This window comes from Mauremys mutica, chromosome 3, assembly GCF_020497125.1.
Source record: "Mauremys mutica isolate MM-2020 ecotype Southern chromosome 3, ASM2049712v1, whole genome shotgun sequence".
NCBI classification, from domain to species: domain Eukaryota; kingdom Metazoa; phylum Chordata; order Testudines; family Geoemydidae; genus Mauremys; species Mauremys mutica.
The window spans coordinates 59,635,688-59,779,866 of NC_059074.1; the positions used below are offsets into that span (position 1 = coordinate 59,635,688).

The 144,179-nt window shown below is 41.7% G+C and overlaps 2 long non-coding RNA genes across 2 annotated transcripts in view; both read right to left on the minus strand.

Moving 5' to 3' along the window:
* Positions 1 to 36,334: 36,334 nt before the first annotated feature.
* LOC123365908 lies at positions 36,335 to 98,020 on the minus strand. The gene is made up of 6 exons (XR_006577821.1): positions 97,982 to 98,020; positions 65,149 to 65,266; positions 56,481 to 56,652; positions 41,260 to 41,417; positions 39,950 to 39,997; positions 36,335 to 36,467 (listed from the first exon to the last, which is right to left on the minus strand). It is a non-coding gene; the product is annotated as an uncharacterized LOC123365908 (long non-coding RNA).
* Positions 98,021 to 141,983: 43,963 nt separating this feature from the next.
* Positions 141,984 to 144,179, minus strand: part of LOC123367138 — a 16,031-nt gene continuing 13,835 nt past the window's right edge. Inside the window, exon 4 of the long non-coding RNA XR_006578319.1 lies at positions 141,984 to 143,853. This is a non-coding gene — a long non-coding RNA (uncharacterized LOC123367138). The remainder of the gene's footprint in view (positions 143,854 to 144,179) is intronic.

The window sequence follows — 144,179 nt, forward strand, 5'->3', positions numbered from 1 at the left end:
GTTTGTTGCTGCTTCACAGCTTTCAAAGAGGATTCATTTGTCCTGGTATCAGCATAGAAATCCCCAGCAAACAAGCCCTGCTACTTGAATGAGTTGTCTGGATAAGCATTTTGGTTTTGATGTATTGTTTACTCCTCTGTACACATACAGTAGAAACAGGATAATTGATCTCAGAAGAAAAACATCATTCTGTGCTCTCTCATTTTTATAACTTGATACTTCCTTTAGCTGCACTGTTATAAAATATATTCAGGTATGACAGCATGTCCATGACTATGATTATAATTGTAATAGAAAGACCAGAGTGAAGGCACTTTGAGTTTTTCTCTTCCAAATCTGGAAATATTTTCTCTAAGTGATTCTGTCTTCACATATGACTGACTTACTCTACATTTATATTTGTATTATCTTTCTGCATAACATTTTCCCCCAAGTATTATATTTAGTCCTAAGAACAAATTGCAGCTAGTGCATTTTGTAAATATTTCATATTTGACTTGTCCGGTATGATGTTAAAGTGCTTTAAATCTTTTCATTTTCTTAGGCAGAAAGCAAATTCAGCTTTAAAATGTCTCATTGCTGAGCTACTAAGTTAGCTAATATTTGGGTTTGACTAATGCTAAACTGGGAGGTAATGCTTCTGATATCATTAATTTTCTACATGCTGATGTATACTCTCATTCCATTATGATGTTCTAAACTGCAGTTTGAAGAAACATATATTAGCTTTGACAGGAATTTCCTTAAACATGTGAAAAATGGTACATATGTTTGATTAAATAATGTGGGACTTTCAACATTGTTCAGGTAGCTAGATATAACAATATTGTGAAAATCCATAAAGTTCTTCCAAATGATTCTAGTATGGAGTTCTTTGAAAAAAGAATCATGCTAACAGACAGACACACTATCATGTTTAGATGAACACTTTTCACAAAGAGATCACTCTATAGCTTATCTCTCAGTCCTCTTCTCAAAGGAAGTCTGCACAACACCTTCAAAAGACAAATCTGGGAACATAAACTCATAATTTTTGTAGACAGTAAAAATCATGGAGTCAGAGACACTGGTTTTATGGCCTATTAGAACAATATGAACCTACTAACCCTCCTTTGTCCCATGACTGCAGAGATGTTAATTGCCCACTTCATTTTAACTGGTCTTCTGCAATATGTGTTTTGTTTAACAATCTATCCCACCTTGTACTTAGCTGTAACACTCCGGGTACCTTTCCCAGACCTGAGGAAGAGCTCCGTGAAGCTTGAAAACTAGTCTCTTCCATCAACAGAAGTTGGTCCACCTTGTCTCTCTCCGTTATCAGTCTCTGAAGACAAAGCAAGCCGGTGTGCTTGGGCAACTTGTCTTTCCCAGGAATAACACAGTAAAGGAAGAGAACTGTGCAGCCTGGAAATATCCTGGTCTTTTGGCAGGGGGCCCAACAAAGGCAACGACTGGAAAGCTGGAAGCCTGGGGAGAAATACAGGTGCAGTTGTCATGAAATGTGACAGTAACCATGGATAGATGTTACTTCTAAAGATCTCTTTAGATCTGTATATGTTTGACCTCAACTTACAATGCACTGAAGCTGGTTCAACCAAAATTACTTTGTGGGTTAACAATTACAAGTTTACCTTTGAGTTGTACCTCAGTAAATATTTTAGGCCTTGTTGCTGCAGTCATATATGTGTGGGTGAGTACCTGAGCATGACTGACAAGAACTGTGCTGCTCATTGAACATTATTTCCTACTGTTGACCACAACCCTTTGATTTCCTTGAGCAGTAAGATCAGGTATGGGAGTTGGAAGGAGTTTTAACCATATTCTGCTTCAAAAGTGGGCAAATGGCCTTGGGGGGTGGGCGGTAGGAGGAGAGTCAGATGAAGCTTGGATAGAGCAAAGAGTAACTAGAGGGGGAGTAATGCGGTATTAGGAGTGATGAGGCAATTGCTGGACAGGACAGAGCTTGGGAGTTATTGGAATGAACAGGTGGGATAGGGAGGTGGCTATGGGGTTGGAAAGACCTTGGGAATGCTTGAGAGTGGACAGGAGAGGGAGCATGGAACAGTTGGTGGGGTTTGTTCAGGGCTATTGGGGAGTCTCTCCCATTCTGCTTTGCTCCCCTTTAGGCATCCTAGTCTATCACTTTCCCTTTCCACCCTATATCCCTCTGCATCCCATTGTCCCCAGCCTCTCCCCCTCACAAGCCCCTGCCCAGCCTCCTATTGACTCCTCATTTCCCCCACCAGCAGTGCACAGCAACTGAGTCAGCCAGCAGCCTTGCCACCCTCCCTCTCTGCCGCAAGTTACCTCTATGTTGGCTTCAAGCAAGCAGGTAGACTAAGGAGCAAAGGAGAATAGTCAGCATGGCTATATGGCTGCATTTACTTCTGTCATCACAGTGACCCCTTGTGGCTGGGAGGAATAATTTCAGCTGAAATCCTGTTCACTCTCTAATGCATAAGAGCTGCAAATGTGATTGTCACACCTAATACATGGCACTTGGTATATATGCTTGTGCAAAGCCCCATGGAAGTCAGTGGGTTGTGGTGCAAGGAAAGGGGTCTGCCCAGGTGGCACTGATTGCAGGATCAGGTTCTTATTTTATAAATTGTCAGGATGAACTTTAATTTGTTCAAATTAAGTTGAATGACTAATTATTTGCTCCTAATTTATATCTTGCACTTTAGGTATTTGATATATCTAAGGCCTTGTCTACACTACAAGACTATTTCGAATCAACTTAGTTCGAATTTGTGGATTCGACCTTATGAAGTCGAATTTGTGTATCCATACTAAATACACTAATTCGAATTTCTGAGTCCACATTCACGGGGCCAGCGTCGACTTTGGAAGCAGTGCACTGTGGGAAGCTATCCCACAGTTCCCGCACTCCCCGCTGCCCATTGGAATGCTGGGTAGAGCCCCCAATGCCTGCTGGGGGAAAAAATGTGCCGAGGGTGGTTTTGGGTAACTGTCATTATTGAACCGTCACTCCCGCCCTCTCTCCCTGAAAGCGCCAGCGGGAAATCTGTTCGCGCCCTTCTCTTGTCAGTTACAGCATGTATGCCACAGCACTGCGAGCATGGAGCCCGCTGCGATCATCGCTGCACTTATGGCCGTTGTCAACTCCTCGCACCTTATCGTCCACCTCTTCCACAGTCAGCTGCTGAGAAATCGGGCTAGGAGGCTCCGGCAGTGCGGTGAGGACAGGAATTCACAGAGTGGCGCAGACCTCTCACAAAGCAGGTTACGCCGCGCCGTGGAGATCATGGTGGCAATGGGTCAAGTTCATGGTGTGGAACGGCGATTCTGGGCCCGGGAAACCACCAAGGACTGGTGGGACCGCATAGTGCTGCAGGTCTGGGATGAATCACAGTGGCTGCGAAACTTCAGGATGCGTAAGGGCACTTTCCTTGAACTCTGTGACTTGCTGGCCCCTGCCCTGAAGCGCCAGGACACACGGATGCGAGCAGCCCTGAGTGTGCAGAAGCGAGTGGCCATAGCCCTCTGGAAACTTGCAACGCCAGACAGCTACCGGTCAGTAGCGAACCACTTTGGCGTGGGCAAATTTACCGTGGGGGTTGCTGTGATGCAAGTAGCCCACGCAATCGTTGAGCAACTGCTCTCAAAGGTAGTGACTCTCGGAAACGTCCAGGACATCATAGATGGCTTCGCCGCGATGGGATTCCCAAACTGCGGTGGGGCTATAGATGGGACTCACATCCCTATCCTGGCACCAGCCCACCAGGCCAGCGAGTACATTAACCGAAAGGGCTACTTTTCAATGGTGCTGCAAGCACTGGTGGACCATAGGGGACGTTTTACCAACTTCTTCGTCGGGTGGGCGGGCAAGGTTCATGACGCGCATGTGTTCAGGAACTCTGGTCTGTTTAGACGCCTCCAGGCAGGAACTTTCTTCCCGGACCACAAAATAACGGTTGGGGATGTGCAGATGCCTACAGTGATCCTCGGGGACCCAGCCTACCCGCTAATGCCCTGGCTCATGAAGCCCTATACAGGCGCCTTGGACAGTGAGAAGGAACTCTTCAACTACCGGCTGAGCAAGTGCAGAATGGTGGTGGAGTGTGCTTTCGGACGTCTTAAGGGGAGGTGGCGGAGCTTACTGACTCGCTCGGACATCAGCGAAAAGAATATCCCCGTAGTTATTGCTGCTTGCTGTGTGCTCCACAATGTCTGTGAGAGCAAGGGCGATACCTTTTTGTCCAGATGGGAGGTTGAGGCAAAACGCCTGGCTGCTGTTTACGCTCAGCCAGACACCCGTGCCGAAAAACTATCCCAGCGGGAAGCGCTGTGTATCCAGGAGGCTTTGAAAGCAAGTTTCCTCGGAGAGCAGGGTAACCGATGACTCTACACTTGATTTTAAGAGAAGCTGATCCTGGGCCTGTGTCTCTATGTGTTGAGTGAGATCTGCAGTTACATACCCCGTTCTCCAAGTTTCCCCCACTTCCAAAACACGTTTTTAAACAAATTAAATGGAACACTTATTTTTAATAAATCTTTCCTTTACTTTGCATTTCTGTTCAGGGTTTGAAACATGGACGCATACTGTGCTGGGTACGGTGTGCACTGATGTACAGACCGCTTGTACAATACAGGACGGACAGCCTCCTGCTCCTACATAGGTCTCTGGGGTGGGGGACGGTTTCAAGTGGTTGTGCATGTAGGGGTGGGTTTGCAGGAAGGGGCGAGTGGTGCCGTCTTTGCATAGGGATTTGGATGCAGGCTCTGGGCTGTGGGTCTGGGCGTAGGAAGGGGTGAGGGGTGTGGGGGAAGGGTGAGTATCTGTCCGTGGAATGCAGTCCGTGGAATGCAGTCTGTGTGTGCCCTGCAGTTGATCCTGCCCCCGATAGTCTGTACCCTGCTAATGTAGGCTATCCCGTGCAATTATAAATCCCCTGCCCCCCCCCCTACATACACAGTCTTCTGACACGAAAGACGTGACGGAAAGAGTGAACAACAGCAAACAGCTTTTATTAATCTACTACATAGTGGGGTGATGAAACTTGGATTTGGGACTGGGTGATCCTGTAAGGGAAGCGCTTCTAAACAGTTATAGCGTCAGAGGTGTGTGGAACATTAGCGCTCAGCTGTGGTGCAGTGACAGTTCTCACGGCCCCTACCGCCCCTCCGTCTTGTAATTTTCGGTGAGGGGGGGACAGGACTTCTTGGCGTTGGAGGGTGGTTGCAGATACAGTGCAGGGGGGCTCTCTCCTCCTGCCTGCGGTCCTGCAGCACATCAACAAGGTGCTGGAGCGTGTCCGTTTGCTCCCTCATTAGCCCAAGCAGCGTTTGAGTCGCCTGATGGTCTTCCTGCCGCCACCTATCCTCCCGTTTGATGTGTGTGCGATGCTGTTGACATAGGATCTCCCTCCACTGTCTCTGCTCTGCCGCCTCGGCTCTGGAGCAGGACATCAGTTCCGCGAACATCTCTTCCCGAGTCTTTTTCTTTCGCCGCCTAATCTGAGCCAGCCTCTGCGAGGGGGATGCCGGGGCAGTCCGGGAAAGAGCAGAAGCTGTGTGATGGGAAACAGTAAATGATTTCCTTGAACAGATACATGTTTGCGAACAGTGAACACAGTCTAGTCAGTTTCTCTGAACAAGAACATACAGGGCACCAAGTCTCACGAGATCTCAGGAAAAGTTCGAGATTTCGGAATACGCTCTCATTGGCGGCGCCATTGCACAGGAGAGCGGACAAGCGGGGAGAGACAGCATAATCCGTCTTGCAGACAGTCCTGGTAAGCCTTAAAGTAGATCATGCTTATCAGTTAGTGGATAGCTGTGCTCTCCTGCTAAAGGCAATCTGGAAAGCAGAAAGGCTGAGCCTTTTCCAGCCCCTCCCGCCAGTGCACGGGAAAGATCAATGTCTGCTTGTTCTCTGTGGCCTCCAGCACGTGGCTGTTAAGCGAGGGTCGTTGTTATGCAACCTAATTGTAAACCGTTAACAATAGTAACAATACACTAATTGCCCGACTTAGATGCAGCCTGTCCAGACCGACATCACCCTGAGGCGGGTCACTCGCAGTCAGAGAGAGCGGATGCTACTGGAAGCCCTGCACAGACCAGGACCATATGCAGCAATGCTGGTGGAGGCGATGATTCCTCTCTACATTAGGATCTCCTGGCGCGGAAGAGTGTGCTTCCATGGAGCACAGAATAAGGCACCTCTCCCCAGGAACCTCCTGCGGAGGCTTTTCGAGCTGCTCTCTGAGAGCTTTCTTGAACTGTCCCAAGAGGATTATTGTTCAATCCCTATATGTGTGGACCTACTATTTATATAGTTTGACATGTAAAATTTTGTATATAGTATTTCTATTTTTTCTATACCCGTTTTTAAAAAAATAAAAGTTTCCATGTTTATAGCACTTACCGCCTGATCCTTCCCCTGATTCTGAGTCCGGGTTAACGGGCGGGGAGGGTTGGTAGGGGATCTCTGTGAGGGTGATGAAGAGATCCTGGCTGTCAGGGCAAGCGGTATTGTGTTCGCTGTCGCCTGCGCCGTCCTCCACAAACCCTTCCTCATCTTCCCCATCGGCGAACATCGCCGAGGAACTGTCCAGGTACACTATGCCATCCTCAGAGTCCACGGTCACTGGTGGGGCAGTGATGGCAGACCCACCGAGAATGGCATGCAGTGCCTCGTAGAAGCGGCATGTCTGGGGCTGTGCTCCGGAGCGTCCGTTTGCCGCTCTGACTTTTTGGTAACCTTGTCTCAGGTCCTTGACTTTCACGCGGCACTGCATCGCATCCCGGCTGTATCCTTTCTCTATCATTGCTTTAGAGACCTTCTCGAAGGTCTTTGCATTCCGCTTGTTGGAGCGCAGCTCCGAGAGCACAGACTCCTCGCCCCACACAGCGATCAGATCCAGGACTTCCCGGTCTGTCCATGCTGGGGACCTCTTTCTATTCTTGGATTGGCCGGACTCCTCTGCTGGAGAGCTCTGCATCGTTGCAGGTGCTGCGGAGCTCGCCCCGATGTCCAGCCAGGACGTCAGATTCAAAGTGCCCAGACAGGAAAAGGAATTCAAATTTTCCCGGGTCATTTCCTGTGTGGCTAGTCAGAGAATCCAAGCTCAGACTGCTGTCCAGAGCGTCAACAGAGTGGTGCACTGTGGGATAGCTCCCGGAGCTACTAAGTTCGATTAGCGTCCACACCTAGCCTAATTCGAGCTAGCCATGTCGAATTTAGTGCTACTCCACCTGTCGGGGTGGAGTACCAAATTCGAACTAAAGAGCCCTCTAGTTCGAATTAAATGGCTTCCTGGTGTGGACGGTTGAGCGGTTAGTTTGAATTAACGCTGCTAAATTCGAATTAAAGTCCTAGTGTAGACCAGGCCTAAAGGAATATAGGATTGCACAAATATTGTTTCCATATTTTAAAATTGTTTTCACATAATTTATATGTCACACACTGTAGCATCTGATTACATCAGTTTATAACACCAGATAATGGAAAGGAGTTTGACATACCCCAAAGCAATGGACTGTGTACATTATTTTGTGTCAGCAATTTAAAATATTTTTTAAAATACAACATGATAAATATAACCTGGGAAAAAAACACCTGGAACCCTTCCTTCTATAGCTATAATGTGGTTAAGGAGAATATTATATGCTGAGAAATATTCAACTGCTAAAAGAAGGAAGTTGTATTACTGTTCAGAAATCATGGTCACGTGTTTTAGAAGCACCTAACCGAGGTGGTGAACAGCAGAATGGTTCTGATCTTGCTTCAGTTGAAGTTTAGTGAGATGAACCTTATTTTCTTCCCCTGCATTTTGAGCAATCACATAACCCCCTGCAAAGTGGGTTTAAAATGCTACTGTTCAGATTTGGCAGCATTTTGTACCTCATTTTATTCAATGGGTACAAGACTCAGCAAGGTGTCAGGTGCTGGTGAGTGAGCCTGAGAAAAGAAATTTAAAGTAATTGATAATTGGAACTCAGGTGATCAGTCACACAAACCAAATACTTACTCCCATGGCTTTGTTTCTGTTCCAGTTGGATGACTGAAACAGTTTTAACAAGTGCCTAAAGAAATCATTGAGGTGTTTCATTTCTCAGAAAGAGGGCAAGAGTACTTTTACTCTGGGGAAAGAGAAGCATAGCACAAGCTATGCTGGTCTAGGAAATATTAAGACAGATATAGTAGTATACAAAAAGATCTAAATAAGAAAACACATTAGATCTGGCTACATATGTGGAGCCATGATTTTCATATAGTTGGGGTCCTTCCTAACTGAAGAGAGAAAGACATATGTCAGGAGGTATGACGATGGTCTGTGATTGTGCTGCTTTAGGAGTCAAAGGAATAGTGAATATGCAGGTGAAGCCCTATTCTAGCTCAGGGGCTGAGATACACATGGATTAAGGGGATGGAGTCTGGATTCCCCAGCTCCCATTTAGCTGTCTTTCACAAAGCCTTTTTTATTCTCTTACGGGAGGAGTGGAGTGTGTTTACCCTAATGGAAGGCAATCCATCTTTCAACAAGAATACCCTGTTTGCAAGCCCTGAGTCACTGACTGGTCGTCTTTGGAATGCATCTGCTATGGCTGCTCCATTAACACAGTGCATTGGACCACCTACTTTCATGATGGATGTGAGTTTGAAGTCATTGACAGACTTTCTTATCTTCCTTTCCAGTCACCCTGCTTCTCATCTTTGTGTGAGAGGTCCTAAAGGATCCCATAAGGCTATACAAAGTGAAGCTGATAAGAACAGTGGAAAGAAATACAGACTTCCACCACTTCCCTCATTACATTCTGCAGTGAAGGACTGTGTTCATTGGAGAAAGGGGTGGGGAGTGGTTTCAAGGTGCAGGTTTAAGGGATGGTTGTTAACTTTGGACATGAATTTGGGCATGTTTCAGCTTAACAACATCTGAGACACATAGCAATGTGTTTTTAAAATATCTGAATCCCAGAGCAGTTTATTTGATCCGGAGTAAAGGAATTGTATCAAAGCAGACAGTGTTCTAGAAAATGTTTATATTAAGACTATACTTTTTAAACTAAAGCACTGTTAGCTTATTTATAATATGTTGCAATCATTTTATGCTTTCACCTTTTTATTAACAATCTCTATTTAGCGTCACAAGGCCTCATTTTTCTGAGCTTTGAATACAAATGATATTAGAGGTTAAATACCTCATAAAATTGTTTGTGTAACTTTATTAGCATAAGCTTCGTTTTGCACAGGAAAGCAGGTTGAAAAGAGGGAATATTTTGAATGAAAATATTTGCAGAAAGGGTACCCCTTTTTCCACTGAATTTTTGAAATGTTTTGCCCAGCTCTAGTGTACAGTAAGAAGGATCAGGATTTTGTGAGGATGAACCAGGATTTGGCTTTATAAACAAAAACCAAACCACAGGTATAACTAAAACTCTGAAATTGAAGGCTAATATGACAGCACTTTTAAAATCTTGCTAACAATGGAACATTTGCTGTAAAAAATCTAGCAACAGCACATTGCAACATTAGCATGAAGAGATTAAAAATATCTGCTTACCACAGCAGTTCTTAAGATCACACAGAGATTGCCCAGAGTTAATTGTCTAGGAATCCTGCCCTGATGTTTAAAATGTAACAGTATTTCATATCTTATACCTTTCAAAATACATTTATTTCCAAATTCTGTATTCAAGTTACTGAGAGTGAAAGTCTGAGATTTTGGAAGCCTTCTCTTAGCTGCAAATCTTAACGATGTAGTCAGTCAGTGGCTTCAATTAAGGAATCTGAAATTGATCATTTTTACTGGAACAACAAATCTATTACTAAAATCCTTGCAAGCATTGTGAGTTGGTTTACATACTTTTTGCATGTTGAAATTAGTGGTAAGCACATGAAGGTTGTTTTCCATTTCATGCTGGGGATTCACTACAGTAAAACTATTTGGTATTTCTCAACCCATATTTTTAACCTAAACCAAAAAGTCCTAAGGACACTATACTGTTTATATGTTTCAAATGGAAAAGCAGAAGTCAGAAGGAAAACATTCTTCTCTGGGAAGGATCCCATCTCATTCCAATGACTTGGGTGACCTGAAATTTCCAGTGGGGAGTTCCTGACACTGATAGAACAGCTGATGCAGAATGTTTATTTTTACCTTAGGACTTTGAGAAACATTTCAAATGTGTTATTTTAGAGGTGAGAAGCATATTTCCTTCTGGCTATTATATATGTATACTGACATTTGATAAGGCTAATGGCATGGGCCTGATTCTTCTGTCTCAAGGATTTTTCCTGCACTGAAGTCAATGGTAAAACTGCCATTGATTTCAATAGTGCAGAATCAGGCACTCACAATGGTGTAAATCAGGAGTAATTGAAGTCAGTGGTATTCAGCTTGGGGAAAATTGTAAGCTTGCAAAGAACCAGGCTCAAAGGGACCATCACAACAAAATATACTTGTAGAAATGTGCCTGAACCTATACAGTGCTTAGATTTTTTTTTTTAAATCTAGTCACATATAATAGAGTTAGTCAGAATTTAGGCACAGCCCTGAACAAAAGGTAGTTCATAAAATGCACCTTCTCTGCAGTGGCCTTGGGAGGCATTTTTGTCTCTGAGATGCTCAACTGAGGCACAATTCCATCCCTGCCTGTGCTATGAGAACTTGAGTGGGGGTAGGGAGAGGAGAAGAAATGGAGGTATGGAGCGATAATTTGCTGCTGGCTGTACCAGCAAATTTACTTACACACACACACACACTGTGCTGGCTCAGCTGAACTGGCTGGCACATAGGGAGGCGGAGTCAAGGCTCTACCCAGGGCCGGCAATTCGGCGGCAGCTTCTATATTAGCTGAAGCCGCCGTGGACAGCTAAACATAGAAGCTGCCGCCAAATTGCTGCCGCTGCGGAAACGCGCCTGCCGCCCTAGGGGCACACGGACTGCCCCCGCCATCTGCGGCGGCAATTCAGCGCGCTGCTTGGGGGCAAAACAACAGGGACTGCCGCCCTTTGCAGAATGCCGCCCCAAGCACCAGCTTGGAATGCTGGTGCCTGGAGCCAGCCCTGGCTCTACCTATTCCCCACCCACTCCCTGTCCATGCATGCCAGTGTGGAGTAAGTAGTCACTCAGCATTCAGATAGAATCTAGGGGTATAAAAGGGATTCTTGCTCTCCCTTATTCCTCTGCACAGTGGTGCAGTCTGTCATATCTAGCTCTTTTTTTATCATACCATTTAGTACACAACCACCCCACAAATATACTGAGATAGACAAAACCTGGTGCCACAGACCCTTCATTCCTTGAATGCCCCAAAATTTAATTGACAGGACCAGACCTGGAAAGGGAATAATGTCAACAGTTAAAATTTGTCAAATGCAAACTAGAACTATTAGAAAGGGCAACCTTTTCTGTAACTCTGGGTATCTTGTGAACACTCTTACAATCTTCAGCCCTATTAATTCTGACTTTATACCATTGTGGAATAACCTAATAAGATCAACTTAATATTTAGGAGCAACTATACAGAAAGAGGCATATTACAGAACAAAAACATACTACTTTTGATTAAGAGATGAACAAGTATCAAATAGTGTTAGAAAGACGATTCTTTCATTGATTGATTATGTGTTACTAGATACGTGTCCAGCAAGATTTGAGTTGGTATTAGTTAATTATTTATTAAATGCCCTAAGTGTACATGGTATCAGTGCTACTACTACTAATTATTATTTATAACAAGGTTATGATTTACTGACTTTTAAATGACTATGAAAGGGAGGGCTCATGTATAGGGAATCAATCCCAATGTTCTAATCTATACCACCTAGAACAAACCTCTAAGAGCTATGCCACTGAGCTGGGATTGTCAGCATAGAGCATGTCCAACCCTGACACATGAGTAAATTAGAGGGAGATTGAAAGCCCCTGAGCAAAACTTAACCAGGGCAATTGGCTCCCACTACTTGGGGTAGGGAGGGGGCACATAGTATTGACTTATATGCCAAACTCCTTCCACTGACAGGGTTGTCAGCAGACAAGAGTTTGGACCACAACATGACCTGTTTTTCATGTGGGCAACCAGGATACATCCAAAGAGAATGCCCCTTATGGAGTGTAAGAATGCCCAGGTATGGACAGCAGAGAGCAGAGCACAAAAGAAAGGACCCACCAAAATAACAGTCCCTTTGTATGGATCAATGGGATGAAAGTGCAAGGTCTGTTCTACTCTAGATGTAGTCAGACTTTGGTACAAACTCCCTTGGTAGGGATGTAAGGGACCCCAAGCTAGACAATCTTCCTCTAATGCATACATGGAATTATGAATGCCTACACCAGCAGGTGACTATGGTTAATAGTGGGCTGGCATAAGGATGCCCTTCTAGAATCTCTATCCTCAACATCCTGTCATTATTGGTCTGGATTGGTGGTACTCCAAGGAAATTATTCATGAGCTGGGAAAGTCTGAGACTGCAGCCACTGACCCAGTCTTGGCATCCGGATTAGGTCCTGGACCAGCAGCACTAGCTAGGTTAGGAGAATCAGACAACCCCCTTGAGGGGTGTTCGAAGCTCATCCAGGTCACAGACAGAAGCAGTAGCCAAGGAACTATCATTGCCAGATTTGGAGGCCCTGACTTGTTACACAGATTAAGTTTGTGAACAAAGGGGAGATCATATGGTGAGCTGGGCCTATGATCAAATTGATGCTGTGAATGATGAGGTGATAGACCCCCAATGACAGAGGCAGTAACTGCATTTCATACTCTAGAAAGCATTTACATTGTGTCCAACATGATATATAGACTGGGGAAGTAATAACCCAATTACTGATACCCCATATATACCCCCAAGAATTCCTGCAGTTAGCTCATGAATTTGTAGGGGTTATTGAGTTTCTGGTCCTCCACAGTTACCAGAAAGGACCAGGATGTGTTGCAGCAGGGAGCTTAATAAATATAGGAACTTCCTGGTTGGGGAGTTCTCTATTTGCTACTTAAATCATGGTCCTTTGTGTTAATCTCCTCTCAGTAGATGGTATTAGCAGTGGGATTAGAACCCACACCTCTATATGGAGTAAAGAAAAGAAAAGCTAACCCCAGACTGCCAAGTAGTGAAAATGGAAAATCACGGAGGACTCCTGTGAAAGCAGCAGCAGGAAGGAGGCAGAGCCCTGTCTCAGTGCAGCAATGTAGCCCATAGTGCACATGATTATGTTAAAGAAGTTTGATTTTGACAATTCAGGCAGCTGGCCTTGCCAGATCTGTAGATTTAAGCGATTCTGGATGGCTTCTTGTTTAACAGAGAAAGCACAAGAATACCAGATAAATGCCCTGATATATGCCCTGGGTCACACTGATCTGGAGGATGGCGTGGACTGCACTCTCAGCAAGTTTGCAGATGACACAAAACTTGGAGGAGTGGTAGATACGCTGGGAGGGTAGGGATAGGATACAGAGGGACCTAGACAAATTAGAGGACTGGGCCAAAAGAAACCTGATAAGGTTCAACAAGGACAAGTGCAGAGTCCTGCACTTAGGATGGAAGAATCCCATTCAGTGTTACAGACTAGAGACCAAATGGCTAGGAAGCAGTTCTGCAGAAAAGGACCTAGGGGTTACAGTGGACGAGAAGCTGGATATGAGTCAACAGTGTGCCCTTGTTGCCAAGAAGGCTAACGGCATTTTGGGCTGTATAAGTAGGGGCATTGCCAGCAGATCGAGGGATGTGATCAATCCCCTCTATTCGACATTGGTGAGGCCTCATCTGGAGTACTGTGTCCAGTATTGGGCCCCACACTACAAGAAGGATGTGGAAAAATTGGAAAGAGTCCAGCGGACGGCAACAAATATGATTAGGGGGCTGGAGCACATGATTTATGAGGAGAAGCTGAGGGCACTGGGATTGTTTAGTCTGCAGAAGAGAAGAATGAGGGGGGATTTGATAGCTGCTTTCAACTACCTGAAAGGGGGTTCCAAACAGGATGGATCTAAACTGTTCTCAGTGGTACCTGATGACAGAACAAGGAGTAACGGTCTCAAGTTGCAGTGGGGGAGGTTTAGGTTGGATATTAGGAAAAACTTTTTCACTCAGAGAGTGGTGAAGCACTGGAATGGGTTACCTAGGGAGGTGATGGAATCTCCTTCCTTAGAGGTTTTTAAGGCTTGACATAGCCCTGGCTGGGATGATTTAGTTGAGAATTGGTCCTGCTTTGAGCAGGGGTTTGGACTAGGTGACCTCCTGAGGTCCCTTCCAACCCTGATATTCTATGATGATGACCTCCTATTTGTTCTGCCTCTCACTAATGATGAAAAAAAGAATACTCCAAAGTGAAAGCAATTTCTGATGCCCATTCCATAGGCAGACAGAATTTTATATATGAAAGGGCCAAATTTAATGGAAGATGCCAGGAACGAGGGAAAATAGCTGAGACTTTTATTTCTGGATTTTGTTTGCACTGTTGTCACTGTGTTGGACCCAGGATATTAGAGACACGGGTGAGGGATGCAATATGTTCTGTTGGTGAAAGAGACAAGCCTTCAAGCTTACACAGAGCTCTTCTTCAGGTAAACTTGAAAGCATGTCTCTTTCATCAACTGAAGTTGATCCAATAGAAGATATTATCTCACCCACATTGTCTCTCTTTTATTACCACAGTTCATAGTCTTGCTGAACATTGCAAATATGGAATGTGAGAAGAAGAACTAACAAGAGACGAGATACTTGTTGGTATAAGGGACAACAATTTATCAGCACAGCTTCAGTTGGACCCAGATCTCACATGAGCAAAAGCTGTAGCATAAGTGAAAATATAAGAAACCATAAAGAAACAACAATGTGATTTACATGCTAGCAGCATAGGGGAGACTGCATTGGACAATATTGCACAGTAAAGAGAAAAGACACAAATGTGAAAGAATTCAGACTGAATTTACAATATAAAAATAGTGTACAACTGGAGAGGAGAAAAGCAGGGAACAAAGTTTGGCTCAAAAACTCCCAGAAATTTGGAGTTGTTCAGAAATTGGTGGGAACTCCTAGACTGTACGTAGTGGAGACTTCACAAGGATTTCTCCAGAGGAATAGGGTTCATTTTCAATATTTACCAGCACAACACGGAGAGGATCTGGGATATACAAGTGCTGTCAGGAAGTGAACCCCCTCCTCAAGGACTTCACACACAGACTCAACAGAAGCAGGGACACGGTTTGGGAGACTGATCAGACTCCCTCAAAGATATGATCTTTAGAGTACTGCTCAGGACTATTTAAATGTAACTGAGAAGAGGACATAGTAATGCAAATAGTTTTAAGGAATTCAAAGTTTACTTTGAATTGTCATGTTTACATATACTGGTTTAGAATTTAAGTTTTAATCTTTTATGATAAAGAAAATGAGATGTGGAGTGGTTATAGAATTCCTGGCTCTCTACAGTTACTAGAGAGGACAAGAATATGTTGCAGCAGGGAGCTTAATAAATGTAGGCACTCCCTGGTTGGGGAGTACTCTAGTTGTTTCTTACAGCATGGCTCTTTGTGTTTGTCTCCTCACAGTACAGTGGCATTCCTTGTGCTGGGCACTTAGGCCAGAAGAAGACCCTGTCCTGTGTATTAGCCTATTTCTATTGGCCTGGAGTCCACCAGGAGTTCAAAGAATATTGTGCCTCCTGTCCTGATTGCCAATTACCTACCCCAAAGGTCCCCCTGATCCATTCCTCTATATCAAAACTTCTTTTGAGTGAATGGGAATGGATATTGTAGGCCCCCTGGGAAAGAGTGAAGCATGGCCATCAGCTCTTTCTTGCAATTGTAAACTATACCAACTGACATCCAGAGGCCATGCCATTATGTTCTGAAAAGGTGACAGAGGTCACCCTAGAACTCATGAAACTCTTTTCTGAAGTAGGGATCCCCTGAGAAATATTGCTGGATCAGGAGGCCAACTTTACATTCCAGTTAATGCATGAGCTACGCTCCCTATTGAATACCAAGTTGTCTATCATTCACAAAAAGGTGGATTGCCTGAGAGAGTCAACAAAAACCTAAAGATAGTGCTAAAAAAAATTGTATCCTCTGATCCCAAGCATTGAGACCAATTACTTTCTCCCCTTTTGTTCATGATAGGGAGGTACCACAAATTTCCACTGAGTTCTCTCTCTTTGATCTGTTATACAGGCAACAGCATCACAGAATATTAGATCTCCTATGTGAAGGCTCAGAAGCACAGGATCTAAAGGCAACCAATACAGCCCAATATGTTCTCCAGCTCAGGAAGCATCTCAAGAAGTTGGGAGATTTTGTGCATGAAAAGCTGTTGGTAGACCAGCAAGTGCAAGGACAAACAAATAACCAGTGTGCATGCCCATGGACTTTTCAGCCCAGAGGCTGAGTACTGCTACTACTCCCCAACATAGAATCCAAATTGCTAGCCAAATGGCAAGGGTCTTTTGAAGTGGTTTGCCAGGCTGGACCTGTAGACTACAAGGTCCACCTGCCCGGGAGGCAGAAAACCTAGCTTTACCATGTGAACCTGTTGAAGCCTTGGAAAACCAGAGAAAAGATGTGCACCACTCCTTACCCACAGAATGGGGGCCTCAAGCGCCCATTCACAAATGGAGCTGGGTGCCAAATTCCTACACGAACAAAGGGCCCAGGTCTTATAGTTTGTTGAAACTTTCCCCTATGTAGTCTCCTCTGCACCTAGCTGGACCCAGCTGACACATCACCACATCAAGACAGTTCCAGGACAGCTGATTAGAGAGAACCCTCACCCCTTAACCTGGAAGACGTAGGAGACAGTCTGGGAAGAACTGCAGGCTATGTTGAACTTGGGGGTAGTTGAGGATCCCAAATTGACTGGTGAAGTCCCACTGTCTTTGACACAAAACCTGGTGGGCCAATGCATTTCTCTATAGACTTTTGAAAAGTGAGTGATATTTTGAACTTTGATGCATATCTGGTGACACAGGTGGACAAGTTATTGGAATGTTTATGGTCTGCCAAGAATCTCATTATTTTAGATTCTACACAAGAGTATTGGCAGATCCCCTTGTCTCCTGGATCACAAGAAAAGACAGCCTGCTCAAAACCCTTTAAACTCTTTCACTTCTGGACACCCTTCAACTTTCACAGAGCAGCCACAACGTTACAAAGTTTAATGGACAAGGTGATCAGGCATCATCAGCAGTATGCTGCTGCAAATTTGGGCAATATAGTGATATATAGCACCAGCAGGGATGACCACATATGACAAATTTGAGCCATTGGCTGAGGCAGGCCTCACACCCAATCCATCAAAATTCAAGTTGGCCAGTCAAGAAGTTACTTACTGGGGTATAACGTCGGGGGAGGCCAACTTAGGCTTCTCACAAAACTAGGTGACTGGGCAACAAAATGGCAGATTAAATTAAATGTTGATAAATGCAAAGTAATGCACATTGGAAAACATCATCCCAACTATAAATATAAAATGATGGGGTCTAAATTAGCTGTAACCACTCAAGAAAGAGATCTTGGAGTCATTGTGGATCGTTCTCTGAAAACATCCACTCAATGTGCAGCGGCAGTCAAAAAAGCAAACAGAATGTTGGGAAACATTAAGAAAAGGTTAGATAAAACACAGAAAATATCATATTGCATAAATATAAATCCATGGTATGCCCACATCTTGAATACTGAGTGCTGATGTGGTCTCCCCATCTGAAAAAAGATATATTGGAATTGGAAAAGGTTCAGAAAAGGGCAACAAAAACTATTAGGGATATGGAACGGCTTCCATATGAGGAGAGATTAATAAGACTGGAAAAGAGTTCAGCTCGGAAAAGAGCAACTAAAGGGGGATACTATAGAGGTCTATAAAATAATGACTGGTGTGGAGAAAGTAAATAAGGAACTGTATTTAGTCCTTCTCATAACACAAGAACTAGGGGTCACCAAATAAAATTAATAGGCAGCAGGTTTAAAACAAACAAAAGGAAGCATTTTTTCCACACACCACACAGTCAGCCTGTGGAACTCCTTGCCAGAGGATGTTGTGAAGGCCAAGACTATAACAGAGTTCAAAAAAGATCTAGATAGGTCCATCAATGGCTATTAGCCAGGATGTGCAGGGATGGTGTCTCTGGCCTCTGTTGGCTAGAAGCTGGGAATGGATGACGGGGCGTGGATCACTTGAAGATTACCTGTTCTGTTCATTCCCTCTGGGGCACCTGGCATTGACCACTGTAAGAAGACAAGATACGGGACCTTTGGTCTGATCCAGTATGGCTGTTCTTATGTTCTTATGTAATTAGCAAAGTGCAGGCATTATTGGCATGTCCCATCCCTCAAATGAAAAAACAGATAAGATGCTTCTTTGTACTAGCTGGTTATTACAGGTGGTCTTGTTTTGCCACATTTGCAGCTCTTCTAACAGATCTAATAACAGGTGGTAGTCCAAAGAAGGTCCACTGGAACAACTGGAGAAGTCCTTTAATATCTAGAAAAACAGTTGGTCCAGGAGACTGTTCTCTTAAATCCAGATTTTTCAAAGGAGTTCATTTTACAGATGGATGCTTCTGATGTTAGCCTGGCTGCTGTACTGTTTCAAGAGGCGAATGGTGAGAAGCAACCGGTTCTGTACCTAAGTAGGAAGCTGTTCTCCAGGGAGAAGGCCTATTCCATGATAGAAAAAGAGATTCTAGCAGTGAAATGTGCCATAGAATATCTTAGCTATCATTTACTGGGTAACGCCTTTTCCCTCGTTACAGACAATATCCTCCTCTGCTGATTAAACACAATGAAGCAGAAACCCATGTATTAAGCAGTGGTACTTAGCTCTCCAGCTCTATAATTTTAGAGTACAACATCTGACTGGAGCAAAACACAGAAATGTGGACTTCTTTCCCCAGGCAGTGGGGGAGTCAGGATCAGTTGGTGGGATCCTGAGCTCTGTCTTGAGAGGTGGCGTATCTGGTGGGGCAGAGCCCCACCCAAATCAGGAAGGGTTAAAGAGAGACTCTGGGCACAATCAGCCCCAATCCCATGCACCTGTGAGGCCTGTCAAGCCTGTAGATGGGTGGGTGGGTCCTTAAAAGGGAAGATCCTGGCTCATTGCAGGAAGGCGCTCTGAATAAGCAGGACTGTAACACAGATTTCCATAACCCTGGAAGTAGGGGTGACTGAGAAGGAAAATGGCTTGCGAGACTTGGCTGCCCAACCCCTCCCAGATAGTAGAAGGGCTGGTACTTTTCTCCTCCCCCACACCCATTTGGCTTCCTGAAGGTCTAGGACTTTGCTTTATGTGGGCTGCTGCAGCAGCATATGGACTCTGTGGCTTGGATTGTTTTGACCCTCCTCCTCTCCCCATAATGGGACATATGCCCTGAACAGCACAAGAGGGACGGGCCCTGGTCCTTGAGACAGGAGTCAACCTTCTCCCCCCAGGGGCGATAAAGAAGGGATAGCCTAATGCACTGCCTCTTATGGTATTGTAAATCCCTTTTGTGCCACACTTGCTCCTGTTCTGAGGATCTGGCCCTTGGAGCCAAGAGTTCTGAGTGCTATTCCTAGCTCTGTTGACTAGCATCATTACCTTTTGCAAGTCACATAACTTTCAGTGTCTGCATTGGGCCACCTGTAAAACAAGCATCGTAACATTTGTGTGGGGCTTATTGCACGAATGTCGGCATAGGACTTTGAAAACATCTAATGTTCTAGGTATTGCTATTTCTATTTCCAGGAAGACCCAGAATAACTTCAGATCTTGACTACTAGGTGATATTAGAAAGAAACATACATACAGTGTAGCAAAACTGAAATAATAAATCCTGTATTGAATTGGTTTTGGGCATTCATAGGAAGACTATGAACAGGAAGGAGAAGTTTTGTCTCCTCCTTTAGTGCCTGGGGAGCTAGGGACCTACACAACATGGGATGGCAAAGTGATTATTGTATTTCCAAGGCCTGTGACAACACCTCCACACATGGAAAGGACTCCTTTCAAGTTGTGGGGAGGGGTAGCTCAGTGATTTGAGCCATAGCCTGCTAAATCCAGGGTTGTGAATTCAGTCCTTAAGGGGGCCATTTAGGGATCTTAGGCAAAAATCTGTCTGGGGATTGGCCCTGCTTTGAGTAGGGGTTTGGACTAGATAACCTTCTGAGGTCCCTTCCAACCCTGATATTTTATGAAATGCCAAAAGGGGTAACACCAAAGTAGTGAAAAAAATAATAAAATCCTACTGATTTTGCCAGAGACTTAAATGGCTTCTCTAAGCTCTATAAAAGTACCAACACACACAATGCAATGAAAGTGGTGAGCACTGAACATGGATTTGTAGTACCATTTTAAAAGTGGCAAACCCTCTCACTATTATGAACAGCCCACATCAGTGGAAAGTTTGAATGCTTGTGGGCATCTTAAATGTAACCAGTCTGTACTTGTGATTAGCATCAGGGTACATCTAATTCATAGTTACTTTCTTTGCCATGAGAGCATAGAAACAACTTACAAGCTATCTATTTATCAGCCAAAAAGAAATTTCAGGTGGGCTACTTGAGGAATTTCAATGAGCGCATTAGGCTAATGCCCTGAAGGTGTTCACTTATTATGTATATTTGTGCAGAGGTCAAGGCCTTTGTTAATCAAAGTGAAAACCAAGGTCAACTGACCATTCATATAATTTAAGAACAGTTCAGCCCATTTCAGTCCAGCATTATACTTGGTTACACTAGCTACAAAATATCATTTTCATTTATAAGAATCAACACATCTGCCCCTATTGTTTCCATACTTAACCATCTGCAAATCTTTAATTTTTATTCCTTGAATTGTACATTACTGTATGGACATAATAATAATGAAGACAATATGTTACGGTGTCATTTATGCTTTAGGTTTTCCTGAACTGAAATTCATTAATACCATTAGGAGTCCAGATAAGCTCAAATATTCTTAACCTATGAAATCTGAGTATGTTTAGTATGTTAAGAATTTTTTCATAGCCTTTGCTTCAGTCTCATTGATAATAATCTTAAGAAGTCCATTTTCTACTCCATACAAATGAACTGTATCTGAACTTGACTCTTCTTCCCATCTACCAAGCCCTCCCTCCCAATTCCAGTAAGCATTCAGATCTCATTACACTGCTCACCCCCTGCTCTGACCCCTGTCAGCAAATAAGAGCCCTTATTATAAAAGGTAACAGACTGACCACAGTGGAGTTTGCAGTGTTGTTGCAGCTGTTTTGGTCCCGGATATTAGAAAGACAAGGTGGCTGAGGTAATGCCTTTTATTGGACCAAATTGTGTTGGTGAGAGAGATAAGCTTTCGAGCTTACACAGAGCTCTTCTTCAGGTTTGAGAAATGTACACAGAGTGTCACAGCTAAATACAAGGTGGAACAGATTGTTTAGCATAAGTACTTAACCTCCCTTCCTTTCCTCCCTATAACTGGAGGGGTGTTAATGGGCCACTTCACCTTGAATGGTGAGCCTTTGTTATTTTAAGTGCTTAAATGAGAGCTGAAATCACTTGTGGTAGGACAGTGACAATTGCTAAGAGACTGACCTGCAGAGATCACAGCAGAGTGGCAAGTGGCAGCAGGAGGTAACTGACAGTTAGCTGGTGGAAGCAGTGAGCAGTCAGATAGCGGCAGCAGTGAGCAGTCATCTGGATGGAGTGACGAACAAGCAGCCGCAGGAGCAGGGAGCAGTCAGCTGGTGGGAACGGCTGGTGGGAACAGAATGTTGGCTGGCAGGGCAGCCAGGTGGTGAGGAACAGCGGCTACCAGGGTGGACAGGTGGACAGCAGAGAGGAACAGGGGCTGGAGAGGCAAGTGCTCAGATGGTGGAGCAAGCAAGGTGCCCTCTTTCCCAGGTGCGAGGTGAACTCACACAGGTACACCTCTGAACCCTGGGTCCTCATTGACCAAGGACAACTACAGTGAGTGGGGTATGGTGAGGGAGCAGAAAAAGAACTTTTGGTTGTAGAACTCAAGAACATGAGGCAGAAGGCACCGCCCCATGCACACTGGGGTGGGTGTCCTGCTCACAGTTTTATGATTATGAATCCTGCTTGTGGCATTTTCTGTAATTAATGACAGGAGACTTCCCTCCTTTCATTAACATTTCTTTTCTACACTCAGATTCTGTGCTTGCAAGTGGGGAAGTATGGTCTCTCAGAGGCGCCAGGGGTGGTGCGTAATTTTACCAGGTTACTGGGTGGGGACTCAAGCCGGTTCTCTGTTGTGCTGTTGTATTGGAACCCCTAGATATTGAACCCAGTCCTGGCTGCTGCTGGCTCCACCTGGCAGAAGGGTTACATGACTAAGACAGGCTTTCTCTCATTGTTAATGTGTGCGTGTGGGAGTTATATTGTTTCTTTATAAAAATATAGACATATAAATAGATTAGTACTATAGGCCCAGTCAGGCCTCATCGCCTCAGATTAAGGTCAGGGAGTTAGCAAACATTGAGAGCTGTGAGATACGACATACGTACAGGAAAGCAATTTATTGATGATGAGGGATTGTGCCTCCTATTTCTCAGTTACTGTGTATCTCTGTGTTAGAGTGCTTAGTTTACCACAGAGATTTTGCTGTGTCAAAGTGGACCTCAATGATCCATCCCCCTAGGTTCTGTAACACATATGCACCACTCTTGTGCATACACAGTAATGCATGGAGGGGGAAAAATGATGAAAAGTCTTTATAGCTCAACTGGAGGTGTGGAATCTGCACTTTGCCCCCCTTCCCCTAGTACATGGGGCTGGCATGGGTGCAAAGTGTACGGGGTCAAAAAAGGGAGTGGAAGACTGGGGATTCATGAAGGACTCTATGATCCCTAGCTCTGTAGGCCATTACCAGTCATGCTGAGGGACTCCCCACTGCCCTGTATCCACCTCGCTTATCCCTTTCCCCTACTAGCCATGGCAACATGGCAGGACCCGTAGATACATTTGCTCACTCCTGCTGCACTGTCTCCATGGAGTCAAGGCATCTAGTGCTCAGTGGGAATTAATGCTGCCTCAGGCACATTAACGCTCCACTGATTTAACTTTATACTGTAGCAGTTCTGGGGGAACATGGTGTTTACTGTGGCTTCACTCCAAATTCCTGGTGCCAACCATTTTTATATTTAGCAGGGTGATAGCCACAGCTTGTCATATAGCTACCTTCCTCTGCAGATCTCAGACTTTGGTTTGGTCCATTTCTATTACGCTGCTGAAATACGACTCCCATCAGCCTCTTACTATCATTATTTTATCTGCTCATGGTGTATGGCTTGTAGGAATGTATTTAGCTACCAGTGGGAGAGTCTAAAATACAGAGTCTACTTTTTTTATTTTTGCCCTGTTGGGGCAAAAAACTATTGAGAATTTTATCTTATCTGTCTAATCAGAACCAAGTTTTACAGTGTCTTTGATCTTACCTGAGTCCTTTCTGGTTTATTATAAGCAGAATTATATCATTTCCCTATCTTTCCCTTTAAATGTATGAAACATAAATCTGGGAACATATAGATACTCTATAAAAGTATGTACACTATAATACCAAAATCATTCTGCAATGGGGAATAATTGGCAATTATATTTATGGTCCACAGTTGGGTATTCTGAAGCTAGTGAATATTTTCTCCCTTCTCAGTATCTCTGTTCTTTTCCTCCTTCTTTCTCTCTGTTCTCTCCCTGCTTTTCATTCTCCCATACCTGAGTGCCAGGAGTGGAAACAACTGGTCTGGGCCCACTGCTGACTCTGAATGTGGTTGAAGCAGTGGAAGAGGTGGGGTAAGGGAAGGCTGAGGAGCTTTCAGTAGGAGGAGGAGAGACCACTAAGGCTGGGCAGGCTGTCACTGAGTATGCTGTCACCATTGAGGTTGGGACCAGTATCAAGAAACTGGAGGAGCTCTAGCATGCAGTGGGCCTTTCTTTCCTGTCTCCATTTAGCCCTTGGTTGTTGCCTGAGCTTTTGCTTGTTCAGGCCTTATTTCTATTAAGTGAGCAGGTGGAGAAAGCATGTGGCTGAAAATACACAAAAGACCAAATCCAGCTCTCAAGTCTTGTGTCTGAGACTTCTGTTTCACAGCAATTGTCCTAACCTTTGCAGGTTGCAATACTGTAAGCATGGTGATTTAGGCCATTACTGTAGAGTCTATAGTAAAGTGTACTTTTGACTGCTGCGCTGCAAGCATTTATCCAGTATAGGATGGTCCTTTAACAGGTCTTAAACCCAGACTTTCTAATTAGGCTCTGCAATTATGATCTTTTGATCACTGAGATAATTGAAAGTCTCAAACTGCTTTCTTTCAAAATCATGGCAGAGGGCTGTTTACACTGGCCACACAGACACCTACAGAATGCCATCACTTTTCTATCAAATATAGTCCAATAGCAGCAAAAAGTGTTCAGTGCAAAGAATAAACACATATTTCTGACTTACGTTTTACATTTTTGTCTGCCATCAAAATTTACTGCTATGGCAAAGCAAAACCTAAAATAAATAGAAGTGTATTTGCAGAAATTCCACAGATTTCAGGAAAATCCCTGTGGATTTATATCAATATTTGTCATCGAGTTCTATTGTTCCTGGATACCAAGTCATGTCATATAATACCTTCATGTCAGGGAGGGATAGCTCAGTGGTTTGAGCATTGGCCTCCTAAGCACAGTGTTGAGAGTTCAATCCTTGAGGGGGCCACTTAGGGATCTGGGGTAAAATCAGTACTTGGTCCTGCTAGGCAAGGTGAGGGGCTGGACTTGATGACCTTTCAAGGTCCCTATCCAGTTCTATGAGATAGGTATGTCACCTTACAGGTTTATTTTTGATGTCATGCTGTAGAGTCCAGGTTAAGTGTAATTATTTGGCACCAAGTAGAGTTTATTAGTGGCAGGACAGAGCAGTGAACAAATGTTACACAGTGTTTAATCATGAATGATGTGACAATAAGGAATATTTCCAGACAAAATAAGGACTCAAAACCATATTCAAAATAAAGGATAAAAGTAAAATAAATAAGGGATGGTCAGTCTATTGTACAGGCAAGTATTTAAGAGAACTCTTCCTCTACAGTGTTTGTCAAATGCTCTGTGGTTCTTCCTGCATCAAACTCAAAGCCCTCTTCCTGACCTTTGATGCATAACACAGCTCTCCCTGACTCCCCCTGTCTACACTCTTGGACCCTCTGCTTCATTAATTCCTGGTATTCTCAAGAAACTTTTTGCATCCATTGCACATAAGCATTTTCAGGCTTTCTCCCAAACTCCCCCCACTGCCTTGAATATCTTCTATGATCCTGCATGTCATACAACTTGTTTTGCCTTCCTTCATCTTTCTGCTCAAAATGCACTACTTTCTACAGTGACAGTCCCTCCATCAGTGACTCACATTCCCATGCCAACCTCATGAAAATCTAAATCAATCTAAATAAAATACATAAAACTAAAAAGAGAGAAAAATACATAAATAAAATACATAAAACTAAAAAGAGAGAAAAAATGAATTATATCTATCCCTTTTGAATACTAGCAACCCCATAGCCACATTCTTTGTAAACCTTCCTCCCTTGGGTTCCCTGTTTTCTCTGTCTTGCATTGTATCATAGATCCTGAGCTACTCAGGGCAAAGATCAGGAGTCAGATCCTCAGGTGTTGTAAATCAGCATAGCTCCAGTGATATTAATACTATTATGTGAGCTGAGGAGCTCACCCCCACATCTTTATTTTCTCATTAAAGAGCCTTTCACATATGTGACACTATATCCAAATGTTAAATAACAACTAATAATGATTCACAATTACAGAAGGAAACTCAGAATTGTTGTAGATTCCACACAGCTTAACAGAAAGAATGTTTGAAAGAAAATGTCTTAACTAATTAGAAAATAATCTTTAACAAATAAACTAAGGAAGCAAGCTTGTAATTTTTTTCCTGAAGTACTTGGGATTTATAATCTTAGAGAGGAAAATGTTCTGATTGGTAGAGCTAAGTAATGGCTTCGTAACTAAGAATTCACCCTCTTTTTGTAGCTAAGGTATTCACCCACAAAAACTCATGCTCCAATACGTCTGTTAGTCTATAAGGTGCCACAGGACTCTTTCCTCTTTTCCTGTTAGCACGTATCTGCATGATTTTTTTTTCAGTTTTCCTGATTTTGTTACTTGAGCCTATTTGTGGATGAACTTGTGCAGTTCATTGTGAGTATCGGATATTCAAAATTAAAGCTGTGTTGCTTAGTTTTGATTGTCCACCTAAGTCAAACAATATAGTTTCTCTTCCCTGATTGAAGACATGTAGCTCCTGGAATCAGGTGATAAATATATTTATACACTCAAAATTAACTTTCTGCAAATACTCTTTAATAGTCACTTAAAATGTACTGTCTCCATGAACAAATATTCATTTGCTAGAATCAGGGGTTAAAGTAAAGAAGAACACGAAGGAGTGCTGCTCCCCTGGGCCCAGGTATGCAGTACTATCTCCATAACACTCAATTCTCCATGGCTGGCACAATGAGAGCTCCCACTTCTGGTTTCAATCTGCTTTGACCAGGGAACAGAATATTCCCAGAAAGTGAACAGCCAAAGCGAGTCTGTCTTTTTTAATCTGAATAACTATTTCTTGAAATATCTTGAAGTATTTGCTCAGCTCTATCAGATCATCTAGTGCATCTTAGTGCCAGTTCAGGACTGTCCCGTACAATTGTGCACGATCCTCAGCTGGTGTAAATGGGTGTAGTTCCATCAGCTTCAACAGAGCTCTGTTGCTGCACACAAGATGAGGATCTGGCCTAGTGCATTCGTTAGAACATTGTTGAGGCTAGTTTGAAATGTTAAAGAAGAGACTGTTCCATGCCTAATATATCTAATTAACAGGATGTTTATCCTGATATTCAGCCTAAATTTTCCCTTTTTTATTTTCATCCTATTTCTGATAGTTATACCCTCTTGGAAGAATTATAGAATCATAGAAAATTAAGGTTGGAAGAGATCTCAAGAGGTCACTCTAGTCCAACCCCCTGCTCAAAGCAGGACCAACCCCAACTAAATCATCCCAGTTAGGGCTTTGTAAAGCCGGGCCTTAAAAACCTCTAAGGATGGAGATTCCACCACCTCCCTAGGTAACCCATTCCGGTGCTTCACCACCCTCCTACTGAAATAGTTTTTTGTAATATCCATCCTAGGCCTCCCCCACTGCAACTTGAGATCATTGCTCCTTGTTCTGTCATCTGCCACCACTGAGAACAGCCAAGCTCCATCCTCTTTGGAACCACCCCCCTTCAAATAGTTGAAGGCTGCTATCAAATCCCCCCTCACTCTTCTCTTCTGCAGACTAAATAAGCCTCGTTTCCTCAGCCTCTCCTCATAAGCCATGTGCCCCAGCCCTCCTTGTCCCACCCTAAATAATTTCCCTCTATTCTTAGTGTTTACACATTTCATATATTAGTCTTATCTTCCCTATCTGTCACTTATCCAAGGTGTACACACAGAATTATTTTAATCTTTCTTTTTAAGTCATTCCCTCCAGCCACCTAATTATTTTTGTTTTTTTATGGTGCTCTTCTCTGAACTCTCGCCAAAATATCTTACTAGTAATGAAGTATTCAAACTGAACACAATATCCTAGATGAAGATGCATCAGAGCCAGGATAGCCTGAAAATGTTTATGGGAGAAGCAGATAAATGGCATATTGAGGATAATATCACTGGTACAGCAGAGTGATGTGTGTGTGTGAGGGGATGAATGAGGCAGATAATTTTTTTGCACAGTTATTTTTTAAACAGCATTATTTTCACATGGTTGATAAGGGGGTGCAGCTCCCTTTAATGTTTAGCAGAGAGATGGTTAATCTTCTTTTCCTAAGCAGGGAACAAAATCCAGGAGTCTTCTGTCACTGCAGAGATTGCCAGGGAGCTCAGAATGGAGCAGGGTTGAACTAAATTGAATATTTGTTTGAAAGGTCATAGGTCCAAGTCCTTTTTCAATCAAAGTAAGTAGCAAAACTTCCATTGACTTAAGTGGAACACAGATCATGCCCTATATGAGCAGTGAGTTGTTGTATTTCTCATTAGGTTAGACTATTCTTTTGTCAAAGGCCACCTTGAGACAAGGGAGGGAAAATATAAATTAAAGCCTGCCTGTAAGAAGAGTGGTTTCCTTAAGTAATGACCTTTTTCCTTCACCCTCTTCCCCCAAACTTCTGGGATGTTTGTTCTTTACCTGAGATTGGTTTCACAGATCTTTCACGGGATGTTTAACAATAATAATAGGAAAGACTTATGTTGATATCCCTTTTTAAAAATGGGCTTCTTTTAAAATATTGTTCTCTGCAGTACGTGTTTGCAGGATTGGCACGGCAAGATGCCACACATTAGATTTTTTCTGCCACTGTAGTTCAAATGATTTTCCTTGATAAACATGAACTCATTGTTCTTTACAGCCAAAAAGCTCTTGCACTTACTACTTACTTTTTTTTTTGGCCGTCTGTGCTTTGGTTTTTTTCCTTCACGCCTCCAGGAGAAAAGTTAACGTAATAAACTTGTTTATGATGGACATGCTGTTCTTCTAAATAACATGTGTTTCCTGTGTAAGTGCAGACGATATTTGAGTATGCGTGTTTATAGCTGAAAGTCTCTGCAAGTCTGTAGCAGATTCACCATTTCATCTGAAATGAACATAGGGTGTCTACTTGTTAAAAACAACATCATCTGTCATGTATGCACAAGACAGAAGAGAAGAAATTAATTAGGAATGATGTGTGTACTATGCATCTTTCTTAATTTGGTAACATGTGCTTTTTAAAAGGGCTTGGAAAGTGGGGTTAGAGAGAGATCACACACTGGCAGCCAGGGGAAATACAAATACAGGTGTTAAAATTCTGCTGTTTCTCATAAAAAAATCTTTCATTTGAGACTCATTCCTTAATATATAACATATAAACAATTCTGCAACCCTTACTCATTTTGAGTAGCACTTACTGATGAAAGTAGTCACATATGCCCACCTCTTCATTGCTCTTCTACCATCTTGAGGGCAATTTGCTCTACCAAGATTGTATGAAGGGAGCGGTTCCTGCACTCAGGGACTTAATTCTACAAGGCTTGCAAAGTGGTGGAAGTGGAAAGAATAATGGCTATTCATAGACTAAGGCCAGAAGGGATGGTGATGGTGATGACAATCTAATCAGACCTCCTGCATATCTTAGGCAATAGAATTTCACCAAGTGGTTCCTGCTTCAAGCCCATATCTTCTGGGTCAGTTAAAGCTTAACCTTTAGAAAGACATGCAATCTTGATTTAAAGATTTCAAGCCGATGGAACCACTATCCCTCAGTTAAGATATCTCAGATCAACAAAATTAGTTGCAATTGTGAGATAACACAGGGTGAACGGGAAACAATAGGAGAGTAAAAAGGGAATACTCAAGAAATAAAGAAACATGTAAAACCAAAAGTGAGAATGCTATAGAAATGGAACAATTAGATATCATACTAAGGATCTTTTAAGATTTAGAATAGAATACAGTTGAATGTATCAGCTAATTTGCAATGGCCTCTCAAATTTATCAGCCCTTGAAATATGGAAGGGTCTGCAAAAAATTAAGGCCTCCTACATTTGGTCAATCTGAACCATGTCTTTGGTTCTATTACCACAAAAGAGTCATTCAAACAGGACTAAGTGGACCAGTGAGAAGATGTACCTCGAAGTCCTGAGAAAAGTATCTCAGAAATGGTTGAGAAAATGAGACAAGGGGCTAAAAATACATGAAAAATAATATAGGGTTCTTGAGATAAGACAGAGCCCAACCTAAACTTCCATCCAGAATTCAAATCCAATCGAAAAAGTTTCTACATGGTCTGAAAATGTCTAGTTAATCTTTTTGTTATTTTTGTTTGCCTCTGCTCTTCTGGGATTTGGCCTAGACCTGAAGCAGAACATATATTTGAGGAACATAGTTTGTGACATGTCTTAATACTCTAGAATGAAATAATATACTGTAATTATACAGTTTCTCGAGTAAACAGTTTTAAAACACATTACGCTTGATTGTTTGTTATTTCAAATCTTATAATTTATAACATTTGTGATCTAATAAAAAAAGTTTAAGACCTGATGTTAACTTGTTGCAGGACCCATTTCCTATTTGTTTTGATATGTGTTGAAACACTAATGGATATTACCAAACCCCTCAAACACATTAATAGAAAGGGTAATATTACTTACAAATAGAAATCATCTTACAAAAATGGAATTCAAGCCCTGTCCCTACAGCTCTATAATGAATCTCTTAGTGTGGAGGGGAATTTTCTAGTGAAGGGACATCCTAGGTACACAGCTAGGAGCTGGTGTGTGTGGAGGAGAGGGATGTGTGTGGGGGGGTGCATATGTACAGAGCCAGGGGTTATTTTCAAAGGCTAGGATGGGCAGGGAAGAAATGTTGAAAATGCTACTGAATAAGTGTCAGCTCAGACTGTCAGACCCACAGCCATCGGGTAGCAAAATCCATAAAAGTTAGCATGTACTGCTTTCCTCTGGATGTCTTTTTCAGGAAAGGACCCAGAATATCCACAGTTACTCACTGAAATGGAACCTCAATTATGGGGAGTGGCTGGAGCGGGGCTTTGACCTGGTCTTGGGGTTTTCCCACTCTTTAGTACATAATGAAGACCAGACATAGTTAGAAACATCCTTGCCCATTCCCTCCCAGTGGAATGACTTCCCCAAACAGTCTTTGGTCCTATTCACCCCAGCATGGCCACTAGGATGATAATGGGCTAAGCTCAAGAGCTTTACCCGGTATCTAGTTGGAACTACCAACTGACTTTGAGGATGCCAGCATTCCTGGTGCCCACCAGAAAGAGTTTCCTTGTATAAAAGTCCTCTTTCTACCACAAACTGGTACCTATTAGACGATCTGAGAGGCAGTGGGTCGCTCTGTGCCACCATCCAAGTTCCCTGATGACTCTCATCTGCTTCCTGCTCTGCCTGGAACTGTTCCCTTGATGCTGGAGATATCAGTTCCTTACTGGATTGTGGACTTGGGCTTGGCCCCTCTGGAAGTGATGTAGGTGATGGGGTTGTTTCCGTTGACTGTGGACCGCTTTCCTCTGGTGCACAAGGTTGTAGTTCAGGCTCCGGCCAAGCCTCTTCGATAGGTTTAGTTGCTTCTGCCAGTGTAGGCTTGGTGGTGCCCTCTGGAGTTGCAGTTGCAGACAGGGTTGCAAGCACTGGATTCAGTGCTGGCAATAGTTCTGGTGCTGGTTGCTCCACCAGTTGCGGTTCTGGGACTGGTTCTGGTTTGGTCTCTGGGACTAGATCCACTACTGCTGTTGCAGTCATTGGCAGGGGATCCAGTTCCACCACCTCAGTCTGGGTCTCTGGTAACAAAGACGGGGCCCTTGTAGAAGGCTCAGGAACGGAGCTAGGTGTGAAGGTTTGCTTAGCCTCGCTGTGAGTGACCATTCCCACCCTCTTGGCTAGCTTCACATGGTTGGCCAAGTCTTCCCCCAGCAGCATGGGAATGGGATAATCGTCATAGACTGCAAAAGTCCATATTCCTTACCAACCCTTGTACTAGACAGGTAACTTGGCTGTAGGCAAGTTAAAAGAGTCTTACTTGAAGGGTTGAATCATCACTTGAGCCTCTGGGTTGATGAATTTGGGGTCCACTAAGGCTTGATGGATAGCTGACACATGTGCTCCAGTGTCCCTCCATGCAATAACCTTCTTCCTGCACACACTCACAGTTTCCCTTCACTCTGAGGGTATCTGGAAGGCATTTGGGCCTGAGGACCTTTGGTGTCATTTCAATGCAATGAATTGCAATCTGTTGGGGTTCTTGGGGCAGTTGTCCTTCACATGCCCAAACTTGTTACATTTAAAACATCATCCATCTGACTGGTCACTGGCGAGGTGGGTTGTTGGAGAATGGTGTGATGGGACGATAAGGTGTCTGGGGTTTTTCTTGGGGTGTTGGGAGGGCCTTAGGTGTAGGGGAAGCCTTGGGCTGCCCCCAGTGGTAGGGTGTTGTTTCGGGTTGCCCCTTCTGATATCCACTCCAACTGCTACTAGCTTTCTTCTTCTCCACCACCTCCACCCATTTCGTTCCAATCTCCCCCGCCTTGATTACAGTTTTGGGATTCCCATCTAGGATGTACCTTTGTATTTCCTCAGGAACCTGCTTCATTTGCATTAGGAGAGACAGATCTTCCAGAGATTTAACACTTGCTCCTGATATCCAGGCAATTTTTTACAATGTGGCAGGCATGTCGGGAAAATGCCACATCTGATTTCCACCTTAGGGCTCTGAACCGCCAACAGGCGTGCTCGGGTGTTAGCCCCATTCTAATTCTGGCCTGTTTTTTAAAAAGTTTGTAGTTGTACATGTGTTCTTTAGGCATTTCAGCTGCCACCTCTGCTAAGGGTCCACTGAGCTGCAGCCTCAGCTGCACCATATACTGATCTATAAGGGTGTGGTACCCCAGGTAGGCCCTTTCGAAATTTTTTAAGAAGGCCTCTATATCATCACCTATGTTGTATGTGGAGAATTTCTGGGAATGGGGAGTGGTACCTGGAGAAGGACTGTTAGGGTTACCAGGTGGACCTGGCTTTGCCCTTTCCAGCTCCAAGTGCTTTAGCTCTAACTCCATCTCCAAGCGCTTCGCCCCTTTTCTCTCTTCTGCCTCCAACTCCAAGCGCTTTAATTCCATTTGTCTTTCATGTTCCTTCTGTTTCTCTTCAGCCTCCAATCTGGCTAATTCATTTTTTTTCTGGACCTCACTTTCAGTCGTTTTTGCTAACCTTCCTGCCTTTACTGTAGCCTAGCCCGAGAGCTAGGGGAAAAAAACAGCTTGCGAATTCCCTTGCTGTAGCTTAACTACTCTGCCCTCAGGCAAAGAAAAAAACAAAACCTCCAGCTGCTCTCAGCTAAAAATAAATAAATAAATAAATAAATGTGTCCCTTTAAAAAAATCCCTGTATTTTTTTTTCCAGGCTGAGCCCTTTTCCCTGCCTGTTCTTCCTCAGGCAGCAAAGAAAAGGAGAAAAGGAGAAAAATCCCTGGCTTTCAAGCAGCCAAAAGGAAAAATGTGTCCTTTTAAAATCCTGAGGTCTGTGCTTCTGGTTCAAAATGATCCCACCATGCTTCCACCATGTCAGGGTTCCCCCTCCGCCCCGACACTCTGAACTCTGGGTACAGATGTGGGGACCTGCATGAAAGACCCCCTATGCTTTTATTCTACCAGTTTAGGTTAAAACTTCCACAAGTTCCTTTCCTTGTCTTTGGACCACCAAGTGATTTACACAGAAATTCAGGGAAGGGTCACTTGGAATCCCCCCAGATAACCCCCAAGTCCCTTCACCCTCTTTCCTGGGCTGTCTTGAGAATAATATACCAACCAGTTGCCTTAGCAATGTAAGTACAGACCAGATCCTTTGTCTTCAAGGCACTGAAATCAATCAGGTTCTTAAAAGAAGAACTTTGTTTATAAAGAAAAGTAAAAGAATCACACCTGCAAAATCAGGATGGAAGGTAACTGTACAGGGTAATAAAAAGATTTAAAACACAGAGGATTCCCCCCTGGGCTCAGCTTCACAGTACAAAAACAGAAATAAAACTACCTCTGTAGCATAGAAAAATTCACAAGCCAAAACAAAAGATAACCTAATGCATTTCCTTGCCCTACTTACAATTTCTGTGTTTTTAGATTTATTTTTTCAGGTATATTTTCAGGAGATGTTGTACTTACTTGGTCTTTCCCTCCATCCAGAGCAGGAACAACAAAGAGAGAGCACAAACAAAACCTTCCCCTGACCCAGATTTGAAAGTATTTTCTTTCCTCATTGGTCCTTCTGGTCAGGTGCCAACTAGGTTATTTGAACTACTTAACCCCTAACAGGTAAGGTGATTTAGTACATTTAGTACAGCTGCCAAGGAGGGATTTTATCTTACCTTTTCCTCTATATTTATGACAAGCTGTTTCAGCAGCCCAGAATAGGGAAGGTCCCTTAACTTTTTAAACTTATAAAAAAGCTGAAAAACCCAAGAAAATGCCATTCTACCCCTGCCACATGGAGAGAAATGCTGAAATTGTCCCTACCCAAATGATGCTACAGTCAGTTGGCACCTCCTTTCACTACCAGTCTCACAGTCCTTGTGTTAGTCTCACCTCCTAAAGATGACATTTGACAGGAAAGTATGGTGCTGGGACTTCATAGCCTCAGGGGTAATGCCCCATGTCCATATGCTCCAGGTCTGTTTGCCCCAGAGTGGAGGAATGTTCTCCTCAGACTCACCTGCGTACCAATGTGCAGGTAGTAATGCTGGTTCGCTAAACCACAGGGGCATCCCTAGAGCATTCACCAGATCCTGCCAGGCAAGGGTCCCAAGATGAGCATGGAGACCAGGGATCTCGGATGCAAGAGGAGACAGTGGTCACCCGCTGAAGGAAAATAATCATCCCAGATGAGGTGCCAGTAACTGGAATCCACTGGCCCCGGTCCCAGGTTCTCAAGAACCTGACCAAAGGTCCCTTTGGTCCAGTCTGCCAGTTCCCCCATTCCTATGACTATGAAGGAGGAGGTGAATGTCCCTATGCTGGCACCTGGAGATGGGGTGACTGTGACGTTGCACTCCATATGTTTTATGGAAATATGCTTATGAGTATAAATATTATGTAACTGGAATATGCTTTAGGCAAAAGGTCTCTTGTAAGGTATCATTACAAAGCTTATAATCTACTGAATGTATTCATCCTATTTGTATGACCGTATAATTCTTGTATCTGAAGCTAGAAATATGACGTATAACTCTGAGGTCCTATTGTAATTATGCAACGTGTGGGCCATTAATGGTGGTTTAAAATCTTGATGGCTCCCATTGACTAGGACAATTGGTTCTAAATGGTTTATTTACCTTCAAGCCTTCCTGTGTTCTTGTGAGCCAGCCCAGGAAGAATGGAGGCTGGGGTCTCACAGGACATGTGAACATGTCACCTGATACTGGAATCCATCTTAAACCTGGTGCTTTTCCATTTAGAAGGAGGGGTGGGGATCCAAAAAGACAAAAGATTTCCACCCTGTGCCAACGCTATAAAAGGGGGTGGAGCAGAACAAAGGGGCTGCCAGTCACGGGAAAAACCCTAGTTTCCACCTAAGGTATCTGCTGAAACTAACAAGGACTGTGCCAGAGGGAAGGATTGGTCCCAGACTAGGAAGGAGTCTAGTCTGTGAAAGAAACTTATTGGAACATCTCTGAGGGTGAGATTTTACCTGTAAACAGTTTCTTAATGTGTGAGGCTTAGACTTGCATGTTTTTTTGCTTTATTTTGCTTGGTGACTTACTTTGTTCTGTCTGTTATTACTTGAAACCACTTAAATCCTACTTTTTATTCTTAATAAAATCACTTTTGTTTATTATTGAACCCAGAGTGATTAATACCTGGGGGAGCAAACAGCTGTCAATATCTCTATCAGTGATATAAAGGGCAAACAATTTATGAATTTACCCTGTATAAGCTTTATACAGAGTAAAATTGATTTATTTGGGGTTTGGATCCCACTGGGTGTCTGGGTGCTGGAGATAGGTGACCTGCTAAGCAGTTGTTGGTTAAAGTCTGCAGCTTTGGAAGTGTGGACCAGACCTGGGTCTGTGTTGCAGAAGGCTAGCGTGTCTGACTCAACAAGGCAGGGTTCTGGAGTCTCAAGCTGACAGGGAAAATGGGCTCAGAGGTAAATTCAGCACATCAGGTGACAGTCCCAAGGGGATCTCTGTGACCAAACCCATCTCAGTGACCTCCAACAGAAATCTTGGCTGAGGAAGATGTAAAGGAGCAGCAACTCCATGTCTCACTGTGCGAAAGTGCAGTGACATCCAGGTTATTGGGAATGCCAGCCTGAGTGACAAGTAGCTGTCCGTATCTCAGAATACCCTCTCCCAAATAGGGCTCATCAACAGGGAGCTGCTTACTCTCACTGATGTCATGTCCTACATAACATTTCCCAGTCTTCTCAGGCTGCAAGAAGCAGGGGGAACTAGTTCTTGGATTTGCCTGAGCATTTTGTCAGCTTGCAGTTACCCTGGCACCTCTGCAGCCTTCTTAACTTGAAACTCATCCCACTCCTGCTCTCCTAACCTTCCCCTCCAAAACCAGCAATGGTGAATGTGGCCACTGAACCCATCCTTGAGCTTTAGACTTCTTTCTCTTTCCTCCTGTTCTCCATATTATCATTGCTCTAGCTTCTCCTAGTCCTCTTATAGCCTGGGAAAATCAAGTATGAGCGATGTGGCCTCCAATCCATGGTACCCATCCCTAACTCCTCTTTCAGAATGTAGAATATTACTGTTTTATTTTTTCACAGCAGTTTTCTTCCAAAGTGCAATACATTAGTTTATGTATTCTGAGATTCATTTTACTGTATTTTAAATATCCATTCTTCTCTCCTAATGTGCTGCCTTCCAAGGTATAGCTAGACAGAGTTTTCTAGTTCCACTGACTTCTGTCAATCAAGCCACTTGTGAAGTCTGAAAGCTAAAAGAAAAGTTAAAAGAAAAGTATTAGGTTCAAATGGAGATCAGTGAACGCTCTATCTTGAATTCTTTTGGTGTTATCCAGACATATTAATATAAAAAAAAATAACAACAGCAATTCCATATTTGCCAACAGGCAGAGATACTTATTCATGCAGGATTATTCAGTGTGCCACTTCCACTTTAATGGGCTCATATTTCATCAGTATATCATGGCTTCAAGGCTGTCATTTTTGGCACAGCTCTTGTCTTTGGTGTATAAATTTAGAATTTAAATATAAATAATCCAGATAGTTTAATTGTTGGCCAAAAGATACTGTTAGTTTCAACTGGGACTTTGATGTTTCAGTAGACGTTTCCCTTAGTAGAAATTCACCCTGACATATGTGCAATGAAATCATTAGTTACACCTGAAGCAAATTTGGCCCCAGTGTGTTCATTCTCTAAAATGAATAAAATGTTGCCTAAAGACCACATTTTAAAGTGCTTTTGTTGTGACTGTAGCTAAAAAGACCATTCCCTAAACTGCTTGAATACTGTGGCCCAAATTCATAGGATACTTCAGACCAAAATTGTTGAAATCTCACAGGAATAGTTGAACTCCAAGTCTCTCACCTTTAAAGGTGGTAGAAGTCTCACCAGACCAACTCATGTTCTGCTGTACTCTCATGAGAATAGCACTCATCAATGTCATATTTGAACTCTAGTCCTTGGTTCTGCCTCAAACCCAAACCTTGAATCCAATCTTAATCTGGACCACACCCTTTTTTATTCAACCCAACACTGCCTTAAACTGATGGATCAAATTGCTGTTAGAATAAATTGCCATGTTCTGTTTCAGAGGTGGCTGCATTACGGTAGCAGGTGGAGTGTTCCTTTTGTATACTTCATTTGCCCTCTGGTGGATTACTTTGGTATCTTTTGGTATCAAAGTTTTGCAGATTCACGTATAAAATGTTAGCTGTTTAACATTGTTAAAATACAGCAGTCTCTCTCTGTATATCAATGCTACCATTTTTTAAGATGCCCTCTGAGAAGTTGGTGAAAGTACCCTCTGGAAACTTGGCAAAAGTAGAGAAAAGCATTTTGCTTCTGAAGGTATACTTCCTGTATATATCTGGTGTTGTATGATTTTAGGTCTACCATTATTCATATCAAACCATTATGCGCCTTTAAAATATTCCAGTGATAGTGGAGTCCATGAAACATATACACATTTATATGTAGACCAGAATAACTACAACCACATATCTTTTGATTTCAAAACTCACATTTCCTTTTTTTCGAGGAAGCAGAAGAACAAATCTGATTCTTGGTTAACACCACTGCCCTCTTAAGTGGCCAGGTCAAATGGGCAGAGGGTATTATTGAAACTGGCAAAAATGTCTTGAATCCAAGGATTGACATCATCTATTTTTCTGATTCAGTACTACATTAACATTGGAATCTATGGATTACTTGTTGCCTTTTCTGAATATTAAATATGTGTTTTCAGTGACTCCAAAGAAACCTCTTTCTTAATATGATGTTTATAAAATTTGTTTTACTTTTTCAGATGGATTAAATTATTCTGGCCTTAATGGTTGGTCAAATGAGAGTGCCTGCAGAACTGACAGATCATGTTATATAGTTTATTCAATAGGAAGGCCACTGAATGCAACAGGAAAGTAATGAAACTTCCAACAGTCTGCAAAACATTATACTGAGTTATATTTTCACACTGGGCATCATTGTTTTTCTGAATTGACTGAAGTTAAGTCAGAAAACTTGAGAAAAGTCCCATTCTGAAATGAAGCTTCACTTGCAACTGTGGTTGACTAACATCCTCCTTAGTTACTATGGTTTGGAAAGTACTTCATCATTCTCATATGATAAGAGTACATCATGCTGCTTCTCTCCAAATATAGAACAGAAGTATTTATTGAACACTTCTGCCTTTTCTGTATCTGTAAAATAGTTACCATCTCCATCTAGAAATGGACCTAACTGTTGCTAGAATTTCTTTTGTTCATAATATACTTTAAAAACTCTCTTATTTCCTAACCCCTGCTGCTCATGGATTTTTCCCCTGATGTCTTTACCTTCCTTTATCAATTTTCTGAACTTCATAACTTCTAATTTATATCAATTGACATTGATACTACAGCAAAAGTTCATCTTATGTGATATGAAGAGGGTGTGAAGGATGCAAACTTTGTAACATGGCTTGGAAGTATCTTCATCTGGGAAAATTTCTATAAAATATTTACTGTTTGGCATAATTGGTCCACTACAAAGGCAAAAGCAAAAGCTCTTGGTGCAAAGTTGATTCCCCTTGTTCAAAATTCTTTGTTCTTCAGCTCTCAAACATTTAATCATGGGGTTTGTAAGCTACATCTGCTCAGAGGAGAGCAGCTGACTTGTTGAGCTGTGGATGAGATATGGTTGCTGGTGTAGCTGGGTCCTGACCCACTGATAGCTTTGAAGATCAGTGTGTGTACATATATCACACACAAACAGGATAGGACACCACAAGCACATCACTCCTATTCTCTAACCCCTCCATTGGCTCCCATTCTACTTCAACTGACAGATCAAGGCCATCAAGGCCAGATCTTCAAAGCCATCAGTGGGTCAGGACCAGACATGCCGAACCCATGAAAAAAAAACAACGCAGAAATTCGGCTTGTTTTTGGCTTGATTGGCTTGTGAGTTGCTTCTTGACTGTTTTTTTGCTTGTACCTTGTTGATTGTTTGGCTTGTAGTTTGTTGTGTGTTGTAGCTTGTTGCTGCTTCTTTTTTTTTATCAGCTCCCAGCAAGCAGGGGCAAAGAGGGGACAAGCAAGGGCAAGGGGCAAGGAGAGGCAAGGGTGGGGAGAGAGTCAGAGGTGCACAGCAGGGCCATCACAGTCCCAGACTGCACGAGGGAGGAATCTAGTCACAGAGTGTTGGGGTTCTTAGAGATTGGCTTTTTTTGGCCTTGTTTTGAAATGGGATTAGCTTGATTTTTGGCTTATTGTGAAAGTAGAGGTGCTTATTTACCACATGAAAGTTGGCATCTGTGAAAGTCAGGACCCAGCTACACTGGCAACCATATCCCATCCACAAATTTGAGGAGACTACAGTTGAAGATGAAGGTAGAGGAAGTGACTATTCATGATCTTCTGTTTGATGATGACTGTTCCCTGAATGCCAAATTTGAGTCTGACATGCAGTGAAGTATGGACTATTTCTCTTCAGCTTGTGACAACATTTCAAGGCCTTCCTCAAGTTATCCTGGGGCATTTCAACATTGATCCAGAGTTTTGAAAAGATCTCACTTGTGATTCTTCCACCTGGTGACACCTCATCCCTACTGGAGTTACAGTCTACAAGCAGAGGAGAACTGCTGAGGCAGAGCAGTAGTGCCAGCATGTCTACTGTTAACCAAGTAAGCCATACCAGCATCCTTGTTCGGTGTGCCACAGGAAGTTCAAAGCTCAAATTGCCTGATCAGCCACTCACCTGTTCACAGAAACCAAACCAAGCAGTGATGTCATGGTCATCTTCAAACTTGAAAGATGAATGATAATTAAGAAATTAGATTATTGATTTATTGGAGGCTGCTACTTGAAAAAAATAGATTAGTTAGGTGACTTAAGACTTGTTAGAGTGATCATGCTAGAATGTAACTAACAATTTTTGTTAGCTGATTTACCAATGGACCTGTTATTGTTTGTTTTGCCTCGTGGTGTCTTGCCACTGGTCCCTGAATAAAGTGTATCCTTGGCTGAGATACTGTCAGAACTACATAACAACTAGTAAGGAATCATAAAATGTCTGCATTGCTATTGCTTTTCAGAAAAAAAAATGCAGTTAAATTTTTGGTATTCTCATTAAATAATTATTATCCCTGTTTCTCGCTCTTTCAGCCATCTTTTTCAAGTAATTATGATTACATTGAATGATATAATATGTAGCAGAACTGATCTAATACAATAGTACATAATAACAGACTTCTCAGAAATTCTCAATAAGAGATTTTTTTTATTTGGTAATGGATAGTATTAACTTTATGTGGAAACTGCTGACATAGCAGCCACAAAATATATTCACACTTCCTTTTGCTCAAAACTATGTAGGTGGCCAGCATATTTTTTTGTACATTTCACTGATGCATACCTAACTTCTGGCCTCAACATCATAAAAACAAGCAAAAACCACTCAAAATAGGAATGAAAAATGGGGAAATTGAATTAACAGATGTAGAGTTTCAGAACTTCTTCAGTGTATCATGAACTGAAGAAACAAAATGTTAAATGCAAAATGGAAACAAAAGAGAACTGGAGGAAATTCTGCCTTTTTAAATGAGAGAAAGCAGAGATTTTCCTAAAAGAGCTTGTGAGAGCTTGACCATATACATTCTCTTTCAACTTTGGAGACTATTCAAAAATAGAAACTTACCAAAATTCAATTGCATACATTGCATCCTAAACATTCAAAACATTTTAAAAGGAATTTCAGACGTAAAATAAAAACTTACTGGTGTCCAGCACAATGTACCTCCCTTGTAAAAATGCCACAGTATTTTACAATCATGATTTTACAGAAATAACATGGTTGTAAGTTGTGGTGGTTTGGACCACAGATGTCTGTTATATATAGGGTCTACATATTCATCAATCTGGACTATATGAGGTATCCAACACCTACTTTGCTCATACAGTAATGTGGTTGTATCTTTCTGGGATGACCAAAAAACCACGGTCATGGTTACAGGGCTGATTGCATCTCTGTCCCTTCCTGATCTCCGAGTGCCTTCCCTTGTACTTTACCTGTTTTGGGGTGAGATTTCACAAATCTCCCACTCTTGGACTGGGATAAGGATACAACGTCCCATCTCTGCCAATCACTTATTACCACATAACTCCAACTAGACATCTTCATTTCTTCCCTTCAGGAGCTTGTCACTAGTGCTATAGTGACCAATAACCTTTTAAAAACAAGGTTGTTTGTTAGTAAATAGAACAAATCATTAGAGAATTTATTTTAAAACAAACAGCCTTAATACGTATTTAGACTGATCTAATCTTACTCTTCACTAGAAGCTAAGATAGATGGACTTCCCACTTGAATTACAGGAAGAAAATAGGTCCAATTTACATTCTTTTAGCAGGCCCTAGAATTCTTGGAGCCTAGCCAGGACTCCATTTGCCTTCCACAGAGATTGTATCCACCAGTCTGTTTCCCCTCTCACAGGGAAATTCACATAAAACAGTACTTAGCTGTCTACCATCAATTTGAGAACTCCAGTTTTCATTTTGGATAATCTATTAGAGCACCCATATTTGAACATGGGGCTTGGAATCAAAAAATAATTACTAGATTTTATAAAGCAACTTCAGTTGCTTTTGGCATTCATAAGTGAGTCTATTTCTGATATAAACAAGATTTCTTTAGATAAGAAATTAGTGTGCTCTTTTTGGAGAGAGATGAATACTATGAGTCTTTCGTTACATATAACACATCCCAGTTTAAAATGATTTATTGATTTTATGTTTCATTTATTACTTTTGAGATTACCACTATGTTTAGGCTATATATATATAAATTAAGCAGATGTGATGAAAAATCAGCATTTATAGGCTAGACACATGAACTTCTACAATGAAATGATCACCTTGCCAAATTTTAACCTTCAGAGATGTGAAATTAAAAGAACTGCATCTGTTTAATGCTTATGTCCTTGAAATATGTTCATGATTTGTAGCAAAGACAGTTATGTCATTTGCTGTGAGGACAATAAAAAAGCTGCAATTAGTTACAAGGTGAACAAAAGTATTCTACATGCAGCCCTGGTTGAATCGATGGGATAGCATAACCACTATGCTTGGATACATAAGCTTTATAACTTCAGAAACAGATGCTTCCTCAGTGAGTAGGCAAAAAATGAAATAATAATCCAGGCAAATAAGGGAAACTAAGATTACAGGTGACATTAATGTCAAAGCATTTAATGTGATATTGCCTGGAACCTCATTTTGATCTTAATTACTAGCGTGTATTTCAAATCATTTTTCTCCATCCTATAATCTCAAATCATTATGCTTTCAGTCCAGAGACCTGTATAGACTACATCATTTCACTGACACTGGGGATGATGTAATCACTGAACACTCTTGCCCTGACAGGGAACACAGCCGGCTCATTAAAATGTATTCATATAACAGTAACAAGAGCTTGACAAAGGGCAGGAAAACAAGTAGCTGACAAATAGTAATAAACAACTGACAGAGGGCAGGATAATCAGAGTTAAAAGAATGAAATTCTTGTGCCTTGTTACTGCAGCCTGAATATGGCAGAAGCACACATCAATAAAAAAAGTCACAAAACCCCCAAACACCATCCGTCAATGGATCCCCTGGCACCACTCTTGAAGATGGAGTTATTAATGATGGATTATTTGGATTTTGTCAGCTAAAGCCAGACTCTCAGCATTTTTTGAACATCATTTTTTGTGTGTAATTATACTTGGCAGTTCTCTAGCCATTCCATGGAACACTAGTGCATTATTCAAGGACCATGCTCTTCAGCTGAATGAGCTAGACCAGCAAGTACACAAAACAACACATTCTTTTTATGACCTCTCTCTCTTTCTCTCCCTCTTGGTCTCTCTAGCCTCACTTATCTGTGGGACAGACAGACATAACTGAATGCCAAAGTCACCATTGCACAATATATAGGGGACCCACAGACTTCCCACCCCACTTTGCAGACTGTAGGTGAAACATTGCTTAAAAAGCATTACATAGGTGGTGGATACCATAGGCTGGGGGAGGCTGTACCTCCCCAAACAGTCAGGTATGGCCCTGCCCACGCTCCACCCCTAGCCCCCCTCGTTGCTGCTCTGCGAGCACAGCTCCAGTCCTTCAGCGCTGGCCCCGGCTGGTGCTGGGGCTGTGCCACCCGCCTTCCCAACGCTCCAGGGCTGGGGGTGGGGAGGCTGTGGCTGCACACTGCCCACCCTCCCAGTGCTCCGGGGCTGGGACCGCATGCCGCCTGCCCTCCAGGGCTGGAGGGGCTAGCCTCTGGAGGGGGCTGGTGGCTGCGGTGGGGGGGCAGAAGGGGCGGGGCCTCTGGCAGAAAGGGTGGGGCTGGGGGCTAGCCAGCCCATGAAAGCAGCTGCTGGACTTCCAGACTGCTTCTATATAGTTTCCCCAGATTGGTCAGGGGAAATACTTCCACAGCAAAAAGGAATGAGTTGTAATGTTCAAAGACAGGTGGGATTTTAAACAAAAGAAAAGCTACCCAAAGGAAAGCCAATCACCAGTTATTTTAAAAGGATGCCACATGAAGTTAGCCTGAATTTTAGCCAAATTGTTTTGGTGATATAAGCCAGTTATGGTTTGTATTATGGTATTTTATGTGAGTGTGTTTATATTCGCTCACAAAATATTCATGTACAGTTAGTTCAGGGTTCGGCACCCTTTCGGAAGTGCTATGCCGTATCTTCATTTATTCACTCTAATTTAAGGTTTTGCGTGCCAGTAATACATTTTAACGTTTTTAGAAGGTCTCTTTCTATAATTCTATAATATATAACTAAACTATTGTTGTATGTAAAGTAAATAAGGTTTCAGAATGTTTAAGAAGCTTCATTTAAAATTAAATTAAAATGCAGAGCCCCCCAGACCGGTGGCCAGGACCCAGGCAATGTGAGTGCCACTGAAAATCAGCTCACGTGCTGCCTTCGGCACCCGTGCCATAGGTTGCCTACCCCTGATTTAGTTGGATCAAATTTAGTTCCTCACAACAACTTGAACACGCTAAAAATAAGCAAATCACAAGTAAAAGTGACACCCAACATAATGTTAGTCTCCCATTATTAGCTCACTACCATCATGATACTCAAACATACCAACATCCTGAAAAATTTTCAGTAACACCAACTTCAGCTCTATATTTGCATTCTGAATACAAAAATCTGATCACCCATCTGATATACATTTCTAAAGAAAATATCAGCTCATGGACACTGTTTTACATATCTAGTCATAACATGTTATATAATGAAATAATAAAGTCAGTAGGCTCTTTGTAAGGGTTGTGCATGCTGAGTGATTTTCAGTTCTTTGATATGTGCATTGAAGGAAGTAGTGTGGCTGAATTAAAAGTGAATGTGTTCAAGAAGTTTCTAGTGTGTGTGTGGTTGAGTGTCTTGATAGTGGCGGGGTAATGTTTGGAGACTGCTGTTATGTTATTCCACACTTACCTTTCCAATAGCTTTTTTAATATTTCAGATGGCAGTTTTCCTTCCTCTGCACTCTGTTCCATCAGCATCACACAAAGTTCTGTCCTTGTCCTCGCCCCCTCAAAACCCTCTATATTTTATTGCTGGGTTAGCTCATATTCATCTACCATTTCTGTGGAGATGAACACAGCTTCCCTCTAACCTGTGGCAAGGTGGACAAAATTGTATCACCTGCTTGCCCATCCCTAGAACTGGCCCTGATGCTCATCTACTAAAATTATCTTCCCACTTCAAGGAACAGATAATATCAATTCCTTCACTGGGTCCCCATTGACCACTCACTCAAGTTTGCTCTTCTTGGCCTCATTTTGAAGGTTCTGTACAACTCCGGCTTGGGCTATGCCTCAGCTCTGTGCCACCTTTAAGTTTTTCTCCCTCCCCTGTGTTCTTCTTGCCTTTGTCCATGCTGCTTCTTAAGGATGGAATGATCCCAGGTTGCCAGACCTCTACTCTCTGCCTATTCAAATGCCTCATGCAGACACTCTTCTTCCAGAAGGTGAACAAAAAACAACCCAATCAGTTAAAAACAAACATACTAGGGTGATCAGTTAATCTGAGTCTCAGAGCACATCTTGCCTTATGTGTGTGTTTATCTTGCAAGATGGCAAGATACTCAGGGCAAAGGCTGTCTTTATTTGTCCTCCATAGTATCTAGAGTATGATCAGTGCTTGATAATTGATAATAAGGAAAATATATAATATTATTTGAATCTAGTGGACAGTCCAGTATAAACTCCCACAAAGGTGGCGGCTTCAAAATCTGGCTTCAGAAGTGAATTTATTTCATAATCCACTGTTAAAAAAAATGTCCATATAAAGGAAAGTTCTCAATGAAACCCAGGGCTCATAACAGAGAAGACACCTGCATCTTCAGAACAATAATTTATTTTAAGTCCTCACAAAGAGCCACCAAAATATTAATGAATATGATCCTTGGGTGGAGAGCATAATGTTCTGTTCTACATGAACATCTGCTAATATCTGTGAGCACTTTGGATGCTGGCTTGCGGCATGTTCGGCTTTACTGCTTGTTATAATAAATTAATGAAAAGACTGACTTTATGACTGCGGTTCTTTTAATTTGGCCAACAGGGATGTGTTGCAGCTCTGTTGTGAACTGGTTTTAAAGATTACCATCTTGTTAAAGCTGTCCCTGTAATGCCAGGGGTCACACTGTAAATACATAATAATGAATGAGATTATGCCTTGCTAAGCTTGTGTACTGCCTTGAGTCAGTAAGCAGGGCTAGCTCTAAATGTAGACACTTTTTTTCCTTCTGGTTTGCTGCATGCCACCTTTCAGACCTAAGAGTTTTATGAGACTGGTTTTGTAATAGAGAGGAGCCAGGAGGAGAGGAGTCAATCCAGCAAAGCACTTAAGCATGTGTTTAACTGCAAGCATGTGAATAGTCCCATCAAAGCCTGTAGGACTACTCCTAATCTTAAAGTTAAGTGTATGTTTAAATGCTTTGCTGGGTTGAGTCCTCAGTGACTAAGTCTGTGAAGCAGTGGTTCTTGTTAAATCTTCTAATAAAGGCAAATAAGTTGTGTGAAGCACCTACAACCCCCATCAACATCAATGGCTCCACTGGATGCCCAGCACTCCTCAGGATCAGGCCAAAATTGGTATGTTGTAAACTCTGCCTTCAAATCCTTTTTCACTGATTCCAGTGGACTCAGTTGCAGTCATCCACACTAGTGGTGACCAGGACAGAACAGTTGAGAAACTGGAGGTAAGTTTGAGTAATTTTTTCCTGTTGTCCCACCTAATTTTTTCTTTTTTAAATTTCCATTACATTCCTTCATTCCACCCAAATAATTTCTTTCCCTGCTTGGTGTTTACACCCTGCCAAATATTTGAAGACTATTATCATGACGCACAATGGCATCCCTTGGCCAAGTCCACTATGTACATATTTAATAGAGATGTTCGGGGTGGAGGGGAGGGCAAAGGAGGGGGAGGAAAAATTGTCTGTTTCATCAAAAATATTTTTTAGTCTTTCCTCTTAAGCCAGTCCCTACCAATTCCCTAAGTCTTTTAGTTTCTCCTTTCAGAACTCTCTTCGGTTTGCCAAAAATTTTCTGTTAAGTGATGCCCAGAATTAAGCACAATACTCCAGGTGCAGTTTAACTATAACTATATACAAAGGACTGTTTACCACCCTGGCCTCTGATGCAAGGCTTGTGCAAATACAGCCATAACATGCACTGGGTTTTTTTTAATGCCATGATCTCACTGTGATTGCTAGGGTAATTCTCCTTTCCTTTTCCAAAGAGTGAAACCACTTTTGCTTTTTCTCCAGAGTTCAAATACCATACCCCTCTAAAATTCCCTATGATTTTTAAAAAACAGTTGTCAGCATGCAGTCAGTTCATCAGCTGGTTCAAAACTCTGGATGTTTAACAGGAATGGAAGACCTTGCTTTACAACACTGATGAACTCCTCCTATTGGCCCCCACAAGCCTGCTATACTGGACCCAAACCTTGGGTCTCACATGTTCTTGGCTTACTGGAGCTGGGCAGAGTTCAGGCACTGTATCTGTCATTTTGGGTATCACACTCCAGGTACAGACTGGTATCTGGCACCCCTCTTGGCAGTAGAGGTGTTATGGACCAATTGGCCTGAAACTACTGTTAGCTCTCCCAGGCCACCCCAATAACTGCTGTATGCTCCCAGAGTTCACCAAAGCTGCGATCCCTCTGGTTTACTGTTTCCCTCTTCCAGGCTACATGATAGTGAAAGCAAGTAATGCAGAGACTCTGCAAAGAATTTCTAAACCAATAACACTTTACTGACAGAGAAAGTGCAAGAGATCTAAGTTTCTATAGAAAAATAACAAACATCTGCATGTGTAACCTTCCCACCAGTTTCCTGACCACTTTAAGAGCACTTTGAGTTTTGCTTAGTCTTTTCAGAAGTTCCAAGCCTTTCCTGCACTCCTCCCCTCCTCCTTAGTTTTCAGGTTCTTGTCAGGGTCTCTCCTCCCAGCCCCCACAACAAGCATCCTTCAGCATGTTCAGGGCCAGTGGTCGAAAGGTTCCCCCAGTCAGATGGCATGTCCCTTTTTAATAGAAGCTCCTAACACCTTTCTTTGTTTCTGCTTTTCAACTGGGGATGTTCTGCAGAAAACCTAGGAAGATTAGTTTCCTTTAACATTGCCATTCTGTACAGCATACTCATTGTGCTACCAGAGCAGAGTTATTCAATATTAATGACTCTTTGATTGTCCTATAGTGTCTTCAAAAGAAGGTATGTGGGACATGTGACCAGTCTCTGCTAGCAAATGGATGACTGAATACACACTCAGGGTTAGAGTTATACCTACAGTTAAAAAAAATCGATTCTGAATTCCATGTAGACAGATTCTCAAACCTTCCCCAGCTTATAATGATAACTATTGATAAAGAATGGGTAAGAGAACACTTGGAAGATCTGAACATATACATATCAATTGGTGCTGATAGGAATCCCAGGGTATTATGGAATTAGCTAATAAATTTACTTTATCAGTGACAATGATTCTGAAGAGACAAGGTGGGTGAGGTAATGTCTTTTATCTTTCAGGGGTCCCAGATTCTTTAGTGAAACAGCAACATCAGTGCCACATTGGGTACTAGCCCACCTCAAACTGCTGTCATTCTGGCTCCCATACCTACCAAAACTAAACAGTCCAGCTCCATAGTTAGCCACCTTCATTTACACAACAAAAAGAAAAATCCCTTCTGCGTATCAGTTTCATAGTATCAGTATGTAATCCTTAGAGTCTATTGAAATATAAAGCTAATCAATGTAAGAGTGATGCTGTGGTAGCCTCAATACTAACTTTTTTTTTCATTTGACTTTTAATTGCAAATATCTTGGCTTTCATTTGCTTTCCTTTTTTGCCTGCTTGCTGTTTCTCACAGTGTTTTGACTGAGACCAGAAGAACAGTGTGGTTCCCAAGAGCAGAGGCAAACTGACAATCTGGAAGCTAGACAGGAATGTGAAAATGGAGATGTGAAGCTGGCACAAACTTCTCTAAAAGGGGAACCCTTTTCAGATGTAAGAGAATACATAGGGGTACTTGGTAAAGGGCTCCACTCACCTTACCTGTGCCTCCTTGTGGGTAGGTCTGGTTATTAGCTCTCATTCTGCAGAGCACCCACTGTCTTTGGTTGATTGCACTTTGTTCCCTATCTCTCTTTCTGACTCAGCCCTCCAGCCATGTCCCTATACAGTCCCCACATTAGGGATATCAAAGTCCCATTGGGCAAGCTGTCTAAATGCTACCTCAGATGGTCTTCCATTTCACCCGTAGGACCTGTGCCACTTCCCAGTGTCGTAGGGGAACTCAGGACCACCCACAACTCCAGGTTGCAGCCCAGGGATGCTGTGACTAGCAGTCCAGGTTTGCTCAGTCACTGTTTCTCTGGGCTTCTTCCAGTCTTACCTCTCTATCTCATATCTCTGGGTTTACTACTGGAACTTCCTCTGATCCCCATGGCTAATTCACCCCTCTCAGCCTCTTGCCACCTTCCTGGGCAGGATCTTAGGGCTTACTCTCCCCCTGGACTGCCTCCTTGTCCCTTACCAACTCCCTTTTCCTCTACAAGAATGACTGCAAGCTTCTTCCTTGCAGCCTCCTCCTGCTCTCACTTTCTGGCTTTATACTCCTATCCCAGCTCCTCTCCCAGCTGGGCTTTGTCTGCAACTAGGCCTTATTAAGCCCTGGCTTACCTCCAGGTACAGCATATAAGGTTAAATGGCCCCTTCTGGCCCACATGAACCCACTCAGGTCTTGTGTGGGGTGAAAATATTAAAACTTTAGGTAATGATCACTTTAAGTCCTACCACTCACCCCTATAGACATGCATTTGAGCTGCAGAACTTGGATCTAAACCTGAACCACCTTAACATTTGAGCGGATTCAGATTTAGAATTTTGGATGAGTCCATTACAAAGATAGGGTTCAGCTGTGAAGTTCAGAGCCAGAATTGCATTCCCACACCTCTCAAAAATTTGGGAGCATTTGGATTCAGACCCATTCAAAATACATAGGTTATTTTAGGTATCCTCCTAATACGCAAATTTGGAAAGGGTCTTCCCAACTCCATAAACAGATTGTTCTGGAAGAGTCCTGCTCTCCTATCCCTACCCTCAGTGTGAAAGTAGGAGTAAACTCCACCTTAATAGTCTTTAGTCTTTGGGAGACCTTCAGAATAATGGGAAAATGTATAGTAGAGGGAGTTTTCCAGTGATGGAACTTCTCTGGGAGATTTCTAAATGATCTGAAAGCATTTATGGGGGTCAAGAGGGCATTTTCTTTTCAATGTGAACTTGCAGTAGCACAGACACCCGCTATCAAGCAAGGCGAACTCTCAGCAAGACAGGAAGACAGTACTAGGGAAGGGAATTAAACTCCTGCAGTGATCTGAAGTCTCCTAAGAAAGGACATACTTTTCTAACTATGCCGCAAAGACACTCACAACTGAAAAAACAAACATTTTTGGCTAAGTGAGAAATATACATAAACATCTCTATGAACTGAGAGAGGAATAACAGAAGCCTGCATTTTGAAAAGCACATGTGCGGAATACATACTAAAACTAGTCTGAGAAGAAAGTTCTACAGAAGATTCTTTAGCTTGGAAAGCACCACAGGAGGGCACTTTTTACATGGAATATCTAACATAGATATTCAGCAGAAGAATCCTTTTTTAAAAAATAGATTGGGTGTGTTTACATAGAAAACATTAGTAATAGGTACCAAACAGTGAGATATGTGATAAAATAAGTTTTAGTAATAATAAATATGCTATTTGATCCTGCAAATATTTACATACATGCTTAATTTTAAGTTTGTCCCTAATTCCATTGGCTATTTGCAGCATCAGGGCTGAAGCAATCATACATACACAAACAGGGCAACATACTCATAACTGGATGGCTAAAGCTGGACTCTTCAGTCCATATTTGTCACCTGTATAGAAGGCTTTGATATGTTTTACAGCAGTGCTGAGCATCCACATAGCACACTAATGTCAAAGGGAGTTACAGGAGCTCAGCAACCAAACCAAATCAAACCCAGCTTTTATTCTGGTGACTAAGTATGAATTTAGGATCCTAACCTTGGGCACAGAGTTACAAAAAGTGTAGACATACTTTGCATTGTTACTGGCAAGGAGATGGACAAGATGACTAATATGTCTTTTCCACTCCATTTATTTCTGTGCGTGTGTGTGTGTGTGTGCGCGCACCATTTGTTTTTCTCCTTTTCAGCTGTGATTGGTTGCCAATGTTGTTCGTGATCAGACTCTGTTTTTAAAATCACATGAGATGGCTGTAAGTTCTTGAAAGAAGTCCAAATACACTGGCCACTTAACTTGGCCAGAACTTCTATCTACAACATTATATTTGATAGCCAATAGGGGTGTCTAAGAGCATTTCTATTTAACTCCTCTTGTCTCTAGATAGAACCATGTCTAATCCTGAAGGAAATTATGTAGCTTGATGGACACTGGGTTCTATTGTTGAAAATAATTAGCTTCCCTAACTCTTATTAAGGAATGAAGTACAGAATGTCCAGAATATGTTCTCCCTTGATTTAATAACTAATGGCCTTGCTTCCCACCTCCTGCATCTTGTGGATCTCTGCTTCAAAGATCCTCTCAATGTGACAAGATTGAGGGGATAGTGGAAGCATGGAGCAGGGGTAGAAGAGTAGCCAGCAGTTCTATAGGCCTAAACTGCATAGCATTTGCTCAAGAATCTATGCTGCTGCTGCTAAAGCCCATAGTTTGGAGAGAAGTTCTTACATTCTTAGGGCTTGATGCTGCAATGTGCTGAGTGCTCTGACTCTAATCCAGCAAAATACTTTAGCACATGAGTAGTCCTACTGAAATCAGAGTGACAGTTCATATGCTTTTGCTGTATCGGGGCTAGAGTGCTCAGCGTCTTGCAGGATCAGCTCTTGCTTTTAGAGCAAAGCCCATTTACCTGTCCTATGTGTTGGTGCAGGGGGCAGGAATGTGAGAATAAATAGCGGTCATTATATAGTAAACATAAAACTGGAGGAGAGTCTCAAGAATTTTATTTTTTAATAAGTCTGGTTTGGGGTTTGTTTGTTTTTCTTTTTTTGTTAGCCTTTAGTATTCACAATACCTTCTTATGAGCTTGAAAATAACATTTGGTTTCCTGTCACCATTGTCTTTTTCTATTTGGCAGGCATTTTCCTCCATTTCTTACAGAGCACAAGCTGACAAGGCTGTGTTAGATATTTACTGCTTGTGGTTATCAGCTCCGATGATGCCAAGAATGATGGAAGCAGAATTCTGGGACAAAAAATTGTTTGTTCATTTCTCCTTCCTCTGCTGTTTATGTGATTCTGCAGCAGCAGAATAAAAATGTGTGTAGGGTCATGAATTAACCAGCTGACATCCTGAGAGCTGCCACAAATGCCATTTTTTGTTACTGGGGCAAAATGCACACTGAATCCATATATCAAAACCATTTTGAAGGTTAATTTTCCAAAGGATACTTGACACTTCAAATATATGTTGCCATATCCTGCTGAAGCAGAATGCAGCAAAGAAGAGGTTAACAACAGTGCCTGTTATTCTTTCCCTTCCTCACATTCAGTTTGGGGCTGAAACTGCTTGCCCCAATTTTTAATTTGCTTTTCTAATATTATATTGTGACTGTAACCTTAACAATGCAGCTGAAGCAGGTTTTCTGAAAATTAGTTGTGAAATTGTAGCTTCTTAGTAACACTCTTAAATGTCAGAATCACAGTTTGTTTGCTTTTATATGGAGTTTGTGTGTGTCTATGTATCTATCTAAACATAAAGGTAGATATTAAATGCATTTTAATAAAGTATATTTTTATAGAAAAAAAATATTTTTTTATTATTTATCAAACAACTGAAGCCAAACTGCTAGCAATTCTTTCCATATAGAGTTTTTTTTCATGCAGTCAGATCCATAGAGATCTGCTTGCAAGCACTTAATTTATTATTTCAAGCAACGTGATGATTGTGACAAGTACAATAAAAAGGCGGATCATGTATACCTGTATGGTTAGCAGAGGTGGAGAAGAGCAAGAAGTTAGATAATGACAAGCAACAACAGAACTGTAAGAAAAAATGTAGATGAAAACATCTACCAAAATCTAAAGTTCCTGTCATGCTGGCCTCTTACTGAAGTTCAGAATGATGTCAGCCTGTAAGAATGAATTGCTTCACTTTCTAGGTAATTCGGTGATATGTAAGTTCACCAAATACAATGCCTTTATAATAGCTATTAATCTTTGTGGAAAAAGTGCACTATGCACTCTGGAATGTACTGCATCTATTCTCTGTTGAAACCTCATCTTTGTTCCCAGTAATTACCATCTGTTTCTAATTTATGATAGTCTGATTCAGTGGCAAAGACTACCTAGCTTCTGTACTCAAGATGAGCTGAAATAGTTTATTATATTTTTATATACTAGAACCATATTTTTAAAAGCCGTAAAAATAAGTTAACTTGTTAAGGAGGATATACTGTATAAATATTAATGCCAGTTTAAACAAAATAAGTGTAACAGACCTTTTATAAATCTCCATGCAAACACTACACACATTTTTCCTGCTTGTTGATATGTGCCAAGGTCACAAAAAGTGTATAGAACTAATAACATTATTAAAAAAAAATCTGTGCTGACATTTTCTCAATTCAATTAGAACAGTAAAAGTGATCATAGGATAAATTAGAAGTGTTTGATTTTAGCACTGCAGGAAAAGATTAGTCACACATGGAAAGATACTACAAGATTTGTCCCCAAATGATTTCCATGTCTTTGAGCTAATTGGCTGCTCCTTGAAACATAGATCTGATTGCTAAAAAGCAGAGTTGCAATAGTTGCCCTAGAGACTTCTTTCTTTCTTCAGTGGCTTTGATTAAGGTTCATAAGCTTGCAAAGATTTTCAAAAAGGATGAAATAGGTTGATCAACAAAAGCAACAAAGAGTCCTGTGGCACCTTAAAGACTAACAGATGTATTGGAGCATAAGCTTTCGTGGGTATTTACCCACGAAAGCTTATGCTCCAATACATCTGTGCGTCTGACGAAGTGGATATTTACCCATGAAAGCTTATGCTCCAATACATCTGTTAGTCTTTAAGGTGCCACAGGACTCTTTGTTGCTTTTTACAGATCCAGACTAAGACGGCTACCCCTCTGATACTTGATCAATAAGTAGCCTTTGACCAAGGACTCATTGCTCTATCTATGGCTCTATTTGGCTTGATTACGCTAATCCAAACTGGGGGAAAAAATTCACTCCAATATTTGAATGTTTCACTCTTCTCAGCCTCCACACCATCTCCTTTCAGGGTCCAAAAAAGCAAGAGCTTTTGTAGTCACTGACTATTTGAGACAGGCTTTGAAGGTTAAAAAAAACTATAATTACCTGATTCAAAGGACATGATATGTGATCCTGAACTGTATATGCAATAAATTATTATTCATGTTACTGAGATCACGGATATTAGCTTAATGGTTATTTGGGGTTAGGTAAAATAATTTTCTCCCTTAAAGCTAGTTGGCCATTAGTGCTAAACAAAAATTACTTCCTCAAACCAACCAGCCAAGAAACACTATCATTCTGGCACGTCAGATGATTTGAGGCCTGATCCAAATCCCACTGCAGTCAATGGAAAAAGTTGATGGTGAATTTCCCAACTGGCTCAGTTAAACATGTCTAATGCAAGTATCCCAGTGCTTCCACATCCTCTGTGGATTAACAAAAAGAAATAAGTGTAAACAGCTTGCACTGACATTTTAATATCCAATTTATGGAGGCCTGGAATGCTACCCTAACCACCTTTTCACCAATCTATGGGGGACCATCTCCACTTAAATTTATCTCCTATGAACAAGGGTGAGAGGCTTGCTGGTAACTGAGCAACTGCCACATCCACACCACCACCCAACAGCTCTGGGGGAAAGCCCTCATCAACAGGCTCTGAGCCTTGTGGGCCCAAGCACCCTCAGAAGGGTGGACTGGCAGTACTCCCCAGTCCCTAATTGGTCCAACTACGCTACTTAAGGTAGGAGGGGACACCAAAAAGTTGTCTGTGCAAATAGATGGATCTCGGCTGGCTGCTATGACAGACTCTGTTCCTTTATCTTGCTCTGGCTTCTGGTTCCTGCTCTGACCCTCAGTTTTGGTTCCTGGCTTCTGACTCCAGCTCTGACCACTGGCTTTGGCCTTACCCACTAGGTCTGAGTCCAGCTCCATCCACTAGGCCAAACCGCCTATGCCCTGGTCCTTGATTGGTCCAAGTGTATACTTAAGCCTGGGGGCAACACCAGAAAGTTGTCTGTGTAACTAGTTGGATCCTCAGCTGTCTGCTATGACAGACTCTGCCCCTTTGCCTTGCTCGGACTCCTGCTCTGATCCTTGGCTATGACTCCTAGCTTCTGACACTTGTTCCTGGCTTCTGACTCTAGTTTTGACCCTTGGCTTCAGCCCTACCCAATAGGCATGACTCCAGTTCTATCCACTAGGTCTGAGAGCCTATGCCCTGGTTGTAACAGTTTGCACAGACCTCCCTGACCCCTCCATGATCAGCACCCCAGCAGGGATATGGCGGGAATGGGCATCCCATTGCCCAGTGAACCCCCCTGGACTGGATTGCAGAAGCAGGTTGTTCATTTCCAAGTAGAGAACCATGTTCTGCAGGCTCAGGTGACACAACTTCTGACAGAGAACCAAGTCCTCTGAGGAAAGGAGGCCCATCTACAAGCAGGAAATTAACACTCCAGGCTCAGATTGTTGCCCCACCAATCGAACGGGGCCTCATCAGCATGGTTTCATCAGAACCCTGCTGTATTCCCTTGGAATTTCATCAAAATTGAAATGGTACCACAGAATATTTTGATGTTGACAAATTGGTCAACTCAAATAAAAAAAATGTTTCATGAAAATGTTAACAACCAGTTCTACAGACAAATTTAATTTTCTCAGGGATTTCTCTATGGCACTCAGCACTATAATATCTGAATGCTTCATTAACATTAATTTATTTTATGTGACCAACTTCTGCTGGTGAAAGAGACAAGCTTTCATACTTATACACAGCTCTTCAGGTCTGGGAAAGGTACTCTGAGTGTCACAGTTAATACAAGGTGAAACAGATTGCATAGCATAAGGAATCAACACAAGTTGCAAGACATGTTCTCCAAGGTGAAGTGGGCAGTTAACATCTCCAAAGACATAGAACAAAGGAGGGTAAGTTGCTCTAATAAAAGATATCACCTCACCCACCTTGTCCTCTTAATATCCTGAGACTAACACAGCTATAACAACACTGTAATCACAAATGTTAATTAATGTACCTTCACGACACCTTTGTGAGATGAGGGTGGTTGGTACTACCCCCTGTTATGGAATAGGAACTGAGGCACAGAAAAACTAAGATAAAAAGTATCCTCTAATTTTGGGTGTCCATTAAGATCCCTAGGAGCTGACTTAATACTTAGCATTACATAGCACTTTATACATTCAATGTCTGGCTCCCATTGATTTCAGTTGCAGCTATGAATATTGAGCACTTCTGCAAATCAGACCCCAAGGACTCAGGTTTGGCACCCAGAAAATGAGGAACACACAATTAGTGACCACCTATGAAATATTTGATTTAAGTTACTTGCCCAGCATCACACAGGAACTCACTGGCAGAGGCAAGGATAGAATCCAATTCTATAGGACAGCATTCAATTACCTTAACTCAGAGACTGTCCTTTTTCTTCCAGCAGTACCCTGACTTATTCACTATACACCTTCCAACTTGCTCAACAAATGAGGCAGGCATCCTTGGTTTTCACAGTGGGTTTCACAGATATTTACAGCAGAGGAATGGTGAGACTTGGAAATCTTGGGTTCCAGCCTGGGATCTGGAAGGGAATGTGCACTATTAGGTACAGATCCTTTTGTCCATTCCTTCCCTGCTTGATCTCTTCTACACCATCCCACCCGCACCTGTCCTTGTTGCAGTCCTGTCTCTTCCCCACCCCTGGCTCCTTGTCCCATTCTTCTTGTCTGTCCAGGCCCAGTCTCCATTTCTCAGTATTCTCATCCCAGTCCCAATCAGATTGGGCCAATCTCCTTGTCCAGACAATCCCAGCCTCCTCTCCCTTCATAACCCGCAGTCCCAGTCTCCTTGCCCAGCCAGTCCCAGTCCTCCCCAACTCCCAGTTTCTCTTGCTAGTCCCAGTCTCTCCAGGGCCATTGTCTCAATCTATTGCTTTCTCTTTTCACCCATTCTTGTTCCCCCTGCATTTGAGTCAGACATTGTAGGCCTCCACGCTGCCTAGGGGCCACCATGGAGGCTCATTGAGACCACAGGAGACACTGGCTGTTTGCTCTCAGTTCCAGTGACCAGCTGCACCTTGGCCCAGAGTAGCAATTGCTCATGCTCAGTTTCTCTGTGTTATACCAATAAAAACTAGCAGGATCTTATTAAGAGGGATAAGGCAAAGATGCCACATTTATTGTAAATATAATAGTAAAGCAAAAGGTAACAGCCAACAACGTTGTTTTACTACTTATTTCTATTACTACTAATTTCTTATACACACACACACACACACATATATATATATATTCATTCACACAATCATTCATTCAGGTTCTGTATAGGTGTTATAGTTACCAGCCTAGACGTTGCTCATGCCAAGTTACTGGCCAGGTATCTTGGTCATGAGGATGGAGCCGAGTCTGTGTCAGATGCATCTGATGCTCCTGGAGGCTGGCAGCAGAACCATACACTCAAAGTCCTCAGTCTTTAGAGTCCAGTTTTATAGGAATTTATTCCTATGTCAGTCCATGAGAGTTGCTTCATTCTGCTGTTGCTAAATCAATCAGCAGGTGGCTGGCTCCATGTTATCAGATGTTTGTTTTTAATGCCTTTGAGGTGTGGTGGGGTGAATTCCAGTTTGCCCTCCGGGGGGTCATCTGGTTGATCCCACTTGACACCTTCTTCGGCCAACACTGAATTCTTCAGGTTGGTAACTCCCTAACCATTCATTCATTATTTAAACTAGGCACTCATTCACATACATTCTCTATCTTAATCACATCTATTTCACTGTCTCTTTACCTTTTGGGGTGTTACCAATTTATGTGAGACTCCCTGTCTTTTAACAATCAAAGATAAAGTGAGATGAAAACTTACAGAGGGTGGGGGGTCTCTATTTATACACTGTAACAGCTACTGTTTTGGCTTACTTAGAGCTAATTAATGTTTAACAAGTTTTATACAAAGTATTTCTTTGAGCAGGCTTCACACAGACACAGCTGGTGGCTTGCAGTTTAGAATCACAAATTTACTTCTAACATAAACCTTTAGTTATAAGGCATCAATTAACAATAAGTCATTTTTCATATAAACCATGTCTAATATAAACCTTCTTTAATATCCCTACATCTGTGGGACTGATTCATGTGCAGTCTGGTAAGCACTAGGAGCTATGTGGGAATGCAGCATGCTCAGTGAGGACAGAATCTTCAGATATTTTAGATAATAAACTTAAGACATCTCTCCTGAGCATGTGCAAGCTGAGGTTTTTCAAAGACTATACCTTGGCAAATTTGAACACATCCTGTTCCACAGGAACAGCAAAAGGCTCATCCCTGACCCAAAGGCCACCCCCTCTGCCAAATTTAAAGTTCCTATTCCAAAGCCTGGTGGTGCTAGATAATATTTTTCTTATACAATCAAACAATATATTTTCCCTATTCCTGTTCTCAGAAAGAGCTAAAAAATTTTGGCTGAAATTTTCAAAAAAAATGTTCAGAACAAGGCAGACACCTAGCATGGAAAATTTCAGCCTGAATGGTTAAAGTTTTCAGCAATTGAACAAGGGGTTTCATAATGGGAAGTGTCAAGCAACCATAATAGTAGGTAGTGCTACCAGCCCTGCTTATATTATCATACTCTCCCTTGGCTCCTAGTTCACTTCACTTCTGATGTTAATTCAAGGCATTGATCCTAATGTTCAAAGATATCAAAAGATTGAAACCTTCTCTCCAGGCATGATCCACCAACCTAGCTACATTACTCTGGGGCAATGTAACTATTAAAGCCCAAGATGAAACACCTCTGGCAAAGATTGTCACTTATTTTTGTCACGGTCTAAATTTCTTGGTCAAGGTATAGTCAAGGTCCAGATTCCGGAGAAAATTATTATTATTATTATCTACATGTCAGGTATAATGGGAAATCTTCAGTAAATAGGTGGGACTTGCAACATGCTCTAAATTATTTTGGCTCACTCTAATATCTTCTGGTAGCCAATTGCACAGATAAACCACCCTTGACTGAGAACAGATTATCTCTATCCCTTAGGTCAGGGGTAGTCAATAGGTGGACTGTGGGCCAAATCTGGACTGCCAGATGTTTTTGAATGGACCCAGAAATCTTTTTATTTACTACTTCTTCTTCTTATTATTATTATTACTTATAAGTATCCCTTAGGTCAGGGGAATAATAATAATTCTTATTCTTATTATTATTACTTATAAGTATCCCTTAGGTCAGGGGTAGTCAATAGGTGGACTGTGGGCCAAATCTGGACTGCCAGATGTTTTTGAATGGACCCAGAAATCTTTTAATTTACTACTTCTTCTTATTATTATTATTATTACTTCTAAGTATATATATCTATATAAGTAATAATAATAATAAGAAGAAGAAGTAGTAAATAAAAAGATTTCTGGGTCCATTCAAAAACATCTGGCAGTCCAGATTTGGCCCACAGTCCACCTATTGACTACCCCTGACCTAAGGGATAGAGATAATCTGTTCTCAGTCAAGGGTGGTTTATCTGTGCAATTGGCTACCAGAAGATATTAGAGTGAGCCAAAATAATTTAGAGCATGTTGCAAGTCCCACCTATTTGCTGAAGATTTCCCATTATACCTGACATGTAGATACACAATATAATCGTAAGGAAAATATAACTAAGCAAACCCCTTAAACCCAGAGAATGCAAAAGTAATTTCTTCTGTGGCAAGACATCAATATTCAGATCTAATGTACCTGATCAGCATTTAGACACTTTGATGATGGGTGCTATAGCAAAACCTTTGAGTGAAAGACAAATAAAGTAAATAGAGTAACTAGAAATGCACTTTGCTAATGTCATAGGACCAGGCTGTAATACCCTTGCTAACACTGAGTAGTAACTTATACTTTATTGAGAATTGTTTAAGAACACTTTATCAGATGCCCAAAAAATCACAATCCCACTGTCAAGGAAGAAGGCCATATTGGTTAAAAAACTGACCTGGTTTAGCGGGGAAGTGACGACAGCTAGTATATATATATGAATTTATGAATTGAGGTCCGTATTAGCTGCTCCATTATCTTGCCCAGGATCAATGTCATTTACTCTTTTTAAACATTGGTACAACATTAGCTTTTCTCAAGTCTTCTTAAAATTCCCCGGTGTTCCAAGATTTATTGAAAATCAACATTAACTGTTCAGCTAGCTCCTCAGCCAATTCCTTTAAAACTCTTGGATATATATACACACGCACAAATGGAAGAAAAGGGAAATGAATAGTAAAGAATATAAATCAGAAGTTAGGGATTGTACAATGGAAGGAAATGGATACAAGGAGAAATCTATGGCCAACAGAGTTAAGGATAAAGGAGTTTTTGAAATATATTAGGAACAACAAAAAAATCCTAACAATGGTATTGGTCCATTTCTAGATGGAAATGGTAATATTATCAATAATAATGCAGAAAAGGCTAAGTGTTCAATACATCTTTCTGTTCTGTATTTTGGAAACAAAACCAGATGATGTAGTCATATCAGATGATAAGTCTTTCCATTCCACTAGTATCTCAGGGCTTGGCTACACTTACAAGTTGCAGCGCTGGGAGTTACAGCGCTGGTCATGCAGCTGTGTAGGGCCAGCGCTGGAGTGTGGCCACACTGACAGCTACCAGCGCTGCAGTGTGGCCACACTTGCAGCATTTCCAGCGCTGTATTGAGAGGTGCATTGTGGGCAGCTATCCCACAGAGCACCTCGTCCCATTTTGGCGCTGAGTATTGTGGGAAGGGGAAGGAAGTGTGTGGCTCATTCCGCTTCCTGTGCCAACGCCCCATGGTGCATCGCTTCACATCCCAGCATTCACAGTCTTTCCGGCCACGTTTGGCGCCATTGTGAGTCTCTTTCTGTTTTTTACTCTCTGTCTGTGAATCGCGATTTCTGTGGGAAATGGAGCCCGAGCTGCTGAGGACTGTGATGATGAGTGTCGTCAGCACAACACGTTTGGCAGTTGAGCTATTCCTTCAGCTCCAAAGTGACAGTGAGGAATCCGACGATGATATCGATGATATCGAGTCGCCTGCTGCGTGTGACACTACAGTGCTTGTGGCATTCACGGAAATGCTCAGCACCGTTGAATGCCGCTTTTGGGCTCGGAAAACAAGCACTGAGTGGTGGGATCACATTGTCATGGAAGTCTGGGATGACGAGCAGTGGCTGCAGAACTTTCGTATGAGAAAAGCCACTTTCATGGGACTATGTGCTGAGCTTGCCCCCACCCTGCGGCGCAAGGACACAAGATTGAGAGCTGCCCTGACGGTGGAAAAGCGGGTGGCTATTGCAATCTGGAAGCTGGCAACTCCAGACAGCTACCGGTCGGTCGGGAACCAGTTTGGAGTGGGAAAGTCGACCATTGGAATCGTGTTGATGCAAGTTTGCAGGGCAATTAATCGCATCCTGCTAAGAAGGACCGTGATTCTGGGGAACGTGCAGGACATTGTGGATGGCTTTGCACAAATGGGTTTCCCTAACTGTGGAGGGGCGATAGATGGGACGCATATTCCTATTCTGGCACCCCCCCACCTAGCATCAGAGTATGTTAATCGGAAGGGGTATTTCTCTATGGTTCTCCAGGCGCTTGTGGATCACCGTGGGCGTTTCATTGACATTTACACAGGCTGGCCTGGAAAGGTGCATGATGCACGCATCTTTCGGAACAGTGGCCTGTTCAGGAAGATGCAGGCAGGGACTTATTTCCCAGACAGGAAGATCACAGTAGGGGACATCAAAATGCCCATTGTGATCCTTGGAGACCCCGCTTACCCGTTACTGCCTTGGCTCATGAAACCCTATACAGGGAAGCTTGACAGGAGCAAGGACCGGTTCAACTACAGGCTGAGCCGGTGCCGAATGACTGTGGAGTGTGCTTTTGGGCGTTTAAAAGCCCGCTGGCGGTCCTTGTATGGGAAGCTAGACTTGGGGGAAAGCGGCATCCCCGCGGTTATATCCGCATGCTGTACCCTCCATAATATTTGTGAAGGGAAGGGTGAAACATTCAGTCAGGCATGGACCACTGAGGTTCAAGTCCTGGAGGCTGAATTTGCACAGCCAGAGAGCAGGGCTATTAGAGAAGCCCAGCACAGGGCTACAAGGATTAGGGATGCCTTGAGGGAAGAATTTGAGGCTGAAAGCCAACAGTAATGTTTGCTGCCTTGCATGGGAGTGAAGTGCAGTGGTTACACTGTTAGGATTCTATTATCCCTAACATGATTTCCAGTGACTGTTTCTTTACTGGGATAAGGTATCTTTCACTATGCAATAATAAAGACTGTTTTCAAAGCCAAGCTTTATTTTATTGAATAGAAAAATACTTCATTGACAGACACACAACATTTCAGGAACCTAGGGCAGGGGGATGGGTGGGTGAACTGTACAGTCACAAGTCTGCATATGTCCTGTCTGCAGTGCTGTGCAATGGCTGCTGCACTTCAGGGTGCATATACTGCATGGTGATGGGGGTTGAGTGCAGAGGGTAAGGGTCATAGTTCTCAGGGCTGGTTGGTGAACGTACAGGTGTTGGAGGCAGCTGGTGGTGGTAAGAACCTGGATGCGGGGGAAGGGGGTTTGGAGCTAACATTGGGGCAGAAGAGAATAAAATTTGGGACAGGGGGGGCTGTGGGGCAGCACGGTACTGTTCTGCCTGCATAGCTACGAGTGCCTGGAGAGAGTCCGCTTGGCGTGCCAGGATGCCTAGCAGCTGGTCTGTGCTTTTCCTCTTTGCCACAGTGTTTCTCCGCCAATGTCTCTGGTGGATCCTGCTGTCCCTCTGGTGGATCCTGCTTTCCCTTTCTCTCCACTCCTATAGCTGTTTACTCTCTTGAGCAGAGTGATCAATAACTGTTTTCAGCATGTCTTCCCTGGTTTTTCGAGGCTTTTTCCTCAGATTCTGTAGTCTCTGTGCTGTGGTAGATCTGGGCAGTCCAGCAGTCAAGGTCACTTCTTGAAGGCAAAAATGGCAACATTTAACAGGGTAGCATTGTTAATTATCTCATCCAAACAGTAATTCCCACACACTGAAGGAGTTTTCAGTGTTCACTTTAGCATTCTTTTCCCATACCAAATAAGACCACACATAACACAACAGGAGACAGGAAATGGTGAGTAAGGGGTACTGAGATTGCTTCAGGGCTGTGCAGGGGTTTCTGTGCGTTGGGGACAGCAAACAGCTGCATGGGGGATCTGCACTAAACAGTCTCCCAACATTTTCCACAGGAGTTACTCCTGGAAGATATCTCCCTGCTGCGGGTCACTAGGGAAGAGCGGGAAGGTCTTCTACAGCAATGCGGATTCCGCCCTGGCCCCTATGCAGCTTGCCTGTGTGCAGCAATGGTCCCCCCACCCCTCGCAGCACAGTGGCGCGGACGCGTTAGCCTGACTGGGACAAGGACCACAGTGGCTCTCCCTATAAACCTGCGCAGGCACATTGCCCACGCTCTGGCTGAAACTTTTGAGGAGATTACTGCAGCCGATTACCGCGACGTGATAGACCACATCAATGGGCTATTCCACATCTAGGCATGCATGTATGCAGCCCTAACCCCCCCTCCTCTCCCAAAACATTTCCACCCTGAAAATAAAAGACGCTTACCGGTAACACGCTCCTCTGTTTGTCCTTCAGCAACTGCTGGCTGCTGCGATTGGCTTCCTTCCTTCTGGCTTGAGAAGAGCTCCTGGCTGCATGCCTCCTGGGACTCTGGGGTGTCTTCCCCCATCCCAGTAGCTTCACTCACGGTTTCCACCCCCCCGCCTCCTCCTCCTCCTCCTCCTCCTCCTCTTCCTCCTCCTGCTGCTCCTGTCCCCCACCCTGCTCAGAAGTGTCCATTGTGGTCCTCGGATTGGCAGTGGGGTCACCGCCAAGTATTGCGTCCATATCCCTGTAAAAACGGCAGGTCGTGGGGGCAGCGCCGGATCGGCGGTTCCCCTCGCGGGCTTTGTAATAGGCACTCCACAGCTCCTTTACTTTAACCCTGCATTGCAGCGCATCCCGATCATGGCCCCTATCCAGCATGGACCTTGATACCTGCTCAAAGATATCATAATTCCTACGGCTGGAGCGCAGCTGGGACTGCACAGCTTCCTCCCCCCAAACACTAATGAGGTCCAGCAACTCGCCAGTGCTCCATGCTGGGGCTCGTTTGCCGCGTGGAGGCATGGTCACCTGGAAAGATTCACTGATTGCACTCCACACCTGGCTGCAGCAAACAGGAAGGGGATTTTTAAAATTCCCGGGGCACTTAAAGGGCGGGTCACCTGAGGCCAGAGCAGTAGAGTACATACTGATGAGCAGAGTGGCTGAACAGGAATTCTGGGATATCTCCTTATTCCCTGGAGGCCAATTAAAGCGCTGGTGTGTGTCCACACCTGATGAGCAGCGCTGGATCACCAGCGCTGCATTCCTTATACCCCAACCCGAATGGGTGCACAGCCAGCGCTGCAGCCAGGGAGTTGCAGGGCTGGATGTGCCTTGCAAGTGTGGACGGAGAATAATTGCAGCACTGGAAAGCCTCCACCAGCGCTGCAACTTGCAAGTGTAGCCAAGCCCTCAGAAGGATGTTTTTTACACAGCAGATATTAAACATTTTAAAATCAATAGATCAGGATAACTTGCATCCAAGAGTTTTAAAGGAATTGGCTGAGGAGCTAGCTGAACAGTTAATGTTGATTTTCAATAAATCTTGGAACACCGGGAAATTTTAAGAAGACTTGAGAAAAGCTAATGTTGTGCCAATGTTTAAAAAGAGTAAATTACATCGATCCTGGGCAAGATAATGGAGCAGCTAATACGGACCTCAATTCATAAAGAATAAAAGGAGGGTAATATACTTAATGTACATTAATATGGGTTTATGGAAAACAGATCCTGTCAAACAAACTCAATATCTTTTTTAAAATGAGATTACAAGTTTGGTTGATAAAGCTAGTAATGTTGATATAATATACTTGGACTTTTGTAAGGCCTTTGCCTTGATATCACATGATAGTTTGATTAAAAAGCTAGAAAGATATAATGTTACTATGACACACATTAAGTGGATTAAAAGCTCACTTACTGATAGTTCTCAAAGTGCAGTTGTAAATGAAGAAACATCATCAAATGGGTGTATTTTTAGTGGGATCCCACAGGAATCAGTTCTTGGCCTTACACTATTTAACATTTTTATCAAAGACCTGGAAGAAAACATAAAATCAACACTGATAAAGACTGCAGATGACACAAAAATTGGGGGAAGAGGTAAATGATGAAGAGGATAGGTCACTAAAGTTAATCACATGTATGTTTGCAGAATGTGAGGCTTAGCACTGGAGACCAATACATTCTGCAGGAACATATACCTTCATTCTTTCACTCACCCAGGGTGTGAATCCTGTGTTTAGAAACTCTGCATTGAAGGTAAGCCATACTTTTGAAAATTTTGAATAAAATGAATTAATAAAATCACAAGACTAAGAAGGTCAAGATTCTCTGTTATTTAAATTATAGGTTGGTGAAGTTAAGAATGTCTAAATAGTGCAGACTTGATGTATTTTTACACGTTTCCGCAAGCAGGAATTTTAGCTAATGTGCCTAACTGGCTTCATCTTTTGGTAGTTCGTGAAAAATGATATGTAGCTGGTTAAAAGTAAGTGCCAGAATCAACATTCCTTCTTTTCCTAGAAGCTGCAGTTTTAAAGATTTTTCCCATCAAAACGATTTATGCAAGGATTTATATATCCTGCAAAAATTGGCTTTGCCTATAATATTACTCTGTCTTTTTGGAAATTTTATTTTTAAATAAAACCTTTCATAGAAACAGAAAGCAAACTTTCCTTCATGAACTCTATGAAGCTCTGTTTTTATCCTGTACTTACCTTTTCCTATTAGGAGAGATTTTCTTTAGTACTATTTGCAGGCATGTCATAATTCTCATCACTAGAAAAGCTGATAATTCACACAAACAAAACTACCCAATATGTAGTGCCTATTAATCCCTTGGTCAATAAACTAGACCAAGTTAAAATAAATGTTTGTATTCACAGATCCAGGAAAGCTTATTTCAGTTATAATTGCTAATTTATTGTACTCGTTTCTCCTCTCACTTACATCAGTTTAACTTCATTGACGTAAGTGGTGTTACTCCTGATTTACATTAGTGTGAATGAGCTCAGACTCAGGCCCAATGCCTCTGTTTGTTTATTTGTCCGACGACCAAGTTCTTACATCTCTTTTGTAATATTCAAAGGGGGCATAAAGTCTAATGCACAGCGGCAGTAAGAGAAGCTGATCTTATGGAGTGTATTTTATATTCACATGTTTTTCAGGAGGAGTGAAAATAAGCACAAGCTGCTAAAAAACATCTGCAGTGGCCCTAGATTTTTCTGTGGGTGAGTGAGTGGGTCTGGGTGAGGGAGCAAGACAGACTCATATGAAGTAGGTAGTCTTTTCAATGCATAGTTCCAAAATACACCACTGTTCAAACTATGGAAAAGGGACCATAGAAAACATCTATAATGTTCCTAATATCTGCTATTTCTACTTGCAAAGAAAACAAACTGTTCTCAAACTAAAGAGCACAGAATGTAGTTTGGTTAGTCAACTTAGATGGTTCTTTTTCATTAAGATATCAAACACTTTCATTTAGTTGTGGCTACTTATAACTTGGGAGCCTTTATTAACCCTCAGTAACAGTACCACTGTGTCACTAATGTACTCCCCAGAACCACTGCCGCATCCAAGAGATGGGAACCACTCTAAATTATGCGAAGCCATCTTCGTGGGAAGTCTCTGGCTCAATATATAGGTGATTTTTCTAATACACTCTTTATACTTACCTCAAAAGTATTACTATATGCAACACAAATGTTAATATTTATTATACCCTTCCCTTGTCTTAATATGGTTTTACTAAAGTCTACGGTGCAACATAGTACATCTGTTTACAGAATTCATTAGCTTCATGTCTCAGGCTCATTGGCACTGGTATTTCCATTTTGGCATGAACATATTAAGAACTGTACAAAGGAAATTTTAATTTCATATTTGATTAAATTAGCTTTTATATTAGAGTTTGGGTTTTTGTTCTTCACAGAAATAGGACACACCTCTTCCAGCTATTATATAAGCATAATATTAGAGACAGACTTGTTTAAAAAAGAAAAGGCAGGTCTCACACACACCAAATCTGCTCTAATAGGGCTTAGAGTATGTGAGAGCAGAAATGTCAACACATCCTGTGTTCTGTTGAAGGAATATACAAAATATGTGATTGCATAACAGGATCAGAAACAGGGTTAGCTGAACATATAGTGGAGCATGGATTTTAATGATTGTCACAGAGATTCCTTCCCTTTGACCATATAAGTAAAAAGATTTATCCTTAGCTCAGCCTATCTGTGTTACACAGTATTCAATAACAAAGAGGCAGTGTATTCCCTCCCATTGCATACAATCTTTATTTTAAGAACTCCATTTAAGAACTATGGACCTATCCTGAGCCCACAGAAATCAAGTGGAGTCTTTCCCTCAACTTGTGTCATTGGATTAGGACATATATCACCAACAACTATTAAATTAAGGTTCTGATAGTAGAGGACTCTTTAATTGAGCAGACAAGGGCATAACAAAATTCTAGAGCTGGAAGCTGAAGCTAAACAAATTCAGATATGAAATAAGACACAATTTTTTATTAATGAGGGTAATTAAACATTGGAACAACTGACCTAAAGACATGGTGGATTCTCCATCACTTGAAGTCTCTACAAAGACATCCAGTCTTGATTTAAAAGATATGCTATGACTCAGCCAGAAGTTATAGGCTTGATCCAGGTATCACTGGGAGAAATTCTATGGCCTGAGTTGTGTAGGAAGTCAGACTAGATTATCATAATGGTCACTTCTGGCCTTAAAAGCTATGAAAATCATCATAAAGAGTCTTGTGATGATGAACTGTGGATGAGACTTTCCTCTGTGTCCCAGCCACTAATATCATTCTCATGATGACTTGGAGTTCCAAGTAAGTTCTTATATTAAATCCTCACAGGTTCTTGTGTTAATGTGTGTATTCCATCAGCAGAGATTGGTAAATCATCAGTAAGTCTGTGCCCTTCTGTTTCTATGTCATGTTCTATTCTGCTCTCAGCTTCTGGTAAAAAGTGTCCGGATTAGTGCATGTGGCACAACTAAGTATTTTCTATATATTGCTCAAGTTAAGGCAGTAGTGCTTTTATAATCTCAACAGGATTCTTTGCACTCTTTGGGTGCTTTTAAACAATGGCTTCTGTGAGTTAATGACAGGTTTCAGAGTAGCAGCTATGTTAGTCTGTATCCGCAAAAAGAACAGGAGTACTTGTGGCACCTTAGAGACTAACAAATGTATTTGAGCATAAGCTTTCATGGGCTACAGCCCACTTCTTCGGATGCATGGTCATTTACTGTCTCAAATTATTTACCATGCACATATTTGTGAAATGTTTCACATCCAGTTACTATAGTAAGGTTCCATTTGGCTATAGGTTTAGGATTTTGTTCTATTTACCCTCCTCTCCCCCAGTTTGAGTCATTCTTCTGGAAGTAAAGCCAGTTAGAACACTACCATGTAATAAAGCAGAACCCAGTATATGTTGTGAGACACCAACATACAATTTAATTAATTTGTTTTGATCAAAGTAATGCAAAACAGGTGTGTTTGTGCACAGTTTCTTTAGCTCCTCCACTTTTACACAGTGTCTCACTTTTCATAACCATCCACAGTCTTCCTAGAGCAACTCATGGTTACTGAAGGATTTATGACTTGAATATGGCAAAGCATATAACCATTTCCAGGAATCTCTGTAACTTTGGTTTGTTTGAAGTACTGGTATTTCATGCAAGTGTTTACTTTAATATTATCTAGGTTAATGCCTTTTTCATTTAGTATATAGCACAGTATTTCCCAATATTTCAGATCTTGCATTTTCCTTACTTTGTTCCTTTCTTGTCATAGTCACAACTTAGTCTAATATCATGTTCCTCACTCCAGACCATGGCAGCAAAGTATAAGTTGTAGCAAAATATATTCCTGCTAACGCCCATATTACTTTCTTGTGGAACACTTCTGGTGTACTAGAGATACCACAGGAAACTATTTCCCAAGAGCATAACGAATGTCCTACCTAACAATTCCCTCATTTAAGATTATTTGCCAAAACATACAATTAATGTGTCAAAAATACTGAGGGCTGGGTTCTGCCTCTGAAACAAAGCCCTAAACTAAGGGTAGCACAGAGCAGTACCACAATGAGGGGCTCATGGAACAACCTGGTGTATGTGAGAGGTGTATAGACTGCAATGTCTAAAAGGCATGCCCTGCCCCAGGAAGTGGGCCAACATAGGAAGTTGGAGCCATGGCCTGCTTCTTTTCTGCTGCCTTTGAGTCATTATGACACAGAAAATGAGCCTGTGTGGCAAAGGTACACTGGCATGTCTGTATATGTACAGATACCCCTCAGCAGAATTTGAAACAACAGACCAGGAAGTTACCTATGTGGTTGGGTGGAAGAACAGTCTGCAAATGCAGATGATCAGACAGGTATATAACTTATCTACTGAATAGACTGCAAAAGATACTTTAAAAGAATTTGATGAGAAATCTAATAAACCGGGATGCATTATGAATACAATATAGGACATTCACATCAATGTTGGTTTGGGACCCTGAATTTAGGCATTTATTTTTAAAAATCTTGTCCTGATCCTATAGTTTCTGTGTGAACATTGCTGTCATTTCTAGTTTGTCCATCTGTAAAACCAGATCCATTTTAAATCAGTATCTCTCCATTGAAATATTCAGAGCTTGTCCATTTACACCAGTTTAGGATCTAACCCATAGTGTTCAAGCAGAATAAAACATTTTCTCCACATTCACATCCCAAGCATTTTTGTGGCTTTCTATTACCAGTGAAGTCTCTATAGTTCTCCTTTCTTGCCCTTAGCAGTGGTTGTAAATTGTGTCCCTCAAAATGTATGTCTTCATTGCAGATTTAGCTTGGGCACCTGGTTTAGCCTAATTTGGATGTAAACAGCCATATTACAAAGCCATACTCAAGTTCCTATGTCCCACTGGTGCTGCACTCAGCTGTGTGTGTCATTAGGACTTCTGGGGGCATAGTCCATGGTTCTTTTGTGCAGCAGTATGCTGAGCCACTGTCTGATTCTTCCCCAGTGAACTGTGGGAGAACTTGTCTGTCCTTCTGGGCATGTAGGGGAAATGTGGAAAGGCATTGCTCACCGCCCAGTAGGTGGGTTACCAGCCCAAGTGAAAGCAGTACCCAGGCTTTAACCCACACCCCCACCTGTGCCAGCTTGCACAGACTGAAAGCACCATTTAATTCAGGTAAGAGACTTTGTATGTGTGTGGACTAGGGGGAGTGGAGGAATAAGGGGCAACATCCAAATAAGACTCCGGGCTATCTCTTCAGTGAAGACATACTCTAAGAGAAGAACTGTGAGAAGGCTGCAGAAGGTTAGGGAGAGCTTTTATCCAAACTCAAGGAAACGACATTCCAACACAGAAACCACAATGTTATGCCATCGCCACAGCTGTCTTGAATAAATGCTCAGTCTACAATATCCATGTGCATTTACAAGCAATGCGTCAGTAAGGTTCCTTCACACCTTTCCTTTGCCTGGTATTGATGTGACATTATTTTTTGGCAGCAATTTTTCAGCTGGGCTGAGGCTTTCAGAATTGCATCACCCAGGGCTGGGTTAGAGGGGTGTTTTTGGTATTTTGTAATGCTGAACAAAAGGTACATATTTGGCTATATATATATATATAGGCAGAAATAGAACAACATCCAAAAGATGACAAAATATATTTCATAGCAGTCTGAGATAGTTATGCAACCATCTAGGGAAATGGTAACTTCCAGTCGGTTGTAAATAAATGACCACAGTTCATTAACCGCTACATACAGTAGTGTGTACATATGTTCAATAGCCTCCTTTCTCTGTCTCCTTCTCACAGAAATCCAGACAGCCACAAAGTAACTGAAATACTTAAGAATTCTTCTGTTTGCATCATAACTGGCTGCCTAGCCCGACAGACCAACATTTTTCTACACATGCACATTTGCTGTTTAGAGGGAGAAGTTAAGTGACTTTAATGCTTGCAAATGGTTTCAAAATGGCACTTCTGATTAAGGCACCAGACCTTCTTCCCGGTACTGCTTCTGACTCACTGACTCAGTGATTTTAGGTAGGTCACTTCAGCTCTCCTTGCCTTAGTTTCTCCACTATTAAAACCGGGATAATAATGCATATCCACCATTGCATTTGAAGATCGACAGATGAAGAGTCTGTTTAATAGTTGCCAGTGTAAATAAAATTGTAAAAACACACTAAACCTTCCAGTAATTGGTGTCTGCCAGCTGGTGCCTTGCCTCTGCCTGGGACCAGCATTTCTAGATACATTTCCTTTTCTTGCTATTATGATGTAGAGTAGAGCAGGGAATACTACTGATGTATCTGTGAAAGGCAAATATATATCACAGAAGGAGATACATTAAACTTTAGGGAATGATCCTCTTTTAATGTTTGATGCACCTTGCTTTTACCAGAGGGTGTAAAACTGTTGCTAGACAAACATTTGGTTGGTATCATCTTGTGAACAATTAAATTTTAAAATACTCTGTAAAACACCTAGAAAACATCCTATCACAATTTAAACTCATTTCTTTAACTGAAATATATATATATATATATATATATATATTTAATAGGTTCTCTCAAAAAATACTGCTTTATATTACAACCCTGGCTCAAAAGCATTATTATTAGATTTAATGTTTTTAACTATTACTGTAGTCTACTATAACATTTTTTTATAGTGGGTAGCTGTTCTATGTTAACTAAAGCAACTTCATGTAGTGTGCTAAGTTTAAAACATTTAGCTAATTTTCTATTTCAATTATACTAGTATAATCCAAGAGGAACTCTGTTGGCTTCATTTGTACCAATAGTAACTGAGATCAGAATCTACCCTGGAGTTTTAACAAATATGTAACGTACATATCTTTTAAAATAGTTTAAAATTCTTAACTGTTTCATAATCAGCATGTTACATATCTTTGTTTTATTACTATTAATTCCAAATGAAATATTTGTAACATTTAAGTGTTAGCAATAAAAGTTCATGGGTGAAATCTTGGCCCTGTTGAAACCAGTGTAAGTTTTACCATTGACTTCAACACCGTCAAGATTTCACCCATATTCTTAACATAGCTAGCTGTACTTGATTGTAAGACAAAACACATAGCATTGTCATACAAGAAAAGAAATTGTGTTTATACTCTCCTAAACTAAGCACAAGAAAAGAAATTGTGTTTATACTCTCCTAAACTAAAGCTATGGAAACCTATTTTTATTTTCTGAATTCACATGCACCGCGTGTTTTGTGAATATTTACGAAATACATAAATTTGATTAATGGGAAAATTTGACCCTTTCTAAAATTCTACACTGATTTTAAAAGATTATTAAATATTTTTCTTATTTGGCACAGGCTGAAATTTCACCAGTAAATAGTAAGGTTTCAGTAACAGCAAATTTGTACAAAGCAGCCTGATGAATAGGTCATCAAAGAATGATTTTGTCAGTCATGATCACACAATAAAATTAAATGTGGCCAAAATTTTCAGAAGTATCTGCTAATTTGGGGGGCCCGATTTGAGACTTCTTAAGGTCACAAATTCTAAAATGGAAGGCATCAAAAGTTAGTGAACATGTGAAAACTTTTGCCTTTCTGACAAAGGAGAAAATTCAGATTGAAACCCAAAATTCCATTCTGTTGTACAGATACACGCACACAAAAATGCACACAGATGCACAAAGTGATTCTTCCCTCTCTCCCACCCACCCCCGGTGAAAATGCATTTGTCCAGCTTTAGCTATAAGTATCCCCATTTTGCATGTGAATAAATGTTAACTGTTAGGACTCATATGTAATAATATTTTACGTGAGATGTTTTATTAATGATCTTAACCGATACTTAATTAGGAGCACATTATGTAAACAATAAATACAAATTTGGATCTCCTGTGACTAATGCATCAACACATACATATGTTATTAAGCACAAAATTTGTGACCACACATGGTCAGTGACTTCCTGAGTGATTTTTGCATGCAGCTGAGAAAAGAATTTGGCCTTGAGAGAATGCTGTATGTATCTGCAGACAGACTTTGGCCTCTAGTTCCATATGTAAGCAAAATATACTTTTGTTAACTGTACTCCTGACAGCTCCTTTCCTTTCTACCTCCCTCCTTTCTTCTCATTCCATGGATTATGGGCTCTTTCCTCAAGCCACTTCTGGCTGTGTCTTCTGGACAGAGTTCAGAGACTGGGAAAAGAACCAGCTATGCTGGTTGGTTAAAACTTTATTGTTCTATCTTTGAATTTCATGTCCCCATTTTAGCGCCTTCAAATACATTGTAAGCATATGCACTGAGTGAATTAATGAAGTTGGGTGGGCACCCATCCAGTACTAATTTTGCCTAAGTATAATTGACCCTAGCCCTTTTCCTACAATGTTGTAATAGAACTGCATCCTGTTGGCTATATGCCATGGCTTTCTTAAAAATATAAAGTCTGATTTCTACCCTTAAGGATTCGCAATCCCTACTAACCTTCAGTCACTAGAAGTCAGTTGTTTTTCTGCCATTACCCATATTAAACAAAATATTATGCTCATGCAGTTCAGCATTTGACAAGCATTTCTCACCTACTTTTGCTCCTTTGCAATAGCTGGAGTGTCTTGTGAAATATGTAACCATGGAGTTGAAGTAACTTTTTAATGTATTCATGTATGATATTTAAATTCCTGATCCTGAAGTGTTCCTAGTCCTAGTCCTAGTCCTAGTCCTAAACGTTGTGCTTACTACCATGAGTTGACTTCAGTGGGATTACTCAAGCTAGTAAATATTTTGCTTAGCAGTGCTTGTAGACCCTAGGTTGGTGCCTGGACTCTGATACTTGGTTGAGGACCACACAGTGCATCTTGAGGGATGTGGGAAAGTGGCTTTGGCCTCTATCGTTGGCTGTGCTATGGCCGCCTTGCATCATGACACTGGTACAAAGCTGAACTGAAGTTGGCATAGCCAGCCATGAGCTAACCACCTTATTGTGGGAAGATCATCTGGTTCTATAGAGCCAGTATAGTGGCTCCTAAGCCCAACTGTGGCGGCTGCTGGGGACATGACCTGGCTACACAAATGGCTTCTTAAGGAGATTAGCAAATGGCATACTTTAGCATACCTGTTAGGCTGCTCTACCAGGAGACCTGACTGGCACACAGGCTGTTCACTATGGACTCAAATCACCTTTTTCCCCTGAGGTGTAGACCTGTGCACTCGTAAGCCATGGTCAGGAACATTTAGCTCTTATTTGTGCTTCCCCAATCCTGGGCCAGCTGTGCACCAGGCCTGTCTCCCAGCTTCTCTTACTTATGTCAGCTGCCAATGGCCATCTGTTTTCTTCTCTGCCTTTTAAGCAATGTTGATCTGATCCTTGAAAAATACAGAAAACTACTGTTCAAGTTGGATAACAGCTTTTCTGTACTTTAGGGTTTTCTAGCACCCCTTCCTACCATCCATTCAGAAGTGTAGCCCCTTCTGGGGCCTGCTGCCAATGATCTACCTAGGGTCATCACCTTACAGAAGCAAATGTATGCCACAGAGGATTTTAATGTTATTTGCACCTGGCTGTAAAATAAGTGGGCCTTAAATCTTCTTTTTAGAGAAGTGATTTGTCTGCTGTGTCTCTGAATTCAACTTTAACAAGAACTTGGAAAGTGAAGCATCTTTTCCCAGAAGTGTTGTCTCAGATAGTCAGCAAAGATAATATCCTAAAGAGATTAACAGTGGTGATTTATATTTATTTCCCTTTATTGCACTACTAATTATCTTTCATATTGGTAAATGATGCTGTGGGTAGAGTGACCATATGTCCTGATTTTGTAGGGACAGTCCTGATATTTGGGGCTTTTTCTTATATAGACTCCTATTACACACACACGCACACACCCCAGTCCCGATTTTTCACACTTGCTGTCTGGTCACCCTAGCTGTGGGTTTGAAAGGTGACAGACCTGAAGACATTAGAGGCAGAAATATTCTTTTAAAAAGTTACAATATGGGCAGTAGCAACAGAAACTTCTTCTCAACACTGCACAAACATTCTCAAACTAAAACCTAGAGGTATTTATTGCCTCTAGGAGCGAGGGGGCAGTTTGGTTTCCATGCTCATTCATTCATTAGCCTAGCAATGCCCCATCACCAAGATGCCTGATTTTTGTGTGAGATATGTACATCTGTCCTCAAGGAATTGGACTAAGACCACAAACTAATTTCACACAAGGTAAACAACTGATGTATGGATACTACTGATGAGGGCTGAACTGAAGCCAGTGATAGAGAGATTGTCATTCCTCTGAGTCACACAGTGCCAAAAAATCTTGCCATGAAATCTTCTTAATGTTGACCATTTTCCTGAGATAAAAGTCTTCCATAGGACTAGTTATAGAAGAGGAGAAATAACAATAAAAAGGAGTAGTGTGGGTTCTAAACACAGAAACCAGAAACTCTGTAATAGACAGTGAAGTTAAAAAAAATCTTAAAAGTTTGGGACTGAAAAGTCAGCAACAGTGCCTTATGGGACTGTCATCACTATGGCTAGGTTTCCTTTCTCTCCCTAGCACATGTGGTCCTAATTGCCCTCTTGGCTAGACCTTTATGCTGGAATCTGCATGAACTGGCTGTAGCATTAGCAGACTTTTACTCATCCACTGCTAAAAGTTTTTAATGGAAAAATCTGTATCCATTCATGCTAGAAAAATGCTTATGTTAAATCAGAATAAAATTTTAGGAGAGAAAAGGAGATACAGTAGCTTTTCCAGCTGCTAGTATCAGACATTCTACTACTGCATTATTATATATTGTATGAAAATTGGGGACAAAATTATAACAGTGATCTGGTATCACCAGATAGTATCTAGATTTACACTCCATTATGAACATGTTGTGGAGTGAGATTATATAGCATATAATGGTGAGTTCAGAAGTTGTCCCAAATTGCCTAGCACTCATACCGGCTACATGGGCATTATCACACTGGTAATATATGTACCTACACAACACCCCTGAGAGACAGGGAAGTACTATCATCCCCATGTTAAAGAGATGAGGAACTGAGGCACAATGAGACAAAGTGACTTGCCCAGTTCACACACAAAGTCTGTGGCAGAGCAATTAATTGAATCTGGGTCTAGAGATGGTTGGGAACTTTTTGACAAAAAATTTCTTGCCAAAATGCCAATCTGGGAAGGAAGGGCGGGAGGGAGAGACCAAAACCTGTAGGAGACCCAGCTTCAAGATCTGCCTGTTTTGGAGCAGGGACTAAGGCTGGCTAGAAAACAAGAATTCTGTTTTGTGAACAATTTCAAACTTTCAACATTTGTTTTTGTTTTGATGCAGAATGAAAATGAAACCTCTTGATTTTTTTTCAGGCAACAGGGCGCTACCTGGGTTGCATACATCCCAGGTGAGAATCCTAACCACTGGGCTAGAAATTCTAGCTCTCTTGTTCTTGCACCTGTTAGAGCTGTTCCACCTTATATAAGCAATTCAGTATTCCAGGGCCTAGAAAGATTGACTGTCTACCTTAGTGGACACTCACCTGAAATGTAGGAGAAACAGCTTGTAGAACCTTCTCTAAATCAGACAGAACAGGATCTTAAACCTGGACCTTCTACATCCCATATGCAGCTCTCCTAAGTCCCAGACTAGGACCATACTTCCTCTCGTTATGAGGTTAGGTGAAAAGAAGTAAATAGCAAAACCCAAGAGGAAGCTGTAGCTCAGAATTTCTATAGCTCCCTTGTCAATGTGACTAGTCCAAGGATCAGCAGTGGCCTGTAATTTACAATATTGGACAAGTGTTAATTTGGATGACAGAGCATGGGTCTTTATTGTAATTGAAATGGAGCATTTGGTACTGAGTAACTTTCACTTAGATTCAGCTGTACCTTTTTGCCATAATTGACTTTCCAAGCATCAAAAGTGGATGTAAATAGTTGAAACTATGATAGAAATCTTTACAGTACATAAAGCAGATAGACTTCCTACCTCTCTTTATGGAATTTCTACTCTTTTGTCCGTTTAATAATTCACTCTTCACCACCACCCTTTTGCACACAGCTGACTTTAAAGTGTCTCAGTTAATAAAGGAATTCTGTTTAGACAGGAACCTTTAGGGTGGAAGAGATATTAAGTGCTCTCTTGATTTATGAATAAAAATGCCAACATATGATTAATTGCAACTTGTTGTGACACCAAAAGGGAAAAATAAATCTACTGTGTCTTTAAACGGTGTTGTCAACTCTCATGATTTTATTGCAAGTCATGCAATATTGGGCATGTTTCTGAAAGTCCCATGCCCTGAAATCTGGACCACCTTAGCTTCATGGTACACAGGGAAACTGAACAGTCTGATGTAGCCTAAGAGACAATGCAGCCTAATCTGCCTGCTGTGACTAGCCTACTCCATGGGTCTACACAGAAGATGGTAGAGCATGGCCATGGCTCCTCCTTGCCCCCTTTAGGAAGCTGAGTGCTTCCAATGGTGCACTGAAGGAACAGTCCTTGCACTTCAAGTTCAGGGTCTGCTCTTGTACAGACCCTTGGTGGGTTGCATATAAACATCTGTATAAGGGTGTGGCTTCTTGAGCACTTTTCTCTCACCATCACATACCTTGATAAAAGCCAGTGATAGTCTGGCCTTAAGTACATTGAATATTAAAGTTGCATGGCTAAGCATTCAAAAATTAGGAATGGACAAAGATAAAATTGCCATTATATGTGCCCTCTTGCACATGCACAGTATGATACAATCTCTAATTACACGATCACCTACTGTTTCTTTTATACTACAGTAAAAAAAATAGATTAGTTTTTTTATAAAGTAGAGGTGTTTAGAACCTTGTAAGCTTTTTATTCTTACTTTATTTTATATTGCCCTTTAATTCTTTCTAAGATATGAAATGTAATGATTTCTTCATCACCCATGTGCTATGCAGTACATTCCTTTTCAAGCAGCATACAGTCTCTCTTGCAATTCAGTCAACAAGGGATTTAACTACAAAGCTAGCTTATCATAAACTTAGGTGGCTTAGGTGCCAGCAAAATTTCTGTACTACTTCTTGTAGTTTGTTTAATGTACTGTGTCTGCAAAAGAAAGCCCCTTTCCTGGAGAGCTGTGTATCTCCTAAGAAGTATCAAAGCACTATATAATCTTTACAGCAACTTTACTAGACTTTTTTTAGTTATCTTAGCAATACATGCATCTGAAGAGAAACCTTCCTTATCTATACACTTTTTTGGGCTAAGGAAAAAATAAACAAATAAAAAGCCACTGCGCATACTCGGTGTGCATCTCTAATGAACATGATGGAGCCCCTTTACAAGGAAAATATTTCAGCAATTTAAATTACATTCTTGAAAACACAAATTTGAAACTGACTTGCAAACGTCTGTTTAAGTTCAAGGCAGTGACATATTAGAAGGCAAAAAAGTAGAACAGTTCATTTATGGAGCAGCACCATACTAGCCAACTGAGACCTCAGGAAAGAAGTGACATCAAGACTAGGAAAGGCACTCACATAATTAGCTAATCTCAACAAAGTGTAACTTTAGTGCCCTCATAGCCATGATGGAGTCTGCTCTGCAGGCAGTTCCAGCCAAGAAAAGGCACATGCAGGAACACAGCAGGGAAACTCCCTTCCATCCCAGGGGTACCTGTTCCAGTCGCGCCAGAGTGATCATATACCAGAATAGTACAGTGAATATAGGAAAGGGAAATATTTATTCACAGAGGGATGAATGGAGAAAAAACAACAGGTGGGAAGATGGGGCAAGCGGTAAAACAGGATTACATTCAACACGAGGCCCCATAGGTCCAGGGTACCACAATACAAAAGGGCAGACGTGAAGCAATGCATTCAGAGTTCAGGAGTCCTGGGCAAAGTTCCAGTCTGGCAGTGAGTTTTGGGTGCTCCTGGTTGTCTTTGGCACCAGTAAACTTTCCCCAACAAACCCCTCCGGTGTCTCTTCTGCCGCTCTCTGCAAATCCACACAGAGCAACACTTAGCTAGCTACAGCATCCCTCCTTATTCCCAATGCAAGGTCACAAGCCCCAGTATTCACGGCCCCATACAGCTCAGGGAAACAATGATACTGGGTCCAGCTCCGGGTTGTCTTTCTTGGGTGATTCCTCCCTGGCACAGTGCTCCTCCTGTCTCCTGTCCAGGGGCATCCCTGGTGGACTGCCCTGTCCCTCCAAGGTTTGGAGCAGGTTCTTGGCTGCTTCACTATGTGAGGGACAACTTGCTTTTGTGCTTTTGTCTTGAGCTCCAGACACACACACCCCGTCGCGCTCCCTTTATCCATGGCCCTGGAACAACCAAGACAATTTCTTTCTGGAACAATCAGCACTTCCTGTGCCTCAGGATTTACAGGCTTTTAAAGGGGCCATGCTCTCTATCCCCCAAAGGGGTTACAAAAGTATGGAAATCAACATAGACAGTAGCAAAACAAAACTCATAATTTTCTGCTCAAACACAATCTCAGTGCTAACATATGCAAGAGCTAGCGAGCTGTTCAAATGTTAGATAGAAAACTAGATGCCTTTGAAAATAAGAGCCTAGGAAAGATTCTTGGCATTTGATGGAGAGATCTTATCACCAACTAAGAGATCCAAGAAATTATCAACGAGCAGGTCATCTCCATTAGAATTAGAAGGAAGCACTGGACATATTTGAAGCATGTATGCCCATTGCCAAAACAGACTCCCACATGACGATGTCAAGTGGATACCAACGGGTGTGAAGAAACCAGGGCACCCAAGAGAAACATTAAAAATAAAAAATAGCAGGGAGGACAGAACACTTGATCTCAACACCATAAAGCAGATGGAGGCAGCAGCTAATAAAAGATTCATTTCCCCCTGTGCACCAACATTGCATGAATGTTGCATCCTTTTGCACCAACCTGACACCGATATAATAAGAAGTTTTCAGGTTGTTTGCTGTGAAAAAAACTGTTTGTGAAACATAAGTTATAAATTTTACAATTCATAGCTACTTAATGTTTTTTGGAAAGATAAATTTTAAAAAAGAGATACCTAGGCTGAGTTCTTGTAAGCTAGCTTTCTGCCTACAGCAAATTTTTATGGCCAAATTTACTAACACTTTAATAATGGGATATATAATAGAAATGTTAAGCACAGCCCAGAAACTATGCTGAACTGACTGCCTACTTAAATTGTATACTTTAAAGCTATAAAATACAGTTATATCACAACTATTATCCAGACCAAGAAAACCGTTTATTGACTGAAACTGTTATACTTTTATACTTGAATCGCTGTAAAAAAGCAGGCGGTGATCCCACACTGCTCTAAATCACAGTATATTCACTAAATCTAGCCCCAATCTAGCCTCCATCCCAGGAGATATCTTTATTAACTTAAGTATCAACAGCAACACGTAAACCTCATAAGCTTTCTTCCGAGCTTGGCTTCACCTATGAATTTTCTCTGAAGGACCCTCTCTGACCCTGCCCATATTTCCCTTTGCCTCAGAGAAACACTCATATTCTTTCATACTCCAGAACTAGAGCTAATAAGTCTCACCTGTCCTGTATCAGAGTGACTCAGCCAAAATAGTCTGGCTTTGTTACACAGGGTTCCAAGACCAGACATCTAAGTAGAAAGCAAAAGAAAGCCGCACCCTGTGCAAGGCTCTAGAACCTGCCACACTGGTTTGGAGATGAAGGGTGTGAATTTTGGGTCTTTGTGATCTGTGCTTGACATAATGTCTGAGAAGGAGGCAAAGGTGGCTGTAACTTTCTTTATCCCTCTACCCATCATGGAGCCAACCAGGGTCTAGTTTGGATTCTGGTGCAACTTAAAATAACATTAGGACTATTTTAATTTTCACCTGGCTGCAACAGGCCTAAACAGGACCATTTCAGCAGCTGGGGATTGCTGAAATGCATTAGCACTCCTGCCACATTCCCTCCCTCACCACCCACAGTCATTATGCCCTTATGCACCTGAGATGGCAAAATAAGCCAGCTTTCAATCTGCTTTGCGCTTCTGGAGTGGTGTAAGGCAGACTTAGTGGGGCAGAGGTCTGGCTTGATAAATCTCAGTTTTGAAACAATTGAAATTTGACTGGGTGGTACTAAAAATAACAGTGATAATGTTTTCTTCAGTAAAATTTCCTGTATTCCTTTGCCCTGTGAAACAGACAGACTTGTTTGGAGTACTAGGTACCCATTTGAACTCATGAGTAACAAGATACAGAGCATGTATTTTTGAATTAATATAAAAATGTTTCCCATGTCAACAAGCACCTCAGTCACAACAATAATTAAAGATCAAACCCATTTAATGTGAAGTTTAGGCTAGTAGTAATCCAACATGTGTTCTTCATAGTGGCTTTGGTATTTCAGTTCTGCCTCAGACACTTGATTTTTTTTCAAGTTTATATGCTGCTTTGAATGGTAAAGCCTTGTGAAGACCTTGGAGCTCAATTGTGCCTGTAAAGCATAGCCCTGGCCTGGGGGCAGCATGGAGCAGCACTGCCCCAGGAGGAAGCCAATCTGCGTCAGCAAAGCAGAATGCCTATATGAACTCCTGATGTGCGGGCCATTATGTAGGCAGCTCCGAGTAATGGCCCCATCCGCCCAGCCTTCCCCAGCCACTTTGGCAAAACTTAATCCTAAGAGCCATGCTTGTGCCTCTTGAGAAATAATGAGGTACCAGCCTGAACACAGGAACTGTATCCCTGATTTGGGAAAGGACTTAAGTATGTGTAGTAAACAAGGTCTGGAGCCACACACTGAACAACGGAGATTAAAAAAAATATTGAATAATTGCTAATTAATTGAGCATCATGCCATCAATCCCGTGCACTGAATGAGGAAGGGGTCCTGTGGAAAACCATAATGTGATCATGTAATTAAAGACTGTCTCATAATGCATATACATAAGGGGGTTGAATTAAGATTACCTAGGTAACCTTAATTCTGGCATTTCTTACCTTTTGAGTACATGACTTTGCAACCTTAATAATGTTCTTTTAAAGTAGCTTTTTGTGTGTAATTGTGTGTGTGTGTGTATATACACCCCATGCATATTTATCATAAATAGGCAAAAACCTACATCTTTTAAAGTATTTTTAAAAAAATTATAAAAGGAAATATAGGCAGCTGTTATTTTATATTATTATATAGCTCAATTGGTACCTCTGGTATTAAAATATTTATATGGATGACATAGCTCTCACATAAAGCGGTGATGCTCTCTGAAATGTGTTTTGCATACATTTCATTCATTTTGGGGTTCAACAAGGCTATTCTTAAGAAATAGCTTTATATTAAAACCATCTATATGCACACTTAAACAGATTGAAAATATTTTAACAAAGGAGCACAATGGACCTGCTATATAGTTTATGAAGAACAAATGTTGCCAGCAGACATATTTGGCAGAAATATCCCAGCTACTCAGCTAAGGTAGAAATACCAATACCAACCACAGGCATGTGTTCATATTCTTTCAGACACATGCAGAGCAAATATTAAGAGGTTTCTTGGGTCATTCTTAGGCTGGGAGAGGAGGAAGCATGGGACTAATTGTATATAAATCTCACATTTATAAAAACAAATCAATATCAAGTCTAACTCCAGCATCATGACAAGCTGACTCAGTCAATTACTATGAAGCAATCCAGTATGCCCATGTGCTACTGTATCTTCTCATATGGTAATGAGAAGCTGCAGCTCCATACTGCAAATCAATAATAGTGCTCCATAGTTTAGTCTAAGGTATAGTGGTCACCATTAAAATATTTAGTATTGTTTCTTTGCAAGTAGATATTTTTATAGGAAATACCAACAACACTGCATTAATATTACACATGTGGCTTGTGTTCTTAGATTCTGGGCTCTTTGAGACATGGGCTGTCTCCTTTTTTGTATGTGGACATAGATTAGCATGCTATAGGTACAACAGGAATAATAATAATAATAACCTAGATCATCTTCTCCCCCAGAGGGAGGGAATTCTGGGAGATAAAATCTTTGGAGGATACTTTTGTAGAGATCTCTTTCTGTCATCCAGTTGGAGGATGGGATTGCCTCCCGGAGAAAAGGCCATAATGGCCTGCATCCAAAATCAGCATATCCAGGGTTCAGTGAGAGGTTAGGGCCATCCACAATGAATCCCTATTCCTTAACACTAGCTCCGGCTTCTAGTGTTCTAGCCAGCAACCTGACAATGCAGGTCCTTTGCAGTCAGGTTGTCAGTGACTCCTACTGGCCACAAGAGTTCCTGGAACCTATTTGTGGGGGAAGGGCTGTACATAAAAAATAGTGCAGCCAGAGGTAGTATTTCTTTTTCTCTTGAATCTCCACAGAACTGGAGTGGGGGGAAAGGGGGAATGGGAAGGAGGTACAGTAAATCTATCCATATCTAGGCCCCAGGCCTATGAAGTCTCCACACCCTCTCCCCATGTAGACTCCAGACAACATGGAGAGGCCTCAAAATGCTCCAAACAGTGGGGTGACAATGCCACAGAGATGGGGAGATCATGCACAGAGGACAGGACTCCTCTGTGCATGTATCTGACTGGTCTTGGAAAAACAAACTGGGGCAGTAATATGAATAATTATAAATAATGATTTGCAAAGATTTTAACTTTAACCACTGTAGTGTGTATATGTGTCAGGGCTGGATATAATCTCCCCTTAGTGTGAAATAAAACTAATATCAATATATATTTCAGTCAGACAATGAAAACAAAGTCCTTGTTTCCATTTATAGTGTGAGTGGAATTGCTAACAGCCACATGATAGCTCAACGGAAGCCTGGTCTACACTAGGCGTTTAAACCGGTTTTAGGAGCGTAAAACCGATTTAACGCCACAACCGTCCACACTAGGAGGCACCATATATCGATTTTAATGGCTCTTTAAACAGGTTTCTGTACTCCTCCCTAACGAGAGGAGTAACACTAGTATCGGTATTAACATATCGGATTAGGGTTAGTGTGGACGCTGATCGACGGTATTGGCCTCCGGGAGCTATCCCACAGTGCACCAGTGACCGCTCTGGACCGCAATCTGAACTCGGATGCAGTGGTCAGGTAGACAGGAAAAGCCCCGCGAACTTTTGAATATTTCCTGTTTGCCCAGTGTGGAGCTCCGATCAGCACGGGTGGCGATGCAGTCCGAAATCAAAATAAAAAAAGAGCTCCAGCACGGACCATGCGGATGTGATCGCTGTAAGGGCAGGCAAATCCGTTCTATCAGCGCTCCGTTACAGAAGATGAAATTCAGAATCCTTTTTTTAAAATCTCCAGACAGACGCCATAGCAGGGACTCAGCGCACTGCAGCGTGACAAGCGTAACGGAAAGCCAAAGAATCAAATGGACGCTCATGGACTGGAGGACTGAAGCTATCCCACAGTTCCTGCAGCCTCCGAAAAGTATTTGCATTCTTGGCTGAGCTCCAAATGCTTCTAGGGTCAAACACAGTGTCCGCGGTGGGTCAGGGCATAGCTTGGCAATCTACTCACCCCCCCCCACCCCCAGAAGCGAAAGGGAAAACAATCCTCTGACTCTTTTACATGTCACCCTATCTTTACTGAATGCTGCAGATAGACACGATGCTGCAGCCGTCAACACCAACATCCTCACTCCCCCCCTGCCATGGGTGGCTGATGGTACAAAAGGACTGGTAATCATCCTCGTCATCAGCCTATTGGCACATGGGGCAGTAACCATGCTGACTAGCATCCGTCAGGTCGATCAAGGGCGCCTGGCCCTAATTTTTTCTGGTGGATGGTGGGTGGTGCAATATGGCTGGTAACCATCGTCATCATAGCAACAGGGGGCTGAGCTCCATCAGCCCCCACCCTTCATGTGTAAAGAAAAGATTCAGTTGCCCCTGGACTAGCAGAGGGATGCTGGGCTTCTCTCCTACACACTGCTTAATGTCCTGTCTGGACTATCATAGCAACTGGAGGCTGCCTTCCACTCATTTCTCACTAACAAGTCACCATGTCTTATTCCTGCATTCTTTATTACTTCATCACACAAGTGGGGGGACAATGCTACGGTAGCCCAGAAAGGCTGGGGGAAGAACGGAATCAACAGGTGGGGTTGTTACAGGAGCACCTCCTGTGAATAGCATACAGATCATAGTTTCTGCAGGATCTGACACAGAGCAGCTGTGCTCTCTGGTTCTATGATACAGTGGTTATCTAGTACACTTGCCTATATTCTAGGCAGGACTGATTCTATTTTTAGATACCAAAAAGGAGGGATTGACTCAGGGAGTCATTCCCAATTTTGGCTTTTGCGCCCCTGGCTAAGAGCAGCCAGGGGCACTTATGACAGCAGCAAATGGTACAAAAGGACTGGTAGCCATGATCATCTTAGTTCCAATTTATGGAAGGGTTGGATGGTGCAGTATGGCTAGTAACCATCTCTGCTGTCATGCAAAAGCAAAAGCATGCTTCTGTGTAGCGCTGCTGAATCGCCTCTGTGAGCGGCATCTAGTACACATACGGTGAGAGTCACAAAAGGCAAAACAAGCTCCATGATTGCCATGCTATGGCATCTGCCAGGGAAATCCAGGGGAAAAAGGCGCGAAATGCTTGTCTGCCGTTGCTTTCCCAGAGGAAGGAGTGACTAACGACATTTACCCAGAACCACCCGCGACAATGATTTTTGCCCCATCAGGCACTGGGATCTCAACTCGGAAGTTCCAAGGGGCGGGGGAGGCTGCAGGAACTATGGGATAGCTAGGGAATAGCTACCCACAGTGCAACGCTCCAGAAGCCGACGCTAGCCTCGGACCGCGGACGCACACCACCAAATTAATGTGCTTAGTGTGGCCGCGCGCAATCGATTTTATAAAATCTGTTTTACAAAACCGGTTTATGCAAATTCGGAATAGTCCCGTAGTGTAGACGTACCGGGAGGCATTTCATTCTCAGATGTGACACTGGGAATGTTCTGTATTCAAGGAAAGGTATTTCTTTTAGTTTCACTGATTATCTTAGACATGGGCAATAATGCTGCTCTGGCTTGACTGGCTTCCCAATATTGGAAGGCTAGTTCTTCTCTCAATCCTACTACATAGAAAATATTTATTGTATACTTTTCCTTTTCTTTCTGAGCTGTAATTCACTTCAGTCCTCCCGGAGTGCCTAAAGCAAACTGTGCCAAAATTATGGCTTTTCCCATACAAATTAGTATGTTATTCCACAGAAGCACACAACTTCTGGTTAGGGACGCCCTATGGCAGAGCATCAGTATATTTCCACTACTATTCAATTTCAACTGGAAATTTAGTGTGCCAGGGCAGGATCTTGATCCTTCAAACAAAGGAACATTTATAAATGGTTTGTGACACTGAATATTCCAGAGTGGCAAGACTGATTTAAATGTAAACTTAGCAGTCTAACTTCCCATTGACTTTAAAAACTTCAGCATACAAACTTAAAAATCCAGCTCTTTAGAACAATGCATATTTTTAACAAAAAGACAAACCAGAATACCAATGTTTTGGTCAGATCTTTACAATAATATATTGATCCCAACGTGATGCTATTATTTGTAATCTTTAGTAAATTGTTAGTTCAATAAGAAGTAGGTTTTGATTTTATGTTAGAGAGCAGATTTTCCTACCAGGATATGGTCTTTGGATGTTTACAGAACTCCACAGCCTCCTTTAGCAAGACTGCCAGTATATTTAAGAAAGTACATTAGGGCTATAATCTTTAATCGCCTCAGAAATAAGACAAAATACTGTATAGGTAAGGCACAAAATTTCAACACAAAATGAATATTTATTTACCTCATTAAATGTAGAGGTTAGACAAAGAAATAAGAAAGAAACAAGTTGAATAAGAAGTTGAATGAGCCACGGGAAATTGGAGCATCACCACAGAATTATTATAATAAATATTATTAATTATATTTATTACAGTAGTGACTAAGGCAATGTACAAACACAGAGTAGTAAATGAAGACTTTACAATCTAAATAGACAAGACAGACACAGGGCGGGGAAGGGGTAGAACACATGAGCAGAGAAAACAGTGTGATGGCAGCAAATGGCATGTTATTTCCACTTTCTTTTTTTAAAGATGGGTTTAGTTAGAAGGGGATCAGCAAAATGGAAAGTGATGGGAAAGAGGTGTGGGGAAAAAAGCAGGGGGAAAAGAGGACACGTGTGGAGTGCATTTGCTACCATTAGGACAGTCAAAGAAGAGGCTGACATTTCGAGCTGCCATATATATCCAGTCAAAATGAAGATCATATTTCCAGAAACAACAAAAACAGAATGACAGTCCTACGCCTTTTCCCCTTAAATCAAAATATAAAGTCTTAAGGAAAGCATGGTTTTCTTTAACTCTTGTATTTTTATTTTATATCAATATTATCAGGGAAATACCACCTTAGAGAAATGTTCAGAATATTCACCAATGAAAGCTGCCATTATTTAAGTTAAATGTAAAAAATAAAATTATATGTGCAAGTCACTCACCAGGTTGAGAATAGTGCATTTAATCTTTCAATCTTCATGATTTACTAGGCTATTGCTGCCTGATATGCAAACTATGTCCTCAGTTCAGCAGTCTTTACTTATGCAAGACTCCCAATGATTTTAATGGGAGTTTTGCCTTTAAAAGGACTGCTTGTATAGCCTTAAAGACATTTAAGGCTCAGGCCTGCTCAATACTCATGAGAGAAGTTCCACTCAGAGGTAAATGTGATGTCTTCCATTGGTAAAGAAAGTAGGATTTAGCTCTTGGACAACACTCACTTGCATTTGGTGCATTTGCTACCAAACCAAGTTCTACACTATTAAACACCAATTCAAATATATTAAAAAGTTTTATATTTGCCATGAGGAACTAATATATTTTATCATGCAACAATACAGTTCTAAAGAGATTTCATAATATTCATTGTTGATAAGTACAAAGCAAAGCACATTGGAAAAAATAATCCCAACTATACATACAAAATGATGGGGTCTAAATTATGTAATTACCACTCAAGAAAGAGATTTTGGAGTCATTGTGAATAGCTCTCTGAAAACATCTGCTCAATGTGCAGTGGCAGTCAAAAAAGCGAACAGAATGTTAGGAATCATTAGGAAAGGTACAGAAATAAGACAGAAAACATCATAATGTTACTTTATAAATCAGTGGTTGAATATTCACTGCAGTTCTGGTTGCCCCATCTCAAAAAAGATTTATTATAACTGGAAAAAAGTATAGAGAAGGGCAACAAAAGTGATTGGGGATGCCACATCTACCATCCAAGAAGAGATTAAAAAGACTAGGACTGTTCATCTTAAAAATAGATGACAAAGGGGGGATATGATAGAGGTCTATAAAATCATGAATAGTGTGAGAAAGTGAAAGAGAAGTATTATTTACCCCTTCACATAACATAAGAACCATGGGTCACCCAATGTACTTAATAGGCCACAGGTTTAAAAGAAACATAAGGAAGTATTTCTTCACAGTCAACCTGTGGAATTCATTGTCAGGGGATATTGTAATGGTCAGAAGTATAACTGGGTACAAAAAAGAATTAGATAAGTTAATGGAGGATAGCTCCATCAATGGCTACTAGCTAGGATGGTCAGGGTGAACATAATTTGATTGCCAGAAGCTTGGGACTGGATGACAGAGGATGGATAATGTGATAATTGTGCTATTCTGTTCATTCCTTCTGAAGCATTTGGCATCAGTCAAAGTCAGAAGACAGGATACTGGCCTACATGGACCACTGGCCATTTTTGTGTCCTTATATATATTCGCTTAAACTGGATTTTCAGCCAGGTTACATTATTACTTGTCATGTTTCAAATCTTCAAAATACTGATCAGGAGACTCAAGAGAATGAAATATATAGAATGAAACATAGTGGTTGTTTTTGTTGCTGGTTCTGTGTGTGTGTAATGGAGGTGGAGACACTCTTACTGGAAGTACTGACATTTCCATTCTTGAAAGAATACTTACATTCATGTCTGTCCCTTTGAGAAAATTGAGACATACATTTTATGGCTTTTTTTAATCAGGAAATAGTGAATAGTTACACTTACTTTGACATTTCAGGACTGTTTTGTTTCTAAATCTTTAATGTTTTATTGTGTTTGCATAGTTGGAATGTCTCAGAATTGCACCATTTTATGACATCAGGGTCCAAGTTTTTATTGAACTAAAATTCTTATTAAGGTCATAATGTCTGTAACTCTTTAGCAAATATGCAGCACCACCTTGAAAATACAATGCCTGGCTAACCTGACCTCAAGTATGTTATCAATAATTCACGTAGACCAAGTTTTCTGTGAAATTAGATGAAACTACAAAAAATAGCTTTTTTGTTACAGTGTTTAAGCCTTTTGAAGTCAGCACTCTTTTAAGCTGATGGAGGTTGAGATTCCTCCCTAGTTTTACTTTCAGAAACTTTTTTCTTCCAGTAATACTAAAATGGCTCCAAGCACCACAGAACCTCGCAAGACAAACCCAAGAAAGAAACCAACAGGACTCCACTGGCCATCACATACAGTCCCCAGCTAAAGCCCCTCCAACGCATCATCAGGGATCTACAACCCATCCTGGACAATGATCCCACACTTTCACAGGCCTTGGGTGGCAGGCCAGTCCTCGCCCACAGACAACCTGCCAACCTGAAGCATATTCTCACCAGTAACTGCACACCGCACCATAGTAACTCTAGCTCAGGAACCAATCCATGCAACAAACCTCGATGCCAACTCTGCCCACATATCTACACCAGCAACACCATCACAGGACCTAACCAGATCTGCCACACCATCACCGGTTCATTCATCTGCACATCCACCAATGTAATATATGCCATCATATGCCAGCAATGCCCTTCTGCTATGTACATCGGCCAAACTGGACAGTCTCTAAGGAAAAGGATAAATGGACACAAATCAGATATTATGAATGGCAATAAACAAAAACCTGTAGGAGAACACTTCAACCTCCCTGGCCACACAATAGCAGATCTTAAGGTGGCCATCCTCCAGCAAAAAAACTTTAGGACCAGACTTCTAAGAGAAACTGCTGAGCTTCAGTTCATTTGCAAATTTCACACCATCAGTTTAGGATTAAACAAAGACTGTGAATGGCTTGCCAACTACAGAACCAGTTTCTCCTCCCTTGGTTTTCACACCTCAACTGCTAGAACAGGGCCTCATCCTCCCTGATTGATCTAACCTCATTATCTCTAGCTTGCTTCTTGCTTGCTTATATTTACCTGCCCCTGGAAATTTCCACTCTTGCATCCGACGAAGTGGGCATTCACCCACGAAAGCTCATGCTGCAAAACGTCTGTTAGTCTATAAGGTGCCACAGGATTCTTTGCTGCTTTTACAGAACCAGACTAACACGGCTACCTCTCTGATACTAGTTCCCACACTCTTTCTCTTTCCTTGCACCAGTGTTAGGGCACATTTGCTATTGTGGCTGATATCTGGTCAGAGCAGCAAGGAGGGGACCTTTAGCAAGTCAGTTATGGCTCCTTGATTTTTTTTGTTTGGTTCACTATGAGTACTGACCCTAGTATATGTAAGAGCAGCCTGAAGGTTGTTCTAATCTATGGCAGCTATTAAGACTCCTCAAGGGAATATCCACCAGCAGGGGAGGTCTAGGGTCTGGTCCTGCTTTGAGCAGGGGGTTGGACTAGATGACCTCCTGAGGACTCTTCCAGCTCAAATCTTCTATGATTCTATAGAGCATGCTGTATTATTGTCATTCCGCCTTCTGCACCTGGGCTTTAGCTAGATGAGATATAGTCAACTATGGCATCTCTTTGCCTACTGGAGAATCCTATATCCTGCCTGGGAAGATGAGAGAGGTTTCTGCTCCCTTTGTACTTCCTGAATGACACAAAGGTCTCAGCATAGGCAGCGAATCTGCCCCAGAGTCTGGTTGTGCTGCTTCTTCCCAGGCTTATCCACAGAGGTTCATATTTGTTTCTGATGGCCATTTAACATCTACGGTTTGTTATATTTGATGCACTCTTTTGATGTTATAACTATGAACTCTAAAATCGTTTAAGAGTATTTTAAAGAAAACTGTACTGTGTCTTTAGAAAGTGATTTGAGATGCCTGAAGTTTTAAACTAAGATACTAGTGGCTTGATTCTGATCTCATGCCAGTGTAAATCAGGAATGACTACAGTGAAATCAATTTGGTTACACTGGTGTAAAAGCTGGTGCTGTATAAATGATGTCAGGCTCAGGCCTCGATAACAGAGTAACTGTAAGGGAAACATGATTATTAAAACCAACAAGAAAACCTCTGGGCCAGAATCATTTGCATCAAAACATTGTTCAAGTCTGAGGCCTTGTCAACACAGAGAAGTTGACTGATTTAACTCTTCTGGACTACTTAGTCTGGTATAACTAATTTTCTGGAATAACTTCTTTGTGAATATAATATTCTGGATTAGAAGTGATATTAGTTCAGAATAATAACTCTTCGTTGCAATCTGAAGTAATTATTCTGGATTAAAGTCACTGTTATTCCATAAGGGAGTGCCCACACAGGGACATCAGAGTAGTTATTCCAGTCAATTTCCCCATGTAAACAAGCCCTTATACAATCCAAATTCTTCCCCCTTTCCATTAAGTGGGCCATTTTGCTTTTTTCTGGTTTTGTTTGTTCCTTCATTTGTAGGCAGGTCTTCACTCTCTCTCCTCTTTTTTTGGTCTCTCAGTTGTTTTAGATCATATCCGTATTACCAATCTTTTAATTTATTTTTAATATAGAAAGAAAAACCAAATACTTTCAATCTAAATGACTTTTATTGTCGAGTAAGAGAAAAAAATAAAACAACAGATAATAAAAGTCTCCATGAGAGACTACACTGTGAGTATTCTGTGTAACTTGATGCATCAAGTCTGCCTCAGATAAAAGGACAAACAGACAGGCAGATATCTAAGACATATAAAGCTTTGACCAAAAAAAGTCAGAAGAGTAAGAGCGCTATATATATCATGAAGGTTTCCACCTGTTACTGAACCTTCAGAAAAGGTAATTGGGTGGCGACATACAACTAATCTTGGCCTACAGAGACAAGATGCATAGACAAGCACCACAAGGTACATTAACCATGCTTTTCTTGGAATTGTTTGATTTTGAGCAGAAGAACCAGCAAAGACTTTTCCTGTGGCCAACTTTCTCTTTAGTGAGTTTACCACCCATTGGAATGTAAAGGCACCAGCCTTATTGCCATCAGAAATTAAATCCTCCACAAAACAGGAAGACTATGAGCAGCGGCAGTGCACATTTCTTCCTTCTTGTCAATATGTCTTAATCCCAGTCTGGCAGGTGTGGGAGTCTAGAGTAGTATTAGTCATATATGTGTCAATGTAATCCTTGCCCTCTCTACTGAGAGTACCCACAAGGTTTCCATGTACAAATTGTAATTATATAGCATTTTATAAGCCATTTGTGTTTTCTTCAGAGCCAAGGGTCAGAGCCGTAGTCAGAAGTCAGGAGCCAGAGTCAATTGTCAAGGCCAGGTTACCTGGAGTGAGGCAAGGCTGGGGTAAGGCTGTGGTCAAAAAGCAAGAGGGGCTGAGCACAAGCACATGAGAGCACTACCGTAGCCATGGGCGACTGTGTGAATAGCTGTTGAACTGCTGCTGCTGGGCTACAAAGGCAGTCTGCTGACTCACCCTCAATCAGGTGGGGTAGCCAATCAGTCACCCTACTACAGGCCAGCTGTACTCATTAGGTTGCCTGGACATGGGCTCTGCTAGTGGCCCTGCTTCCAAACCAGCTCCACTGTAGGCTCTTATTCCTGATGTGTCATCTTCTTCTATTATTATTTAATTAATTATTAGGTAAGAGAGGACGTGATTAAAAAAATAATTAATAGTATAGAGTAGGGGGATACAGATTTTGTCATAATACAGGAACAAGGAGATATACTTGGATTAAAAGCCACTTGGGGCAGAGACCATCTTTGTATTCTGTATTTTCTTCAGTAATACAAATAATAAATACTACTAATAACAATAATGCAATTGAGAGGATACCTTTAAAACAGATAAAAGACAGACCTTCTCATGCTACACTATCCTGGGGAACTCATTGCCACAAGATATCATGGAGGCCAAAAACTTAGCTGGATTCACAAAGGGACTGAATTGTATACAGATAAGAAGATCACACATATCCACAATAGTAATGTGTGTTGTTTTTTTTAAATGGAAGAGTTATAAATCCTCATGCATCAGGGCATAAAACCCACACCTCTAAGTGACAAGATTAGGAAGATACTTAGGCCCAAATTTTTAAAGCTATTTAGGCATCACTGTGCTCAGTGTGAAAACCCCATACTGATTTAGGAGCCTACATCTCATTTTCAAAAGAGATTCTGGCACTTAGGAGTCTAAATTTCATCAAGAGTCTGGGCCTTAATTTATATGCAAATGATTCCATAAATGCCTATAACAGAGATTTTTGTACTTTCTTTTGAAGCACCTGATGCTGGACATTGTCCAAGACACAATACTAGACTAGGACATGAGACTAGAGGAATCATTGTTTTATTCCATTATGGCAATTCCTATGTTCCAATGTACCTAAAAAGATGCAAAAGGCGTGAAGATTTAAAATGGTAGGGTTGTTTGATGGAGCTTTACCTTAGTTGTATGTTTGGGGAAAACTAAAACCATTTGAAGATATTTGTCTTAAGTTTCATAAAACAAAACAAAAGAGAAAATTATAGATAACTTGTTGCATGCATGGTCTAATCCAAGATAGTGATCTAAGAAAGGGACACAATTAGAAAAGCGTCCACCTCCTCGCTAGCAAATACTAGGATAGCTCATCAGCTGGTGTAAATTAGTATAGCTCCATTAAGTTTAAGAAAGCTATGCTGATTTGCAGCTGACCATCTGGCCCAGCGCTTTTACCCAATATCTGGAAATCTAATTCATCTTGATCCATAGCACAAACTTTTCCAGAAATGTTAATTTTCTTGACAGTTTTCTAGCTCTTCAGTGTGACTAAAAATAGGGGGAAAGTCATGCATTTTATAAAGCTGAAGCATGATCATTGATTTGGCTTCATGATAATGTCTGCTCTTGTAATTTAAGAAAAACAAATACAGATGAATCTCTTCCCTAGGCTGCCAGCTTGAGATTTCATGAACAAACTGAAATATAAATATACCTGATTTAACCTCTCAATTGCCTGTTGTGAAGATTTATAGATACCATTTCTTGTGCTGCTGTTACAGTTGTTATTACATTGTTCTGAAATTTGTTTTTATACGCTGTCTGCATCCATGAGAGGGGGGTTAGATTTTGGAGTTTTCCCATAGTAACAGTCTGCAAAAGTCGCAGCAGAGAATCAGAGATGGAAAAACAGTTAAACACGTGCTTTGGTTTTCCACAGCCTGTGTAAACTAGACATTTTGTAAACCTTTAATTTTTCAATAAGAACTGCTTTCCCAGCAGACAGACTGTCTGTCTTCATAAAGGAAAAGAAAAAGAAAAGCTAATCTAAGTACTTTGACAATTTTAGTTTAACTTCAGCTAGAGGATGGAATAATTTACTGAAAATCTTGTAAAACTTCTAGAGTTGATAAGGGCCAGTGTTCTTCTAATGAATGTCATCAATTTCTGTTTCTGACTGTCAGCAGGCTCCTAGCAAAATTACCTCATGCTGAGAATAATAGTGTCCATTTGGGGGTGATGGTGTCCAGAAGCAACATAATTTCAAGTCTATATGCAATTGACAAGTGAATACCAAATGCTCATTTTAAAGACTATATTTATCATCTCTTTGCTCAGCAATCTGGAAATTCCTGTCATCATTCATCATAGTGACATCAGTTAATCCAATTTATCCTCCACAGATTCACCAAGCTCTGATCTATTTGGTGGAGGCTTTCTTAAAGTGCTTTTTGAAGGGTTTTGGTGTGATTGTATGCATAACGTGAATCCTTGGGTTGGTAATGTTGTAACAGTTGGCAGAAATTAATTGAATTGACACATGAATTTCAGGAGGGTTTCTCGGTGATTTGAATCAAACCTTAAATGTCATGATACTCTGTGCTACATTCTGCTCATGTGAAATACTAATAGCATATTCCTAATGAATGTCAACAGGATAGTGTCTTACTATACAGAATGTGTATTACTTGAGTATTTTTCTATTGAGTCATGAATTGGAAGAGTGATGGATTTTTTTCTCTACGTTCATTTTGTTTTTCTGAAGTTAGTCACAGACTATTTCTGTTTGAACTTACTCTAGAGTTTACCAGATTTGGATTCCATGTTACTGCATCATGTTCACAGATGGGCTTTCCACTGAACACTTATTTTGAATTCCATTTATAAAGTTAGTGTTTGAGAGTTTACTAGAAGGTGCTGCTTTCCCTTACTGCCTGTCATTAATGATTAAATCATCATAATAGAACAGTTAATGTAAGTCACTATGGAGATTACGTTAATTTGCAAGAAATCAGAAGTTCTTCCTTCTTTCCTGTTTTTGCACTTCCATTTTTTGTATATTTGAGTGTTTTTATAATGATACCCTATTCTAGGCTGCCATATTGTTAATGTTGAATGGTTATTCATCTAAGCGAGTATCCATCAATAATGTGCCTTGACAAATTAGAGAACTTGTCTGAAATCAACGAGATGAAATTCAATAAAAACAAGTGCAAAATACTTCACTTAGGAAGGAAATATCAAATGCATAAATACAAAAATGGGGAATAACTGACTAGATGGTACTACTGCTGAAAAAGACCCGTGGATCACAAATTGAAAAGCCAGCAGTGTGATGTAGATGCAAAAAAGCATATAATTCTGGGGTGTATTAACAGGAGTATTGTATGTAAGACACAGGAGGTAATTGTCCCACTCTCTGAGCACTGTAATTACAAGAGTAATTAAATTCTGGAATAGGCTTCCAAGGGAGACTGTACTGTCATAGGAGATTTTCAAGAACAGGTTGGACAAATATTTGTCAGGGTGAACTTAGCTTATTGGGTCCTGCATTAGTGCAGGAGGCTAGACTTGATAACCTCTGAAGGTGCTTTCCAGCCCTACATTTTTCTGATTCTATGAGTCAATGAATATTGTGTGATTGTTCACCCTTGCCATGTGGTATTGCATCTGGTCCCTAATTGACTAACTGAGGCTTTGTAAGGAGACTAATGAAATTCCAGTACGAATTTTGGGACAAATAAATATTCGTAGTAAAATTCATGAAACATCTGGGATTCACAAAACAGTGTAACTAACAGTGTAACTAACATCTGATAGTCACCTAAATAATCGCAAATAATGAAAGCTCTGACTCCATGAATCATAGTGAACAGAACTCAGCGCTTTCATTTATTAAAATATTTATAAGTTTGTTTGTTTTTTGACTCCTTTACTAACTGTATATAAAGGACTGGGACTCATCCAAGTGTGTCAATTTTAAAATCAGTGCACCTTCTATCACAATACCAGGCTTTATAAATATCACTTCTAGCCTGTATCACCATAATCTTCAATCCACCTCAATTAAATTATATGTGTATCCTCCCTATACCAATGAACATTTAATCATGAATCTATCCTGTCTATATAAGGAGTCTGTATCCAATGTTTATTGTAAATAGGTTTTACCATATAATCAACAATTTTAATGCAAATATTTGTTTGTGCCAAGTATCTAGTCTGAGGGAATGTGATATAAATATGACGTTGCATGACCTAGAGTCAGAAGTCATTCAGTCTGAATATTGACTATATGACTACATAGAGCCTATACATATTGGAGCTGACTTAGAGGCTAACAAGAAATTACTACACCGCAAACAGCTCACCTATTATATCAACAACTTAAAAACGGAAGGTCTTAAGACTTCTGACGGTCCACCATTCAGTAAATAAGATAAAATGAATCCTTAAGAGAGTAAGGATGAAACCACACCACTTCATTGGTGGGAAGGGATTTTTAACACCAATGCGGGTGAAGCTCATGCTGCTTGGATCATCATGCTCCATCCAATTATGGTACTCTTAATTATATAATTTCTTCAAATCATTTATGTAGTCATATTAAATATTTATCTGTGCAAGTTCAGAAAGCTTAAGAAAAGATCTAAGCAAATCCCTTTTTGACATCTCTGCCCTTAATACATGGCTATAATTATTTAGTTTAAATTCTTGCCTGTTATATTATCTGTGGATCTTTATATGTACATTTTTTATGTTGATACTTGCCCTTGTTATAATTCTATGCTGTACCAACTTTTTTTGGGACCTTTGTACTTAGTTAAGTAAAAAGGCCCCAAGGAGGGGATATGTTGGGTGTGAACTGTTGTATTGTTCTCTGGTTCATTACACACGGTTTATTGTGTGGGTATCAGACCCAATGATCAGTGATTTTAAGGACACTGTGGCAATCCAAGATGGAGTCTGAAAACTGTCATCTTGTGACTCCAGCTTGTGACCTTCTGTACACTGTCAGCCTGGTCTGGATAAAACTGGACTGAATTGGTTTTTCCCGCCACTGGGCGATCCCCAAGGTTCCATCACCTCAGACTGTTTCCCGCCTTTCTAAGGATCATACCATGTTTTCCCACCACAGATTCTATAAAAGAATTGTGATCACAGGCTGATGGAGCAGTCCATCACAGCGACTGTGTGTGCGGCACTCATGCATCAGCAAAGAACACCATTCGTTCCCGGAGTGAAAAGAAAAGAAGACGACACATTACCATCTTACCTGTCCTGCACCTGGAGAAAGTCACCATTCAGAGGGTTCCTGGTCCACGTCTTCTGTCCTGACATCCATCGAGGGACTCTCCAGTGTTCCTCCTCCAAGGGTTTCAATTACCTATGGAGCAGAGGTCCTGGACTTCACTGCCACCACTGAAGTGCTGGGAATTGAATGAGAAAGCAATTAGGGTTTCTAAGTTTGGGGTCATATTTCCTGAATGCTAGGGTGGGTTTAGTTTCATTCTTGGCCTGAGCTTCACGCTTTCAGGGAAGAGCTGCTGCGTCACTGGGTTTGTTTGTTATATAGCTATTAGTCATTTACATTTACCTCTTCCCTATCTGTGTAATTCTATCCCCTAATACATTTACCTGTTTGTTTTGAACCTTATCTCTTGTCAATTATATTTATGCACCACATAAGAGGAGAGGGGAGGAGATTTGCACCAGTCCACCAGTTATAGATACGGCAGAGGGCAAATCTGCTCTGGAGAAAAAGGTGCTTGTTTCTATTCCGATACCTACACCACTTTACACACTCAGAGATCTCTTGGCTCCCCTTTGAAATAACATCTCCGTGTCCCTTTGGCTAGAGGTTTCTAGGACATGTCTTGTCTTTACCACAGACTCAGCTGGTTACATAGTCTTTGAGTTAGATCATTCCCAGTGTGGTTGCCTGGTGAGTAGACTAAACTATCTCGGTCATCTGTCTCCAAGTCTAGCAAGCTATATCTCAGTGGAGTCTCCTCTCCCCCTGTGTGGCTGTCCTCTGGATGAGTCTCTGTCTCTCCATTTTGTGATGATCTCTGTAGGATCTCTCTGGGTGTTGTACCCACTGACTTGTAAGTGCCTCTTGTTCCTTCAGATAACTTGTCCCTCTTGCATAGTCACCTCATAGGACCTGGATACCACTACACCCCCCCACACTCATTCTGGTGTCTCTCTAGTGATTGAATCCTCACAGGAGAGCTTTTCTCCAGGGCTGGTAGATCCTTGGCTGACCTGTTGTACTCTAGTGCTGTTTTCTCTGATTGTTGGCCATCTCTTCTCGGTGATGTCCACAACCTTCTGGCAGCAACAGGCCTCCACTCATTGGTAATAGGTTTTGGTCCTTCATCCCATCAGTGCCTGCATAAGACTGTTTTGGCACCACAGTAGTGGAGTATTCCTGTGTGCCAAAAATACTAATCAAGGGCCTGAACTGGAAGAAACAGCCTTGGTCAAGCTCCCATTTGTGTGCAAATTCCTTGAATTCTTCCAAGGCAAATTGGGGTCTGTTAGTGAATACAGTTTCCAGAATGTCATATTTTACAAAGTGAGCCTTCCATTTGCCAGTCACTGTCTTGCCTCTTGTATCAGGCAGGGTATCAACATGCCAAAAATTTTAACAGTAGCCACCATAATTAACTACTTGTTTTCACTGAAGGTATATAAATCGGCTCCCACCTTTTCCCATGGAGAGGTGAGCAGCTCATGTGGTGACAGAGTCTCTTTCTGCTGGTAGTTATCATATGACCAGCAAATGTCACACTCTTCTATCAAGGAGTGAAGTTGTTTGTTCATTCCCAACCAGTAAACACACACTCATGCTTGTCAGTGCTCAATATGAGGTGGGGACAACAGCTGTCTGTCCTTGAAATATGATTCCATACTGCACTCTCAGCTCATCTTTAATTTGAAAATATGGTTCTGCTTCTACCGGTACTTGGCTTTTGTCTTCTGGCCACCCTGCTAGTATTGCTCTCTTGACTGCCTGTAATTGGATGTCCTTTACCATAGCTTTTTTACTTTCCATAAGCTTTGCTGTTGAAACTGGGAGATAGATTTGATGTCCTGATCCTGTTTTTCCAATGCTAATGCTGGGTATATATATGCTGTGCTCAGGGTATCTGTTAACACCAGTAATTGTCCTGGACAATATCTCATCTCTACCTGTTAGTGCTATAGGTGCATCAACACAGAATCATAAAAATCTAGGGCTGGAAGGGACCTCATGGAGTCATGTAATCCGTCCCCCTGCACTGAGGCAGGACCAAGTATTCATCCCTGACAGGAGTTTGTCCAACTTGTTCTTAAAAACCTCCAATGATGGGGATTACATAACCTCTCTTGGAAGGCTATCCCGATTAATTGCAATCTCATACGAACACCAAGAAGGGGCTTTGCCATGACTGTCTCTAGGAGTTTATGATCTGTTTGCACTATTGCTGGGTGATTCTATGTGCACTGATGGAATCACTCTATTCCAAAAACAACAGCCAAAAGCTTTTATTTCTATTTGGGCATACCCAAGTTCAGTTTCTGACATGGCAGCATGGGCATAAATAACCAGCTGCTGCTGCTGCAAACAGCTATACCCATTCATTTTTCCAATACATCACTGTGGAGTGCCAGTAGTTCTCCTGCCACTAGTTCTTCCTCTGCTCTTATACACACTGCTAAAATGGTTCAGCTTGCCACATTCCTTGCAATGCTGTCCTAGTACAGGCAGAATGAGAGGCTAGCAAGGCGGGGGAAAGCTACCTCTATCTCCCCTTCGTGAACCTGGGTGTGCTGAGTGTTGCCTGGCACTTCTGAGAATCTGGCTTCATAGGGAATAACTTTCTTCATGGTCCTGTGCCTGGTCTGCTTTTAAGGAGCACAGTTCTCTCAGCAAGCATAGAGAGAATCACAATTAGACAGTGTTCTAAATTACACTATTTAATCAGATGCTGTTGCTGCTAATTAAAAAGCCTGCAGGCTACCCAATCTTCTCCCTTTAGTAAATACTTTTTAATCTTTTCCACACAAAAGAGCACTAGGGCTGGAGCATCATCTGTTAGTTAATTTTCTATTCTTAAATGCTACTTAACCAACCTTTATCTCCAGACACCATACTGACACAGCGGATGCAGTTTCCAGATCTGCCTTCTTTTGTCTGTTGTAGTTCTTCCCTATTGCTAGTTAAACATCCCTAAAAATCCCATAAAGTGTATCAGGTAAGGGTCTTGATCCAAAGAGCCCATCCAAACTGTGCACAAGGTTGTTGCATCTCAACACAACTGTGAATGGAGGCTACATGCAGCAAAAGTATAAGCATCAACATTGTCTTCCTTTACCTTCCAGTGGCTAGTGTTAAAAGGGGCACGGTATAGGCAGGGGATGAACATGTTTAGGGAGACAAAGATTTAAATGCATTATTTGTCATGCTAATTAGGCATTCAGCTAGACCTTCCTCTGTTAGGCTTTACTCTTGTTACTAAGGAGGAGCAACTTGTCCCTCGTCCATTCTGATTTATATAGGCTTGGGTCCCTCTGTACTTCCTGCTTTCACTTTTTCACCTTGCAGTTACATAACATTGCACTGTCCTATGCAGTGTCAAACCCAAGGACAACACATCCTTTTAAAAGCTATGTTCTGTTTTGATATATATGAGCTAAGCAAGGGCAAACTGGTACAGATCAATAAGCACTAACTTAAACCTTTGCCCATAACTCAAACCTCGTGAGCTTTAGCACAGGTTCAGAAATACTTGGCTATCTTCTATTTTTAATTTCCACAACCTATGTACTTTCTTATATTGGCCAACACTATTAAAATCCTGCCGTTCATAGTATGTTTGACTTGGCTGGATCCAGGGAGCAACAGAAGCCTTGTATTTGAGATATCATCATAAGATTTTTCTAAACCAAAGTTTTAGATAAGCATCTGATATTTTGGAATCTTAGCCAAACTGTTTCTCAGCCTTTTGAAGATTGTGCCCATTGCTTGTTTAGACTGTAGCTATTCACACGGATCATCAAAAACAATATCACAGTGATTCTTATTAGTTGGTTTTAGTTAAAACATGCAATATATTTCAAAGGCTCTATTCTTCTCAAAATGCCCCATACTAGTGTAAGGAACTGTTGTCCAACCCTGTTTAATTGATCCCTGATAAATTTAGACAACAGACTGAAAGACCATCAGAACCCTAAGAAAATAGATACATCAAATAAATGACTATTCTGTACCCATGTAATACTCTAATTCCACAGGACCAACTAACAGACACAGAAACATTTCTTGACTTTCAGAGTTAATTCCTCATCAAAGACCCAGAGTAGCCATTACACATAAAGATATATAATTTCATCCATTTTAGGCTTTTATAAACTTGTGTGTTTGGCCCTGCACAAAGCTAAATTCTGTTTCAGGGTACAAACACACAGCCATCATTGAAGATCATGGGGTTTGTGCACATGTACCTGCCCCAGAATTTGGCACAGTTCTTTCAGATTGGGGGGAGGGGTGAAATGTGTATATACAAGCAGGAATGCATATTTGTTATATACCTACCCCTCACATTCCCTCCACTCTGTTTCTCTTACATACACACACACTTTCTGTTATGCCATCAAATACATGCATGTAACCCTCACCGTTATGAGCCAATTAAATAGAGTGGGTGACATAGCCAACCTTTGTGGTCTTAAAGTAGACCTACTTCTTGGGCACTATCTGGTGAATAGATCTCTTAAACTGATGAATTCTCAGACCCCCAAAATGTTCACCAGGGAACTCATGCCCAGAGTTGCCTACCTGACATCCATATATTTACATATTGCCCCGGTGATAGCAGATTTAGTTTCTACTCTATCTGAGACAGAGTTTCCTACAATGTTCAAGCTGATAGCAGGGCAGGTTACATCCACATTCAACTATCTTTAAACAGGGATGGCAATATTGGTTTTAAAAATGTTCTTCAAACAATTAGAAAAGTCTGAAAATCTCTTCCAACTATTATTTTGGAAATGAGTACCTCATAGCTTCAGCGTCAGAATAGCATGAATCACGGTATAAGCAATCATGCAATTCCCACAAGTTTCCAGAATTACTGGAAATATAAACATGTAGTACCATACGCAGAAGGTCAGCTAGTTGTCAACTTGGGTCACTCAATTTGGGTTCACTTGATTTGGATCCGATCCTACTCACACTGAGTTCAATAAAGATTTTACTGTTGACTCAGATGTCAGTAGGATCAAGCTTTCAGTGAATTGTTAAAGCCGTTTGACTCATTCTTTGTACAACATGCTGTATATGTAACTCACTAAAGGCTCAATATTACAAATATTCCAGAAGAGTATGTGAGGTTAGCAGTTGGGCTATGCATGAGGCATAGCTATCCAAATATTAAAGGGCCAGACAATCTTAGAACTGTAAGACATTTCAGGCTGTCTCATGATGCAAGCACACAACCAACAAATGGGAAAGACAGTGCACATTATTTTTTGAGTGAATAAAAGCTAATCTTTTGGATGAAGTAAGAGATAGCCAATGTTTGGCAAAATATCACTGGAACTTGCGATTGCTAATGCCAACAGTTTGAGCAACCCAAAGTTAATTCCAGTTTGGGGTAATTCAGAGCTTTCCACTATATTGTTAGGATTATGTGATGTGAATTTAATTAGATAACTACCTATCCAAGAGCATACCTCACTCTGGGATATTTAATACACATTATGTAACTGTATGTAACCAGCAATGAGCAGTTACTGTTTTGTAGGAAAACAGCGTTGTTAAACACCCTGATATAAGATATTATGAATGTGGGGAGTTCTGCACTTCTAATCTGAATAACAATGAATGCCAATGTACCCCAGATTACTGATCCAATACTGCAGTAAAGTAGTAATTCTACCCCCTATCTTAATGTAGATTTACATCAATAAAGTTTATAGTTAACATGCATATTATATCTTTGTTATGTTTCTGTTATTAGATTATGATGTACCATTATTGCAGGTATCTTGTAAACCCATAAACCTGTCAAACAGCTACAGGGCCGACTGCACAGAGCCAGAGACCAAGCATCTAATAAACTTTCAAAAATAAAACTGTGTACAAGACCCAAAGCCTTTGCCTCCTTTTTCTCACCCAAAATGCTTATCAGCATTATGAGTATTATGATGAAAACAAAACCAAGTACAACAGCACAGGGGCATCTAGCACCTGCAAATGTTTAGTTAGGCTTTAATCTTGCCAGAGTCTAGGTTACCAGGACAACAATTCCCTCCCATTTAGTGATGCAGTTTCTCAATAGTCTATCTTTGCAATAGTCTCCATAGTTTCTCCACAGCTCAAGGGTATGTTAAGGAATATTCAGTACGAAAACATCCAGTCTGGACTTGCTCTCATCTTTTGGTCATAATGGAAGCTTGTAGTCAGAGGCTGGTAGATCCAACAGAGGAAACCCACAGAGGGCACAGTCTACATGGTTTGCTTAAAATGAGGGACAATCTGTGTAAGTCTATGCCTTTTGATACTCTCCTTTCCCCTAATACTTAATGTTATTAAAATGTTCAGAAAATGCATTTATTATATTTTGATTAGCTTCATGTTTTGTGGTTGTGGCAGGCTCATAGTGAATCTAGAATTTGGGGAAAAGATACATTCATAGAATTATAGAAATGTTGAGCTGGAGGGAACCTCAAGAAATCATTAAGAGTAGTACTCTGCTCTCAGCCAGAACCAAGTAAACCTAGACCATGCCTGATAAGTGTTTGTCCAATCTGTTTTAAAAAACCTCCAGTGATGGGGATTCTACAGTCTCCCTTGGAAGTCTATTCCAGAATTTAACTCACCTAATAGTTAGAGACTTGTTCCTAATATCTAACCTATGTCTCACTTGCTGCAGATTAAGCCAATTACTTCTTGTCCTACCTTCAGTGTACATGGGAAACAATTGATCACAGTCCTCTTTATAACAGCCCATGACATATAGTCTTCTTCTCTCAAAACTAAACATGCTCAGTATTTTTTAGTCTTTCCTCTTGGTTTTCTAAACCTTTTATCATTTTTGTTGCTGTCCTCTGGACTTTTTCCAATTTATCAACATCTTTCCTAAAGTATGGCACCCAGAATTGGACACAGTACTCTAGCTGAGGCCTCATCAGTGCTGAGGAAAATGGGACAATAACCTACCATGTCTAACATACAACATTCCTGTTTATACACTCCAGAATGTTAGCCTTTTTTGCAACTGTTTCATATTGTTGACTCATATTCAATTTGTGATCCACTATAACCCCTAGATCTTTTTCAGCGGTACCATCACCTAGCAAATGATCCCCCATTTTGTAGTCATGCATTTAATATATTTCCTTCCAAAGAGAAGTAGTTTGCACTTGTCTTTATTGAATTTCATCTTGTTGATTTCAGACCATTTCTCCAATTTGCCAAGGTCATTTTGAATTCTAATCCTGTCCTCCAAAGTGCTTGTAATCTCTCCCAGTGTGATGTCATCTGCAAATTTTATAAGCATACTCTCCATTCCAGTATCCAAGTCATTAATGAAGACATACCCAACCAGCCTCTTTATCTCTTTCACATTCAAATGTTTACGACATTTGCCAAGGACTTGGCCCATATATGATTAAATCTATCATTAATATCACTGGGTTATTCCAGTCACAATAGTGTCTTGCTCAAATCTCATTCCATGACTCTAGCTACAAAAGGTGATGAGAAGACCCTCTGAGCAGCAGCTGTCTTGGAGGATAGTTTGGGGAGTATAGTTGAATGGCACTCTGAATTCCCTTTCTAAAATCCCTATGCTGTATGTGCATTATAAATCTGAGCACATCCAGAAAATGGACTCAATCAATAAGTGCAGAGGTGCATGATTTGGAAATTGTCAGAGGTGGAAAAGACAGCAAAGAAGCCACCAGTTTTCCAGATCAGGTTCTAAACCTTCAATAAAGAAACATAAAAGCAGATCTACATTCTAAAATTATTCCAGTTTCTTTAATATGCCATATGCATTCTTAGAATTTTAAAAAATTGCACATCACAATGTCATCAAATAGTAATGGCAGTAAAAATCTCAAATATCTACAACTGTACATAGTCCTAAAGGAAGAGTTTGTTGAGTTCTGTGTGTGATCAATGTAGGAGATCTAACTTACACTTTACTTGGCTTACTGGATGTGGCACGTGGGTTTGACTGTTGTGGTGACAGCCTATTCTTTACTGTATAGCCTCACAAAGACTATGTCTGAAAGTGTGGTTCTTTGGAGTAGCAATGACCAACCTTACACCATAAAGGTCCACAAAGACTGTAAAACAATGTAAAGTATAAAATCTAGTTAAGTGTAGCGAGTAATTCAGGCTGGTAATTCAGACTGTTATATTGATCTAATACTAATGCAAAACAAAAACGGTGCAAAAAACTTTCTGTGAATGGTAAGTAGTAATTCACGAATGCTCCATAATTCAAACCAGACATTTCCAAAAGTAGCACACTGCAAATCACATTTTTGTGTAAATTCCATTGCTATCAAAGAGTATCAGTAAGGTCTAGTTTTTCTGTAGGTACATTACAAATAACCAGAAGATTCAGACTTTCTTGTTTCATAGAACTGTGGAGATTTTCTTTTTTAACCTGCACTCAGGAAAATGGACAACTTTGTCAACAGACCAAAAATGTACCCACATCATTCATCACAAATTAAAGCTGAAGCTTTCATTGCCTCCTGAGTGATTGGGTTTGTCCATTAAATAGTGCTCAAATTTTAGAAGCTGATGCTTTCTGGTACATACAGGTTGTGCTCCATTGCAGCTGCTGGAGGAATTGCAGGTTTTTTCACTCAGATTTTCCAATGACAAATACAGGTGTAGAAACACATCACACACCATATCTGCCATTGCTTGCTCGACTATTAAAACTAAAATACAAAGTTCCTTTAAAATCAGTATTTGCCATGGAGTCAAGATTTGTCCATTTATACAAACAGTGGATCTTGGCAAAAGTTGTTGGGGAAATAGGACAAAAGGTTGCCAGGACCCTGCTCCCCTTGCCGGACAGGAAGGGGTGGGGTGGGGGGATCACATATTGCTACTATGGTAGCTGAGAAGGGCCCAGTGTCCCTGGGCAGGGCTGGGTCTGTGTGGCAGCTGCTCCCCTCTTTCCCCTGCTCACATTGAGTGTGGCAGGGAGGAGTGCTGGGTCCCTGGGTGGCCCTGCCAGAGCCAAGCTTGTTGCCACAGGACCCTCCCTCTCTCTCCTACCAGTTGCTGGGGGGGGGGTCCTGTGGTGCCATTGCAGCACTGGAGGGGGCCTGTGTCCCCCAGGCAGCTCTATCACAGCCAGGTATGTTGCCTCAGGCCCCACCCCTCCCCCTGTGAGAGGGAGGAGATGCTGGGGTCATGCCCTGGTTGCAACAGGAGCACATTGCTTCTTGTGTCTTGCTACACACCCTCCAGGTGGTGGGAGTGGAAGGGCTCATGGGGCTTTGTCCAGGATAAGAGTAGCAGGTGCCTGCTCCAGGAGCCACTCTGGGGGAGCCAGGCAAAACACCCACTCCCTTTCCTTCCTGCCCTCAGAGCCAGGCAGTAAGAGTCAGGGCATAGGTGGTAGTAGTAGGGTTCCCTTCCCACTGGCATTGGATGGACCCAGCCCTGCCCTAATGGAGAGACTGACAGTGATGGTCTTGCAGATGGGCAAGGGTTTCTTCGGGCAGCTTTTCAGGGGAATTGTGAGCTTGGGTTCACAGCCCCGTGGGGAAAGATATGTGCTCAGGCTCCACACGAATGGAGATTGGGCAAGGACCAGTGGCCTGCAACTGATGCAGAGAGAGAGTCAGAAGATGATGGGAACATCTGGGCAAGAACCAGGATCTCAGTGGGGACAGTTCACTTTGTGGATGGTGGTGAGTCAGAGAAGTGTGTTCCTCCAGGATGAGGTCTTGAACACTTTATACAGGAGATCTGTGGGATGGATTCAAAGTTTGATTTTGAACATAGTGAGGGTCCAAATCTCATTGAGGTGGACAAGAATGATGAGGAGATGAATGGCCCTGGGCCTACACCTCATTTCTATAACTCACCAAGAGCCCAAAAGGATACACTAGTAGGGTTCACCAACAGCTCGCAAATAAAGAAGAGGGGATTGAAAACCTCAGCACTCAGGGGCAAGAGTGGTGGCCCAGGTTGCACCTCCCTCTAATATCCTCTTTCACTGGATATGGGGTAACCTGAAAAAATTGTTGGCATTGGTAGCCTGTAGGTTGGGCAGCCTGCCTGACATGAGTGCCCCCACCGCCTCAGATGAGGAAGTAACATTGTCACAGGTTTGAGATGGGACTGATATCCTGCAACAGAATACAAAGCAATTAGGGAGGAACACCCACCCCTGTAACCAGATGGCACCATTCCTAATGAAACACAGGCAGGAGACATGGAAGCCAATGCTCTTGGAGCTTATGGGGGGACCCAATTGCAGGAAGCATCTGTCTAAAGGCGTTTAAGGAAAAGATTTGGAAGGGGGAATTTGTGGATTTGTTTACTTTTCTGTTCAGGGAAGAGCAGATAGAGTATGGGTAAAAGCCCAAATCAAGAGGACAAATCCTGCAGACCTAAGGTGCCTCAAACTCTTGAGATCTGGTCTACAGCCTTTATAATTAAAGCGAGTATAATTTGTGTGAGGAACCCTGAGAGGTGTTTTCCTTGTTCCAGTATGAAGATTTAATAGCAAGGGCTTATGCCACATACGGTGGGGTATAACATGGTTATGGTATGACTGAGAATTTAGACAGAGGTGGCAGAGGAGCCTGGTACTCTGTAGTAAAATAGACCAAGCACTTTGGCTGGAGTGTATGACTTTGTATACCTCCGCCAGCTCGCATTCACAGGCAGCAGGTTGCCAGTGCCAAAACCTCAGTTTCAAAATACAGATATAAATGTGTTCTTTGCATTTAAAATGGGAAATATTTTTGCTCCCAATGCAGGTACAAACATCACTGTAGGAGGTGCAGGGGTTAGCATAGTATGCTTTCCTGTTTATGGGGTAAAAGGTGGCTCCAACAAGGCAGTAGGAAAGGGGATATACAAGATCCCAGTGTTTCAGGAGATGCTAAAGGGGAGGCAGGAACCATGGGAAAGGCTCCTTCTCCAATTAAGATACAGGTGTTGTGGAACTTGTTATTGGACCCTCCACCCCAGGAAAAAAGGTGCAGCTTATTTATAGAATGGATTTTTGGCAGAATTTCAAATCCCATGCCAGGGCATGAGGTATCACTCCTGGGCAGAGAATTTGAAGTCCATTAAAGGCTTTGAGCATCTGGTAAAGGGAAAGATCACCTTAGAGGTGGCAGCAGGAATAGTTGCAGGCCCCTTCACATGCCTTTCGGTTCTGGAATTGCACATATCTCCCCAGATGTGGTACCAAAAAAGGTAAAGGGGGAATGCAGGCTTATCTATCACCTGTCCTATGCTTGAAGCTCATCAATAAATGACTATACTGACCCACAGCTGTTTACAGTAAGCTACTCACCATTTGATGCTGTGGTAGGCATGATGTGTGGCCCGGGGCAATGTTGGCAAAATTCAACATCAAGTCTGCATTCTGGTTGCTTCCAGAATGTCCCAGGAACTTTAACTACAGTTTACAGTTTGAAGGCCACTACTATTTTGAAAAATCCATGTCCATGAGGTGCTCCATGTCATGTGCTGCTTTTGAAAGATTCAGCTCCTTATTGGAGTGGGTGATTGTGTGTGAGACTGGCCTGTGTCATGCAGTGCACTATTTTGATGACGTCTTATTTTCAGGAAGTTTGGGGACAGACAACTGTGAGTGTATGTTTCATGCATTACAGAACCTAGCCAAATGTCTCTGGGTCCCCCTTGCCATGAATAAAAACAAAAGGCTCTGCCCAAATTTTAACATGTCTGAGCACTGAGCTGGACACAGCTTGGGAAGTTTTGAGGTTACCTACAGAGAAATTGGAATTGGTCAAGGCACTGATATGGGCTCTCAAAAGGGGCAAAGAAAATTACACTGAGGGCTCTACAGGTAGTCTTGGGGCACCTAAACTGTGCAGGTGGTGGCTTCTGGCTGGACATTTTGTGCCTGTTTAGCGTCTTCCTCCTCTGGAGTGTGAAAACCCTACCACTTTGTTATAGTGACATGGGAAATGAAGGGAGACTTACAAATGTGGGGAGAATTTCTGGAAGAGTTTAATGGCATGTCAATATGGTGTTTGGACTGGTTGGTCAAAACTGAGCTGTAGGTACAATCTGATAATTCAGAAGGCATAGGTTTGGGGGTTCACTTTCAAAGAGAGTGGTGTGGTCAGAGGTGACCCAAAAACTGGGTGTCTCAGGGTATTACGAGGAATTTAACCTTCGTCAAGTTTTGTCGTATGTGGGCAGAACTCATTATTAGTGGAGAAAATTTTCAGAATAAAAGGGTCTGTTTTTGCTGTGACAGCCAATCCATGGTCCATATTGTGAAGCTAAGACTGCTTGGGTAATGAGGCTAGGCTTTGGTTTCATACTTCCTGTGGTTTAACATCCTTTTTCATGCAGTGTATGTCCCAGGAGTGGATAATGGTGTTACCAATGTTCTATCTCTATTTCAGGGCAACAGATTCTGGGAATTCACTCTTTTCGCCAGCAGGAATCCAAGCTTAACTGTGCGTGGGCCATACCATAAACCAGGTGGTGCAATATGTTGTGTCTTTGACCCACTGTAGGTTGACTCCCTCCACTATCTCTGGCCGGCTTATGGGCATAGCTTACTGGAGTAGGTTGGTGAGTTTCCCAGACCCACATGGACATTTTACAGTGCAGAATCTCTTAGATGGGTGGTCCACGAGGAGTGGGCACTGCAGGGACAACAGATTACCCATAACACTGGAAATCCTAACAGGATTATTAAAGGAGCTACTGTGGGTCTACAGATGTGGGAGGGAGGCCATTTTGTTTAAGGTGACATTTGTTGTTGCCTTCTTTGACAAATTCAGAGTGAGTGAATGGCTGCAGACAGGTCCCAATGTGCATTAAATGTAACCAATGTGCAACTGTATGTAGGAGCAGTGTTCTGGCACTTTAGGTAGTCAAAAAGAGACCAGAAGGCAAAGGGGGTGTACATGGTGTTGAAGGAATGTGCAGCCAAGCGCTTGTGCCCCGTAAAGGTGATAAGAGTCTTACTAAAAGTCTGGGGCCCAGAGCCAGGCCTACTGTTCATACACAGTGATGGCAGCTCCCTGACAAGGTACCAATTCAGCTTGCTACTGAGAAAAACCTTGAGCTACTCCAGTCTTGATCTGGGAAAATTTGGTATTCATTCTTTCAGGATCTGGGCAGCAACACCAGTGGCTGCAGTGGATTTTAGCCCACAGCAGGCTCAGGAAATAGGGCACTGGAAAGCCAGGTGTTTCAGGGCTTACATCCACAGCAAGGAAAAGATGACAGGGAACAGTGAAATGTGACTAACTCTAAGTGCTTGTTTGTTTCAAAATGCTACCCAGAATGCACACAATATTTGGATTTGCGGCACTCTATAGTGCATTGGGCCCACAAGAGGGTGGCCAGGATGGCAGCTAGATTTCATCTGGGCTTCAAGGCCAAAGCTGATTGCATCCTAGTGTTTGGCCAGCTCATGCCAGTCCTTTACTCACCGATAAACCATGCAGACCCACCTCATGTCCTGGGTTTTCATCTTGGGGATAATAATGTTGGGGACTGTACAGGGGTCAATTTAAGGGACAGAATCCAGAGGGATGTTAGCTTGATTAGGCAATCATGGTCAGAGATGAGGTTAGTATGGAGCGGCAGATCCGGTCCGCATGGACCAGGCTAGAAAGAGGGCAGTCACCAAGATGTTCCTGGAGAGAGGGGATTCAGTGATACAGCATAGGGATACCCGTTTCAATTAGCCTGAATTTTTCAGGGAAGATGGTGTGCATTTTTCAGATGGAGGTGCTGACATATGGCTACAGAATGTGAGGAAATGGATTGGGCAAGAGTTGTGATGCCAGGTGGCATGGTTGGTTGCAGGGAGTGACCAAGCTAGTAGCTGGCACCCCCTTTTGGCTAGTTTCCAATGCATAAAAAGGATAAAATGAACAGTTTCCAGAGGTAAAAGACCTGGGATTTGGTGATGGGCCTTGGCCTCATGGCGTAGGGCAGTGGTCCCCAATCTTTTTTGTCTAGCGGGCACCAGACGACGAGCCACGGAGGTCTGTGGCAGCAGACAAGCATCCGCCGAAATGCCGCCGACAAGTGGCAACGTCAATAGGCATTGCCGCCAAAATGCCACCGACAAGCGGCAACGTCAATAGGTGTCGCCGCCGACAAGCAGCATCATCCAGAGGTGTCACTGTCGAAATGCCGCCGAAAATTGGCGGCATTTCGGTGGCGACACCTCTGGATGACGCTGCTTGTCGGCGGCATTTCGGTGGATGCCTGTCTGCTGGCCAGTATGTGGGCTTAGTTAGAAGCCCCGGTGGGCGCCATGGTGCCCGCAGGCACAGCGTTGTGGGATAAGCTCAGACCTTGTGGCCCTGGCAGGCTGAGGTCCAGCCTTCTGCATGTTCTGTCACCCTCACAGGGGGCAGGGTGCTAGGAGTCAGGGAGAGTTGTGCCCTATGGAATAGGAGAGTGCACCCCAAGTTACAGGTTATATGGTAAGGAGCCTTGTAACTCCGCACTGGAACCAATTCAATGCCTGGTATTGGAGATTATGGGTGATGGGCGGGTAGGTCCCCTCTCCTGTGCTAACATTTAATAAAAGTTGTGGCTGCTGCTGAATTACATGCACATGTCTGTCCTCATTTTGCTGTTGTGACCACATCAATACACTATAATCCTAAAGCACATTGATGTAATTTTACTGAGAATTGCACTCTTTTTGGACATAGTTTCCAAGGGCCTGTATCTTCTGGATTAACTGGCCTTTTCATATTAGGACAACATGTCTTTTGAGATAATTTTTATGCAATGTTATGTCTGCATGTTATATTACACATCTCTGTAACGTTGTGCAGACCTCCTAAATCATGACACCTCATTGACTGGAGCTGCCTGGAGGACAACAATGCTATTTCACATCAACTTTTGAGATTTTGAGACTTGTTTTTGTTCTGCATTGGAACAAAACCAAAATCTGTTAAATGGTTTCGCAAAACCAGAATTGTGTCAATATGTCTCTGTTTGCATTGAAACCTGAGCTCTTCAAGTGAGGAAAAGAAATATGTCTGCATGTGTCTGTAACCTGGTGGCTATGGCACTAGCCTTGGAGGCTAGAGATTCAAGTTCCTGCTCTGTCTGATTTAACACAGCATTTTTCATCCTAGATCACTCTGAATCAGCCACATGTCAGGCCAGTGCACTAACCACCAGGGTACAGAGTGCACAAGATCATTTTTCAAAAAAGGTCCCTGATTAAAGCTTCATCAAAACAGATACAGCACTGAAAAAAGTTTGATTTTAGCAACACAGCATATTTCAACTAAATGAATTTTTGTCTAAAATGTTCCAATCAGTTTAAATTGTGATTGTAGAATAATAGAATCATGGCAATGTAAGGCTGGAAGGGACCTTGAAAAATCATCTAGTCCAACCCCCTTGCACTGAGAAAGGACCAAGTGTACCTGACAGGTGTTTGTCTAATCTGTTCTTCAAACTCTCCAATGACGGGGATTCCACAGCCTCCCATAGAAGACCATTCCGGTACTTAACGATCCTTATGGATAAAAAGTTTTTCCTAATATCTATCCTAAATCTCCCTGGCTGTAAATAAAGCCCATTACATCCTGTCTTGAATTTCACCTTCTTCATTTCAGAACAGTTCTCTAATTTATCAAGGTAATTTTGAATTCTTATCCTGTCCTCCAAATTGCTAACAACTCCTCCCAGTTTGGTATCTGCACATTTTATAAGCACGCTCTCCACTCCATTATACAAGTGATTAATGACAATATTGAATAGTGATCATGTTAGGCCTAGAAATTCTAAAGTACAGTAACAGCTGTGTTATCCGGCCCTGTACCAACCAGAAGGTCTATAAATCACCATTTCTAATTTTCATAGAAAGTCTGGTTTATAGTCTGGTTGGTGCAGGACCGGCAGGCTCCCTACCTGGCTCCGCATGGCTTCCTGGAAGCGGCGACATGTCCCCACTGCTCCCCCCCCCGCCCCGGATCCAACACCCCACACACCTCCTGGGCCCCAACCAACTGCCCCAAGTCCCCTTCTGCACCTAAATTCCCTCCCAGAGTCCACGCCCTGCACCTCCTTCCGTGCCCCAACTCCTAGCCCCATGCCCCCTCCTGCACCCAAACTCCCTCTCTCTTAGTTAACTGGCATTTTTCACTTACTGGCACCTCCCATTCCCCCTACGTGCCAGCTAAAAAAACTTTTACTGTATGTTTGGGTTTTTAAAAAATATTGTTTTGGTTTAGTTTTCGATATCTCTTCTTTTTTTTAGTTGACATGTTGCCTACAAAAAAATTGGTATTGTATTTTTACAGACTGCAAGGTGAAGAAGGCAAAGCAAGTCATGAACTGTTGGGTGTTGCACCTCTGAATAAAGGTTCCAGAACATTAAGAACATAAGAATGGCCACACTGGGTCAGATCAGTGACCCATCTATCCCAGTATCCTGTTTTCCAAGAGTGGCCAATGCAAACAGCTGGATCTTTATTTACATATAATAATATAATATTCCATGTTCTTTGGCCAAATCAGAAATGTATGGTGAATTATTTTCTATTTCTTGCCTTTTATTTACAGTGACATAACAGCCCCTATTGAGAAATGATTTACTCTTTGCATTAACTTATATATACAGGGTATCTAATATCTGAATAACAACAGACTCTTCATATTTCACTTACATGTCATTGATATTCATCAACATGAGTCTACGTACAAAAGACTTTTTGGAATACACAGAAAGTGTGCCTATGCCAAAGAGAGAAAAGGCAAGGAAAATGGAACTTAAAGGCGGTGTGAATTAGCCAAGAGGTTTGACTTATAAATAAAAAGCACTGTTCTGATAAATCATGGACACAAATAAAATTAAATCTTACATGGCAAAGGAGCACTGCAGAAACTATTATATCTTCAGTAGGCTGAATAATAAGTAGATCACTAAACTGAAGTCCACTCCACTCACATGAAAGCCAAAGTGCTGGTGGAGTAAAAAAGGGCTGGTGAAGTGAAATCAAGCCCATCAGTGCACATCTAGTGCCTGGGGAATTAAGCAACCTGGTCTTTGCTTCACAGCTAAAGCACTGTGTCTGATTTATTACAAGATTGCAACGAGGCTGGGAGGAATGTGAAGCTGTCTTACTCTCTCAGCCTTATTGTGCTAGGTGCTGAGCAAGCACACATGAAGACACATCCCCTACCCCGAAGCATGTACAGACTGATTTAAGACAAGGCATAGCAAGTGGTCTTAACAAACACATGGAGGGAATGGGAAGGAAGGATCAGGGCAACAGTAATCAGACCACATGGCTACAACACTAGCCTAGTGCACAATTAACTGGCTTTGAGCCATTTAATTTCTTACAAGATAAACATTTTAAAAAATTACTGTTGGTCCCTGCCTATTTGTTTATATCCCACAATCCTTTGGATTAGACCGTAGCACATTCATGAATGGCGAAGGGCTGCCACCAATGCCCAAGAATGTCTAATCATTGGCATGGTTATTTAAATAGCACATTTCTATTTCCAAAAAGGTTTGCTTATTATTTGAATTCTGTTCTTTGGCAAGCCTGCAGTTGAAGCAGATTTGGATTTAAAAAGTATTGATCTTCAGAATGTTACAAATATTGTGCTTGTTACAAAATGTTGGGTAAGAGCTGGTATAAAACATATATTCTAATAAAAAATGTTCCTCAGGAATGATAAAAAACCCTGAAACTATTAGCATAAGGTACCGCAGTCAATGTTGATCTGTATTTGAATTTTCATAAAATAACATGGCTTGAATGTGCCGTTGTACCTCAATGTTCCCAGCTGTTAGGATCAGGTGTTCCCACTCTGTGCCTGATCCAAAGAATGAGTCTGTTGCCATTTTCAGCTAAAAGATGTTCTCCTTTACCTCAAATTGTAGGGACTTTTTGGAGGTCCCCAATTCAAGCCCTGTGCATAACCAGGATCCTCACTGTTTTGTCAGCCAGGGCATAAAACATTTTGCCCTCCTTCCCCAGGCAGCCAGATGAACACCAAAGACAAACCAACCAAAACATAAAATAACAACTACACCCACCCCCCACAACCAGCCAGTCAGTGGAGGGGGGGAAACGCCACCCGATCACAATGGGACAATGGTACCTTGCTTGCCCTCCCCTAGAACTGGCTCTCCTTATGACCAAGATGGTGGTTATTACACCATATTTAGGTGAATCTTTCAATGTAATTTCATCTTTATTTTGCAAAACAGAAGCTGAAGCTTACAAGGCATTGCAGACTTTAAAATATTTCAAATGCACTACCGATGTGTTGAAAACTGCCAGGCAAGGGAGACTATTAAACAGGATTAAGAGTTCATTAAAAAGCATCAGTGAAAGAGTAAAACAATTAGCAAGTGGTCTTTGACATAATACTGAATTAATGTCTGTGACTCATAAATAGTAAAAAATTCACCTTTCAAGAATTTGTTAATTAATATAAAAAATGTCAGTGACATGTTGTCATCGTCATATTATGTTAGTCTGATTCAGCAGCATGAATCTGTTCAGCTAACCAAATCATAGTCCCATTAAAATCAGTGAGAGTTTTGCTATTAACTTCTTTCACATCAGGAGCTGACCCAGTGTGCTCATGAGAAAATGTAAAATGAATATCTTTAGGTCCTGGTAAATGAAGCTAGACCTGTAATGATAAAACCCATTCTAGAGCAGGATGTTTTTCATCACTATGAATGCTAATCTAAATATGTCATGCCCAAACCAACTTGTTTCCTGAAATGTTTTTACGATATTTCTAACAGTAGAAGGTTTACCCACAGTTAGGAATGTTCTTAAATACTTAGGATAATTGATGAAGCTTAAGGGTTACACTTTTCTTCCCAATGTATGTGGAGAATTAGTTGCAAGTAGCATTATTGTAGTGAGTTGAACCTAATTCTCATGGTCTGTATGAAAATTCTGGGTGGAAACCAAAATGTTTGCATTTATATAAATACCCACTGTATTTTGGTCTGTGATTTTCCTAGAACATAGACCACTCGTTTCCTTCTGCTTAGTTAGAACATAGAAGAGTTTAAAGATTAGATCTTTTAAACCTAGCCAAGTTGTTGTACCATGTTGCCAACCTGACCAGGCTAAGCCACATTCTAGTTTATAAATTTATTTGTTGCATAAGTCTTGGTCGGAGATGTTAAAATCTTAGAAACAGAATGGAAGAGTGTGTATCTTCATGTGCCCAGAAGCCTTTCTTTCTTTCCCTAATATAGCTCTGTCACAACTTTTGTTGCATATGAATGTTAAGTACAAACTGAAAGGTCTGTTTTCAGTTATTTACACGAGAGTCAAAATCTTCACTGTAGATAATGGGCAGAGGGGAGGTATGACACTGTCAGAATTTTACTTTGAAATTGTGCAGCATGCTCTACTCCCTGGACCTAGCGAGGTTTGCTGACCAATGTGAAGGCAGAGATGGGACCATGGCCCCATCCTCACTTCATGCCACCCATTCTGCACCACCAATGTTGATGACACCGGAATAGGAATGCCAGAATGGTGAAGGCTTCTTGACCCTCTCCACATTCCCATGTGCATGCAGGGTGTGATAGAGCATACTCCCCACACTGGCCTTCAGATGGCTGAATTAGGCCAAGTGGGCCCAATCAGCCAATTAGGCTGCAAATGGGGGAGACTTAGGCTTGAGGAATAACTAGAAGGAAGCTCACCTATGAGGGTGCAGGCGGGGCTTCCATAAAGCTAGGAGGCTAGAAATAGTGAGGGAAGGCAGTAGAGAAGAAGCCTGCAGTCCCACTTCTTGAGGTAAGGGAGAAGGAAGGGGAGAAGAAGCACAGTAGGAAGGAGTCCAGTGGTGAGAGCTGTAAGGTGGTGTAGATGAAGACCTTAACTGTTCAGTACACTACAGGACTGGAAACTGGAGTAGAATAAAGCCTGGGTTCCCCTACAAACCACTGCAGAGTGATGTTTTTAAGGACAGTGAATACAAAGACTGCTGAAGTCATTGCTGTAGTGATGTAGTCATGCTGTGGGCGTGAGGACTGCACAACACCACTTGGACAAAAAAAACTTTGAAAAACTACCCCAGAAAGGGAACCCACTTGGTGACCTGTCCGGAGGGCTGAGTCACGAAGAGGGCACGGCAGCTCCTGGAGCAAGAGTGGGGCTGCAGACAAAGAGAGAAGGGAAGGGGCTTCTGGAAGGGGCTTCTGCCTCACAGATCTAATCCCAGAATGGCCTGGTGGAAGTGCTGCTTAGAGGTGAGTAGAACACCATGTCACACAGGGTCACATGCAATGTCATGTTTTTTGAGATATTTCTTTGTCTTGTGGAAGGCTGTCACCATAGTAAATATTTTCCTTCCACTTTCATTTTAGTCTAGTAGAAAATAACAAGAATGTAAAGGTTAATCCTAGAGCAATGTATATTTCATATCATGAAACAGGGAGTTTCGCAAGGGAGTTCTCCAGGTGAAGGAGGAGCTAATACAGCATCTGTGGGGTAAGTGACTGTCTGTAGTGTGTGTTTGTTTGTGTTTGGGGGTTACTTGCTGTGTGCTGAGCTTGTGTTTGTCAGTCTGTTTGGTTGTTTGGTTGTTTGAGGGACCGTGTGCTCTGGCTGGCAGTTGGAGGCAGGTTTGAAAGCTCGAAGCCTCTGGTTATTGGCTGAGCCTTAATCAGTGGGCGGGGCATTCACTCAGGCCAGGGCTTTATAAAGCCGCGCACAAGCGACCAGGGGCTGCTAACAGGGAGTTTCGCAAGGGAGTTTAGAAGGGGAGTGGGAAGGGAGTGGGAGTCCCTCGCCGGCCGTAACCCCTTCCCTGTGGGCCTCCCCCTAAAACCTGTAAACCAAACCACATTCCAAAACTTCTTTCTGTAAACCACCCTTCCACTAACTAGGAGACAATGCAGGCAGAAGCCCAGCAGCAGAGTGGGGGCTATCCAGTTTATTGCGCTGAGTGTTGCATGTATGATTACCTGCCCTGTGGGCGGGTGGCGTATGTGTGCAGTCGGTGCAAGGAGCTCCTGGCCCTCAGAGACCATGTACGGACTTTGGAGGCCAGGGTGGCGGAACTGGAGGAGGTAAGAGAGGCAGAGAGGTATGTTTATGAGGCTTTCCGGGACACTGTAGAATTGTCCCACCTCCGCTCAGACAGCTCCTGTGCTGTTGAGGAGGAAGAACGGCCCAGGGAAGTAGAGCAGTCGATGGGAGCAGAGGGAAACCTTCCCGTAGTTGGGACCCTCCTTCCAGATGGTGCTGGGGTTGCCTCTCGCACTGAGGTTGCCTCTCCGGGGGAGGGAACTCCAGTTTCTAGGAAAAGGCAGGTGTTAGTAATGGGAGATTCGATTATTAGAAATGTAGATAGCTGGGTCTGTGATGACTGGGAGAACCATATGGTGACTTGCCTGCCTGGTGCGAAGGTTGCGGATCTCTCGAGGCATCTAGATAGACTTATGTGTAGTGCTGGGGAGGAGCCGGTGGTCGTGGTACATGTAGGTACCAATGACATAGGTAAGGGTAGGAGAGATGTCCTGGAAGCCAAATTTAGGCTGCTAGGGAAGAGACTGAAATCCAGGACCTCTATGGTGGCATTTTCAGAAATGCTCCCAGTTCCACGCGCAGGGCCAGGTAGGCAGGCAGAGCTTCAGAGTCTCAATGCGTGGATGAGACGATGGTGTAGAGAGGAGGGGTTCACGTTCATTAGGAACTGGGGAAACTTCTGGGATGGGAGGAGCCTATACAGGAGAGATGGGCTCCACCTAAACCAAAGTGGAACCAGACTGCTGGCACTAAACATTAAAAAGGTTGTAGAGCAGTTTTTAAACTAGGAGATGGGGGAAAGCCGACTGCTGCAGAGGAGCGTGTGGATCGGACACAGACTTCTCTTAGGGGAGAGTCTGATGATAGAGAATCTCCAGGTTATAGTCAGGAGCAGAGGACTGAAAAGTATAATGTAAGGGTCGGATCAGATGATAAACAGTCACTTAAAAAAGAATCTCTCACATCAGAAAAAGGCAGGCTAATAAACAGGGACAAGTTTTTAAAGTGCTTGTACACAAATGCCAGAAGTCTAAATAATAAGATGGGTGAAATAGAGTGCCTTGTGATAAAGTGAGGCAAATAGAAAGGAGCACAAACACTGCCAACTTAAGTGCAAGAGTGTAATAAGAAAAACCAAAGAGGAGTTTGAAGAACGGCTAGCCAAAAACTCCAAAGGTAATAACAAAATGTTTTTTAAGTACATCAGAAGCAGGAAGCCTGCTAAACAACCAGTGGGGCCCCTTGACGATCAAAATACAAAAGGAGCGCTTAAAGACGATAAAGTCATTGTGGAGAAACTAAATGGATTCTTTGCTTCAGTCTTCACGGCTGAGGATGTTAGGGAGATTCCCAGACCTGAGCTGGCTTTTGTAGGTGACAAATCTGAGGAACTGTCACAGATTGAAGTGTCACTAGAGGAGGTTTTGGAATTAATTGATAAATTCAACATTAACAAGTCACCGGGACCAGATGGCATTCACCCAAGAGATCTGAAAGAACTCAAATGTGATGTTGCGGAACTATTAACTAAGGTTTGTAACCTGTCCTTTAAATCGGCTTCGGTACCCAATGACTGGAAGTTAGCTAATGTAACGCCAATATTTAAAAAGGGCTCTAGGGGTGATCTCGGCAATTACAGACCAGTAAGTCTAACGTCGGTACCAGGCAAATTAGTTGAAACAATAGTAAAGAATAAAATTGTCAGACACATAGAAAAACATAAACTGTTGAGCAATAGTCAACATGGTTTCTGTAAAGGGAAATCGTGTCTTACTAATCTATTAGAGTTCTTTGAAGGGGTCAACAAACATGTGGACAAGGGGGATCCGGTGGACATAGTGTACTTAGATTTCCAGAAAGCCTTTGACAAGGTCCCTCACCAAAGGCTCTTATGTAAATTAAGCTGTCATGGGATAAAAGGGAAGGTCCTTTCATGGATTGAGAACTGGTTAAAGGACAGGGAACAAAGGGTAGGAATTAATGGTAAATTCTCAGAATGGAGAGGGGTAACTAGTGGTGTTCCCCAAGGGTCAGTCCTCAGACCAATCCTATTCAATTTATTCATAAATGATCTGGAGAAAGGGGTAAACAGTGAGGTGGCCAAGTTTGTAGATGATACTAAACTGCTCAAGATAGTTAAGACCAAAGCAGATTGTGAAGAACTTCAAAAAGATCTCACAAAACTAAGTGATTGGGCAACAAAATGGCAAATGAAATTTAATGTGGATAAATGTAAAGTAATGCACATTGGAAAAAATAACCCCAACTATACATACAACATGATGGGGGCTAATTTAGCTACAACGAGTCAGGAAAAAGATCTTGGCGTCATCGTGGATAGTTCTCTGAAGATGTCCACGCAGTGTGCAGAGGCGGTCAAAAAAGCAAACAGGATGTTAGGAATCATTAAAAAGGGGATAGAGAATAAGACTGAGAATATATTATTGCCCTTATATAAATCCATGGTACGCCCACATCTCGAATACTGTGTACAGATGTGGTCTCCTCACCTCAAAAAAGATATTCTAGCACTAGAAAAGGTTCAGAAAAGGGCAACTAAAATATTAGGGGTTTAGAGAGGGTCCCATACGAGGAAAGATTAAAGAGGCTAGGACTCTTCAGCTTGGAAAAGAGAAGACTAAGGGGGGACATGATAGAGGTATATAAAATCATGAGTGATGTTGAGAAAGTGGATAAGGAAAAGTTATTTACTTATTCCCATAATACAAGAACTAGGGGTCACCAAATGAAATTAATAGGCAGCAGGTTTAAAACAAATAAAAGGAAGTTCTTCTTCACGCAGCGCACAGTCAACTTGTGGAACTCCTTACCTGAGGAGGTTGTGAAGGCTAGGACTATAACAATGTTTAAAAGGGGACTGGATAAATTCATGGTGGCTAAGTCCATAAATGGCTATTAGCCAGGATGGGTAAGAATGGTGTCCCTAGCCTCTGTTCGTCAGAGGATGGAGATGGATGGCAGGAGAGAGATCACTTGATCATTGCCTGTTAGGTTCACTCCCTCTGGGGCACCTGGCATTGGCCAATGTCGGTAGACAGATACTGGGCTAGATGGACCTTTGGTCTGACCCGGTACGGCCTTTCTTATGTTCTTATGTTCTTATTGTGCACAAATTGAATTTAAAGATAGACTAAGCTCATGAATCATCCATAGAAGCAAAACTATTTTGGTTATGTTCTTATTATGACTGCAGGACACATCAGATTTGCATTGCAAAATAGAATTATGATGAACAGGTAAGGATGAAAAATTTAATTCTAAAGGCATTACCAGATATTCATTCTGATTTAGTGAATACACTATATTTCTAGCTACCAGAAATTGTTGGTGCTGTAAATGTTTCATCAACTAGACATCTGTGTAGATAAGCTGTCTCAGAAGAAGATAGGCTTTTCTTTCGAGTCATGTTGTGTTTTGGGGAAAAGAAATAGAACAGTTGTTCAGGGCAGTATTTCCAGTGTTGCCCCTTTTGACACAAGTGGCTAGTCAAATTTAAGGGCACTGGGGATGTAGAAATTGGATTCTAGTATTTTCTTTGATTCAGTTTTCTTTATTTACAAAGAATGTACAAAGTTCAGCAGTTTATTAGTTTACAGCAGTGGTTCCCAAACTGGGGTTCGTGAACCCCTGGGGGTTCGCGAAATGTTACAGGGGGTTCTCAGGAAAAAATTCCCTAATTGCGGACAGAGCTGTCCTTAGGGACCTTGGGCAGCATGGGGCCAGCAGCCCGGAGCCCCTGGACTTCCAAGAGCTAAGCAGATCAAAGCAAGCCTATCTAGCACACTGAGGAGATTTAAACTTCAAGACTCCTTATAAGAAATGGAAAGGGAGGTGGATATTTTTTGCTATTTTTAAAATTAAATAAGCAGCTAGTCTTGTTTTTAAAATGATTATGAAGAACAAGTTTAAGCTTTGTTGTAACGTGCTTTGTTTGTGTGGACTGCTCAAGATCTGAATGCTTGTGTAGGAGAAACTCTTTGAGTTGGCGTCTTAAATACCTTCATGCTGTTTCACATCTGATACTCCTTGATGAAATATACAAGCCTTGTCTTATAACAGGCTTATTCAAAGTGATTCAGGCTATGAAAGTGAGATCTTGCAAGAGTGTTGCCATTTTCATAATGTAATCAAAATACAGTAATGATAAATAATAATTAATAATAGTGTGTAATAAGCATGTCATAAAAACAAATTGTGTATTTCCAAGATTACTGCTTTTATAATTTATACTCAGGTAAAGGAGAAAATCCCTGGAAATATTAATTTTAAGAGGGGGTCTGTGAGATTTGACATTTTAGTGAAAGGGGTTCACAGGTTGTTAAAGTTTGGGAACTACTGGTTTACAGCCATACCTTCTTTGGCCAGCAGACACAAAAGCTTTCAGAGCAAGTCTACGCTTAAAAACACTGCATCAGCACAGCTGCACCAGTGCAGCTGTGCTGCTGTAGAACTTTAACGAAGACACTCCAAGACAACAGGAGAGAACTTCCGCATTGGAGTAGGTAGTTAATCCACCTCCCCAAAGGCAGTAGCTATGCCGGCGGGAGAAGCTCTCCCACCAACATTGCGCTGTTTACACAGACCAATCCTAACCTCCTCCCAGCTCCATTCCTTCCTCTGGAACCATTTTTTCACTCTCTTGTGCCATCCAGATTTGTCCTTTTCTCATCTGCCTTGTCCTGCTACCAAGCATATCTCCACAGTTAATGGTAGACAGCTGTGGTCCTTCCTCTAAGAAGGTTTTTTATCCCATTCCCCCACAACACTAATGCATAGACATGCCATCGCTGGACTATTTTAAGAAAATAAATAACAAATTTTTCCAGTTAAAGAAACTAAAAAATAAAAATGTCTTTTCCCAAAAATCAAACTCAGAAAAAGGAGGACAGATAAAGCAGCAGCACACAGAGAAAACTGAAGCCAAACGTTTCCTTTGTTGGTTAATTTTGTCATCGCTAAATATAAACAGAGGTACTGGATTCCTGTCTATTTTCTCCAAAGAATATATGCATTTTTTAATACATTTGGAAGAGTCTCCAAACCAATACAACACTTCCAGCATTCCTCTTTCTTTGTGAAGGGAAGTCATGTCATTGAAAGCTCAGAAATGCCAGCTTAGAAAAGGTTAACACAAGGCACGTTTTTGTAAGCCAGCAGAACATTTTCTTCATGAATACAGCACCTCCACAATTAAAGAGACTAGTGTTTGTCAGTGTTAAGAGTTAAAAGATCAGGCTTAAAACTAGAACTCCTACTGTAGCAAACTTAAGACTAATACTGACCTCGAAAAGATTTCTGATTTTTCACTTTATCCAAAGAATTTGAATGTGCAAAACCTATCCAATTTAAGATGTTTCAGTCAAGTGTTTTGGGCTGGGACCCAGGGGGAGGCTTAAATCTCAGTTCTTAAACCTATAGGATGATGACTTTAATTTATTTCAGAAAATTCTCAGTCAGCAACATAGCTAATTCTCTATTAAATACTCTCCCATCACCCTGTAATTAATAAATAATTTTTCTGACATTTTTTATCTTTTTCCCTTCAGCTTCCCTCATCTGTTGTACATGTGGACAAACCATTTAAACAGGTATTCTAAATGCCTGGTAAGAAATATCCTGGCAAGAATGAAATGGAGATATGTTGATAAATATGTGTACTGTTTTTAATTCTGGACTATAGTACCTTGGGATACTTTGTGTGTGTGTGTGTGTGTGTGTGTGTGTGTGTGTGTGTGTGTGTGTGTGTGTGAGTGAGAGAGAGAGAGAGAGAGAGAGACTTTCATAGTGAGATCAGAGCATGGATAATATTCAGTCCAGATAAAACTGAGGTGATTATGTTGAGTTGCAGGAAGCAACTAAAGGATTTGGCTGAAATTATTTTGGCCCATCTGATTGAAGGATTATGTCAATCATTCGTAATTAAAGTTTGCAACTTGAGGGGCTGGCTAGATTCCCACCTAATTTTAGACAACCAGATAGATGTAGATTAATAACTTTCCCTGTTTCATGTCTTTCTGAATCCAGTCTGGAGGCTGTGACCTTTTCTTTCAGATGAGTACTTCACTCTTCTAAATCCCTGCCTTTGATATCTCAAAATTAGAATGGGAATGGGGCTACACTTCAAATCTATTTGGAGGGGGATTTGTGGTGCACTATCTCAAATTGCTGCACTTAGAATGTATTTTTAAGTTATATCAATGGTGTCTAGAGCATTTGAGTAGGTAACCATTTTAGCATTTCTATAAAGGTGATAATGCAGCAGTTTAAGTGATGGAGATGCTCAAATCAGGCTCCCTTGGTTTATAATGGGAACCAATGCCAGAGGATAGTCTGTGAAGACCTCTCGAATTTGGAATTAACTCCCTCTCCTTGGTTCAAAAGAGACTGCATTTGTTGATCTTCAGAACATTCTGCAAAGCTCATCTTCCATAACATGCCTTTGGGGAGGGCTGAAGTATGAGGTTTTGTTTGGGAACGTGATAGGTAGAAGGGAACATTTTTCTATGTTGTCTTCCTGACTCATTGCTTTTTGTTGGGTGGGATTTGCTGATGCTTTGTTTTGTTGTTGTTTGTACTGCTATGAATTGCAACATATCTACAGCCACTTTTTTTATGTTTAGATCAAAATCAGCTACTCTCGGTGGCACTGAAGGAACTAAGACTGGTTGTTTTTGGTGACCACAGTGTTCATGCAGATAAAAATTACTATGGGCTGGCTTTAAAAAAACCTTATGGTTACCAGGACAACCATACTTGTTCCCTTGTAACCCTCCCACCCCCAGTAACATAACATCTAATTCAGATCAAACTGTTGACCAAACCATGGGTCTTGTTTTGGACTAGGATATGAGGAAGAGGTGAAGATTATGCCCTTGTATGAACCAACCATTTATTCCTCCAGTTTGAGGTTGGCACACACCTCTCCTCTGGGGAAAAAGGACCTGCTTTGATAATCTCCTCTGACTTATTAATAGAATCTCGTGAATTCCAAGGGGTGCTACAGAAGACCAGAATGCTGCCTTGCCAACTGATCACTCTACTGAGGGCCTGATAGAACTTTGTGATGATATTATGTCCTCACCTATTGAAACAGTAATTCCTAATATCCTCTTCCCAGTCTTCATCCTCAGGAGACCTGTTAGTGGTGAAATCGGATGACAGTGGCAGACTCTTTGTTAGAGACTGGGCTGTGGGCAGTCAGGCCTAATGGTTGACACAAGAGCCTGGAAGCAGATCTAATCCAAAGGTCAGTGCTAGAGTCAGGAACCAGTAGCCGCACCAGGTTTCAGAGCTGGGACCAGGAACTAACAGTCAATTAAAGGATCAGAACTGGGATCAGGAACCACTAGCCATGCCATGCATCATAGCTGGAGTCAAGAACCAGGGTAAGGGAAAGAAAGCTGGAACCAGGAGCAAGTTGAAGCAACAAGAAGGAACAGAACTAGGAGCAGGGCTGGAGCAGGACAGGAACAAGGCAAGAAGCATCAGGCACAGTGAGGCTTGTAGCTGCATACATGAACACAATGAACAGGCAGAGAGCTGCTGATCTGTTGCTGGGCTAAAAGCCAGCCAGCTGCCCTTCCTGACCAGTCAGGTGGTATAGTCAATCAGCCTAATGCAGGTCAGCTGTGCTTGCTGGGCTGCCAGGAGACTAACTCTGCTGCAGGCCCTGATCTATGACACTCATTCTGAGAATCAACTGAGACAGACAGAGCTTTTGAAAACTTATACTTTGACTGTTGCACAGTCCTCAGAGTTCCAAACACCAGAGCTGTTCCATGATGTGAATCGGTGTTGCTTTCATCTAGTGACAGGGAGATCCATCATATCTGGCCATGGCACCTTCTGAAGGAATATCAGGACTCATAGAAGCCATCCTCAAACCACTGACCAGTCAAAGGACCATTTCCCTCCAGGACACAATTGACAACTCCACAACATTAACAACCTGCCCCAGAACACAATTTTTGCCACCATGGATGTCACCTCCCTATACACCGACATCTTTCACCAGACAGCACACTGCCTACCTCACATATCTACAAGACAATGGATGTCACTCAGAAATCCATCCCAAAGATATTGACAAACTCATTGACAAAGTTTGGAACAATTTGTAATACACCTTACTGTCTATTACCCGCCTTTGTCCTCTGACTGAAGAGGTGTTAATTGTCCACATCATTTTAAGTGGCCTCCTACAACATGTGTGAACCCCTTTATGCTTAACTCCTGTTCCACTTTGTATTTAGCTTGAACAGTCTGGTTATGTTCCCTAGACCTGAGGAAGATCTCTGTGAAGCTCAAAAGCTTTTCTCTTCCACCAACGAAGTTAATCCAATAAAAGATACTACCTCACCCACTTTGTCCCATATCCTGGGAACAACAATGCATTCTCACTGTGTCTTATGACATTCTGTGATAACTTAACAAGAACACCATAAGAAAATCATCACTGTTTTTTCACCTGTGGTGATTTGTTGTTTTTGTTGTTTTAGTTGTTTACTGCCGTTTCTGATGAAAAGAAAAAGAATATACCAAAATATAGCATCCATGCCCAGTTCATAAATCATAGCAAAAATATGATTTTTTTTCTATTTTAACTTTAAAGCCCTTAACTACATATTAAGACCATGGATTATTACATTACATACCTGAACCATATGTTTTGGCTGCATAAGAAAATACAACATTTTCAATGAAATACTATGGGAACAATGTTTGTTTTCCTAATCTTTTATCTGCTCAAATCTTTGATTTACTGTAAGTAAAAGTTTGCTCAGTTTTATCAGCCTGGAGGAATAATATGGCAGTTTCTTTTTCAAATGTACATTTTCTGCTTTTCAACAGCTCAGAACTTTAATATTTAAGTTACATTTAATAAACAAATACTGACATATCAACAATTAACATGTCAATAAATCAATAACCAATCCAATAATAATGTGTTATTTTAAGTTTATGTTATGAACCATCTCATGGTTGCCTTTTAATGGTTTCAATAATATCCTTATTTGTTTATCATAATTACTGACTGGTTTGCTGCCTTCAGTTTCCCCTGTTGGTTGTCCTGAATCTCAGGAATGTCCATTTACTTGTCAGCTAGACATGCTCTGACAGTGATTTTCAGCAGGAATGAGTGAAACTCAAAAGGGTCAGTGGATGGATTTGGACCAGTGATGGATTGAGAGATGCTCTGAGATTAAGATTATGGGCTAAATTCTGTTCTCATTTACACCAGCAAACATTCATGCTTAGTGTGAATGCTGTAATCAGTAATGGTTGAGGGACTGTGAGTTTAGAGACCGCTTCCAATCAAGGCCGTCCCTAGACCAAATAGCTCCCCAGACAAGGAGTGTCTTCTGTGCCCCCTCCCCTCCATTTGTTAAACTTTTGAATACTTTATTTTTATTGCATTTGTAGCCCATTTCATGACTTTGATGCACGATTTGCATGCATGATTTATCCCTGTCATATAAGACGATAAATGTGCATTCAAGAACCAGCAAAGAATCCTGTGGCACCTTATAGACTAACAGACGTTTTGCAGCATGAGCTTTCGTGGGTGAATACCCACTTCTTCAGATGCAAGTGGGTATTCACCCACGAAAGCTCATGCTGCAAAACGTCTGTTAGTCTATAAGGTGCCACAGGATTCTTTGCTGCTTCTACAGAACCAGACTAACACGGCTACCCCTCTGATTCAAGAACCAGTACATCTGTATTTATTCATGCCATATATAAGCAAATAAAAAAAATTCATTTCCTCAAAGCTTATAGGAACTTGTTAATTTTAAGAATAACTGAAATGTACTAACATCAAGAAATTGAACTGTGCACCAACCAATGTTAAAGAGTGTTACAGTAGGTGACAGGCTTAAAATGTTAACCCTAGTTCTTTAGTTCAAAAGGTCACTTTTCTCCCTTTGCCTTCGCAACCTGAAGCACAACATCAGAGAGATCCAAAGACTGGCCAATGGCATTTTTAAGAGATAAAATAGCAAGCGATGCCAGCATCTCATCGGCCATCAACGATTGAATATATGTTTTAATGACCCTGAGGTTCGAAAAGCTGCACTCACCACTCATAACTGTGATCAGAAGTGTCAGCAGACTCCTCAAAGCTATCCACACATTAGGAAAAGTGTCCTTCTAGTCTTCATCATGAATGAATTGGAGAACTTGGAGTGCTTCCCATATGGCAAAATATGATGAATGTTGTCTAATTCAACTTAGTGATCTTTATCATTGACGTCCAAACATTCCCCATCCATCAGCATCGGATGAAGGTCTGTACAATTGTTCAAGAGTGTTTTCCTGTCTGCCGGCAGCTTATTAAGGTCATACAAAACCCTCCCAGGTATTTTGGTGGTGCTTCACCTGTCCAAACCTTTCTTCAATGGACACTCGGTCAATGTCAATGAGTGAGCAAAAAACTCCCTCTTGAATTTTTCTTCCAAGCTTCCCATCACCTCATCTCTGTCCTCGTAACCAAACTGTCTCTTCTTCCAATGGATATAAGTTTCCTTGAAGACAGGCTCAACTCCTTCGTCTTCCGCCATTTCTTTGGCAGCAGTGTTGGCGTCTTCAAACCTGTTGCTCTATAGGCCATAATAAAATCAAGGCAGCTTCTCATCAAAGGAGTAGCAGTCGCAATGTCCATCAACTGAGTTTGTAATGCCTTGCTTACAATGTTTACTTAGAACAGGATATTGTGCCAAATCACAACTGAGACCAGAAATTTGAAGTCAGTGATCTGGTTCACCAGGCTTTGTGCCCCGTGTCAGATTCCAGCCTCAGCTTTACTCAACTCCACCAATTCCATGAGGGCATCATAAATCTCAGTCACTTGGTACCTCCCTGGCCTTACACTGTTAATGCAGCTCTCTCCATGAGTGTCACTTAGCAGTTTCATGGTCAGATCTGTAACATTGTCTGTGAGGCTCTTCCATCTGATAGTTGATGCTTAAAACAGGATGTAAATCCTTTGCAGTACTTCAAAGAGATATGCTGAATCTAAAGAAGATGACACTGCATCTGACACAACCAGGTTGAGGGAATGGCAGCCACAAGGCATGAAGAAAGCTCTTGAATTCAGTGCAAGGATCCTTGCCAGAATGCCAATGTTTCTTCCCTTCATGTTTGTGCCATTGTCATAGCCTTGGCCGTACCAGTCCTGAAGCTTTATTTTATTCTCATTCAAAACAATCATAAATAGTTCTGTTAGGCCTTTTCCAGAAGAGTCATCCACAGACTGGAAACAGATAAATGGCTCCTTTACTTGGATACAGCCATCCTTGTCGTCAACAAATCTTACTGTAAATGACATCTTTTAAATCTTACTGTAAATGACATCTGTGAGCCACATTCTTCTTTATCATCACTCTTCTTTACGCTGCCAGGAAATTTGGACAAATCTCCATCACTTTCCTCACATTTCCATTCCTTATCTTCAGGTAAATCTACTAATTCTTTAGTAGTAGAACTTCCATCATTTATGCTTTGCTCCTCAATGTCTTCTGCACTGGGACAATCACTACTGCCTAAAGCAGGGGTCTCAAACATGCGGCCCGCGGGCCGCATGTGGCCCTCGGAGCTCTTCCCTGCGGCCCGCGGAGCTCCCCCAGTTACTTCCTGTCGCCGCCAAACTCCCCTCACCCCCGCCTCCCTCCCCGAGTTATTTTCTGTGCCTAAGCTCCCCGCGCGCTGCTCCCCAATGTTTGGGGCCGGGTCTCTCCCCTGGCCCCACCTGCCGCCCCCACGTGCCTCCCCCCAGTGTCTACCAGCCCCCACTTGCTGCCCCCTCACCGCCCGGTAGCCTGCCCGGGAGCTCACGCTGACTCCACTCCTCCTCCGCTATGCCGGCTTCCGGCATCACCTGCTGCCGCAGGGTCCTAGCGCCCCCCTGCACTAGGGCCAGGGCAGGCTGCCCTTCCCCTAGTCCTGAGACTCTCCAATGCCCCGAGCCTCTCCAATGCCTCAAACCCCTCACCCTCAGCCCCACAGCCCTCACCCCTGCACCCCCTCCTATCCCCAAACTCCATCCCAAAGCCTGCACCCCCACCCCCTGCCGCAGCCTGGAGCCTGCACCGAGCACAGAGCCTGCACTCCAGACCCCCTCCCCCACCCAAACTCCCTCCCAGAGCCTTAGGCAGTAAATCTAAGTGCGTGTTTTGTCCTTTGAGTGAGGTGTGCATTATTGAGTGTATATATTTATTAAAACTGCTTGGAAATGACTTCGTCAAAAAAAAGAACACTCATGGAAGAAAAGAGAGTTTTCCAAGACAAATGGGAGAATTTATATTTTTTCACAGAGGTAAAAGATAAAATTCAATGCCTTATTTGTCAGCAAACGATTGCTATTCCCAAGGAGTATAACGTGCGTCGGCACTATGACACGATGCACCGTGAAAAATATGATGCATTCACCGGAAAAATCCGAGAGGAAAAAGTTCAGCAACTTAAAGCAGCATTTGCCAAGCAAAGAAATTTATTTTCAGGGATTAACAAGTCTAGCGAAGATTCAGTAAGAGCAAGTTTTGTGATAAGCGAAATGATAGCTAAATCATCGCGACCTTTTACAGAAGGCTTATTCATAAAAGAATATCTTATGAAGGCCAGTGAAATTTTATGTCCTGATAGGAAGAAAGTTTTTGAAGGCATAAGCTTGTCTGCAAATACAGTTGCCTGCAGGATAACGGATTTAGCTGATAATGTGCAAAAACAATTGATTCAAATGGCAAAAGACTTTGAAGTATTTTCAATTGCTCTTGATGAGAGTACAGATGTATCAGATACCGCACAGTGTGCAGTGTTCATTAGAGGTGTGGACTGCAATTTGAATATAACTGAAGAATTGCTAGACTTAATGCCACTGAAGGGTATCACAACGGGACGTGACATATTTCAAGGATTGGAAGAGTGCATTGAAAAAGCTGTTGGTGGCGCTTAGCACTTTCCAGGAGGGAGGGGGGAGGAGCGGGGAGCCGCGCGCTTAGGGGAGGAGGTGGAGAAGAGACAGGGCAGGGGCGGGGCCTCATGGAAGGGGTGGATTGGGGGTGGGGCCAGGGGCAGCAAGGGGGCGTGTCAGTGATGCCGCCCTCGGGCCAATGCACTAGTCCTCATGCGGCCCTCGGGGTCATTTGAGTTTGAGACCCCTGGCCTAAAGCCTGGTCTGTGTTGTTCTGTTTCATATATTTTCCCATCAAATTTGCCCCTTGCTGCAAACTAGATTGCAACTGAGCTTTTCACTTCCAGTGGTCCTGAAGGCTTCTTCAGGAGCATCTTTTATATATTATTAAAACAGACAGTATCAGGGAGAGCAAAAGTCTATGCTCTGCAGTCTTAAAAAGTTATCAAACATTACATGTTAAGCATGGCAAAAGAAGTAACAGTATTTCTGTTATATTGTTGCGTAGATAGGGGTTCAATAGATATCTCTGGTGTCTTATTAAATATGTCCTTTATTAGTCACTACTTACACTCTTCAAGTCTTAAAACACAAGTACACTTTTGCAATTACACAATAAAACAAGGTTCACAATATTGCAGCTGGGCTCTCTCTTCACTTCAGTTCATTCTTATATCTCACTGTCTGACTGGTGAAACCCCACCCCCTATATACCTGCGAGGGCATGTCTGACAACATTCTAGGAGGTTCAAGGAAAATGTAGTTCTCAGAAAATCTGGAAAGTAACATGAGATTCTACAAAGATCCAGAACATTCTAGAAGGTTGGTGGAAAAGAAATCCACATACAGAATACTTGGAACATTTTCTGTAAACATTCTATTTTCCCTTTTGTCACTAAGATCAAAAACAGCACCCCGAGCCTGGTGCCTCCCAACCCTAACACCCCAGGCAGTTCTTTGGGTCACCTGCTTCTAAATCTGGCCCAGCTCCCAGCAATCCTGGAAGCCAATGTAACAACTCCCATTAGCTTCAGTGGCTCAGGATCAAGCCTGCAGACCAGTGTCTGTTAAGGAAAACATTTGACCTTGATTTTTGCTAGTGAATTTAGTGTTTAGAAAAACTGAGAAACTGATAGCTCTGAAAACCAAAGTTTAGTATCTACAGAAAGTCTCAACACAGGCAGGACTGGTATAAGATCCTCCAACTTTCACTTCCAATGTGCTTCACCCTGATCTGGAGGGACCTGATCTATATTAAAACTTTTAAGTTCTTTGAGGCACAGACTTCTGAGTGGTATGAAACACCATACATATTTACAGCTGTCATAAACAGATAGTTAAGGGTTAATGCCTCTTTTACCTGTAAAGGGTTAAGAAGTTCACCTAGCTTAGCTGACACCTGACCAGAGGAATCAATGGGGGGACAGGATGTTTCAAAAGGAAGGAGGGAAGTTCCCTTTGTCTTGGTCAGTTTCAGTTTCAGCCCAAGTGAAAAAGATCAAGGAACCAGCCTCTTATCAGAGTAGTAAGTTTTAGAAAAGAATAAATAGGTTTATGTTTATTTTCTTTTGTGACTTTATCTTTGTGCAATTAGAGGAATAATCAAATTGAGAATTCTTTTGTGTACTAAGTTTTGCCCAGGGGAACATCCTCTGTGTTTTGAATCTGTCTGTGAGAGTAGCTGGTATGCTAATCTTTCCCAGAGGTTTTTTTCTTTTACCTTTCTTTTCTTTAATTAAAAGTCTTATTTTTAAGAACCTGATTGATTTTTCCTTGTGTTAAGATCCAAGGGGATTGGATCTGGACTCACCAGGAATTGGTGGGGGAAAGGAGGAGGGATGGTTAAATTCTCCTTGTGTTAAGATCCAAGGGGTTGGATCAGTGTTCACCAGGAAATTGGTGAAGAAGTCTCTCAAGACTACCCAGGGAAGGGAATTAGTACTTGGGAGTGGTGGCAGCAAAACCAGATCTAATCTGGTAATTCATCTTAGGGGTTCACATTCAGGTCCTCATATCTGCACTGTAAAGTCCAGAGTGGGGGTGAAACCTATGACAACAGCATTCTATGAATATTAAGTAATAATGAATCAGGGCTGTCATCTTTATTTAGGCAAAACTCCCATGAGGCTCATTAATAGTAGGGGTGAGTAGTCAGTTCATTATCCATGTCCAGTCAATCCTTGACCTCTCTTCTAAGACCATCAAGCAACTGTGGTAGAGGAGAAAGGAGTGGCTTGGGATGTGAACACCTCTCTGCTAGGAGCTAGACTCAGATTACAAATTCATTTTAATTAAATCGCCAAACTACCAGCAGATGGTGAAGATTTCTGGTCACTACTAATTTAAACTGGAACTGAACCAAAAACCTAGAATTGAAAGGGTCTGTACCCATTTACTACTCCTTCATCTATCCAGTACATTTGCTTTTTGTTCTATTTTTATTTATTTTTTCATAACACAGAATATAAAATCTTAGATAAAATTCAGTTTATTTATTGTACTCAGTTAAAAAAAATAATTGTAGAACTTTGTTTAAAAAGTCGTAATATTTTCCAAAACACTTTAGAACTTAGACACACTTAGTGTTCTATTCCTGATATCTTTGCTTATTGTACTTGTTTAAGATGCTCATAGATAATTTGAGAAAGGAAAAACAAATCATTTTAACAAGAGAATCTTGTTTCCAGATTCTGGCTATGTCCAGGAATAGGAACTATAAAAACATATGGCCATAAGTAGATTCCAACAATAATTAGTCTTTGTGCAGCATGTTTATGTGAAAGTCATCAGGAAATGAACAAAGAGGCAGCAGCAGTTGTCATTACTTACTCTGGCTATGTTGAAATTCTCACTAAAGTTCAATTCCAGTCTTTTTTGCAGAACCTGGTGGCTCATGCACTCTGAACTGAATGAAATCAATAGAGGGTTTCTTTTTGCATCTGGTTAGATGGTTTCTTTTACAACATAATAAGCAAGAATAGGGGACATCCTTCCAACAGGAAACTTTTTTTTTTTTTTGGCAGAAAACCACACAGATTTACATCATGCAAGGCACAGTTGCTTTTATTTTTGGCTGAAACAAAACAAATCATTCCTCTGTGAGATCAATGGGGTCTACTTTGTGGACTAAATAAAGTAAAATAAATTACTAGATCCCCTGAAAAAGCAGCAGAAATAAAGAAATCTTCAGATATAATATTATTGTTATTTTTTCTTTCTTGTTTTGATATGTGGAAAGCTACTTACTGCTATGAAGCAAACAGCTGAACGAAGATATATATTCAGGTTGGGAATAGATTTTGTGAATGCTTTCCCTCCTGAAGAGCTTTTCAACACATATTCTTGCTGCTAACTCAGTCACATGCATCGGCTTGTAGAATGGAAACTTACAAAGAGGGGACTACAATTACATCCAACATTGTTTGAGTCCAGTAAAGAGCCAATATTGTGTTTTAGATGGCTTGCTTATCTGCTTTCAGTAGGGCTTTTAGTCTCTGACATTTTGATAGATATTTTCCACCTTAACAAGCCTGAGATGTGGCCATTCCATGTGTGTGGGTTTTCCCCATTCAGCTCCTGTACCATATCTCTTTTCATTGAAGTAACTTATTCCTGTCATATGGAAAACATTCCACAGTCTAAGGCTATTTCAGAGTTGGATCAGCTATTCCTTCAAAGATTCTTTTAATAAACTATAATGTAATTAAATCTATAAAGAGAGTGCATACTTCCTTTATGTTTCAGTGCCTGCAAAGATAGGACATTTCTACTCACTGCAACTTCTTGTTAGAATCTCTATCTCTACAGACAATTTACTATGATTGTGCATATTTAAATTAAATTAAAGGAAATTTTCATAGCTTGCCAGCCAAAACTTTTGGAGAAGGCATTAGAAGTTATTCTGGAAGATATTTTGTGGCCTGGAAATAGTTATAAATGTTTAATGACCAGATATCCAAAAAGGAAAAATATCTAGAAAAAGTTATGTCTCACAGAACATATTTTTGAGAAACAAAAAATTTGGTTCATTCAGAATACTAACAATTTATGAAAGACTGGTCATTTTCCTTATGGTAGAGTGTTGTGGGTGGTGAGACATCTAGCCAAGAAATGCAAAGTTAAGGTAATGCTTCTTATAGAGCACACCCAGATGACCATAATTTTGTTTCCTTTTGTTGCCAGAATACCTTACTCCTCCAATGTGGTGATCTCTGCCTGGTGTCCGAGAAAAGGCCAATATGGAACAAAGCTAAATACCTAATGCATGGTCCATGGTTTGTTTATATTTTTCAATATTGTAGATAGGCAAAGTTCCTGACCATTTATTTATCTCTATTACTAGCTCTCCCCTTTGTAATTTGATAACATTTCCTGTAGTTACTATAGGAAAGCATTTGTTAGAAAACCCCATTCCATATTAGTTATTCCTCTTGGATTGTGATATTGATGGTAGATGCAAGAAGGAGAGGGAGCTCAATGTGTGCAGCATGACCACGAAGAAGTAGTAGCAACTATTTGGCAAGCCCTTTGCAATTAATGTCTCATAATGAAGGACTTTTTGGATTATAGAGATGCAAACCCCTCTTGGAGTTTGCCAGTCTCTGGAACTGGGCTTTTAGGGGGACCTACCAAAAGGACTACAAGGAAGATGGTTTATAAGAGCCCTCTGACACCATTTCCCAGCATGCTTGGAGTCAGGATTGGGGAGAGAAAGAACCAGAAAACCCTGCTGGGGCCAATAGGGAATCTTATGCCTGGGGTGCTCTGGCCGAGCAGTCTACCAGGCCAATGAGAAAGCAGGGCTGCTCAGCCGCCAGTGAGAGGACTGCCTGACTTTACACAAAGAAATAGTTTTAGTTTCAGTTTTGGTTTGGAAACAGAGAGAGAGAACAGTCCCAGCAAAACTCCCATTCTCCCTCTAAGGGAGTTTTCGTATTGCTGAGACTCTAGCTGCATGCATGGATCAGGCATCTTTAGCACTGCAGTGACCAGCTTCCAGAGAGTGAAAGTGTGATTCCACCCAGCACTGGCTACTGAGAGCCAACCAAGACTCCAAGAGGATACCACACCAGGAGCATCAGTGACCCCAGTTGGAGTCAGGAGAAGACCCTGTGTGATGCTTTCTTGGGATGCCCAGGGCTGTAAGCCACTGTGATACCTCTCTCCTTCAGCAAGAGAGAACTTTGCTGGAGCTTAAGCTGTGTTCCAGCTCCTTTCCATATCAGTCTGTCTGCCTCATCAGCAAACTCTTCAAGACTCTGCCAGTCTAAACCTTGCCTTGCAGGTAACATTCAGTGAACTACAGTTCCTGCACTTCCTGGAAGAGCATCTCTTTGCAATATCCAGCTCCTATCACTGAACATTCACAGAAAATGACCAAATCCTCTGTCTCCAAAGAGAAAGAATACACAGTAGCCTGTTAGCTCAACTGAAGATGCACTCCTTACTTTAGTATAACACTGAGATTAATAAGTTTATTAATAAAGAATAAGTATTTAAGTGATACTGAGCAGAGGTAATAGAGACCCTGCCTTACCTGGGATGAAGAAAAAATAAGTGATTTTGTTTAAGCTGGTGTTTGCCACAGCTCTACAACACTGGCTCAGGACATGCAGCTGCAGCCAATACCCCAGAAAGGTGCCAGGGAGGGAGGTGGGGGTTGGAGGAGTTTGTAAAGTGTTAGGAGGTGAGGATTTGACTTATTTATAAAGGTATTAGGTACCCTTAACACTTTCCTTCCCCAATCCTATTTTTCTGTTCCCAATAAAGTCCCCCTTTGTTATGCTGTTTTGGGTACATCATTTCTTTGCAGGAGTTTGTTTTATTTGCCTTTATATATTGGGTTTTACACTCTTTGCCAGCTAGTAATATTATTCATTTTGTCAATCAACAGCACCCCTGTGTATATGACACAGCAAGGAGTCACTCTGGAGGCATCAGGCACCAACAAAGAACCCAAGACCCAGCCCCAAATGAGGAAAGGAGAAAAGTTTCTCCATTGGTGACAGCAAGCACCAGGGAGAGAAAAGAGAGGAAGTATGAGCCACACCTTGGGGGAGGAGCTATATATGAATAATGATCCTCTTGCAAAGTGTTGGTCACAGCTATAATGATAATACTTGTTATGAAGTGGTAGAGTACATAACAGAGTTACTGTGCTAGCTAGGGCTCTGTGTGTGGAACACCCACAGACAGCCCCAGAGGGGAAGGACCTCTGATCCAGGAAGTAACCCTGAGAGTTAGGTCAAGTGAGGGTTTGTTTCCTGCCTGGGAGAGCTGAAGTCAACAGCAGCAGCTGCCTCTTACCATTTACTAGTAGCAAATATGTGTTATGTTGTTCCTGAGCTCGTGCTAGTGTCATCATTCCAGGGACTCTGCCTGCTCGTGCTAACCCACTAGGAGACCACAAGGTTACAGAACACTGGAGAAGGGGAAGGAAACTGGAAGATGACGGCAGGGTGGTGCACAGCAGGTAGCCTCAGGAATGGGATGCCTCAAACCAAAACACCCATTTACTGTGCCTGAACCATTCACAGGGGTTGTGGATGCTTGGAGCACCTGAGTGGGGTGTAAGGATGACTCAGTGGTCTGAAAAGGAGAAGGTGCTGCTGTTGAAAGGTGGGGCACAGCAGGTTCATAGAATCATAGAATATCAGGGTTGGAACGGACCTCAGGAGGTCATCCAGTCCAACCCCCTGCTCAAAGCAGGACCAATTCCCAACTAAATCATCCCAGCCAGGGCTTTGTCAGGCCTGACCTTAAAAACCTTTAAGGAAGGAGATTCCACCACCTCCCTAGGTAACCCATTCCAGTGCTTCACCACTCTCTGAGTGAAATCCAACCTAATATCCAACCTAAACCTCCCCCATTGCAACTTGAGACCATTACTCCTTGTTCTGTCATCGGGTATCACTGAGAACAGTCTAGATCCATCCTCTTTGGAACCCCCTTTCAGGTAGTTGAAAGCAGCTATCAAATCCCCCATCATTCTTCTCTTCTGCAGACTAAACGATCTCAGTTCCCTCAGCCTCTCCTCATAAGTCATGTGCTCCAGCCCCCTCATCATTTTTGTTGCCCTCTGCTGGACTCTTTCCAATTTTTCCACATCCTTCTTGTAGTGTGGGGCCCCAAACTGGACACAGGTTTGCACATGCCTGACCCCTTGAGTACAAATGGGTTACAATTTAAAGTCCAGTAAGAGTCCTGTAACAGCAGTTTAAGCCTCCCTCACATGAAGACTGGTGTGAAAGTGAGAGAGCAGCACCAAGAGTCTGGGGCCGTGGAGTTCAAGGACACAGTAGTGAAGATGAAACAATACAGTTAAAAGTCTGCAGGAAATGCTGATCTGGAAAGTCAGGCAGCGTCAAATGGAAAGGCAACAAAAGGTACTGAGGTGGAAAAAGGGAGGTGTTTGGCCAAGAGGAACAAGGCCACAGGGTGAGTGAATTTCTGAATGCTGTAGAGGATTGGGTTTGCTGGAAATGTGGAAAGTCTGGACATTTTAAATGGGATTGCCCACTGATTAAAACTGAAGTTGGACAGACTGATGCAGGGAATAGTGACACAATCTGTCCATCAGCAAATTCCAAGCCACTGCAGTATCTGACTACCACTGTAGGGAATAGTATCTATCTGTCTGAAAGTCCAGGGGGAGTCTCATCTGAGATCCTAGTTAATTCTGGAGCACGAGTTTCTCTGTTACCTGAAAAGCAATGGAAATAAGCCTATAGGGAGAGACCGTAGAAATCAACTCCTTACTCTAGGGTGGTCAGAGGGGAAAATGACCAAAGATGCAATGTAATGGGTAATTGGCAAACCACTATGGAAACTGACAACCTTAAACTGGATGGGATTTTATTGTAGCATGGGACTCTGATCAAGGGACATTGGTTGGGACTGATTTTCTAATGAGATATGAAGTTAACCTTAATGTGGGGGATAAAATATGGAATATAATGAACATTCCTGTAGTTTGCCAGAATTATGCAATTGGTTTATATAGGGTAACTGTTGTGGTGATTGTAATAATCCCCTCATGGGTGGAAGGGGTATTTCCAGTCCAGTAACAGCCATAGTAAATAATGGCAGACTAGAAAGCATTATCTGGTGGGACACTGGGCAGGTATGATTTGCTGGTGGCACACTTCTTGGAAAAACAAAAAAAGGAGCTATATGGTTCCGGGTAGCTAATTTAGCAACAGAACCTTAGATTCTAAAGTAGTGCGATAAATTAGGGGAGTTTTCTCCTTGTTCTGGAGAAGAGGTGATTGTAAATGAAAGAAATGAGAAACCGAGTTATGATCAATGTATCAAAATGGCCTAGACAGGTGTCCATACACTCCCAATAAGATTTTCACAAGACGGTTTATGGAAACACAAATGCCACATCTTGCATTGCAGATAGGATCAAGATGGATGCAGCAGTAGAGGCCACTGCATGCTACCACCTTGCCTATATGATATCTGAGAGGGATAAAGTAGTATGGCAGGAGATGGTGATGAAATCTGAGCAAGACAGAGATATTGTCTTAAAGCAAAGCAAAGGCGGCCTTTTAGGTATCTGGTCAAATAGTCAAGTCTCAAACAATAGACCAGGGAAAACCACCAGGGCCCTTGTGTTAGGGCTCCAGATATTGCAAGTACTACATATGACCAGATGGGAGACCTCTTAGGCTAGAGAAACTCACAGTCCGCTATCAACAAAGCTGTACTGGTCAGGATGGAGAACATCTGTGGAGTGATGGTGCCCAATGTGCAGTGATTTGAGTTGCCAGGATATTGATAGGTCCCACTCCAGAGTACCCCTGGTTATACCAGTGTCATGTTCTTTCAAAGGTTAGTAGTCAAAATACTGGGATGCCTGTTTGACATGAACATTGTGGTTGGATACCTGGGCTGTTGATCAATTTGTTTGATATGTTAGATGTGAGAATGTGTCTTTTCTGAAAGGGGGAGAATTACTGGCTGGGTATGCTTGTGTGGCACATCCACAGACAGCCCCAGAGGGGAACAACCTCTCACCCAGGAAGCAACATTGAAAGGAAGGTCAAGTGAGAGTGTGTTGTAGTTCCTGGCTGGGGGAGATGAAGTCAACAGTAACAACTGCCTTTGTACTGTTTTCTAGGCACAAATGTGTTCTCTTGTTCCTGAGCTCATGCCAGTGTCATCATTCCAGGGTCTCTACTGCTTGTGCTAACCCACAAGGAGATCACAAGGTCAGAGAACACTACTTTGACTTTGTGAGTTTTCAGAGGCATCGCTTAACTGTACATTTCCTAGTTCTCCACGCCTCGAAGGATATAGGAAACAAAAGTCCCTGTTGTGTACCTCACCTTTAACTCCACCTTGGAAAAGGCATAAGTGAATTTTAAAGCAGTTGGGCATCTTGTATTGATGGCTTCCAAGTGCCTAAGTCACTGTTGAAAATGGGACTTAGACTCCTAAGTCACTTAAAAGCTCTAGAAATTTTTACCCCTTGTTTTGACCTATCTATGATTTAACTAAAATAAGTAATATATGAAGCTGTATTTCAGTTTGGTCCCACAGGTTCTCTTCCATTAATATGCACTCATTCTGGCCTAGATTCTGATTCCCTTACTCAGGCTGAGTAGTACCTTCTTCTTCAAATGATCTCATTGACACCATGGCAATAACTCATGGATTAAGGTGCTCCTCAGTATGAGTAAGGGTAGCAAAAAGTGGCCTCATGTTTGGGGACACATATAAGAATTTGGGGCTAGAGAAACAACTTTTTTGCTTAGTACAAATTTGTTGAACTTGCCTACGATATAAAAGAAATTGGTCACATGGCTCCTCACTTTCATAATTCAGAGTGTCACATGTCAGATGATTTGATTGTTTTCTACAGACTGCTGAGAGACAGGTTACCATATGTGAACCCCCAAATCAGTGCAATTAGTCAGCTGAATTCAGAAGATTTAATATATCTGTATAGTGTTTCTATTACATTTTACTATCCTTGTTGAGAGAAAAAAACAGCTGAAACATTTCAAGCTGATATTTATTTGGATCCAAAATGGATTACATAGCAGATAAACAATTTGTACAGATATAAGGGTGTCAATGAAACCTATCGTGATAGCAGGAATTGACCTGAACAGTAGGACAAATGTGTAACTTTAAGCAGCATCTGAAATTCATTATATTTCCAAATGTGAGATTCCAACATGAGGGAAATGAAGCACTGTGTATATCTACAAATATTCAAATTACACAGCGTTACACAGATATGATCATTGTGTGTTTTTCTAACCAAAATAATATCACAGGACACAGTATCACATTTAGTCTTTATCACTATGGAGTTGCAAGAACCGCCTGAAAAATGCTCAACACTAAAATTACTTTACAGATATTTTGGCAGTGGTTGGGTATATGGGTAGGTAATAGTAATCAGGGATGTGTGCAGCTTGTGGAGATTTATAAATGTGACACATTTTTTGTGGTTGTTCAGAAAACTACTATAGTGAACCATCTATTTAGAGATGGCTCCAAACCAGAACACTGGATCAAAGCCTAACAGACATTAGGGATGGAACGACTTATTAGATCATTTAGTGCAAAATTGTTCCCTGAAGTGCATTTTCTACAGTTCTGTCCAACATATCTTTTAATGTCTCACTTTTTCTTCTCCAGTTATTACCCCATTTTCACTGGATTTTTCTCTTTGCCCTGTCCTCGCTCCTCTTTTCACAACCTCTCATAAGAGAAATGCAAATCCAATACCATTTAGTTTGAATCTAGCTTTTAAGTCTACAAAGCCTGATTGAGTCTGAGATCAGGTACTATGAGTACACCCACCCCTAGCAGGAATCATGTATTACATTCCTCATTTCAGTTTCTCAGTGGTTTCTAATTTACAGATACAGACATAATCCCTAATCCTCTCTTTTTATCTTGACAGCTCATTCATTTATCACACATTAGCTAAAGCCAGATCCTTAGCTGGTATAGATCAACATGGCTTCATTGAGGTCAATACAGCTACATCAGTTGACACCAGTTGAGGACCTGGCCCCAGATCATTTTTGTCTTCTGTGCCAATTTGGCAATAACAAGTCTTTATTAGTTGTCGTTTCCTCCTCCATTCTAGTTATTCGCCTAAACTAATCTTTTAGATTTTAATTTTTTTCCCCTCTGTTTAAAGAAACACTCCACTCCTCTGCTTTTCTCTGTAGAACATTTTCTTTTGGAACATCCTGTAACTTATTACCCAGTCTCTTCCTCTGGGATAAGCTAGGCCTCTGTAATAGTGATTATGTCATAATTTTCATTTGTCATGCATGTGTTCAATTCCACCATTGTGCTTCTCGCTCTCTTTGCATCTACGTAAAAGCACTTAATTTATTTTCCAGTTTCCTCAAAAATAATCTGGATCAGCTTCCTCGATTTTCCTTGTTTTAATGTTGATTTTCTTTGTGTGGTATAACTGTGACATTATCATTCTTCATCCCAAGCACTTTATGTGCATGCTAGAATATATCCTCTTTCCTCTTCCCTTCCCAGTAGGTTAAGTTTTGCCTCAATCTACTGAATTATTTTCGATTAATCATTCTTTTTTCTTTAGTTACCACACATATTAGGCTGGTTTGCTCAGACATTTGCACAGCAAAGACTAATAGTGGGTCTGAGCTCATCTAAACTGTCTTCATCATCCAAGAAACAAGAACAGACTCTATATGCTGAGTGTATTATTCACTGATGAATTCTCCCCATTAAAATCTCCTGAGCATCAACTATTTAGGATTATTTTTAGTAAAGACGATGCTGTATGTGTTCATTACAAATACTGATCATCCCAGGAGAAAATGTGACTGTCCAGGCACCATAGCTCTGATTTGATTTCTTCTTGTAATTATTTAAATCAATTTGGCATTGCTTCTTTGGATGATGTATCTACTACTCCTGCCGGTAACTGACAGCATAGCATACTGAAAGAAAACAAGAGAGTGTGAAATGAATAGATCATCTTTTGCCTTGTCACAATTCAAGAGCATCTACTTAGATGTCATTTGCATAAATGCAAATGAAACCAAACCTGCATAGCATGTGCACAGCTTTCAAGATAGCCCTGATTAGGGGATAGTAAAAAACAAATTACTTCAATTGGGGTCTTCCAACAGCAAAGCTATTTATACCCCATGTAAAGGACTTTCCGTCTACAGATTTTTCCATCCAGCAGCAGTTGAACCAACTAGCCCACACGCAAGTGATGAGTGTAGAGTTTGCTAGCCCCAACTCTCTCTCTACCAGACCA